The sequence below is a fragment of the Ammodytes marinus genome (assembly GCF_949987685.1).
Source record: "Ammodytes marinus genome assembly, chromosome: 6".
Taxonomy (NCBI): domain Eukaryota; kingdom Metazoa; phylum Chordata; class Actinopteri; order Uranoscopiformes; family Ammodytidae; genus Ammodytes; species Ammodytes marinus.
This window is the reverse complement of record NC_137235.1, coordinates 20955773-21099951: the sequence shown is the minus strand read 5'-3', so window position 1 is coordinate 21099951 and position 144179 is coordinate 20955773. Positions and strand designations below refer to the sequence as shown.

At 40.8% G+C, this 144179-nt stretch overlaps 10 protein-coding genes across 11 annotated transcripts in view; 7 read left to right on the top strand and 3 right to left on the bottom strand.

The window, feature by feature from the left end:
- The window catches only part of LOC307252338 (uncharacterized protein), a 15687-nt gene extending 2842 nt beyond the window's left edge, over positions 1–12845 (top strand). Inside the window, exons 2-6 of the mRNA XM_080029981.1 lie at positions 2342–2426; positions 2517–2627; positions 7732–7788; positions 8505–8669; positions 9256–12845. Of these exons, the coding sequence (XP_079886107.1) occupies positions 2346–2426; positions 2517–2627; positions 7732–7788; positions 8505–8669; positions 9256–9357 (516 nt within the window). The 5' untranslated portion in view covers positions 2342–2345 and the 3' untranslated portion in view covers positions 9358–12845. The remainder of the gene's footprint in view (positions 1–2341; positions 2427–2516; positions 2628–7731; positions 7789–8504; positions 8670–9255) is intronic.
- Positions 12846–14061: 1216 nt separating this feature from the next.
- Positions 14062–26567, top strand: vps37c (VPS37C subunit of ESCRT-I). Its single transcript, XM_080029638.1, has 5 exons — positions 14062–14557; positions 15003–15112; positions 16704–16875; positions 20486–20568; positions 20736–26567. The coding sequence occupies exons 2-5, from the start codon at positions 15020–15022 to the stop codon at positions 21387–21389; spliced, it is 1002 nt and encodes a 333-aa protein (XP_079885764.1). The 5' UTR covers positions 14062–14557; positions 15003–15019; the 3' UTR covers positions 21390–26567.
- Positions 26568–34846: 8279 nt separating this feature from the next.
- On the top strand, positions 34847–46316 carry cd5 (CD5 molecule). The gene is made up of 6 exons (XM_080029447.1): positions 34847–34926; positions 41475–41852; positions 42843–42968; positions 44277–44327; positions 44664–44726; positions 46187–46316. The coding sequence occupies exons 1-6, from the start codon at positions 34875–34877 to the stop codon at positions 46255–46257; spliced, it is 741 nt and encodes a 246-aa protein (XP_079885573.1). The 5' UTR covers positions 34847–34874; the 3' UTR covers positions 46258–46316.
- Positions 46317–56696: 10380 nt separating this feature from the next.
- tmem132a (transmembrane protein 132A) lies at positions 56697–71482 on the top strand (the record flags this gene model as incomplete). Its single annotated transcript, XM_080028835.1, has 16 exons — positions 56697–56717; positions 56975–57062; positions 57547–57776; positions 58255–58467; positions 58782–58903; positions 62711–62833; positions 63410–63673; positions 63888–64040; positions 65013–65208; positions 65340–65483; positions 66552–66754; positions 68129–68348; positions 68800–68991; positions 70053–70568; positions 70692–70874; positions 71420–71482. The coding sequence occupies 16 exons, from the start codon at positions 56697–56699 to the stop codon at positions 71480–71482; spliced, it is 2931 nt and encodes a 976-aa protein (XP_079884961.1).
- A 6489-nt stretch (positions 71483–77971) lies between these two features.
- On the bottom strand, positions 77972–97456 carry LOC307251357 (uncharacterized protein). Of its 2 annotated transcripts, XM_080028705.1 has the most exons (6): positions 97000–97456; positions 91003–91106; positions 90290–90401; positions 86556–86650; positions 80176–80248; positions 77972–78885 (listed from the first exon to the last, which is right to left on the bottom strand). In XM_080028705.1, exons 1-6 carry the CDS (start codon positions 97292–97294, stop codon positions 78146–78148), a joined length of 1419 nt encoding a protein of 472 aa, XP_079884831.1. In that variant the 5' UTR covers positions 97295–97456; the 3' UTR covers positions 77972–78145. The 2 variants fall into 2 exon arrangements, with proteins under 2 accessions (XP_079884831.1, XP_079884832.1); XM_080028706.1 differs by lacking the exons at positions 77972–78885; positions 80176–80248 and having other exon boundaries at positions 82056–86650.
- Positions 97457–99151: 1695 nt separating this feature from the next.
- Positions 99152–107704, bottom strand: LOC307251595 (uncharacterized protein). The gene is made up of 4 exons (XM_080028970.1): positions 107119–107704; positions 106082–106158; positions 102942–103056; positions 99152–102673 (listed from the first exon to the last, which is right to left on the bottom strand). Exons 1-4 carry the CDS (start codon positions 107384–107386, stop codon positions 101667–101669), a joined length of 1467 nt encoding a protein of 488 aa, XP_079885096.1. The 5' UTR covers positions 107387–107704; the 3' UTR covers positions 99152–101666.
- A 6134-nt stretch (positions 107705–113838) lies between these two features.
- On the bottom strand, positions 113839–121221 carry LOC307251463 (uncharacterized protein; the record flags this gene model as incomplete). The annotated part of the gene is made up of 5 exons (XM_080028834.1): positions 120886–121221; positions 119431–119543; positions 117583–117714; positions 115249–115312; positions 113839–114791 (listed from the first exon to the last, which is right to left on the bottom strand). The coding sequence occupies exons 1-5, from the start codon at positions 121175–121177 to the stop codon at positions 113839–113841; spliced, it is 1554 nt and encodes a 517-aa protein (XP_079884960.1). The 5' UTR covers positions 121178–121221.
- Positions 121222–122310: 1089 nt separating this feature from the next.
- chchd10 (coiled-coil-helix-coiled-coil-helix domain containing 10) lies at positions 122311–124759 on the top strand. Its single transcript, XM_080028973.1, has 4 exons — positions 122311–122502; positions 123426–123648; positions 124142–124286; positions 124514–124759. Exons 1-4 carry the CDS (start codon positions 122459–122461, stop codon positions 124531–124533), a joined length of 432 nt encoding a protein of 143 aa, XP_079885099.1. The 5' UTR covers positions 122311–122458; the 3' UTR covers positions 124534–124759.
- A 783-nt stretch (positions 124760–125542) lies between these two features.
- ddt (D-dopachrome tautomerase) lies at positions 125543–128025 on the top strand. Its single transcript, XM_080030260.1, has 3 exons — positions 125543–125759; positions 126973–127148; positions 127522–128025. Exons 1-3 carry the CDS (start codon positions 125652–125654, stop codon positions 127592–127594), a joined length of 357 nt encoding a protein of 118 aa, XP_079886386.1. The 5' UTR covers positions 125543–125651; the 3' UTR covers positions 127595–128025.
- Positions 128026–131269: 3244 nt separating this feature from the next.
- Positions 131270–135615, top strand: abt1 (activator of basal transcription 1). Its single transcript, XM_080029150.1, has 5 exons — positions 131270–131363; positions 131811–132196; positions 132284–132459; positions 132983–133156; positions 134055–135615. Exons 2-5 carry the CDS (start codon positions 131827–131829, stop codon positions 134232–134234), a joined length of 900 nt encoding a protein of 299 aa, XP_079885276.1. The 5' UTR covers positions 131270–131363; positions 131811–131826; the 3' UTR covers positions 134235–135615.
- The last annotated feature ends 8564 nt before the right edge of the window (positions 135616–144179 follow it).

The following is a 144179-nucleotide window of genomic DNA, read 5'->3' as shown; positions in this document are numbered from 1 at the left end:
TGTATGTAATGACTCAAGCAATTAAATGAAGACTATTAGTTTTATTGGGAACGACTATTCAGCATCCATAAGTATAGTTCATTTTGACTGACATGACATAAGCAAATGGCAATGTTATAAAACAGCAGAGAATTGTATGAAAGCAACTGATACATGTCCAAAAGCATTTGCAATTTGTTCAGAGGAAGGAGAAATTGCTACTATGATGTGCTCAAATGACTAAATGTTGCGGAGGTTGAACTAATAGTTATGAGAATTTTCATTATGATCTGAGAAAAACACCAAAGCAACTGAGAAAAACTGTAATTAAAACATTATGAATTTTATGTTGTATTTGATCAGAGTTACTTTCAAGTGTTTAGAAAAGTCTTTTACTAGTCCGAAATTAGTTCTGGAATATGTGGTTTTCAAGCTAGCTGTCAGGATTCTAACAATTACAACATGTGTTGGTATGGTAAATTCAGAGTGGAAAAAGTAAGTGGATCAGTTTACCCCCTTGATTTCTCTGGTCTGTCTCAGTTTACCCCTATGCAGGGGTAAAGTGAGACCCAAGACAACTTTTTTTAAAACAATCATATTTTCTCTGCCCTTCATCCTGAATAAATTCTGATAATTTCCATTGCTAGGAAACATCCTAAATTAATGGGAAATGTGTACATTTGACTGATAAATCAGTGGCAGGGCCCTATAGCTTTTAGGAATGTTGGAGTAAACATAGTCTAGTAGTGTTCTCCCCCCGAGTTGGGAATTTAACATGTTACACCTCGGAAACCTCGGAAGTAGGCTACTGTCTTTAGGTTGACGTGAATAAAGTCACTAGTCACGTTAAAACCCCCATCAGGATGTGAGTTCTGTTGTTTGTTGATAGCATTACGCTGGTAGCCCAATGCTACATTAGCTTTAGCCCTTGGAGCTAAGTACAAAGCTGTAATAAATACCACAGAAAAATCTTGGAAGATGGAAGGGTCTGCATTCAACTACCATAATTTCTATGTCTGATGAGCAATATCTCTCAGTGACTGTAGCGTCAGCGGTCCAGTGCTTGTTCGTAAAGACAACCAAGCCTCCCCAGCATTTTTTACCTGATGCCTCAGTTCTGTCGCTGCGGTACGTAGTCCGGCCCGCTAGCGATTTAGGCTATGTATGTATCTCCATAAATCGATATTTTGATCAAATGTTTTTTAAGTCTTAATGGGTTGTGAAATACAACCTCCGCTCCTGTAGGTGCAAAAAAGATGGTTATTTGACAACTGATTTATAAATCTAATGCGTTGTGGTTTATGAAGACCACCCCGATTGTACACAGCAACTGATTTTCCAGCTCTGTTTTTACATTTTCACTTAACTATGTGCAATATCGCAATATAACGCAATACGAACCGCATCTTCCTCTTCCTCCTTTTCTCACCAAATCTGCTTATCGTTCTGCAGCATTCTTGTCTGTCCTAAAGCTTTCTGGCATGTTGTTTTCATTAACTAACACACACTCTCTCACTCTCTGTTCCTTTTTCCCTCTTTCACTACCTAATTTATTCTCTATTGCACAATTCCTTCCTCCAACATACACACACAGCAGAAACTCACACGCTACTCCCTCTCCTTCTTTTCCAACTGTCTATTTCCTTTCTCATAACCAGACATTCACTCTGTTGTTCTTTGGATCTGTTCATGTCTTTCCTGTTACAGCCTGCTCCTCTTTCTCTTTGATTATGGTTTGCAGTGTCAAATCTAATGACAACAGCTAGATAGATGGATAGATAGATAGATAGATAGATAGATAGATAGATAGATAGACAGATAGATAGATAGATAGATAGATAGAATCCAATAGTGTTGACTTGGTCTGTGATAGAATGTGTAATCACTGACTGTAATCTAGAGATTGTCCGACAAAGTCATAGGCTACGGGGCACAGCCGGCTCTGCAAGTCCATGCTGTTTACAAAACTCTTCTGAGATTTGAGCGTACCCTACACTCACGTCCAAATTGATAAATGCAGAGGTTTGCATGGAAATGTGCATATACCCAGTACCCACTATTCTGAGGCCCAGTGAGAGCTAACAATGAAGTAAGATCAAAAGCCTCAGGATGTCTGATGGGCAGCAGCCTCTGCCATAACTGTGTGTGAATCTGTGTGTGAATGGGTGAATGCGACGGCAGTGTAAAGCTTTGAGTGGTCGAGAAAGCTCTAGATGAGTACAGTCCATTTACCATTTATACCCTGTCCTCTGGCTGTAATCTAGAGATGTATTGGTTTGTTTATAACAAAAGTGGATTTGTAAAAAACCCTCTTGACTTGAGATAAGTCCAAATGTGTGACTTGAGTTTCTCCTGTTTGCAGAAACATGTCCTCTGTGGGGGCGCGGCCAGCAGTTGAACACAGGTTACATCGCCTCTCAACCTGGTTTGACCCTGAGAGTGCTGCGGTGAGATCAGGACTCCATTCTGTCTGAGATGTTTAATTCAAAGTCTATACGTCTAACTTCCAATGAGTTGAACTCTTGTTTTCTGTGCAGGTGGTGACCATCCTGTTGGGGCTGTTCCAGGTGCTGCTCTCTGTCCCCCTCGCTTACACTGACCCAACTCTCCCAAGACTCTTCATTCTGCCACTCTGCTTAGGAATTTTAGTATGTACATCATTTCTCAAACTTTCTTATTCAGATTCTTTGTCTGACTATCTGTAGATTCAGCAACTTCAACTTTATTCCTCCAATACATGTATTGATCTATAGATTGACGTAGCAAAACTGACTCTAAAAATAATTGTAGCACTCTGAGGAGTGCATTTTGTGACATGAAGGCAGAAGGTTCAAATACAGATTGTCTCAATTTCCATGTAACTTTATTCAGCATTCCAGTCAGAAGACCATCATCAGGCAAAACAAGATAACCAAAGACATCCATATACCGACATTATGTAGATCCTTTAATAATCCTTTACAGGAAATTACAGTGCCACAACAGCTTTATGACAGACATAACAACACACATTTCCTCAGATAGCTTGCATACTTAAAAAGATAAAATACAATAAATAAATACTAGAATAAGGGGAATGTTATTTTCGTGCATTGTAAAACCTTATAACAGCTGGTATACAAGACTTCCTGTATCTCTCAGTTTTTCACATCGGTGCAATCAGTCTCTCACTGAAGGTGCTGCTCTTGATCAGGGCGTGGAGTGGGTGAGTGGGGTTGGTCAGTATTAAACCCAGTTTGTTCAGAGTTCTGGCCTCTGCCACCTACTGGACCATTAGCTGCTCAGCCCTGACCACTGAGCCGGCCTTCCTGGTCCAGCTTGTCCAGGCTGTTTTTGTCGCTGTGCGGGCGCCTTCTCCCACACATGCTACAGCAAAAAAAAGAGCACAGGCCACCACTGAATGGTAGACACTGCACAGCAGGGGTTGGCAGATGTTGTAAGACCTTGGCCTCCTTAAAGGTCCCATATTATGCAAAATGCACTTTTTCAATGTTTTTTAACATAAAGATGGGTCCACGGTGTGTTTAGACACTGACAAAGTATCAACAACAAAAAAACTCTCTCCTTTTCTCCCCGTCCCCCTTTATGAAAACCTCCCCATATCTGTTCAGAACTAACCCCGTCCTGACGTCAGGATGGGAGAAGCCAACTCCCCCCACGTTAATAACCAGGAACTTCCACGTGCAATACTCTATATGATAAGCCTACCCCTATTTCTTATTGGTGCATAGCACCAAGATCCCCTGAAATCTTTCAAGGCGACCGCCAGAGCCGGCCCGAGGCATAAGCGATCTAAGCGGTTGCATGGGGCAACCGCTTAGGTGCAAAACATTATTATTTTTATTTTTTTTAGTTTGTGTGTTTGATATTATCATCATATTTTGCAAATGTAAGTTATCATACGAAAAAAGGAATACAAGGTTTTGGTCCAGATAGTTAATAGGCTAGTTATTGAATCAGTTAATCTGGGAGGTAATCCGAAGTTAACTGATCACGTCACGTTCACATCCATGCACAGTGTGTATTGAGTTTATTTTAAAACATTTGGAAATGGGGCTGCCCTCAGTTGCCCATGCACTGTGTATAGTCTATAGCCTATTTCAGCCTCGTCTCTGAAAAAAAAGACAGCTGGACAACAGAGTTCTTCTGCTTCGTTCCTCTCTATGCATTTAAATGCATTCATTATATTACAGAGAAATATGTCCCACAAAAGAAAAAGAGCTCCAAGCCCAACCCAGAGGACCCTGCATAATATTTAATTTTAAATTAATATTTGTATGGATAATCTATGTGTCGTTCTTCAATAGCTTCTAATTCATCTGACCCAGTGTCTCCAAATTATTTGCCCACACAAAATTCCTCAGATTTAGCCTCTTAATTTTCCTCTCAAAGTGCACCAGATTCATGCATTTCACTTTAAAAAGGTAAAATAAAATGTCCCAGGGGGGCATACCCCCTGACCCCCCTAGGAGGGTCAGGATCTCACCTGGCTACTATTTTCACCCAGCTGCACATTGGAGGCACTAGCAGAAAACACTGGGTGTGTGAAAGACATTCAACAAAAGTCAATAATTTGGGCAGCGCTATCGTCAGAGAGGGGCCCTCTTATCATATTCCGCTTAGGGCCCCATGAAGGCTTGGGCCAGCGACTGCCATATTGTTTTTCCCTGCTAGCGACAAGATGTCCATTGTACGAGCAAGGCATGCTGAGTGTTGCATAAACCAACACAGAAGCCTTTTGCTCATAATCCATTAACTTATTTTACCCACCGCAGTCTAATAATGACACGTTTATAACAAGACAAAGGATAGGAAGTTACTATTGTAGAAATCAAACGATGAAACTAAAAGGAATGTGACCATCTCCATCTCTGTGCCCCTGATGGTGATTGGTGATGGTTGGGTCTAGGGATGAGCCCGAATCCGAATATGTATTCGGATAAGCACGGATAATGAGTTAGATACGGATACGGATAATTTCCGAATAGTCCCGTTATTATTCGGGGATTTTTTTTTATTTTTATATGCGCCTAATTGACGCAGCGCGTTCCGCCTCAATGACACAACAGGTAGAATGACACTAACAGCTGTTCTGCGGTGGACATGAGAGGACCGGGCGCGTCCCGTGACCCGCGGTCTCTCTTTTTATCCACTGATAAACGCAGCGCGTTCGCCCTTTCCCTTGAATAGAGGGATCTACCTGCAGCGAATGCGACCGGTTTTATGTGAGTTTCCTCGTAACCCGGCCGCTGCCGTGGCGGAGAAGAGACGAACCGATGGAATATGCTGCACCCCGAGTCACCGTCAGCCCTTCTCCGATGTATTTACATTCACTAGGCCTACTGCTTAAACTCTTTCAAACATCACAACGTTTCCATCAAACTGATGCTTAGGACCCATGGACATATAAAGAAAGGACCTGAAAGTTAGGACCTGTTCTTTTTCAGCTGTCAATCAATGCGTATACGGCGAGGCCTACTTCAGGACCTATACAATAAAATCGGAAACTGCATACTTGACACATTAAAATCACATGTGGCTTTGTGGAAAGGCTAAGATATTATTTAGGGTTTATGAGATTGGCACGTTGATACATATTGTTCCTAAATCTTAGTTTAGTAAAACAAAAGTAAAAAAGAGGGAGGGGGAGAGATGGAGATAAAAAAAATAATCATGAAATACAGCTGTATTTCCCCCAGTTAAAGGGATACCTTAATTAAGTTAAAAGTAAAACACTGGCCCTCATTTACTAACAGTGAGTAGCCTATGCACAGATTTGGGCTGTTATTTATCAATATTTTCGTTCCCTGAATTTCTTCGTATTCTGAGAACAAAGAAGAGAGAGATGAAAAGGTAGAAATATATCTGACTTTTTGACTTATATGTCAACATTACATCAATGTGATGCTTTGAAGGGACAACAATTGCATTGACAATGAATATTAGTTTAGAAAATCAATTTAGGTGTGACTTCCTTTAATGTAGGCTAATGTAAAAGAAACTTCCGGTATACGCCACGCCCACTTCTTGTTGTGTATCCGGATACAGATACAGATACAGATAATTTTGTTGGTTGAACAGATACAGATACAGATACAGATAATGACGTCTCCGCACACCCCTAGTTGGGTCCTCTTCCTACCCCTCCTGAAATCCACAACTATCTCCTTCGTTTTTGTGGTGTTGAGATGGAGTTTATTGTGTGCACTCCGCTCCACAAAGTTGTTGTTGAGTCTCTATACTCCTCCTCATTGCCCCCTTGATGAGGCCAACAACAACAGCTGTGTCATCTGAAAATGTCTGCAAAAAGCAGCTGTTGGTGTTGTGTTTGAAATCCGCTGTGTTGATGGTGAACAGGAATGGAGCCAGCACAGTTCCTTGTGGAGCCCCTGTGCTGCTCAGTATGGTGCTTGAGACATTGTTCTGTAGGCGCACCTACTGTGGTCTAAGGAAAAGGTAATCCAAACACCACAGTACCAGTAATGGATCCACCTTCATCTTCTCCATCTACTCCCCTAGCAGTCGGGCTGAATGGTATTAAAGGCGCTTGAGAAGTCAAAGAATGTAATCCTTACAGATGCATCACGGGTGTCCAGATGTGTGTACGCCCTCTGCAGCATGTACATTAGGGCAGCATCGAAACTGATTAGTTGACACACTAGTCCTGATGTAGAAGAGGACAACTCTCTCAAATGTCTTCATAATATGTGAGGTGAGCGCTCCTGGTCTGTAGTCATTGTGGTGAATGAGATGGGTCTTCTATAGGACAGGTACCAGGAAAGATGTTTTCCACAGCCTTGGGACCTTCTGTAGATGCAAGCTCAGGTTGAACAGGTGTGTTAGGATACCACACAACTCTGAAGAGCAAGTCTTCAGTAGCCTTTGGCTGATGTCATCGGGCCCCACTGCTTTCCCTTGCTTTAGTCTGTCATCATCTTGACCTGAGCAGTATGAAAAGTCATAGGTGGGGCTGTTGGTGGAGTAGGAGGTGAGAAGAGGGGACTCTGTGCAGGTGACATCTGCACAGAGTCCCCTCTGGTGAGCAATAAACTCAGGCACTTTTTCTCGCACTTTCCTCGCACTTTAAATTGTCTGAATGTTTTTATGTCCTAGAATTACCGTGTGATGTTCTTGTTGTTTTAGCTTTGTCCAATGTGTAGGCCAAGGTTTTACTGTGTTTTTACTGTGTCATATTGTTGTTGTCTACTGGTTAAGCAAAATGTAGCACAATGCCCAAGACAAATTTCCTTAACAGGACAATAAAGTTTACCCTGACCCTGATCTCAGGAGTGTTGGAGAGAGGGAGGGAGGTGGAGAGGAAGCAGCAATGGTCAGCAGACCAGGTGGGGGAGGCTGGGGTGGTGTAGGGCAGTCAAATCTGTTGAAAAATCTATTCAGATCATCAGCCAGACTATGTTCGCCATCAGGCAGTGTACCGCCCTTCTGCTTCATGCCTGTGATCTTTTGCATTCCAGCCCATACCTGCTTCACTCCATCTTGCTGCAGCTGTAGTTGTAGTTTGAGCCTATATGCTTCTTTCCCCTCCTTAATCCTCACCTTCAGTTCCTTTTGAAGTTCTTTGATTTTATTCTTGTTGCTCTCCCTGAAAGCCTTTTTCGTCTCATTTAGTAAGGCCTCCTATTGACTGATATACGTATAGCCCCATAGACCCATTAGTGTTCCACTATTAAATGTAAGAGTATTTAAATGTAATTGTGACCGCTGTAAACGTTCCTAAATCTTGTGTTGCAGATTGTGGCAGGAGGATCATTCACCATGGCCAATGAGAGGAACCCCAGCACATACCTGGTATGTTCACACAACAAGCTATAGTCTAATACTTATGGGAGATTTTGCTCCAACCAACAATCTAAAACATCTTAGAAGAGTTTTCAACCTGATGAACTTAGTTGTTGAAGTATTAAAAAAGTATTATGTCACAGTTATGGTGTTACATTGTATAATCTAATAATACAAACTCCTGGGGCCTATGTCAGGAAGCAGGTTTTGAGGCAACTCAGGGTTTGTTCGCTCAGACTTAGTGTAAACTCTGGATTTTCCGTTTGAGGAAGCAGGTTCAGTGCAACTCAGAGTCCGTTACTGCGGCAACAGACCCTAAAAGTAATCAAACAAAGACAATCTACAGATTAAACTCAAAATGAGGTGAAATAAGGAAACTCTGCAAAAACTTATCTTATTTAGCTTTTCAGAATAGTGTTGTAGAATATAAAAAATTATGTATTTTTAGATAAACATGGGGATAAACATAAACACATTTTACCTGCATCACATTTTACCTGGAAAGGGGCGCAGCAATGGATAACGGATCATCATATCAGAGTGCAAAGTACGTTTTTGCATTATAAAGCATTTTTACTTATTTAAAGCATTACGCATGTTTAAACATGTTATTCTTATTTACAGCATCAAGGAAAAACACATTTTTATGCATTTCTTGAAGCTTTCCAGAAAAAACACACATTTATAACCATACAGTGATGGATCTTGCCTGCCTCCCTCCACAGCTCTGGGGTTGTGCGTGCAGTAATGTAGTGGGCCTGCTGGGGGCACTGCTGGCCTTCTGCCTGTACTGCTACAGCCTCAGCACCATTCCTGGAGACCTGTGTGAGCACAGTCCTCACGACTATGATTCCAGATACGACAGAAAGTGTCCCACGGATCTCATAATGGTCAGTGTGATGCTTTTTCGTCCAACTTTTCTATAGTAAAGAAAAAAAGTTAAACATATGACGCACATCACAGGATGGAGAGATAAAGTGAATGGAGGTTAGGAAGTATGCAGAGATGGTTGAGATGGAAGAATGGTGATGAGGAGAAATCAAAGGAGGAATAGATACAAGAGAACAGAGGTGTTAAACTCATTTTCACAAAGGGTCATGAATTAACGGTCCCACTAAGGGCCAGACATGTAGTTTACTGACATGCTTTCTTTTTATTCCAAAAAGTAAAAACAACATATCAATGCCTATATTGTATACAACCTGTGTACAGGGGCATAGGCTAGGTTCGTAAAACAAAAAAAAGTATTACCTACATTGATATGCGGGCCGGATCAAAGATTGAGTTTCACACGTGTAGAAGGTTGCAGCAGCAGTCAGACACAAAGACATTCCTGTCCTAGTCTTGTCTAATGTGAAGCTTCATTGTAGAATGTCATTTTTGTAGAAGACTGTGGATGTAGTCTAGTTACCGTGTTGAAATGTGTGCCCTGTGTCTGTTTGCTGTTTGTGTGTGTGTGTGTGTGTTCCCCTGCAGGCCTATTGCTGGAGTCTGACTCTGCTGCTGCTGCTCTACAACACTGGGGCCGTGGTGCTGCACTGCCTCCTGTCTGTCTCTGCCCTCAAAGCTCTCAAATAACACTGATACACACACACACACACACACACACACACACACACACACACACACACACACACACACGCTACACATGTTGAATTACTCTCTTTCAGCAGGAAACCTACAAACCACTTGTTTTTCCATAAGAAATGTTGACCCTGCAGGTTTCTGTTTTCCGTGAACTGAGTGACAGTGCAGAGAATCACATAATCAGCATATTGATATAATTTAATACATAAATAAGAAATGAAATATTGTCATCAGTAATAAAAAGAAAGTAATGAATCTAGTCAGGGGCTGGAAACAAGAGTTATTTTTTAGTAGTTTATTTTATTGGGATTTTAAGTGATCGACGAAAACACATTGGGGCATAATTGTGCAGTGGAATGAAAATGATACATGGTTTGCAATTTAATTTATAAATAAAAAACTGAAAAGTGTGGCGTGCAAAAGTATTTTGCCCTCTTGAGACAATACTTTGTAGAACCACCTATCGCTGTAATTACCTCCATGCGTGGGAGTGTAAACAAGTCAAGCTTGGTTAGTTGGTTTACCTTGCGTAGATCAGTGCATGGTCTAAACATACCATCAGGCTTCTAACAAGCAGGGGGAACACTAACTAGATGAAAACGGCTTATGTTATTTTCAAGCATATATTTGACTTCTGCTTCTAATTGTTCAGGCTTATCAGGTGACCTACGATAAAAGCGTTGTCTGACTGGCTCGACATATCCCACATATACAGGTGAAACTCAAAAAATTAGAATATCGTGCAAAAGTTCATTTATTTCAGTAATTCAACCTAAAAGGTGAAACTAGTATATTATATAGACTCATTACATTCAAAGTGAGATATTCCAAGCCTTTATTTTTTATAATTGTGATTATTATGGCTTACAGCTTATGAGAACCCCAAATTCAAAATCTCTGAAAATTAGAATATTACATAAAATCAATAGAAAAAGGATCTTAAATACAGAAATGTCAGCCCTCTAGAAAGTATAATCATGCATATGTACTAAGTACTTGGTTTGGGCCCCTTTTGCATGAATTCCAGCCTCAATGCGGCGTGGCATGGATGCTATCAGTCTGTGGCACTGCTGAGGTGTTATGGAAGCCCAGGTTGCTTTGATAGAGGCCTTCAGCTCGTCTGTATTGTTGGGTCTGGTGTGTATCATCTTGCTCTTGACAATACTCCATAGTTTCTCTATTGGGTTCAGGTCAGGAGAGTTGTCTGGCCAATCAACACAGTAACACCATGGTCAGTCAACCAATTACTTGTGGTTTTGGCACTGTGGACAGGTGTCAAGTCTTGCTGGAAAAAGTAATTCAGCATCTCCAGAAAGCTTGTCAACAGACAGGAGCATCAAGTGCTCTAAAATCTCCTGGTAGACAGCTGTGGTGACTTTGGACTTGATAACACAGTGGACCAACATCATCAGATGACATGGTGCCTCAAATCATCACTGACTGTTGAAACTTGACAGTGGTCTTCAAGCAACTTGGATTTTGTTCCCCTCCACTCTTCCTCTAGACTATGGGACCTTGATTTCCAAATGAAACGCAACATTTAATTTGGATCAGTGATGATTTGAGGTATCATGTCATCTGCTGCTGTTGGTCCACTGTGTTATCAAGTCCAAAGTCACCACAGCCGTCTACCAGAAGATTTTAGAGCACTTCATGCTTCTGTCTGTTGACAAGCTTTGTGGTGATGACAATTTCCATTTCCAGCTAGACTTGGCACCTGCCCACAGTACCATAAACCACTGGTAACTGGTTGACTGACCATGGTATTACTGTGCATGAATGGCCAGACAACTCTCCTGACCTGGACCCCATAGAGAAACTATGGACTATTGTCAAGAGGAAGATGATACACACCAGACCCAACAATACAGACGAGCTGAAGGCCACTATCAAAGCAACCTGGGATTCCATAACACCTCAGCAGTGCTACAGACTGATAGCATCCATGCCACGCAGCATTGAGGCAAGAATTCATGAAAAAGGGGCCCAAACCAAGTACTTAGTACATATGCATGATTATACTTTCTAGAGGGCCGACATTTCTGTATTTAAAAACCTTTTTTTATTGATTTTATGTAATATTCTAATTTTCTGGGGGTTTTTATAAACTGTAAGCCATAATAATCACAATTATAACAAATAAAGGCTTCACATATCTCACTTTGAATGTAATGAGTCTATATAATATATTATTTTCACCTTTAAAGTTGAATTACTGAAATAAATTAACTTTTGCACGATATTCTAATTTTTTGAGTTTCACCTGTATGTGGTGTTCTATCAGAGTCGTACGAGATGGAATGTCTGAAAACAGGCACGGATAACCAAAGCGAACAGAGTTGATATTTAATAGTTCATGTCAGACAGTTTTCAGGCCCAGAGAATTTGGCCTGAAAAGGAGAGCCAACTATAGGCAGAAGTGCTAGATGTTGTTCTGTATGCCGACCATAGATGCCTTTAATTTTAGTTTGAGCTGATTTTCCGCTCTATACAGGATAGAGCACTGATATATGTGCAAAGATACATGTTATTCAAATGGTGTTAACTACTGTTACAATGTTCGGCTTCTAAGACTAAATGGAGTTATTTCATTTTAGTGAACTGTGGTCATTTTGACAGAAGTGTTTCCATGACGAGGCCTGGCCTGGGCAGCCAACATAAGAGCAGCTCCTACTTTGTCCACTCTCATCACTTGTTCAGATGCATTATTGTTAAACTGTGACAATACATGCATAGATCACAGCTCTAAATGTATTTACTGAATTCTTAATGATCTCTTGTTGTCTTTACATGATTGCCTTTGTTTTTCACATCAACTATCAAACGGAAAACACACTGTCACACAAATTTGGAACCTGTCTGTCATTAAACTTGTGCTTTAAAGCGAGACACTGCAGGCAAAAATATTGTTTTTACAAGCACTGATCAATTTGGACATCTTTGTCTATTTTTCTTGTCTTCTTTCATAACAGTATAAATCAAAGCTCCAAAAGTACATTTATGTGTTTATTTGACTAAGCTTTGTTTGTTTGCATCTGTATATTTCTCCTATACAACCATCTTTAACGAACATTATCTCAACATTAGGTTTTTCAATACTCTGAACTAGAAATCTCAACTTGTAAAGCACTTACATAAACTAAACTTTCCATAATCATTCTCAGCACCATTCTGAATTTCATGACAGAAGGATTTGATCATATGTTGCTCATTGTCTGATCAAAACATATTGTTCTTAAAAACATGCAATTATTTTTTTTTAAAAACCTGTACATAATATTTTTTGATTTATAAAATGAAAAAAGGCTGTATCCAAAATCTGTTCTGTAAAATCTTTGGACACTAATATGTTGTAAAAATGTAATCAAGATTTTGACTCTGGCTTTATAACTTCTATTTTTGGTTTATAAAGATATACAAATGTACGCATAAGTATATTGCCAGTGTTGGACTTTTATTAAAAAAAAATCTTAAAACAATATTGTTTTAATGTCATTAAAGGCCTACTTCACCGGTTGGAATATGAAGGTGTATTGAACTCGGAGATCCTATGAAGTATAAATGTGCAAAAAAAAATTGAAATCGGATCAGCCTAGCCTGAGACAAGGCAGAAAGAGTGTTTTATGGTCTCACTGTCTAACCCTACATTTCTCTTTCTGTGATGTCACAGAGGTCATGCTGATATCTATTCTTTACAATTTCTTATTCACCTCCAGTGTTTTAAGTTAAATCAAATGAGCTACTAATGCTGTCTGCACAAACTGTAGCCACTGAGGCTGTGTCCCAAAGTGTCACACACACACGCACGCGCGCGCGCACACACACACACACACACACACACACAGATACCACGCGCACACACACACACACACACACACACACACAGGTCAGTCTATCTTAACAGTCACAGTCAGTGGCGTGTAGAACTCTACTTTAATTCACTTTATTTATTCGTTTAATTTTTTTAGGTTCGTGGGTCCAAATCTTTCACTTCACTTGCATTAGGCCCATCCATCAAGGGCTTGATGTTTTTATTAATCTTGTTTAGAGCTAAACCTCATAAACATTGCCTAAATTCAGAGAGTAGCCTACGACAAAGTCTTAAATCTTACAAAAGCCAAAATTAGCCTACTGCATAAGACTAAGCCTATGCCTACCTGTTAATATTAATAGGCTACTATAGCAATTATTATTATTCACGCTTGGCCAAATGTCTTATTAGAACCACTCAGCTTTCCAACCTAAGCAAATGGATAGACCTACGCCTTTCCTCTGTCCACTGGTGTTTTTCCATCTCTACAGACTAGAGAAATCGTTATTTTCTCCCGTTGTGACTCAGCAGCTCTCGTTTTGAAAGAAAGCATTGCTGAGCAACTCCCCCAGCAGAACAAGACAGATATTGTGACTTTGACAGTAGTGCTGGTAGCGTACTGGCAGCAGTAAATGGGACATTACCGTCACATAGGGGTTTCCCTTACATCAGCTGAGCACAGGACGCTACCATTATCCTGCGACGTTGAAAGGGAACCAGGTGGAAAACTGGCCTCATTCAAATATAACACCTAAGTATGTGCGCAAACAGTCATTATTAAAAACATTATAACTAAAAATCAGGAGTTCGTTTTTGTTCAGCGGTGCTGCTGTAAACCAGTTTAGTGCTGAGCACACCCCCGCAAAACACGGAACGTAGGTGGTTCCAAAAATGGCGTCGGTTTCTGTCAGTGTGGAGTAAAACTTTCTTATTTTTATCAGAAATTTGGTCATTTCCTAACACATTTTGGATACTGCGCCGGTCTGTTTGGTAAAATAAGCGTTGGTGGAATACAGAGACGTTCAACATCAACCGCTAGGACCGAGCGGAGTCATCCAGGGCTCCGTTTATGATCGCCAAACCCCTGGGCTTCCCTCGAAGTTGACGGTGGCTCAGTTCCTGACATTGCGATCATACAGACTGTAGCTGTCATCAGTTAGCTCAACGCCGAGCCAGCAGGTTAGACAGCAGCCGTGTAGCTAGCTATCCTGCCGTCCAAAGTGCGTCGATAACGACTGCTGTTTTTCGTTGAGTTGGATTCCGCCGGGGCAGCTCGGGGATCCTGAGGACGTGTCACGTCACCTGTCAGCTGAACTAAATAGGTGGTGTTGGATGTCACATCCAGCCAGTGTCAGGCAGAGTTTGGTTTGCTAGCATCGTGTAAGTACCAGTCCATTTTCACCAGTTTCCTTGCTTTGCTGTCACCAGTGTTTGTCTGAACAGCTTGTTGTGTTTTGTGGCCTACACAGTCACTTACATCGATAGTATGACTAACGTTATAGCAACTTCTGACTTTGATATGCTAGCTAGATACTTGCCAGCTATATACAAAACGTAGCATTATACATGACGTAACAGTTGTTTAAAACATTTTTCTAACATTTGTTTTGTACCACGGTCATTGTAGATTTTGTATTAAGAAAGACTGGCTGTAGTGACATGGTTTGTATTGTCTTGGTTTGTCAACAATGGCAGTGAATACAAATCAGAAACTGAATGTTAGTATCATTATCATTAAAATATAAACGTTAGGTCTCTGACTGTTCTCTCTCTGTTCCAAACTTTGTTTTTAACTCTTATTTCCTGGTTGTTTAATGACGGACAGCCGTCCTGGCAAATCAAATGGAGAAGCTCCAGGACCTGAGCCAATCAGAGCTACAGGAGCTCCTGGACAACACAGAGAGGGTGGAGTCTATGGCTCTGGAGTCTGACGAGGTAACAAATATATTAGGCTTCACTTTCTATTTGGCTGAGCTCTCAGAGGAAATGAGTGATTCAGATAAATTTACATCTTTGTAAATAAAACCTTGCAGGGTGTTCGGTTCAGTTAGCCTTTCACTAAAGGTGACACAAAAAAGACACAATCTATCAATCTATCGCAGCCCAAACAAGAAACAAAAACCGGCCAGCCCAGTTTCCTCCCCGTATAGTAGAAATTAAATAGCTTGGATCCAGACCATACTCCTTGGTGTAGTTTGTTCTGGCTTTGCGAGACTAACTGCAGGCAGACCGTTACATCCTGTGTTATTAACAATAATAAATCAAGTTTGCGCTGTACAGTATAAATGGTAAAGGAAGTACACCGGTAGGAAGTTGCGCTACGGTATGGATTTTGACTCTACCATGTAACAGGTAGAGCAGGTCAAAAGTAGCGATGACGTTAACACAATGCGTGCATTGTGCAGGCTGCCGCTGCTTCATCCTCAGCCTGCATGTGCTCAATACATCCATGCCAATGCTGCTAGATCACGTGTCATTCACAAAAATAAATCCAGTGGCGTTCAGAAATAGTTTGACATAATGAGCGATCAGTCTGTTGAACACTTGTGCACACCTAAAGGGCCAGGCTCGCGCTCGTCACACACAGCCCGTTAGGAAATGCTCCTCGCTATGAAGCTTTTCCGCTCACGGAAGTTGTTCTGTCCGCGTGTTTTTAGATGATTTTAACACCACACAAGGAGCTTAAACTGAAATGAATGTAAAGAGACGACAGAAACGGAAACCAATTGGAAAAGAAAGAAAAGGCATCATCAGCATATTGAGTCTGAAGAAGCAAATCAAACTTACTATAGTCTATAGAGTAATTTTCATACACAAAGTCAGCACAGAGTGCTTTACATCCATTGTTAATGGCAATTGATGCCTCAGCACTGAAAATATGACATTAAAAAGAGAACCTGTGTCCAGTCGTATACCTACACTGTGGACTGTGCGCACGCTGAGGGATTCTGTGTCCAGTTGAACATTTGGTCACAAGGTATTCGAATATTTTCCTGCTGAACCAAGACGTCAGGTTTACTTTATTTATCTTTCATTTCATAAAATTATAAGAAGGTGCAGTCACTTGAGTAGACAATGAAAGTTAAGATAGAACAAGCCCCTGAAGTTATCACATTGCAAGCACGGGACACGTGCTAACTTAGAAGTTACTGATTTCTCACAGATGGGAACCTGCTTCAGGACCGAAGTCCATTGAAACACTCATTTCAGTACAGAAAAACTGCATTTAGCTGTGGATGAATAGATGAATTTAGTTGTGGTCAGTTTTTCTGCAAAACACACATATTGTTCAGTCATCATACACATTATAGCTAATGTTCTCAAAATATAAACAACACAATATTAAAACAGCTTACATCACTTTAGTGATACTTGATGATACTGAGACATTTACCTATTTGAGGTTTGATACTAAACCCAGATGTACATGCCATAGAATGATATATTCTAAAAATCAAATGGCTCTGCATTTCTAAAAAAAAAAAAAAAGCTGCCCTAGTCTGATCCCTGTCTTTGCGGCCCTCAGATCCAGAACATCCAGCTGGAGAGAGAGATGGCCCTGGCCTCAAACCGCAGCCTGGCTGAACAGAACCTGGACATGAAGCCTCGTCTGGAGACACAGAAGGAGCTGCTGGTGGAGAGATACTCCCAGCTGGAGGCCGTCAGAGAAACATACAGACAACACTGCTCCCTGAGAGGTAGGAGGGAGGGAGGGATAGATGGATACTTCTCAGACTCTCCACTAGTGACTCATAAGCTTTGATTGTGTCTGACCGTTGGGCAGCTTGAAGCAAACCCTGGAAATGTCAAATCCAATGTTTTCCTAAATTCAAATCTGACTGACTGTCTCCTCCATACTGATTGGTCACTGTAAAACTATTGATTTAAACAGAAACCATTTTAACCATGTTCCAAGCTTGTGTCCAAAAAACTATTTTGTGTGCAGTCAAACTCACTCACCATTATGATGTCAATACATAAAGCTTCCATCAGTCTTAGGTCGTGTTCACACCAGCTTTGTTTAGTGAGGTTGAAACAAACCCTGGAGTGTTTAAGCCCTTTTTGCGGTTCATTTGGGTTGGTTTGAACGCAGTCAACAACTGGATCTCAATTCAGGGGTTACAGCCTACGTAGGCTGCATTTGAAGACCGATTGCGTCATAGCGGCGCGCAAAGGCTTCTTCCATTTGCAACGATTTGCAAGGCTCCTTCATATGCGGTCGAGAAATGCAGCCTTCGTTTCACGGTTTTGAAGGCTGCAACAGATGGATCCTTCGCGGCCCAACATATCCCAAGATTCATTGCGTTTTTTTCCAGAGATGGCATAAAATAAAATTAAAAATAACAAAACAGCAACGTGTTGCTCCATCTTCTTAACTTTTATCTCTCTTTCTTTTTTTCTTGTACTTTTTTTTCTTTTCGTCTGGTAGGCAACTTCTTTTTCTTTTTTCCTCCGTTGACAAGGCTGTCTCCGTTGGCAGCAATCAGGGTTGCTAGGCAGCACAGGAGCGGCGAGTCGTCACGCAAGGTAACGACTTGTTACGCAAACCGGAAATGCTCGTAAAACGAGACCTGCGTAGACCGTTTCGTTTAACAACGCTCGATTGGCCTTCGAATCGGCCTTCACAGGCTATAGCCTTCATAGACCGCGTAGACCGTGTCCTTCCAAGGATGCGGTCTCTGTAATGGGATACAGTGACAGACTCTGGTGTGCACAAAACAACTTTGATTCTGCTCCACTTGAAAGAGGTGGTCTTGGGCCGTCTGCAAGTGAACTCTGGAGCGGATCATTGCTGGTGTGAACTCAATCCGCACTACTCACAGGAAGTGTAGTATTTACGCATCATTTCGCAGTCTTTTGTATTACAGTGGTTTGCAAAAGTATTCATACCCCTTGGACTTTTCCATACGTTTTCACCTTACAACCACACACATACATTTATTTTATTGGGTTTTTTGTGATTGAGCAACACAAAGTGGCTCATAATTGTGAAGTTGAATCAAAATGATGATAGTTTTCAATGAAAAGTTTGGTGTGTAAAAGTATTCACGTCTAAAAGTATTAGGAAATGATCACATCCTGTTTTATTCACATTTTACATACCAACTTTTTCGGAATTAGGGTTGTGCAATATTTAGTCTGTTTGAGTTTCCACTTTGTGAACGTGAACCAAACTATCTAAAAAAAACAATGTATCCACTCTCAACTGGTGCACACTAAATAAGCGGACGTGAACACGTTCTCAGAAGATTTGTCAATCCGCTTAACTTAACTCAAGTCAAGTCACTCAACTTAAATGTTTTGTGTTCAAACTACACACATATTTTGTACATCCAACGAGAGACACTTTCGCATGAACCTTTTTTAGAAAAATACACTCACTGGGCACTTTAGGTACACCTTGCTAGTACTGGATTGGACCTCCTTTGGCCTTCAGAACGGCATTAATTATTTGTGGCATAGCTTCAACAAGGTGTTGGTAACATTCCTCAGAGGTTTATGTCCATATTGACATGATAGCATCGCGCAGTTGCTGCAGATCTGGCGGCTGCACATCCATGATGCAAATCTCTCGTTCCACCACATCCCCAAGAGGCTCTATTGGGTTGAGATCTGGTGACTGTGCAGGCCATTGGAGTACAGTGAACTCATTATCATGTTCAAGAAACCAGTTTGAGATGATTTGAGCTTTGTGACATGGTGCATTATCCTGCTGGAAGTAACCATAAGAAGATGGGTAAACTGTGGTCATATAGGGATGTACATGGTCAGCAACAATACTCAGGTAGGCTGTGGCATTTAAAAAATGCTCAATTGGTACTAAGGGGCCAAAAGTCTGCCAAGAAAATATCCCCCACACCATTACGGCCTCTGCACACATCCTGCGTCTACCTCTGGAGCGCGTCGCCTTACCTTACTGCTGCGTCTCTCGGACTTTTCTCGGACACACATGGAACGTCTCAGCAGCTGCTGCTGCTGCAGCACTGCTTCTAAAAGCCCTATCTTTCTACATAGAGTTTTCATAGATAATTCCCATTAAAAATGAAGTTCTTTCATGTCATTTATGATGCATATGATTTATATTGAGTCTAATATTGAGTCTGGACAGTAATCCGTGCGCCCCATTGCCTTTTTTTTTTTTTTTTTTTTTTGCCACATTTTCGCTTGTTGGAAGTTTTATTTTGAAAGGGACACACCAGGAAATGGTGAAACTACAGCGAAAGCTGCCGGTATGAAGTCAATATGACTCTCAGCAGAGTATTTCTCTAACAGTTAAAGCAGAGAGACCCGAGAGAGATGCGCGGCTCTCAGAAAAAAATAGGCGAGCCTCCTGAGGTAAAGGGGAGCGTCGCTGCAGACGTGCCTCCGACGCGCATCAGCAGTGCGTCTGAGGTTAGATGTGTGCCCGCTCTAGGTTGATTACACGGTCAGTGACAAAAAGTCAGACGCAGACGCGAGGTAGACGCGCAGTTGAGGTAGGATGTGTGCAGAGGCCGTTACACCACCAGCAGCCTGAACCGTTGAAACGAGGCAGGATGGATCCATGCTTTCAATCAATCAATCAATCAATCAATCAATCAATCAATCAATCAATCAATCGAACTTCATTTATAGAGCACTTTTCATACATAAATGTAACACAAAGTGCTTTCATGTTGTTTACGCCAAATTCTGACCCTAACATCTGAATGTCGCAACTGAAATCAAGACTCATCCAACCAGGCAAGATTTTTCCAATCTTCTATTGTCACATTTTGGTGAGCCTTTGCGAACTGTTGCCTGAGTTTCCTGTTCTTAGCTGACAGGAGTGGCACCCTGTGGGGTCTTCTGTTGCTGTAGCCCATCTGCTTCGAAGTTAGTCGTGTTGTCCGTTCAGAGATGGTATTCTGCATACCTTGGTTGTAACTTGTTCGTTATTTGAGTAACTGTTGCCTATCATCTCGAACCAGTCTGCCCATTCTCCTCTGACCTTTGACATCAACAAGGCATTTTCGTCCACACAACTGCCGCTCACTATTTTTTCTTTTTCGGACCATTCTCTGTAAACCCTAGAGATGGTTGTGTGTGAAAATCTCAGTAGATCAGCAGTTTCTGAAATACTCTGACCAGCCCGTCTGGCTCCATGAACCATACCATGTTCAAAGTCACTTAAACCCCCACCTTCCCTATTCTGTTGCCCAGTTTGAACTTCAACAAGTTGTCCTGTCCAGGTCTACATGCCTAAATGCATTGAGTTGCTGCCATGAGATTGGCTGATTAGTTATATGTGTTAACAAGATTTTTTTTATATGTGTCTCTCTTCTTCAGATGGGATGGTGGGTCAGGTGTCTCCAGAGGCATTGTTCTCAAGACTACAGGTAGAGGGCAGCAAAACAGAGGAGGAGTCAGAGGTATACACACACACACACACACACACACACACACACACACACACACACACACACACACACACACACACACACACACACACACACACACACACACATACACACAGTGGTATGCATAGATATGAAGCTGTTTGTATTTTACATAATACCTGGTGTCTCTGTGTGTGCAGGCTCTAGCTGATGAGTTCCTGGAAGGCTCTCTGCCATTGGAGTCCTTCTTGGAGCGCTTCCTGTCCCAGCGCTCCCTGGCTCAGAAGAGACGAGTGCAGACAGAGAAGCTCCAGGACATCCTGCGCATGAGGATGGAAGGCAACCCCAGCGCCATGGCCTCGTCAGGGGGCATGAGCCAGGACCCTCCCCCCGCCGCCACTCCCTCACCGTGGAACCAACCAACCACCACAGCCAACGCCACAAATAACTCCACCCCCCAGGCCTCTCAGACGGCCTCCTCCGGCCTGCCCTACAGCCCGTACCCCGTGGCCCCTCCCAACCCTGCCGCTGTGGGGGCAACAGCCATCCCTCCCTACCCAGGAGCCAGCTCCCCTTACCCCCCAGCAGGGAGCTACTCAGGCCCCAGGCCCGCGTTCAGGCCTCCATCCTCGGCCGCCTGCCCGTACCCGTCCCAGCCCTCCTTCCCCACCCCACACTCAGCGTTCGGCCAGTACACCCCCAGCAACCCCCCCGCTGCCGCCGCACCTTACCCAGCCTCCTACAGCTACGGCGGCTACAGCTACCCAGCGGCGCCGCCCTACTCCAATTCTCAGTCGCCTACAGGGAGACCCATGTACAGACCAGGATATAGAGTCCCACAGCCATACTCCTGAAAAGCACTACTACTGCTCCTCTGTCCCAATTTATTCTTCTCAATTCTTCCCTTCTTTGCCATCTCACCCTCTTTCTTCCACTAGCTCCCTCTCCTCCTCTTGTCTTTTTACAGTACCTTTTCTACCCTTCCCCTTCCTTTCTCTCACGAGGTCTCTCGCTTTACTTCTCTTTGTTGCACTATTTCTCTCTTTCTCTAAATATCAGTCTGTCGATCTCTCCGTCTTTATCTCTGTCCCTATGACCCGCCCACTTTCCCACACTAGTCTCAGGTTGTTGCGTTGTGTTCAAGTGTTAAAACACTTTATCTGGCCCTTTGATCACTGTCACCGCTCTCTCCATCACTCTCCTTCTCTTCCACTTCAAGTATGTGTGTGTGTGTGTGTGTGTGTGTGTGCGTGTGTGTGTGTGTGTGTGTTGCTACTTGGCAATCAAATAGTCATTATAAACACACAAGTGCACTACCAGAAAATCCGTCGTTGTAACACTTCATCAGTGTCCATTAGCTGTGTGAGCAGAATCTGTGTTATTCATGAACACAGTCTGCATTGAAACAAACAAACAAACCGTGATGTTAGGTTTTGACCCGGGCTAGTTTCATCAACTTACTTAAATGAAGTGGGCGAACGTCACAGAATATTGCTCTCATATTATGTTCAACTTAAGTTAAGTTAAGATGCATGGTTTTAAGAGAAGCATATTTGCAGCTGCCTGGTCTATCAGCTCTCCCAGACACTTTTCTAGTCCACAACATCAATGTGGCAGTTCAATTTCATTATGCATAATTATGTGTATACAGTGGACAGAAGAAGCAACAGTTACTCCAGAAATGTGTCTCCTTCTAGTTTCTTTTACCAAAGACCTTTGGCGATGATAGTACTGTTGTTTTTTACTTTACAGGTGGAGGCAGAGATGCTAATCAAAACACTTTTTGTCAAAATCAGTGAATATCTCCTCAGTGTCCACTACATGTCTGTACTGTTTGTGCTAAAGAAGAAAATCTGGTGTTTATGCCAAGAGTCGGGCAGAGACCGTCAACACCTCTCAAACCAATCAGCTACAGGCATCCTGTAGGACAGCTAGTTAGTGAACTGCTGTTGCGAAGGCAAGGCGTCTCTAGAGCAGGAAGAGAGGGGGAATTGTGTTGGTGCTCAGTACAAATATCAACAAGCTCTATTTGGAATGGCTGACTATACCTTTAGTGTAAGGCCTGGTTTCTGTTTTCTCTGTACTGGTTTGTACCTGATGTATTATTCTCAGGATTGTTGAGTGTGGAACAATAGCTCTCCAAGCCAAGCAAGCTCTATAGCTACTGTCAGAGGTCAGTTCTGCTTGTTTGAAATGTGTGCAGGAAGGGGAGCATGCATGTTGACAGCCACTATAAAAAATGTCATTCAATAGGCCACATTTCAGCCTGGTGTCGGGAGCCCACTAGCTCTGCGCAAGAACATTAGCAACAGTTTTTGGGAAATGAGGCCAAATGCTCCACTGTGTTTCTCAGCTAGTCTCTCACTGTGTGTGGCTGCTGTTTGCTGCTGGAAACAAAGTTGATGGATTGGAAACCCACAAGTTGAGTCAAAAATGCTTTTAACGCTGTAGAGCTGAGGGGAAGTGCAGGGCCAGAATTGAACCATGGCTGATTGTTTTAATGGTACACAGTCTACCAGTGGAGCTACTGGGCTGCTCGCACAGCAAGCCACTTCTACAAGTGGAAGAGAATGTGCTGCTATAGAAGGCAGGCATTTGCTAAGTGACTTATGTTACAGATTTACAACCATTCAAATTATAACACCAACCTCACATCAGGACTTTCTTTACCTTTCAAAAGCTTGGCTTGCCACAAAGTTTTTTTGTTTTGTTGGGACCATAACCAACAAATGCATGGATGGGTTTCCGGTTTGTCAGAGAAATGCCCCTAGTATGGTGTTTTTGTGCTTAGAGCAAGTCAAATGACGTCTGATGGGGGTTAGAGGTGTTAACAGTGAATTTTAGATGGAAATTATGAAACTGACATAGATGTTTGATGGAGATTTAGAGGCTGTTAAGAGCACTGTAGCACCATAGTGTCACAATGACTTAAGACAATGATAGCTCTGTGGTTGGGTTAGCAGTTTGAATCAAAACTAAAGCAAACATGCTTTCTCTTTATTTCTTCCCTCTCTGTCCTCACCCCTTCATCACTCTCCTCATCCTCCTCTTCTCCATATCTGCTTGTTGAACATGAGTTAATGCTTGACAATGATGACCAGAAGAAAATAGTTTTATTTCTGTAAATTCACAATATAAGTGTAGAATACTTGTGGTCTGTATAGTTTATTGGAGTGGAAAATATAACAGTTGGCGTGGTGTTCAGTTCGGTGTCAATTGTATCAATTCAAATAATATCACTGAGATGGCAATATAGGTTATTGATGAAGTATCATTTATGGATTGTTGAGAAGTAGATTCCACCTCTTATGACACATGGTTCCATGAAATGTAACAAACGGCTCAAAAAAATATGAGTGAAGGGGGAGGGTTGGTGGGAATTCAGAGTAAATGTAATTATGCCATGAGGTTGGTTCTAAAATTGTACCAATCGTGTCAAACCTGTTGTAAATTCAACCAATCACAAGATGACTTCTATGAGTGAGCAAAGCTGCACCTTGAACTGATTCAATTCAATCCAAACTGGTCCCGGCCAACAAAAAAACATATATTTACACTCTCCAAAACAAAGGGAACAATGAAAGGGATCTCCATTTGAGTATTGAGATGCAAATCCATGACTAAATCAGTCATTAAAATGACAGTGTGAAAAAATGACATGCAGCATGCTTACAACTATCTTAGTTGCGCTGTAGCAGATAGTAGTGGTGTGGTTTAAAGGGAGGGCAGTGTGTCAGTTAAATTTTTATATCATAACACTCCATGTGAGGATATTTTTTCCAATGTTTCAATCCAAAAGGGATTCATTAGCTTCACTTTTCTGTTAGAATGGTCTTTTACCTGCTGGGTTGTTAAACAGAGCTGTGATCTGTGCTGATTGTCCCTCCACAGGCCAACTGGACATCCTGCTGAACACCTTGGTTTCCATTAGTTATATTTTTTGTTGTATTATTATTATTATTTACAGCCTGGATTTGACATAATCATACATTTCTTTATTTATCAGTCAACATTAATGGAATGGTATATGATTGACCGTTTTGGGGGAAGGTGTGTAATCCTTTGTAATAGAAAAAAATGATTGAAACAAGACCAGATGATTTTATAAATCAAAAATAATTTAAATGTTCTCTCTCCCTGGTTACCAAATGCTCCTAGACAGATTGGCCAAACTTGGTGTCTTGTCACTCATTATATTCTGAGCTCTATGTGTACCTTGAGTATGTGCTGTAGTATGTGCAACACATTATAGAGCTGGAGTTGTTCAATCCCAGAAATACAGTTTTTTTCCTTTATATTTAAAATTTAGAAGAGTAAAAATGTATTTCTGGGATATAACAACTTCAACTGTATAATGCTTTGACAACATGCCTATGTCAAAAGACTGTAGTTGTATATATTGAGGGCAATGGGGCTCATTTCCACCCCAAATATCATTTAACATTCAATGGAGTCACCTTTCTTTGACAGTAATGACATCATGGACAAAGCTTATCCAACAAAGTTAACATTTCACAGCTGCACAAGATGTCCAATGAAAATGTTTTTTTTTGTTACATGGTTTGAGAGGATGGTCTGCGTAGTCAATAACTTCAAAGTTATCACCGCAGTTACAAAGTTAGCAGCTGTCATTTTGGATGTATGTTCAGTTTAAGGCACCCTTCATAACGCATAAAAAGAAATTACCAACGGCTTTATTAAAGGTTGATAAATTATGTACAAATGACTCATAGATTTGTTTATCTATGACGCTTTATAAGTCATACATATCTTTCTCATACATCCATCACTACTAACTGCTGCCTCTTCAAACTAAATCTGGTTGGACCACTAAAACCTTATAAATGTTTAGGCAAATGATGACTTCAGGAATGGCTTAATGGGTTGTAATGAAATATCTCTGACAAACAATAAATCTGATCATACTAACTTTTTAATTTTTAATTGAATATTTATTTATAGGCCTTTATAGCATTCTAACATTTGAGGTATATTACATTATATTTGTAAAATAGAATATATGATCTTCTCTACTTACATCATTACTTTTTTTTTTATCAGGGTCAGGTTACACGTGTTGTGTGGAGTGGTCCATTTTCCAGCCATGCCTTTTCTCTGTTATCAAGCAGCTCATATGCTAGCAAGCTAACCATACTTTTTTCAGCTAGCTAAATGAGCTAGCTAATTTACATCTGCAGTTAGTGGGTGTGAATATTTAGCAAAGACTTAATCTTTACATAATAAATGGTTTGTGTTTATTAGATTTTTACTTAAATCAGTAGCCTACCAATTGATCATGCTAGATTAAATAAAAAGAACCCTATTAATAAACAAGTATTAACATAATGGCCACAATGGCTACTAGAAAAAAAGGAACCTCCATTAGCAACATTCCTAACTGTATTATTACCAAAAAGACATAATAAACATAGCTCAATATGATTGTTCACAACTTGCCAGTCAAAAATTTAGTTTATGTCTGATATATAAACATTACTAAATGATTCACTAATCCACTTATACGCCATTAGTTACAAATTATAAAGCCTTTATGAAGGGATGCCTTACTGAACATATTTCACCTTAAGTTAACAAGCAGACTCAAACCTATCATCAGTGTTTGAACTCTGCTGCCACACGATGGCAGGAGCTAACAGTGTGGCAGTGACTGTGTGCAATTGTGTGTGTCAGTCAGTCAGTCCTGTGTACTGTGTGTGTGCGTGTGCGTGCGTGTGTGTGAGACTCATGAACACCCTCAAGCATGACAAGCTTTTCATATCCAACTTTAAAGACATGAATGATTCTATAGTGGGTTTGTATTGAGGTGGTCAGAGAATGATATGTTCTAATAGTATTATAGTGTTTTAGAAGAAGCACAAGGAAGAGAAGTTCTTCTAGTCTAGCATTAATATGATCCAGAGGGAGAAATATTATCAAGATGGATTGTCAGTACTTCTCATGGTGATGAATTGTATATGGTAAAAAATGATGACTGTGGATTGTTAAAAATAACTTTCTTTTTCTTTCTTTTTTTGGGGGTTGTGAATAATTAAACAGAAGTTAATCTAAATTCAAACATTCTTTGTCTTTCCTGTTTATGAAATAATTCACACATGTAATACAACAAAGTTTATTGGGTATTTTAACCTTTTTAATTGTATGATTACATCAATATAATATTCAAAATGAAATATAGTCAGCTTAATAAACAGGAAATTATATTACATTTAATGATTTTTTTCCTTTAATGATAATTTTTACGCCCTTATCAAATATCTTATAAGCACTTTCATTATTTAAGGATGGTCATGTTTTATTATTTGACCATGAGTTAAAGTTCTCAAACAGCATGTATCACACCAACTGTATGCTCACCTACACAACATACAGTGAGGCAGCCTTGAGATTCTAGTAAATTATCAAAGTGTAAAAGGAGAACTGTACACAACACTCATTATGAGGCAGGTTAGATGTTTCACAATTGATTTTTCCCTCACAACATGTTCGGTAACACTTTATAATAAGGTACACAATATTGTAGGTACTGGTAGTTACTGAGTAACGAATGAAAAATGAATGAGTAACTACTATATAGTTATGCAGTTACTCTTGTAGTTGACTATTCAAATCATGAAGTTGATGATTTTTATTTTTTTACCAAAAAGCTGTTCCTTCACATGATTGCTGTTGAGACCTTTTAGTACACACAGTACACACCTTATCACAAAGAGCATCTGATTGTGAACACTGAACAGTGGTGCTTTTTTCTCCTTACATTATTTAAAGTGAGACACTGCAGGCAAAACATTTCTTTTTTTCATACACGATTTTCTTCCATAACATGTCTTTTTTAATAACTGTATCATTCAAAGGTCCAAAATGTACATTTATGTGTTTATTTGACTAAACCTTGTCTGTTTGACACTGTATATTTCTCCTACACAAGTATCTTTAATGGCCATTATCTCAACCTTTTTTTTTTGTTCTCAATACTCTGAACCAAAAATCTCAACTTCTAAAACACTAACATCAACTAAGCTTTCCATAATAATTTTTTGGCACTATTCTGAAGGTTATTACAAAAGGATTTGTTCATATGTTGTTCATTTTCTGATTTATGAGACATTTTCTTCTTGGAAACATGAAAATGCATTTTTAATATACATAGTATTTTTTGATTTATAAAAAAATTCCAAAATCAGTTGTGTAAAAACTTTGGACGCTTATATGTTGTAAACATGAAAGAAAAATTCAAACGTTGGCTTTATCCAACATCTACATTTTTGGTTTTTAAAGAGATGCAACTTTACGCATAATAAGTTAGATATTGCCAAATTTGCATAAAAAAACTAAAGTAATTGTTTTAATGTAAGTTATCAACTAGCCAAATGTAGTTCTAATTAACATTTTTGCAGTGTTCTCCTAATTGAAATTATATTTTTTGGAAGGTGGAGGAAAACTACATTTAAAAAATATTTTTTCATTGCGTTTGTTCTTGTGACCACACATATTGATCTCACAACCGCTCATATAAACTATTAGCATAACTGTTTGATGTAAAGGTCATCCAGACGTCACTGCAGAGCCATCATTTTAGCAGATTGACTTTAATGTAAGAGCTTTTGACTCCTGAGAAGTCAGTGTGACCCAGGCTATCTGTGCTGCTCTGAACAGCACACTGCTAATGACACAGACAGTGGAGAGAGGAAGTGAGAGTGAAAGTCTCTGGGGCTTTACGGGGCTCGTAGGCTCCGTAAACCAGAGGCGGACCATGAGTCAAATACAGAGGGTGGTGCGGGTGACGGAACGCCAAGAGAAAAGATTTGACTTGTGTGTAAAAAGGCAGTGTTTAACTCTCAGAACACACATGAATTACTCATTCACTCTCCTACACACACACTGCCACACACTGAGTAGGACATTTAGGAAACTTATAATCACATTAGTTCTACTTCACATGCAAATCTAGACTGCTATAGAAATTTCCATTCCATTGTCTTTTTCTCTTTTCTTTTAAGAGAAGTTTGTTTTAGTTATTTTCTCAGAGTATCCTCCCCATCCCTCCTGGGCCCGGGACAACTGAGCATTTACTCATGTAAACTTCCATATTCCTTAGTGGATACTTCGTTATAACGGAGCAGATTGCAGGCACATTTTCACCGCTTGGCGCCCAATCCATTCTTAGTGGATGTGGACTTAGTGTTCAGATAATAATTTTGTCCATTAAAGCAGCTCCGAGTAACATTTAAATATCTTTTAAACAGCCTCATGTTTCCTCTCATAATCATAAATTACCTTTAACAGCAAACGAGACCATCAGTGCAAAGAAAGACGTTTTTATATAGTTTTTATTACTGCATTTGGTCTGGTCGCACACCCAGTCCGATTTTCGGTTCATGCGTGCATGCTCTATGGTCACATATCCGTATTGGTCGCAGATTTCAGTGTGGCGCAGCAACGTGATTTGAGAAGCCTATCCCTCCAGGTGAGGGAAGGGGAGCGGGAGCCTTGTTTGAGACAGTTATTTGTCGTCATAATGACTGATAACGGGGCTGAACCATCAAAGAAAAAAATTAAATGCAATGAAGAAAAGCTAAAAGGGAGAGTGATAGGCGGGCGGGAGGGCGTTGCCAAGCAACGTATACACAATTTCACGGGAGCGAACTAGACTGCAGTGTTTACTCCTAAATGAATGAGCGGTACTAAAACAAAGTTTACTTTGCCTCACCAGCATCATCAGATGACCATTATTCATCTGAAATAGTCATTATTTACAACAACATAAACACATTACCTCATCGTGATCCATACTAAATGCCGTCTCTCGTTCATTCGCTTTGTTTGAGGACATGGAATCTTTCAGCTCCGTGAGAGGTGACACTGCATCAACTCATTGCAATCAGGTGTGTGTGTAGCACTGACTGGCATTAGTTGATGCTGTGTCACTAACCACTCTCACGGAGCCGAAAAGAGTCCGGTGCCCTCACACTTTCAACACACGGACATGCACTATATTGTTTCCTGATCATTTGAATCTCGCACGCCCGGCACGAGCTAGAAAACAGCTTCACGACAGCTGGCGTCGTAAAAATACTACCGCTTTTGTCCAAAGGGGCCGCCAACGTGCAATGTTACTCGTAGTGGCTTTAAAATAACAATCAAACAACCTACTATGTGTTGGAGATGGATCACTATGTATAATGGGTAGCTTTCACCAGTGGATTCTACAGTGATCCTGCTTCTGTTCACTTACAGTTTTTTTCGATTGCTAAACGACAGTGAACACAACTGAAGCCACCTGTGCAAAACTCTTAACACAGTGCGCAACACAGAAGTTCATGTGTTCCAAACTGTGGTTCATTTTTCATTCATTTACCAAAACTCAAGAGCTCTTCTCCCATTCATAAACAACAACCTGCAAAACACTGTCTATTTCTGGCAAAATGTTCAATTGCTAAGACACTGTGTTCAAAACTCTTAGGAACACATTCAAAACAAAATATTGGATTCTGCATTTGCCTAGAAGAATATTACCAAGAATATTACCAATATGTAAAAATAAAATTTCTTATAATATTGAATTCCAGCTAAAAGCACAAAATTTTAAAATAAAGTATATAGGCCTACTGTGAAAGAAATGGGATAATGTGGCGTTCCACCATGCTGCTACAATCACAGACTGGTTTTGTGCCCTAAACTACCTCCAAACAGAGAACATAAAGGTAAGATACAATGGTAATAATTCCATCTGAGAGAAAACAACAGAATATTATCATATGAGGAGAGTTAAAGTTGATCGATTTCAAGGGGAAAATCAGTGATTTATGGAAATATCAGAGTTTTAGAGATATCCTACTATCCCTGATGTATGATACTTAAAATGAGTAACTATGGTAAAGAAAAACTCAATAAATAGTTCTATTTATTAAAACTACATAGCTGAGGTCAAAATGTGTTTTTTAAAGCAGAAATTATAAGAGAATAAACAATACAATAATATTTAGTAATGAGGAACATATTGATTGACAAAGTCATAACAAATTAGAATAATAGAATAAAATACGAGTTAGATATGACAAAATGTGACCTCTGTGGTCAAAATGACCCCACTTGGTAGGATGAGGATTACATTGAGCATTTTTGTACCCTTGTTAGTTAAAGCGGCAACGAGTAACTTTTAAATATCTTTTAAACAGCCTCATGTTTCCTCTCATAATCATAAATTACCTTTAACAGCAAACAAGTCCATCAGTGCAAAGAAAGACGTTTTTATATAGTTTTTATTACTGCATTTGATCTGGTCGTACACCCAGTCCGATTTTCGGTTCACGCGTGCATGCTCTATGGTCACATATCCGCATTGGTCGCAGATTTCAGTGTGGCGCAGGAACGCGATTTGAGAAGCCTATGGCTCCAGGTGAGGGAAGGGGATAGGGAGACCAGATCCCAATTCACCAGATGTGGGACAAAGACTACGTTTGTGCGGGACAAAGTGCCGTTTTCTTTAGCAAAATAAACTCGTGTCACCACCGGTAATGCCAGAGACACGGCTTTCTATATTAAAAAACACTATCTTTAGATCAGCGCGCAGCAGTTAAGTTAGCTACTGTTAAACAAATAGAGTTAAGGCTGCGGCTTCACATTAAAAGCATTTCACTGGCTTCACATAAGCATTTCACTTGACAAACGTGAGTTGGCTTTTATTTTGAAGTAACAGAAAGGAAATGCTGAAGCAGGCAGCACCTTCACAGAGCCCAATGAGCCCAGCAGCCCCCCGACAGTGCGATACACACACACAGAGACAAACGGAGAGACGCACACTCACAGACTGCTGTCTCCACACAGCTATCGGATATATAGGCTACCAGATTATAAAACACGCATTTAAAAAGGGGGGCTCACTTTCAATAACAATGCGGGACAACGTCTCAATTTGCGGGACGTGTGAAAAGTAATGGAAATGCGATCTGGTCACCCTAGAAGGGGAGCGGGAGCCTTGTTTGAGACAGTTATTTGTCGTCATAATTGATAACGGGGCTGAACCATCAAAGCAAAAAAAGAAAATGCAATGAAGAAAAGCAAAAAAGGGTGGGAGGGCGTTGCCAAGCAACGTATAGGCCTACACAATTTCACGGAGTGAACCTAGACTGCAGTGTTTACTCCTAAATGAATGAGCGGTAGCCTACTAAAGACTCGTTCAGCTCCGTGAGAGGTGACAATGCATCAACTCATTGCAATCAGGTGTGTTTAGCACTTACTGGCATTAGTAGATGCTGTGTCACCACCACTCTCACCGAGCCGAAAAGAGTCCACACACGGACACGCACCATATTGCTTCCTGATTATTTGAATCTTGCAGCCCTGCACGAGCAAGCAAACAGCTTCACGACAGCTGGCGTCGTAATAATACTACCGCTTTTGTTCAAAGGTGTCGCCAACGTGCCGACTTACTCGTAGTAGCTTTAATGACTAGTTAATGCTTAATCAACATGAACTAAGCATCAACTTAGCATAGTATATGCGTAACTAAGAATGAACTAACCGCTAATAACTAAGTATTAACAGTAAGTTAAGCCCTAATAAGTTGTAATCGAAACATTAACTAAACATTAATAACTGAGCATTATCAGTAAGATAATGCTCAATAAGTATTAACGAAGCAATTAACTAACAGTTAATTAATCTACCCTCATTGTCAAATATTACCCATTTTACATAACTGTATGTACATTTAAAAAAATTCTCATATACAATAGAATACAAAAGAGATAAGCTTTTTTGTTATTATTATTATTAAATTGTATTCAGCATAAAAGCACAAAAGAACATATTGATTAAAACTTAAAACATAAAGTATATATAGATATATATATATATATATATACTATATATCTATATATATAGTATATACTATACAATGAAAAATTACTGTTCCTGCCGTAGAAAAGAGAGCCATGTAATTATTATCTTGACACTCAAAAAATAAAAGTAGCCTACCAACTAATGCACAATCAACCATTAAATCAACAAGTGTTTTTTTTATAGAAATACACTTGGGTGGTAATTGTAAATGAAACATTTGAACATTTGAAGTTCATAATACACTTATACAGCAAACCTGACCATTTAGCACACTTTAAATTAGCCATATGAACATAACTAAACAACAATCCAATAATTGTGGGTGAACGATCATTTTCATGACTGCGTTATACTGCTGATACTGATATTCAAAATGGAACTTTAATGAGACACACTGCAGGATTACTTACATTAAAACAATTATTCTTTGTATTTGTACAGCCAGAGTTCAAACCTTATTTCACTTTAACAACATATTAGTGTCCAAAGCTTTTACACAACAGATTTTAGATACAGCCCTTTTTAATTTTATAAGTAAGAAAATACTATGTACAGGCCTTAAAAATGCAGGGACAAATGTATCATTAATCAGACAATTAACAACACAACAAATCCTTGTACATTGTGGACTTTTTATTTACACAAGTATGAAAGAAGAGTTACGGAAGAAAATTAGGCAAAAATCTCAAAATTGACCATTGTTTGAAAGAATGAGGTTTTTGCATGCAGCGTCCCGCCTAATACCTAGTGGGCAAAGTGATTTTTTTGGACATGGGCTGTTGTAAAAGGTTGTTCACCAGAAATGATATCTAGGACCTTCAACGATCACAACCTGGGTGGACAACCTGCTCAACTACCTGCTGGAAAGCTACAGGGGGCCGAAATAGAAAATCAGAACCATGGTTTAATGCAAGGGTAAAATTTAATTGTTTTAACATATAAATATCATCATGAATCTTTGCCAGTTGATTACTGGCATTAAAACAATGATATTTTGCATATCTTTAAAAGCCAAAAATCTAGATATTGGCTAAAGCAAGAGTTTAAATCTTTATTGCATTTTGACTTTATATAAGTGTGTTAAGTTTCTACATAACAAACTTCCTCTGTGAGAAATGGTGTGATGTATAAATAAACGTGATTTGATAGTTTTTTTCATTACTCTGACCCAGAAATCTCAACTAAATCACTTACATCAACTATGTTTTCCATAATCATTCTTAGCACTATTCTGTAGGTTATTGAAGAAGGATTTTTTCATATGTTGTTCATAGTCTGATTTATGAGACATTTTCTTCTTCAAAACATGCCGTAATGCATTTTTAGGACCTGTGCATAGTATTTTTTGATTTATAAGAAATCCTTCTATAATAACATTCAGAATAGTGCTAAGAATGATTATGGAAAGTTTAGTTGATGTAAGTGATTTAGAAGTTGAGATTTTTGGGTCAGAGTAATGAAAAAAAAACTATAAAATCAGAATTATCACACCATTTCTCACAGAGGAAGTTTGTTATGTACAAACTTAACACACTTATATAATATCAAAATGCAATTAAGATTTTAACTCTGGCTTTATCCAATATCTAGATTTTTGGTTTTTGAAGGTGTGCCAATTTGTGCATAATTTGTGAAATATGCCAAATTTGCATATATATTCAAACATTTTGGAAAAAAAACTTGAATACAAAAAATCATTGTGTTAATGCCAGTAATCAACTGGCAAAGTTTCAAGATGATATCTATAAGTTAAAAAAAAAAATGTTTTACCCTCGCATTAAACCATGGTTCTGATTTTCTATTTCGGCCCCCTGTAGCTTTCCAGCAGGTAGTTGACCAGGTTGTCCACCCAGGTTGTGATCCTTGAAGGTCCTAGATATCATTTCTGGTGAACAACCTTTTACAACAGCCCATGTCTGTTGTAAAAGGGTTTTGCCCCCTGGGTATAAAGGACATGCTTCTCAACAAGGAAACGCCACCTGGACTACTTCTAACATGAACCTATTTTGAACTTTTAAATGTATTTGTCCGTAGCATTATTTAATTGTAAAAATCAACTGGTGACTCACACACAGAGCGAAAAACATTAAGTTAGTTGAGTGAGTGTCACGTCACTCTTCCCTTCACCTCTTCCTCCTCCCTCCATTCTTATCATCTACCCATCATTTCTTCTTCTCCCCCTCCCCTCTCTGCCTGTCTGCTTTGAAGGGAGGAAATCTGCACTTTGCACAAGCAGCAGCAACACACGCTGAAGAAGTGATTCACTGTATGGAGGTAGAGAGAGAGAGAGAGAGAGAGAGAGAGAGAGAGAGAGAGAGAGAGAGAGAGAGAGAGAGAGAGAGAGAGAGAGAGAGAGAGAGAGAGAGAGAGAGGGAGTTTTACACCTCTGCACATTTCCTTCTCTCATCAGTTTTTCTGTTGTTGGCATCCTGGGCAGATTTGTGTTTTCAATTCTCCTCTTGTTGTTCATAGTTGTGATGGATCTCAGGACTATTGTGACCATGGCAACTCTTTTACTAGTGACTGCTGGTAAGTGCACATTGATTATGGGATGTACAGAATAATGAGAAAGGAAGAAAAGGACAAATACATAACTTTGGTATGATGTTAGCTTTAGCCCACTGAGATAATGGAACATCAGGCCTGAACTGATCTCAACTGAAAAGTCATACGCTACAAATGATGGACTAGCTGCAACAACTTGAGCACAATATGGAAGAAAAATGCTGAACATATTTTGATTCACCCAATACACAACAAATCGGATCAATATGAGGCAAATGGATTGTATATTGTAGGCCGACAACTTTTCAGTTTGGACTGAGTTTTTTTCCTCATGTCACATTGTCAAACCACAACAGCAGCTTCAGTCTGTATCAATAATGTAGCCTACCTGATGAATGGCCAGTTCTGGGTGTCGAAACTTGTGTTAAGCTAGACTGAGGGATGCTATAGCTAAAGATGACTTTCATGTTGATTATAGTGTAATGTTTCCTTGTGTGGCCCAGTTCTACTAGTCAATGGTCTATTTAGTTCTAAGTCTCCACCTGTTGGCCTACACAGCTTATGTGACATAGTATTCACTGATAGTGGCTCCGTTTTGGAAATAGAGTAGATGTAGCTACATTTCAGGTAAGTGAGCTTGGCTCTTCACTGTATATACTACTCATTAAAAAGGTGTTGGTCATAAATCCAGCTGAAAGACATACTGTGTTTTTTGTTTGAAATGTTAGCATACACCGCTATGTAGTAATAATAGCACATAGCATCCTCTGAAACCATCTTTTCCACCAAGCTACATTGTGCACACAGTGAGGTTAGCGTGTGCTTATCGTACAGAATGATAGATTTAGCATATAGGCTATTCATTTTCATACATTTTAATTAACATGGGAATTGTGTTCTTACTTGGTCATTCATAGGCCCAGCCAAATGTTCAGAAATGCAGAGGAAAACTCTGAAGTGTGACCTTTTACCGCAACACAATACTATTTCATCAGCTGCATATATTTACCAACTTAGCTAAGTGACTTTGTAAAAGGAATGCTTTAACGTCGCTGTTAACCAAACAATCATGATTGTCTCCTTAATAGCTTAATACAGGTATATAACACATTTTAGCACAGATAGTTAGCAACATAGTTGGAAGTAAATTGTGATGAAGATAAGGCCAAGATAAAAATACTCCAGTATCACTCTGTCTCACTCTGTCTACATATTCTGTCTGCATGTTATTTTGTTGTGTTTGTCCATCTGTTATTATCTGTCGGCGTGCTATCCATAATGAGACGTGAAAAAGAATTTCCCCTTGGGGACAATAATAAAGTCTAAAGCCTGACTTAGAGTTCCAGCTTTCCTGCTTGCTTGTCTAGCACCATGCAATAAGTCCTATGGCCCATTATTCGGATACCTTAATAGTCTGACATATTCACCATAGGATGGAAAGGCCATTACATTGGGTTTTGCTCAAACACAAAGCCACATGGTTTGCATGTCAAAATACATTTAATATTAAAGGAATACTTCAAAATCTTTCATTTTCTAGCTTTTCACACTCAAGAAGAGGCGAGAATAGAATAGAATCAAATACATACTGGAAAGAAACCAGGAAGTACCCCAGACGGTCACGTATGTATTTGGTTTTGAAATAACATAGCGTGCAAAAATATAGAGCACAACATAACGTGGTAAATAAAGTCCCAACAAGCACACAGGAGCGTTTAGTGATGTTGTAAAGTTTATATTTTGACCTGCTCCCCTTGACTACCAGTGTTTGAGCTAAGCTAACCTGGATGAACAGCCTTTGCCCATTTCTATATAAAAAATGCACGTACAGGTACAGGGACGGTTTCTTTCACCTTTTCTTGAGCCGGAGAGTGAGGCTAAATGCAAAAAATTTAAAATGTTGAACGATTCCTTTAAGGGTAAAACACTCCACGATGTGGATTTTCAGGATAACGGCCCGTCGAACCAATGCCTTTCTGTCCAATGGTGAATATGTCGATTGACTATTCAGCTGCTGGAAACACGGGCCGTCCCTGGCTGTCCTGGGCTGGTTTTAATACACTGTAGTGGTGTCTTGCTCATACAAACTAGTGTCAGCAAGACATCCTAAAGTGACTTGAAGGAATTCAGCAGTATCACATTTTCTTTTTATGCCACAAAAACTGTATGAGAGTTCAAATGACCAATATGTTCTCCTGCATATGCCCCCGATTGCTCGCATAAAGGTCTCCATGTTCATGCACCAGCCTGTCTATCAAACACTTACATAAAGTTAGGTCATAATCACTTACTAGGTAATTATTAAATGAAAAGTAGTTTAGTTTGTTTGATGATTGGTAACCACTGAGATATTGTAATATATCGTAAAGAAGGAGACAGGCACGGCTACAATGCAAAAACTACAGCTCTGAGATGATTATTAACTACAGCTCTGACATGATTCTATATTGGGATTTAAAGTCTAGTTTTTGACATTTTAAGTATTAATAGAATATCTCCTGCGGACTAAGTCAAATATCTTTCTTAGTTTATGACTTGCCTTTTCGTTCTAAACGAACATCACTTGAATGATGGCTGAATTGCATGTAACTGTCTCAGTTTTCAGGCTCACACTGTTGTGACCTACTGGGACGCTTGTATTGAACAAAGCCATGCACATTTTATTTTGGTCTAATTTATGTCTGCATCGCAATCTGCTGTATCGCACGGCTGTTGAAAGAAAAATTCCCAAATCACAATTTTTGTCTAAAAAGTCTCGTAAGAACCTAATCGCCTGTTCAAAATAATTCCACCTGTTTCTGGTATAAACAGACTTCCAGTATTATAAATGGTTACTTCTTGAAATAAGACAGCATTAATTGGATTACTACATGAAATATTTAACAGGTTGGAATGGTCTCATTTAAGAAATAGTTACACATTTTTAAATATTTTAAGAAAAGGCGACATAAACCGTTCCTGTAACTGTGCGTGCATTTTTGATATAGAAATGGGCAAAGGTCGCTCATCCAGGTTAGCTTAGCTCAAACACTGGTAGTAAAGGGGAGCAGGTCAAAAGACAAACTTGACAACGTTACTCAACGCTCCTGTGTGCGTGTGCCACACGACTTTATATACCTGTGAAGTGACACACACACACACACACACACACACACACACACACACACACACACACACACACACACACACACACACACACACACACACACACACATAGATACAGTATGTACACATAAATACATGAAATCAGTCTTTCAAAAGCAATCTTCTGAAATTAATATTGAGCCTGACTCAGCAAATATGTAAAGAATCACAGTGAAAAAACAATCAAGTTAATGTCAATGTTGTAAAAAAGAAAAGCGTGTTGCTGTGGAGCTCCTGAGCTGTAAGGAGACGGCCGTCTGATCTGGAGGCAGTTGCATTAAATTCCGGGAATGGAACATTTACATGTAAACATTTAAAGTGTGAATAATTATATAAACTGTATAGGCCTACTGTATATATATATTTTTTTAATTAATTTAATAATACATTTTTTATGTAGGATTATCACTTGCAAAACGGAGATTTTGATATTGGTTTCTGAAGTCAAGTAGGTTTTAGATGAATTATTTGTATAATAAGGTAGTAAGATAGCATCCCTCCCCCCCTATAATTTGAAAGTTGTCAATAAATTTACAGGTTAAGCATCTCCGACGTGCAAGTCTTTTTTCTACATGTGCGGAGAACATGTAGCCTACCGCTCCGACATATTGAAAGGACATTTGACAATGAAAGATTTGTTGCACTTTTGCTTTTTCTACTAGACTTTAGAATACATTTCTGGTTTGTTGATCATTTCATATGTTGTATATATACATATTTAAATTTCTAAGAATGTATTATTTTTATAGTCTAAATGAGGTTGGAGCAAAGATATATTGTTTGTGTTCTAATAGGCTACCGATTTACCTACTGTATGACTTATTGATCCCGGACGTTTGAATCTGTCAACATCTTTCCAACTTTACCGCAGTCTCTACCTATCTAGTTTTAGCTCAACTTCGTCTCCATCCCCAAAGTGTTATTTCCACTTTATTCTCAACATTTTGCCTTTTTTCTAGAAGCGCACAATGAAAAAACAACTTCCCCCTCTCTCGTTTTTCTCTCCTTTATACTCTTCCGTACATCCATAGTACTGTATCTAGCCATGCAGAAAGTTTCACTTCTGTTTGCTTTGAAATTCATGTAGCTGAAAACAGTGCAGCCGCCCCATCACAGCGGGGCTGAATCATTTGTGGTATTCACAGTGTCAAAAAAAATCACATCTGAAAAACTGACAGAGCTGTGCCCAGGTTTACTAGACGGGAAAAAGTAGTTTTGCTGATGAAATGGTACAAATCAATATTGCACTGGTCGTCTACGGGGAGAGCGTATCCGTATCCTTAGCTGATTGCAATGTAACATCATGATTTGGTTTAACAGACGAGGGCTTGGTGCGAAAAGGGCGTAAGTGACATTTTCAGAATTTTACAGGAGAGCAAAAACAAACTTTTTATTGATCCTAAATATCTAATAAAAACAGCATATCGAAGCAATCTCTACTTTAATAGAGATTAGGCTTCAAGGAATTCATATTTTAGAAAAAAAGTTAAATAAAATAAAAAATATTAAAATAAATAAATAAATAAATAAAGTGTTTATTTTAGTGTCCATATTTTCTCCATCATATGTGGGTATGTCAAATTCTCCAAACATATTCAAAAACACTTTTTCCGTAGTATAAATGATGGTCTTTTCTGCAATCCCTCCATTATTGTCAGCTCTTGAGCCTATTTATGATGCACTTACACCTTTTGTGCGCCAAGTCTGGTGCACTTACACCTTTTTTGCTCCAAACTCAACTGAAGGTTTTCACTTACGCCTTTATGTTTTCAGCCTTTATTTCAAAAAGTAAAATGTTTAGTGACGTTATTCTTTTACCATTTGATAGAACTTATCAAGACCTTTAAAATGATATATAAAAGTCATTTTCGCAAAATATGTCACTTACGCTCCTTTTGCTCCAAGCCCTCGCAGAAGGCTGAATGTGTTTTATTTTTTTTTAATTATTATTTGTAGAACAGGGCCAGTATGCTTCTCATCAAATCTATATTGTAGATGACTGAATGTCAGAGACAGAGGACAGGACAGGGCCATGCAGCTGGGATCATGGTTCAAACCAGCTCTAAGCCTTCTGAAGACGTAATTTTTAAATAAAACAAAAACAAAACACAAACATTCAAATATTGTTTCATTATTAACAAAGGCATGGCAAGTTTATTAATATAGCACAATTGAGACACAAGGCCATTCAAAGTGCTTTACAGGGGCATGAAATACATAATGAATACTGCCATCGGTGTATGAGTGTGTGTGTATGAATTGGTGAATGTGGTAAGATATGTAAAGCGCTTTGGGGCTGAGGAAATCGGCTAAAAAGCGCTATATAAGTCAAGTCCATTTACCATTTAGACAGAAATTGTATTTAAGAGATAGTAAAAACAAAGGAAATACATCAAGATTCAAGATTAGCCCTATATTAGACATCATGTAGGTCGATCACATCTGTGTCTGTTTCGGACTGAAGTCTCTTTCCCAAAATACTAGTGTACAACAAAGGCTCAATCATTTCCTTAACAGCTGGCCACAGGTCTCAAACAGGACTATATGTTGAATTTTGTTAAGGACTATTAACAGATGCACATTAATTACATTGGTCTGTATTTGGTGGCAGCAGGAGAGTGTACGAGAGATTGAGTCACAACCAACAACAAGAGCGAAGTCCAAAATATTTTTGTCAAGTTCAGATCAGTTTAGTATCAGTGGATCGGTGATGAATGAACCAGAACAGGGTGTTACTCCTCTAAGGATTTTGTTAGATCTTGTGTTTTTATGGGTTTTCTCATTGTATTTTTCCCTAGCACCTTTTAATGTTATAATTCATTTAATAATTTTTCTTTTGTCCTTTAAATGGAACACCTAAACTTAAACTTAAAAGCTGCTCCACTTTCCCTTTTTCACTATTACAACGATGTGTATATAGGTGTGTGTATTGATTTGTTGTATTTAAACGGTATATGTGTGTACACAGTAAATTCCCCAGTGTTAAATATGCAGTGTCAAACTCCATTAACTCTATCTGAGTTAATATAACAACAGCTGGAGTAGAATGCCTCCTAGTGTTGGTGTCAATTTCGGTAGTTAAAAACGGGGTGTAGAAAGTACTCTATAAGGCTTTAAATAACACTATACAGTGTATTTTTAACTCTATTTTGAGTTAATTTAACTCTAAAATTGTAACACTTTGAAGAGAGTTAATTTAACTCCAATTCTGAGTGGGACCAAATACACTCGGAAATGGTGTTAAATTGAACTCTTTTAGTGTTATTTTAACACTTCAAAATGTACTGTGTATTCGATTTATGTGTGCCTTTGTTTCCTCTGTCAAACCACTTTGTAAACTACTGTTTTTAAAGGTGCTATACAAAAAAAGTGTTTATTGGTCATATTTTGCTTTATAAAAAGAAATAACATGGTAAACTGTCTTCCAGCATCAAACCAAACAACAGACCAAACAACACCTGAGCCAAACGTCACACAAACATCGGTCCACGCCTCAACCAACAGTATGGGCTGCTCCTGCCCTGATACTGTCCCCCCTGGCCCCAGCCGCCCTGCTCCATTCCTGGCTCTTCTCACAGTCTCATGGAGCAGCTCATGTGGAGGAGAAGTTCAGCTGATCCACAATCAGTCCAACAGCGCCTCGCCTGTCTGTGACAGCAGTCCGGCAAAGGTCCAGAGTCTTTTGAAAAATGTGTGTAAGGACAAAATAGGTTGTGGAAACTCGCTGAGCGTAGAAAACGTCAAAATCTCAGAGACTGGGGAAGTGGAACGCAGAATCGTTGTGGCATTAGAGATTCACTGCACAAGTAAGTCTACTGCATGGGTTTCATTGTCTGTGGATGTGTGTGTGTAGCGTAGGTGAGCTCATGTCATGTCGTCTTGCAGTTTGAAATTTTTATCCTGAGCAACTTTTTCTTTTCTTTTTTTTTTGGGGGGGGGGCATTTTCACTTTATTAGACAGATTTGGAGAGAAGGAGATGAAATGGGGCAAAGAGGGGAGGACATGCAGAGAACTGACCCGGGTCGGATTCAAACCTGTGTCTGATGCTGCTAGGGGGGCGCTCTTACCACTACACCACGAGCGCCCCCATCCTGAGCAACTTTTAGTGTAAAATGATGCAGTATAACCACAGGATATGTGCTGCTATCTAAAGACACACTTTGATTTTAGCATAGTGAAGTGTGCAGCAGTGCCACTGTTAATCTGCTTTGCTAGCTATAATAAATAAACTTTAAATTAGATAGGAGTTTTGTCTGTGCTAGTTTGAGTATTGCGACCGATACTAAAGTGATACTATTTTCAAAGTCTGAACTTGAGGGCTTAAAGAGTAAAGGTAACATCTGGTGAAATCAGCTAACGCTTTTTGGTAAATGATTTAAAGACTAGCTATTCACGATTTCTTTAGTATATGACTCAATGTTCAGCTAAAATGGGCCAATATAAAAGAGAACAACACAGCAATTTCAGCTGGTATAATTTCAGTAAATTCATTGTAAAAACTGTCTTTTGTGTGGTTTTGTAACACCATTAAAAGCATGTCATGAAAGTGGGTTATACGCAAGGTTAGGGTAAGTCAGTCTCCAGGAAATTAAATGAATGTAAATCTATGTAAATACCCCATAAGTGACCTAGGTAAACTGGTCATAACAGATTGTATGCTAAATCTATTGTGTGTGTGTGTGTGTGTGTGTGTGTGTGTGTGTGTGTGTGTGTGTGTGCGTGCGTGTGCGCGTGCCTGCCTGCCTGCCTGCCTGTGTGTGCTTGTGTGTGTGTGTGTGTGTTGATCCTGCTGCAGTAGTGCCAGATAAACAGGGTGAGCTGCAGGCCTACAAAGTGGTGACAGCGTTGCTCTGCTGTGTGCTGCTGGTCCTCTTAATGATGCGCTTTACCAGACCCACTGTTAAAGCCCTGCAGACGAGACGTGAGTACACACACCCCCTCACACACACACCGCCTCACACACACACACACACACACACACACACACACACACACACACACACACACACACACACACACACACACACACACACACACACACACACACACACACACACACACACACACACACACACACACAATAGATTTACCATACAATCTGTTATGACTGACCTAAAAACCAAGATATTTTCAGTTATGATTTGTCAGATTAAAGATTATGTGTCCAAGAAAGAATAGAATAGAATAGAATAGAATAGAATAGAATAGAATAGAATAGAATAGAATAGAATAGAATAGAATAGAATAGAATAGAATAGATATAAGGATGACAGGACACATTTGTTTTTTTGGAAAACTTATGTCCAATGTAACAACTTCAACAACAAAAGCTTAAAAAAAAGAAAATGTATAAAAAAACAGAAAGGTTGTGTACATGTAGAAACCTATCACTGAGAGAAAGGAGTTTACATTTTTTACATTTTTTTATTTCCATTTTTTTTTGTATAGGGATGATGCAGTTTTACATAGTTACATTACAAAGAATGTACTGATGTCCTGCACAGGCAGTTTATAGCTTTCGCTAATTTACAACCCTTGTCCCTATTTGGGCAACTTAATCAACATATGTGTGAACAACATATTAAAACCATAGTACAATACATAATACAATATAAGACACAAACAGCAACACACAGACGGTACTATATCATCACATTACAAAACAGTATAACCTGTAAGCAACGGAAGTAAGCTAAAAATAATTGAGAAAAAAAAAAAAGTTGACCAACGCACAGGCTTTTCATCCATTATTTTCAGAGCCTGGTTATATAAAGATGAGATAAGTCTAGTTGTGGATGGAGATGCTTGAGACCATACTGTCATACAAAAAGAAATCTGTGAAAAAATCATAGCTTGCATAAACAACTGTGCTGCTTGAGTTGGTTTGTACTGATTTTGAAGTATTCTTTATGTGTTTATCAAAGTTTAAGTTGTAGATCTAAAGTAACTCCCAGGAACTCTAATTCAGTGACCTTCTGTAGTTCTTCATTTTGTTGGCGGATTAGAACATTTTCAAGTGAGCAGTACAAATACAAACTGTAATAGTCTTTGCAACATGTAACACATCATATTTACATCAATTCAATTAAATACAAAATACTCGAGGTCATCCTATGTCCGACAGAAACAGAGCCCCCTTATGTCCAATGTTTTATGACTTCAACTTTCAGATTAAGAGAAAGTCCGGCTGATGGTTTTTAATCCCTGCATTATTTATGCTGTTTTTCAGTATCAAACCGAAGACAGAATCGCTGGATTGGACCTACACAGAGTCACAGCGGTGAGTCACACACACACACACACACACACACACACACACACACACACACACACACACACACACACACACACACACACGCACACAACCACACGCACGCACACACACACACACACACACACACACACACACACACACACACACACACACACACACACACACACACATCCTTGAAAGACAATTGCGGTAGAGGAGCCAGAAAGTATCCAGAGAAGGACTCACACATTGTTTTTTTGAGTCGGCTTAGGAAAGTTGTTGCCAGTAAGAACAATATAGAATAAAGTCAGTTATATATTTTTTATTGTTATTGTCTGTGATCTGTTTATGTCTCTGTATCAGTGTCCTACCACAGAGGGAAAACTGTTAAAAACAATGACGAAGAGAAGAGGATGTCCTACCCCGGTAAACACACACAGACACACACATTAGAATGTGTTCTATTGATGCTGGTCTTTAGAGTGCTCTCTCACCTTGGTCCAACATTTCCCAAAGGGGTTAGATTAGGTTGAGATCTGGTGACTGTGAAGGCCAAAGCATATGACTCATATCATTTGTATACTCATCAGACCATTTAGTGACCCATTTTATTCTATACATCATGACATAAATGTTTGACAGGATAAGGTTGATCACTCAGAACAACTTTCCCTGTCTCGTAATCTTTCTTTCTATTCTACATACTACAGCTGATCATAAACGAGTATACTTAGCATGAAGTAGGAATACAATTAGGACATACTTTAACTTATTTATTTCATCTTAACATTGCGCCTTGAACTCTCCTCTTGCTTAGTTCCATAATCCGTTGCATCCCTGGTTGTTTTCATATGGAGGCTCCGTCGATGTGATGTCACTTCTGGGGTGCACTGGATTGTAGGAATCACCCCAAATAGCATGATGATTTCAACACTAAAAATCTCAGTCGGATGCAGTAGTCACCCGAGTATTTTTAAGCATTCTAAATCTGACCATAAGAATGGGAACATCATAAATCTTTTTCTACCATACTAAATAGTAGATAGTATGTGGATTGGAACGCAGGGCAGCTATTGATTTGTTGTGACTCCTCCCTCTGATTGTACATGTGAACCAAAGCACTTCAGTACCCTGCTCCTCACAGCAGAACACAGACACTGGATCCCCTCACTGTAGACTCACACATTCAGACCTCTGTGTTCTCTTGGGTTGCCCCTACACTAGGGATATGCACCATTGACGGCTAACCTCTAGCTTGTTTGACCAGTGTTAGTGCTCCGTACTGTACTCCAGCAAGGTACACTGGACCTGGCACGGTTGGAAGAGGTGAGCTTCAGCACGGTATAGATGCTTATGAATGAGCCAAGCATGCGCATTGATATTCTATTTACTGTATAGAGACTTTTCGCCATTACGTCCATGCTCTGTCCCATAGATTTAAATGGAGATGTCACTTTAGTCACTGTTCCTTTTGAAACATTAACCACTAAACAAGGCTTTGTGACTGAAGCTCCTGCCATCCATGACCCAGCAATGAACCCTCTTTCAAAGTCATTTAGATCTTCAACCTTTGTCCATCTTAATACAGAATCAGAATCAATTGGACCTGACTTAAATACATGCCATAGAGCAATACTGGATGTTAACAGCTTAGTACCATGTAGTTGCACCTGTTAGGAAGCATCTGCATTGGTTATGTTTCTAACAAATGTCTTCAGGTTCGTCAATCATCTGTAGTCTGTTCACTGTTCCTCCAGCATTTACTCTAGAGGTTTAAAACATGGCTGTGCTCTCTCTTTCTCTCACTCTCTCTCTCTGTATGTGTGTGTGTGTGTGTGTGTGTGTGTGTGTGTGTGTGTGTGTGTTTGTGTGTGTTGTCAAATCAGCTCTGGAGCGACTGGCAGTGTATGACAGCAGAGAGCCTTCATCCAACAGGAACAGTGACTACAACCTATGATGCAACTTTTCCCCCTCCTCCATCATCTTCATCTGCATCATCATTCTCTATATGAGGCGCTGGTCATATGTTTTCATGTGTCATTTTTCTGGATTGTTCAGAACTAACCCAGCTTGTTGAGGAATTACTTATGGAGACATTATTCAAGATTGTGTAAAAGATATAATGAATCTTTGATATACATCATGCATACAAGAAGCAGAAGATTCATATTTTCTCAAAGGAGAATTGACTTGCTAGATTATTTTTTGTTGTTGTAATTTTTGTTAATTAATAATGTCCAATTTTGTTCATTCACAACCATCAATGTATTGTTTTGTCGTATCGTAACTCAATTTAGCAGCAGCAGCAACCGAAGAAATGAAACCGGAACATGTTATAATCACCCTGACTGAAGTAATATTAACATGAGATGTTTTTACTAAACTTGACAGTACTTTTTACATTTATTTGCCTTAATTGTACATTGGGCTAGTACATTCTGCTTTAAGCTCTTAGCATTGGATCTACTTCTCAAATAACTGCTGGCTGCAGTGACTTCACGCAGCATCTACTGTATATATGCCTTGACTGGTGTAGCCACATTTGAGCTACATTTGCTAACACGCTCCAAATTGTAAGTTACCTAGGTTTACTATTTATAGAAGTTGAATTTTTTTGTAATGTTTGCCGAGACTAGCAGGTTATCCCTTCTTCAAGTCTTTGTACTAAGCTAGGCTTAACACTTTCCCCCTTCGACACACTGTGACTCACAAAGTGATTATCTTACAGCTTACAGATTCCAGAATCTTACAATGATCCTTCAATCAGAAAAAAACTCCATAAAACACTGTCTGAGAGAATTGACTTACCATCAGCTAATTCACTGACATTGTTACATAATGACTTTTGTTTACTTTGTTGACCGTTTGTGATTTTTGATACATTAATATAACATTTACAGTAAAATGACGTCAATTGTCTTTGACCGGATTTGTCATCTCTGAAGTAGGTGAATGGAAAATGTTGTCGATTCTGGGGCAGGCAGACAGACAGACAGACAGAGAGACAGACAGAGAAGGAGAAAGAGGAGGAGAGGAGAAGCATGAGAGCAAAGGTGGTTACTGAGTGCAGGGATGTGGTTTTCTTCTGCCGTTGACACCAACTTCCTGTTTGTGTTATTTCTGTCATAAGCTCTATATACAGTATCTCTCCCTCTCTTCCTCTCTCTCCCTTGTTAACAGGTTTCTCTCTCCTTCCTCCTCCTCTTTTGTCTTGTTCTTCTCTTCCTCCGTCTTTATACTTCCTCCCAAATGAAATGGGTTGAGGTTGATTGTTCACCTGTTCATAATCACAACAATTACAGTTTGGAGTTTAAAGAAGCTACGAGGAACTTTTAAATATTTCTGAAACAGTCTAAATTTTCCTCTGGTGATCATAAATTTAATTTAACAACAGAAGTGACCATTGGTTTAAATAATACTTTTCTTATATCGTCTTTCTTAATGCCTTTGTCTGGGTCCGATTCACCCAGGAACATGAGCTGGTGTCATAAAAACACTACTACTTTTGTCCAAAGGGAATCAAAATAAACTGAAAGTTCCTCATAGCCTCTTTAACTAACAACCTTTGGGGATAATCTGCATTAGAACAGCTGTTTCAGTTACACAGATGGATCATAATTGAATGGCAGTGTAGAAGACATGAGACTCTCACTCACACCATTCTGATGACACACTGAACACAGCCAGGTTGGTTTGGCTGTGGTTTGTAGGTGTTCCCTAGGTCTACCTGTATTCTCCGCTTTGCATTGTAGCAGGCAATTTAATAACAGCAGATAACAACCTGACCAATAATTATTCTATGAAGAATCCCACTTCCATGACACTTACTATTGCAACCAGCCAATAATGTAAGAACTTGTTACATTATGGGTAAAAAGTAATTACGTTATTGGTTCAGAAATGTTATTTCTTTATTGGCAAGTTATTACATTAACAGCTTTTATTTATAATTGTTGGGAATTCATAAGGGGTAGATTTGGTCAAAGTCAAGATTATTATTAATTTTGATGAAATTATAATATTAATGAATGAATGAATTCATTCATTCTTAACTAAATTAGTCTAGCTAATCAAATTAATCAAGTAATACCTACGGGGTACCACCCTTTGAAAAAGGGAACTCTAAAACCAAATCAGAAAAAAAGTCTCAGCGTAAAAGGGATTTACTGTTGGTTACAATGTACATTTAAGATAATAAAGGAGTGAATTCAAGCATGGACCTTATTTACCAGCAATTAGGGAAATACAAGACACAAATATCACACACACTGCTTCTTAAAATCAAAAAGGAAGGATTTATTCACTTAGGCAAGTTGATTAAAACGGTACACTGAAGTCAATAACCAATAATCTAAATTAAGAAAGCAAACAGCACAAGCAATGACAATAACAGTTTAGAGTATAATTCCATGTACAGATATCTATATATACGTGTGTGTGTGTGTGTGTGTGTGTGTGTGTGTGTGTGTGTGTGTGTGTGTGTGTGTGTGTGTGTGTGTGTGTGTGTGTGTGTGTGTGTGTGCGTGTGTGTGTGTGTCTGTCCATCTGTGTATGAGTGGGTGTATTGTTGTGCCTCATCCTCCGGTGGTCAGGTCACGACAGGAGATAATCTGGCATCAAATGTTCCATCCAGAAACAATGACAGATGAGTGCAGATTACAGCCACGGTTTATCCAGCAGGGGATTGACTCTGGAGAGGAAAAGAAGAAAGAGAGAAATATGGAAAAGTATGTAGTACAGACGAATGAAGATAAATCAAAAAGGGATAAGTTATGGAAGAAAAAGGATAAATAGATGGAGGAAGGAGCAGTTGAGGCAGGATATACTGTAGATCCATTGGAGAGGACACTTTTTTCTCTATCATTGCTTAAGAGCCACACAGTTTCAATAGTGCTCACATAGAACAAGAATGGAAAACATGGATGTTGGAATGATTAAAATAACAATAAGCTTTGAGCCATCAGGCCCCGTGATACCATACACAAACTAAAAGACCAATTAAAAAGCTAGCTGACGTATGGCGTTTTCCCATTGCATGTGCTGGCTCAGCTTGACTCTGCGTGGATCGGTTCGATTAATGTGCAGCACTGTGGTGCGAATGTATGAATGTATTTGACCACTGAATGTAGGCTACCATTGCTCAACTATTTGCCTACTTAAACATGAATTCAAAATTACCCGCCACCCTGAGAGGGGCCTAATTCTAACATTGGAATGGAATTAAACTAAAGCGCTCGTTTTTGGTACATTTGGTTGTAAACGTTATGATAGCTTTCCATGGAACTATTTTGGCGTTTTTGACACACTGTATTTTGCGTTGAATATTATTAATAATTTTAAATAGGCTATGGGTTTCTTGGATGTATTTGAGATGTCAGCAGCCAACCGTACCAGTGGAAAAACGCCATTAGCTGCTGGTTGCACAAAGACTTATGCACCACATATTTCATTTTCATTTTCATTTTCATTTAACTTTTATTTATCCTCGAGAGACCAATTGAGGGGTGACCCTCATTTTCAATGACGTCGAGTTCAAACAAATTCAAAGGAAAAACAACAATACATTAACAATATTCAACGCAAATACATCAAATACACAACAACAGGTGAAGAGAAAAACAATTGAAACATTTACACAGTGGTGAAATTAAGTGGTAGCAATTAAAATTAAATGGGTGAGAGTACAATATAGCCTAATTAAAACAGTTACAGGTAGAGTTTGGCAGATTTAAAATAGTTTGTTTAAATTGGTTAAAGGATATGAAGTTATTTAGTTTAATTTGTTGCTGTAAGTTGTTCCAGGAGTCAGGGGCACTGAAGCTAAAAGCTGTCTTTCCCAGCTCAGACCGGGCTTGTGGGACATACAGCATAAGCATGTCAGTGGAGCGGGTCTGATAAAGCCCATCTGAGATTTGCAGCAATTCAGTTAAGTAACGAGGAAGCTTCCCGGTCAAGGCTTTGTAAATTAAAATATGCCAATGTGCGTCACGTCTCTCTTTAAGGGAGGACCACCCAACCTTTTCATATAAAAGACAATGGTGTGTGTCATAAGCATCTCCTGTGATGAACCTTAAAGCAGAGTGAAAAACAGAGTCCAGGAGTTTAAGACATGAATGTGATGCATGCCGGTAAACCACATCACCGTAATCAAGGACAGACATGAAAACTGCTTCAATAATCCTTTTCCTACTAAATAAAGGGAAGGTGGTTTTGTTCCTATAAAAATAGCCAATTTTTTGTCGTAGTCGACGAACAAGATTTTTTATATGAAAATTAAAAGTGAGTTTATCATCTAACCAGATGCCAAGATATTTGTACTCTGTGACTCTTTCAATTAAAAATCCATTATTTGTAAAAATATTAAAATCATTCAAATTTGTAGTTCTTGCTCATATACCTTCATAAGGGAGGCTCTTTCCATTGAACAGTCAGCGTTGTATGCAGTAGGAGGTCACAGAACAAAGGGAATTATTCTGCCTGCATGAGCCCAAAAAACTATGTTATTGAGGACAATAGGAAAGTCAATTTATAAAAAAATTCTAATAGTCTTGTGGCCCAATATCCCAAATTAATACTTTCCTCAGTGGGCTATACAATCTGAACAGCATAACACGCTGTCTACTAAAATCCTGGATTCAGAGAAGAATGGATGGCAGAAAACGTACACATTGGGATATCACAGGTGTTACATGTCCACTGTAAAATGTGGAAGATTAAAGTGATTATGTGAAGAATTGTTCAAATTTAACTTTTATAATTTGAGGGAAAAGTTACATTTTAAGATGCTAGCTGTTCGCACGACTTTAAAAAGTCAATGCATTTCAATTGGTGGTGTGAAACTGTGGAATCGTATGAGCATGGAGATAAAGCAATGTCCAAACATGATCCAGTTTAAAAAAGGTACAAAGCAATGATTTTCAAAAGATACAGGGATGAGGGAGGGCTTTAAGAAAAAGAGAAAAAAATTGGTTTGCAAGGTTTGTATACACAGGTGTGTACACCTATTATATATAGAGAGATGTTTTAAATGTATAAATATAGTATAGCAAATTGTATATACTGTAGGTAGATGTTGTGTATATAAAGAGAGTATAACAAAAGGAATACATGAAGTTGATTTAATCAATATTAATTATTCAGCTGTGTAAAGGGAGTAGGATTAAATGAGTGTTATATTTCTTCCAACTCCATTTCAGGCAGATCAACGGAACATATGTAATATGCTTTTTATTTTTCTAAATTCAATTCAATTCAATTCAATTCAATTCAATTCAATTCAATTCAATTCAATTCAATTCAATTCAATTCAATTCAATTCAATTCAATTCAATTTGTCCAGTGTATATAGTGTAGTGTGGGGCAGATTAGTTCATGAAGTGCAACAACATGTCAATATAATTAACTCTGGATGAAACCAAGGCATGAATTATGATCTCTCTGCATTAGTGCGGATAGAAAGGACCTCATTTCAGCTATGTTGCATAAGTGGGAAAAGGCAATCTGGGTGATTTCTTTAAGGTGCTGAAAAAAAGAAAGGACAGGATCAAAAGTAACACCAAGGTTGCGTTCCGAATCGCATACTCTTTCTTTTTTCTATTCTACATACTACATCCGACGATAAAAAGAATCTAGTTAGGATGCAGTAGGCATACTATTGGGACATACTTTTCTCTCTTATTTCATCATAACATTGCGCCTTGATCTTGCCTCTTGCTTTTATATCCGTCGCATCCCCGTTTGTTTTCATATGGAGGCTTCGTCGATGTTACGTCACTTCACATGCGCACTGGATTGTGGGTCAGAATCGCCCAAATAGGATGCACTTTTCAACACTAACAATCTTGGCCACATGAAGTAGGACATCCGGGTACTTCTAACCATGCTAAATCTGGCCACAAGAATCGGGACATCCTAAATCTTTTTTCTACATACTATATAGTAGAAAGTATGCGATTCGGAACACAACCCAAGCTTCTCTGCTGGTAAACTTTGATAATCTAAACATTGTTCAAAAGTTACTGTTTACATTGAGTGTGTCTGTCAAGCAGGGCTAATGACCAGCGTCTCAGTTTAATCAGAATAAAGGAGAAGAAAATGATGTGATATCCACAGCAGACAAATAGGCCTCTTAATCAATTATCATGCACTTCTAATATACGAGAGGCATTGCTGTGTCTATGAGTGGTGGTCTAGAAGTTTGTCAAATTGTTCGTCCTCTTATGTTTTTACTGGGGGGACAAATACAAATCACAAATGACAACGACTTGTCACCATTGTTATTGAGAGATGTACAATGCCAACTTTTAGTCTTACTGTATTTCACCATTACTACCCTGCAGTATTGTAACAGTGAGAATGTGTGGAAAATCCTATTTTAAAATGTCAATGTAAATGAATCCCTCAGGACTCATTGTTGTTGATGTAAGCTAAGATAATATGATGCAAAAATAGATCACTGCTGGATGAAGGTCTTTGTTTAAAGTGTGGAGTCACAGTGTGGTGAATACTGTCCTGTAAATTTCAATGCTGTTTTCCATTTAGTCTCTTTCCTCTGTTAAGCTCCTGTCTCCCACTCTGACTGTTGGATTCCATTGTCCTTTAAGCTCCTTCTGCTGCCCATTAGCACTCTCACCACCACACATGCACACAGAGGATGGCAGGGAGACTGTAATGTGTATATATACTGTATATACAGAATATATATATGGGGGGGGGGGGGGGTAGTGAGATGAGACAGAGGGATAGAAGAAGAATGAGGCAGATAACATAAAAAGGGGATAATACCAATAACATACTTCCAACATACAATTTTACAGCCTACCTCTGTATGAATGAATGACTTTTATTTACTGTATTTACGTGTCTTGCCACAAAATGGACCATCTCACATGGAATTACAAATGCATTTTTTTTTTAAATAAAATTAAAACATATTACAGCAGCTACTTCATGATATAGTGTAACGCATACATTTTCCAACTCAAACTAAACACAAAACAAAACTTTTGCCAGTAAACACCCACAGAAATAAATGCACAGGAAATGTTACTTCCAGACAGAAAATCAACGATACAAAGCCGTCCTTTCCTGTTTGTATTCTTTTGTTTACTAGAGCTGATTGTTGACATGCTGTAGCTATGTTTGTGAGTGTTATGTTAGTGACTGCACTTCCCAGCACCTTAGCGCCAGGATGTGACGTCAAGGAGGTGCGACATACTGTTTCAAATTGGACCGCAGCTGTGCAGTTCGGGAGCCAACCTGCAGACTATATACGAGGAGCATCAGAGCATGACAAGCTAGCTCGTGTCCATGACCAGTTATTCGCTTATGTTAAAGATCATCTCAACTGCACTGTAGCTCTATCCAAGTCTGTTCCCAAGCAATTTAGATTATTGGCGCTCAAGCTACAACTGTCTTCACACTTCTCCCTCTCTGTTGCTGTCTGATACAGAAACCTGATGCCCCAGCTGACACACAACAACTCTCTGTCAGCTTCTAGTCCCATTCATCTCCTCTGAATTCATCCTCATGGGTGATTTGAACTGGAATATGCTAAACCCCCCTGCTACTGTTACTCAACAATTTGATGCTTTAAACCTCACTCAACTCATAATTGAAATCACTCTACACAACCCTAGATCTACACTCTACACTGATCAACATTATTCTAACCAATAATCCTTCTAGCTACCATTCTGGGATCTTCAGCGATAGCCTAGCCGACCATTGTGCCATTGGTTGCGTTCGTTCGGGCTTTTCAGTCAAACGCCCCCCAGTAGTTGACATGCAGGCCTTTCTCAATGACACTGCTGCCGCAGACTGGGAGAGACTCAACTTATTCACCTCTATTGAGGATGCTTGGTCTTACTTAAGAATACTTAGCGTCATTATAAATAAACAAGCCCCACTGAAAAGATACCAGATTAAGAATCGCCTTAGTCTTTGGTTTTCTAATGACTTGGCTGAGCTTGTTCTTTGCCCTCCCCCTCCATACCCACTGGCTCTTCTTTTAAACCATTTTCATTTTCTGAGGTTTTGTATGAACACAAATCACATTCTGTCTGATCTTCAATCTGGGTGTCGTTCTGGCCACGGATGCATCACAGCCACGCTTATGGTCTTTGACGACATCATTATTGATTTGGACAACAAGCAAGTCTGTATTGCCAGCTTTATAGACCTAGCCAAGGCGTTTGATTCAGTTGAACACATGACCCTTTTGGGTAGGCTCCCCAGCATTGGTGTATCCCTCACCTGTTGCAACTGGTTTGCCAGCTGCCTGACTAACCGGATTCAACAGGTCAAGACAGAGAACATCCTGTCTGAGCCATTTGTCATTAATAAAGTGGTGCCTCAGGGCTCAGTCTTGGGTCGTACCCGCTTTTCCATCTATATAGCATAGCGCTGTCCATCAGATACATAGCCAGTGTCCAGGACCCGGGGGTTGTGAATCGCTGCACTAAACTAAAGGTATATTATAACATACATCTCCAGACTCCTGAACAGTTTTTATCCATGTCCTATAAAATAACTGAACTCTCACCTGTGGGAATTGTGCAATTAAGTTTGGTTGGTCTCCTTAAATATATATTTTTTTGTGCTATCTTGTACTCTCTTTCTTTGGTAAACTGAGAGGAGTTTTCTGTAAATTTCGCTGTACATCTGTGCGATGACAAGAAAGGCATTTTGAATCAAACTCCCAACCCACTCTAGTAGTCATAATTCACAATTAATGGTCATTCTCAATGAATAGAAGTCATTCTAACAATGAATAAAATACAGATTCTTTGATGCAGGTTTTTTTCTCATGAGGAATTTGGCTTTACTTACAACATTATCCCTCAAATTCAAATCACTAAAATGTCCAGATGACAGTGTTGTACATGGGATTTACAGCTTCCGGCAAGCAGTTGGCTTTAACCGTTAAGCTTAAATATTGCCCATGATCCTCTTTATGCACAGTCGCTATGAGGCACAGAGACACACAGTTCTTAACCTATCCTAAATATGTTCGCTTATAGTTTTTGTGTGAAAGAGAATCCCACATTCTCAACAATCCAGACATACTGTATGTATGCAGGCAGGGAGAGGAGAGGAATCAAGTCCCCTAAGTAAAAATAAAGAGAGGGAGAGATTGCAATGAAGGAAAGGAAGGCGGGCCATAACAGAGGGATTATTTAGTGTTTTAAAAGAATAAATCTGTATTGTGTGACTTTGGCAGAGGAGGAGGGGAGAGAGAGAGAAAGAGAGAAGAGAGGGAGGGAGAGAGAGAGAGAGAGAGGAGGAGGTCTATAGCCGCAGCAAACCAGCAAAGAAGAGTAATCGGTACAAAACCAAGATATTTAACTTGGTTGTTTTAGCTCCTTTACTTTTTTTGTTTTATCTTGATTGTGATATATTTTTGGGTAAAAACTGGCTTTAAATGCTTTAAGGACAACAATGTAATCTGGAGCTGAAATAGATACAGGTGGGTAAATTACGAGTGTGTGTGTGTGTGTGTGTGTGTGTGTGTGTGTGTGTGTGTGTGTGTGTGTGTGTTTTTGTGTGTGTGTGTGTGTGTGTGTGTGTGTGTGTGTGTGTGTGTGTGTGTGTGTGTGTGTGTGTTGGGGGTGGGGGGGTTCAGACATAAGTATAGAATTTAATGGTATTATATCATGCGACCTGTGTTCAGAGTGATTGTTGTCATATGGGAACATGTGTGTAACACAGTTGATATATATAGCTGTATGTTCTGGTCTTTGATCTTTTTCAGAACATGTGGTCTGTGAATGTGTGTGTGTATGTGTGTGTGTGTGTGTGTGTGTGTGTGTGTGTGTGTGTGTGTGTGTGTGTGTGTGTGTGTGTGTGTGTGTGTGTGTGTGTTGCATGTGTTATACTGTATATGATGCTACACATAGAGACTCTGATTGGTTTCTCTTCCCTTGCAGTTGTTAACAGTAACAGGCTTATTACAATCTTATTTATGATCTAAACCTTCCTGGGGGGCCTACGTAACATTATAAAGCAAAAGTTATAAAAACTCTGTTTTTTAACAATAACATGGCATTGGTTTGGTCCACATGTCAAGGCCTAACAGTAGATCCAACCATGGCTGTTAACTTGCTAACTCATCATCATCCCATATTGTACAATTAACATCTGTTTCTTACATAACTCACACATATTTAGTAAGCTCCTTTTAACATGAATGAGGCTAGTTTGCAGTTGGCTATTGTTTTAAGTGAATGTTTGGGCTAAAATAGTAGGCCAAATTCATAGCAATGTCCCTTCAAAGTCTAGGTGCTTATTGTCATTTGTTAATACTGAGGTAAAATCAGGAGTATTTCCTTATTGCTAAATCGGATTGCAGAGAACAATTTAAAGGTGGTCATCCACTGCAACTGATCATATTCGTACATGGCGACGTACGTGTCTATGGTGTGATGATGTTGATGTTAGTCCTAGAATATCTAAATGAAGAAGAAATACGAATTTAGATTTAACAACATTTGTTGCATTGACCAACTTAACTCCTTTGTACAAAAAGCCTAACTTTGGTTATTCTGGATATAGCAGCAGTTCACATCGGATGAATGGAAAATACGTCATATTTACTGTTAAATCACTGTGGCTCAGAAACGTATCAGTGTGAATGTTCAATGGTTTGGTTGTCTGATTGTGCTGTGTTGCATCAGGTGTTTGGGGATGGCAGCAGTCAGCTGGGCTGCTGTGTGGAGCAGCAGGAGAGGAGGGGGCATGCTGCTCCTCATTTGGATTTTCATAGTTGGTGAGTCCTTTCTTGGATAATTCCATGTTTCTCTGAGGTCCATAGGCATTTACAGTACAGTACTACACCTTTCTGAAAACTTCTTCCCTCCCCTTACGATGTCATAAGGATGTAAGCTACACCCCCTTATTAACAACCTAACCCCACATGAATCTATCCTTAGCAATGGTACTGTGAGAAATATAAAGGGATTTTTGGACACCACACCAGGAAAACAGTTTGTCGTAGAAAACCAAATTACAATTTTGAACCGGAAAAGCATAGTGAATGCTTAACCAAGCATCAACTAACCGTTAATAACTAGACATTAACAGTCAATAAACGCTTTGTAAGCATTAACTAACTAACACATTAATAACATGAATTAAGCATTAACTTACAATTCATTAAAGTACCCTTATTTTAAAGTGTTACCGTTAATTTTTTCTTGACTTTGTAAAATGCCTAAACCCTCCTCCGGCTCTGTTTTCTTTCCCTCAGTCCGTCCCTCGCTCCCCCAGCCTGCTGTCCCTCTGTCCCTGCCCGTCCACATGTCTGTCCTCCCTGCTGCCTGGAGGTTTCTGCCTCTGACCCAGGTGGAGCTTGGCCCTCTCTTCTCCAACTCCAGCCCCTTCTCTGCCTCCCACAGTCTGTTCATGGTGCCAGCAGCGCCGGGCGGCGCCCCCACTCCGGCCATACATGCTTCATTTGGCCCTTATTCAGTCACACAGGTGAGGAGATGTGTGGATGAGTTGACTGCAGAAGATTGCAATATAATCAAGTCAAGTCAACTTTATGGTCAATTTCTGCAATATTTCCCAGACAAACAGAGGAATTGAAAAATATGTTTCTCTCCGACCCACGTTGCAATAAGTACAAATGGATAAAATAAGATAAGTAATATATACAATAAATACATTCTTAATAGTGCAAAAAAATAAGGCAAAACACATTGAAATGTACAATATGAAGAACATTATTTACAATATGTGCTTTATACATTAAACTGAGGAATTTGAAGATGTACCATTAAAGGGCATAATAACACTGTGCAGACTGAGTATACATGTAAAAATCACTGATTTAAGTGGGAAAGTGTTTCTGAGTGTTCTGTAATATAATTCTAAATCGAAAGATAAAGCTTACTAGCTCTACGTACTTCTCTCTCTCTCTCTCTCTCTCTCTCTCTCTCTCTCACTCTCTCATCAGCCCATATCAGAGCATGTCGTCCGTCCCTCTCCCACTCTGTCTGCCTCTCTCCTCTCACAGCATGTGGAGAGAGAAAGGGATGAGAGAGGAGAGCAGGTGTTCAGGGTGAGGACTCTGTTCCACAAACAGGGGGACAGCAGCACCCGAGGGACCTGCATCACCCTGCATGCCTTCAGGGAGACCGAGGAGCACAGGGCCTCCTGTATCACACAGGTGAGGACGAGCACCTTTTCTTATCTCTTTGTCTTTTTTCATTATTTCACACCATTTATATCTCCATGCTTTAAAGCTATAGTGGTCTTCTATATAAATGCATGTCATTACATTCAAGCAAACAAGTTAACTTGTTTGTTGACCCTACAGGTTGATTAAGCCTATCAGCTCCACACAACTCTCTCTGTATTTCGCAGTATGGCAGCGTTTACAAACTGCTGCCGCCCTCCTGACACTGGTGCAAGAGCTCAGAAAAATCCCAAGAAGAGCCCAAGAAATGTTTCAGTTTTTGATTCAACTGCTTTGTTTCCCAGCCTCCTCTAGGTCTGTGTGTGGTAACTCTGACTCTGCCCACTGATTGGTTTAACCATCAACAATCCGACCAATCACATCAGGACAAGTGGCACGGACTGGCCCCTCGTCGCCGGGTGAAGAAGTGGGGACGACAGCATGGCAGAAATCATAAAAGACACTTGAGGTCAAACATGTATTCTTGCATGAGTTGACTTGGTGTATAGGCTCTGACCTAGTTACCCCCCACAAGGAAACATCAAGCTCGGCACCACAGGCTGTGGGCACAAAAATGCCGGGCCCCTGAAAAGGTCCAGTCAATGGGCCCCCTTTACTCATGCTTTACTTGTATCAATGCTTGTGCATGTGCCCATTCCTAAGCATACATGATTTTGGAAAGAGACTAACTTTCTCATCAATTATGAAGTCTACAGAAAAATGACGAACACACTGTCCATGAAAAGACTAAACATTAAAATGGCATCCAATCATTAATGCAAGCGTATCCTTATAAACTGGCTGCAGTCATAGTATACGTTGAAGTGAAGCATATGGGTTTTAGACACATTAAAGCAAAGGAACCAGACGCACATACAAAGCGATAGAATAATTGTTTGGTTGACCTTTTGACGGCCAAAGGTCACAAGGGAAAAAAGGATTCATACTTGTTTCAGGTTTTCAAGATGAAATAGGAGATATTTTACTTAAAGAACATGGGCCCCCCTCTAGTGGCTGGGCCCTAGAAAGCTTTCCCACTTTCTCCCCCTTGTGGGCTGTACGGTAGTGAACTGAGACCCCTCAGGTGAACGGCTTTTTAAATGATGTGTAACATCAACAGCAGATATGTTGTAACAAGAGGACACTGACCTGGTGTTGCTGCAGACTGAACTTTGGCTCTGTGGCACAGTGCCCCTTTCACACCGATGCAAAATCGGAGCTAATACGGAGCTAGAGCCCAGTTAGAGCCAGTTATTTGATTTCACACCGCCAGAGAGCCGGCTCCGGGCTGGAAAAACTGGTGCCAGCGAAAATGTGAACCGCCTACGTCAGGGGCCGGGGGAGGGATTATACTGACCAACCAGACCAACTCAAACTTCATGCCCGCCATATTTAAAAACCCTGCTACTATGAGACGTAAACACAGCATTAATACCGAACGTAGCGATCAAATCGACCGGCGAAAATACGCTGAATAGGTTGTGTTTGGTTAACAAAGCAAAGCGAAAGGCAACGCGTGTAAAAATAAGATGTATCCGGCGCTGTTGTTGTGCTTAAGGCTAGCGCTAGCTTTAGCGTCAGCCACGAGAGCAGCGACGTCGGGCGATGTTTACAGTGACGGCATAACGTTGCTCTCTTGCCGGCTCTGGTCGGTGTGAAACCAACCGGTTCGTAACTTGTATTAGGCTGTAACCAGTTTTGGACTGGCCCCAGCACCAGCCCGGAGCTGGCTCTTGGTTCCTGTTGGTGTGAAAGGGGTATGTGTAGGAGACATCTGAAGTTCTGTGTAGTGACTCGTGCCCCTTTCACACCAACGCAAAATCGGAGCTAGAGCCCAGTCAGAGACAGCTTTTTGGTTTCACACCGCCAGAGAGCCGGCTCCGGGCTGGAAAAACTGGTGCCAGTCCAGCTCTAGGTTTGAGCTGGGCTAGAAAATGTGAACCGCCTACGTCAGGGGCTGGGGGAGGGATTATCCAGACTAACCAGACCAACTCAAACCTCATGCCCACCATATTTAAAAACACCGCTACTATGAGACGTAAACACAACATAATTACCGAACGTAGCGATCAAATCGACTGGCGAAAATACGCTGTAGGACCCCTGTTTGGTTAACAAAGCGAAGTAAGAGGCAACCGCCTCTTAAAAATAAGACGTATCCGCCGCTGTTGTTATGCTTAAAGCTAGTGCTAGCTTTAGCATAAGCCACGAGAGCAGCGACGTCGGTGGACGTTACTCTCTTGCCGGCTCTGGTCGGTGTGAAACCAACCGGTTCGTAACTGTTATTAAGCTGTAAGCAGTTTTGGACTGGCCCCAGCACCAGCCCGGAACTGGCTCTTGGTATGTGTGAGGCTAAAGTTAATCAGGTTTACATTTCCTTAAAACAACTAGTCTTCCTCCTTGTCGTAAAAACTACATTTTAATAAAGCATTAATCTTATTGTAAAAGAGGGTGTTTCCATGCCATCAGCAAAGAGCCTTTTAAGGCTTGGAACCACAATAAGTCAAAAAGGATGACCACTCAAAAACTTAATCTGAAAAAAGGATAATAATAGGATTATTATGTGGGCAGTGCTCAAACCCGGAGTGGTGTGTGTGTGTGTGTGTGTGTGTGTGTGTGTGTGTGTGTGCGTGCGTGCGTGCGTGCGTGCGTGCGTGCGTGCGTGCGTGTGTGTGTGTGTGTAACTTAACTAAGTCGACGCTGTTGAATTTGTTTTAGGATGCCATGAATGTAAGAAAATCAATCAGTAGCACAAGGTACCCAGGGGGCAAAGTGATTTTATGGACATGGAGCGTTGTAAAAGGTTGTTCACCAAAAATGACATCTAGGACTTTCCACGATCACAACCTGGGTGGACAACCTTGTCAACAAGCTGCTGGAAAGCTACAGCGGGCCGATAGAGCAAATCAGAACCACTGTTTAAGTGAATGGGGGTGAATAGGGATGGGCTAATGGGGAATTTTTGGAACTTATAAATATCATTATGAAACGTTGCCAGTTGATTACTGACATTAAAATAAAAACTTTTTGTATTACAGTATTTTCCAAAATGTTTTAAAAAATATGAAAAATCATCAATATCTTACTAATGATGCGTAAATTTGCATATCTACAAAGCCCCAAAATCTAGATGTTGGAAGAAAACAAAGTCAATTTGTTTTTAAATTTTGCAAACAAAACAAGTGTCCAACTGCCTGAAGCCTTTCCTAATCACAGTTCAAATTTGATCAATAACCCATTGAAATTTTTTTTTTTACACAGTTACATTTCATGTGCCATGGACCAAAAGTGTCCTTTTGGAGTCTCCAGCTGGTATTTTAGGAAACGGCTAGACATTCCCTTGGAAAAAACAGTGTAAAAAATTCATTTTCTATGGGTTATTGATCAAATTTGAACTGTGATTAGGAAAAGCTTCAGGCAGTTGGACACTTGTTTTGTTTTCAAAATTTAAAAACAAATTGACTCTACTTTTGTCCAAAATCTAGATTTTGGGGCTTTGCAGATATGCACATTTACGCATCATTAGTAAGATATTGATGATTTTTCATATTTATTCAAACTTTTTGGAAAATACTGTGATACAAAAAGTTGTTGTTTTAATGTCAGTAATCAAGTGGCAAAGTTTCATTATGATATCTATAAGTTTAAAAAATTCCCTATTAGCCCATCCACATTCACCCCCATTCGCTTAAACAGTGGTTCTGATTTGCTCTATCTGTAGCTTTCCAGCAGCTAGTTGACCAGGTTGTCCACCCAGGTTGGGATCCTGGAAGGTCCTGGATATCATTTCTGGTGAACAACCTTTTACAACGCTCCATGTCTGTTTTAAAAAAGGGGTTTTGCCCCCTAGGTAAGGGTTTCTTCGGCCCACTTATTAGACTTCAGACCAGATCAGACCAGCAGGCTACCTAACAGAGGGACCGAAGTTGAAGAAAAAAGTTATGATAATTCTTATTATTTATTTCTCCACCAAGCGTTTTCTATGGGAACCATATAGGTCATTAAAGGGCAATTAGCTTACAGGATTCACTTAATGTATTAATCATGGTTAAATTGTTTTCCATTCTTTGAGGGTGCTGTTTATTAACTTGACAACTTAGAGTTTAGTAATTTTTAGGAAAATGCCAACCCTTCAACAGAATGCAGCTTTGGGGGGTTTTCTGCATGTCTAGGGGGTGGATGAGGTTTTAAACAGTTTCCTGGATGACAAACATTCATTAACTCTTTCATTCAGATACCATCGAGGTGTGGAGAGGGACATCCAGGGGAGTGTTCCACGGGGGCCCGCAAGTAACCAAATACAGCTTTACTACTCCTCCATGGACACAGTGGCCGACTCGGAGCTGACACCACCAGGGTATGCTACAGAGAATGTGGGGACATGTACTCTGAATTGGTAGAACTAATGTCTGTCAGCCTGCAGTTAGTTTAGAAAACATATTTTCTCTACATGTAATTCTTAGTATTGAATAATTCTATCATCATAAATCAAAAATAAATTATTTTGAGGAACCTGGAACCAAACGTAAGACTGGAATATGTTTGTAAACCAAATCCTGAGGGCCCTGCTGCTTTAAACAACAACAGTGAAACAGTAACTTTTCAGGAAGGTTTCTAACTTCAAACAGTGTTCCAGGGATCACACATGTGAGTAAACTTTGTTTATTCAGTTATTAGAATAAAACTTAGAAAATGTTCAGTTCTCTGACATGACCAAAGTTACATAGTGCACCTACTTATCTATCTATCTATCTATCTATCTATCTATCTATCTATCTATCTATCTATCTATCTATCTATCTATCTATCTATCTATCTATCTATCTATCTATCTATCTATCTATCTATCTATCTATCTATCTATCTATCTATCTACTCTATCTATCCTCCAACACCTATTAATCCTCTCATACCCCCTTGACCGTCCATCCAGCTGTGTGGAGGAGGGGACGGCTCAGTCCCAGAGGCAGCTCTTCCATATTAAAGCAGTGACACTGGAGGATGAGAAGGAAAAAGAGCAGAGCCCAGAGAGCACCAACGAAGAAGAAACCTGTTTGAATGGGAAGCAGGAGGAGGAGCTCAGTCTGGACTCCCATGTCCTGATTCGCTATCACAGGGGCCCAGTCCTGATAGGACAGCCAGTAAGGGTGTCTGTCAAGCTGAGAGCCAACTTCAGCTCTGAGTTTGTTGTCATAAGGTAAACACAAAAGGACATAATTAAATCTTTAAAATTGTCCTGTGTCGAACTCCATGGCACTAATTTGTAGTTTTAGGTTTTACATTGAAATTGTGTGTGTGTGTGTGTGTGTGTGTGTGTGTGTGTGTGTGTGTGTGTGTGTGTGTGTGTGTGTGTGTGTGTGTGTGTGTGTGTGTGTGTGTGTGTGTGTGTGTGTGTGTGTGTGCGTTACCAGGTTGAAGGTGAAGAAGGGCTTGGTGTCGATGGTGTCCCAGAGGACTCTGACCTCTGACCTGTGGACAGTGACCGTGGAGAGAAGCCATGGCACCGAACATGACCTGGTGTCCATCATCTGCCATAAACACAGCACCGTCAAGCCTACACACAAGTAGGTGCACAGTTTGATTCTACCTCAGTTCAATGTGTCAATGAGGGACATTGTAGTGACAAAATCGAAAGGGCAAATTGTACATGCGCATTAAGCTAATTTTGTGATAATTGAGAACAACCCAAACTGCAGTGACGCAGCTAAGACCCACGAAAAGATGAAGATTAAAGTAGCCATAAGAATTGTCTTCACCACATTGTAACGTTTGTATTGAAACCTGGCCTTACTTACACACTACGGAACCAATGTGAAAGTGGTAAGGCACATCTTCATTCTGCAGTCATTTCTCACTGCAGTGACTGTGAGTGGAGTGTAGAAGCAGTAAGTATTGACCAAGCCCCAACAACAGCGAGTTCTACGAGCATCCAATGCGGAAGTGACAAACATTGCAGTAACTTCCGAAGGCCACTAGGGGCAGGTTTCAAAACAGAGCAATTTTTCCTTGACTCCAATGTTAAATATGCTGTTTTCACAGCATTATTAAACCTATTTAAAGAAGGCCTGGACCAAAAACACATTCTAGTCGGTAAGTTTAGTTCATATCTCCATGACAACACTGTGGGGATGAATTATTTTCTAGCAGGCTAGTTTTTATTCTATTGGAGGTTAAAATATATGAAAAATTAGGTGGCAGCTAGCCGCTGTCCCTCACTTCTTCTACCGGTATCCAGTAAAGGGTGTGCTGTTAGCCTAGCTCCTGGCAATCATGCTAATGTTTCTAATTTGGTGTACGTCACGACTCACGGTACGTCAGCTAGATGGGAGTATCTCCCTCCCCCCAACGTCATATCAGTGCCCTTTTTGGTATGAGGAAATGAGGCGGAGTCAAACTTTGACAAGATGGCGAGGCGCATGGATTGGATGCAGTTGAAAGAACTGAGATCAGCCCGGATGCTACATCCATTTTATATACTATCTGTGGTATTGACTGGCATACTGGCTTCTCTTGCTCTAAATTCTGTGTCCCTGCAGTCCTGCTCTCTTCCAGCAGGCTGTGTGTCTGTCAGTTAACGGCCATCGGCAGAGCTTCGGTGTTGCCATGACGGTGTCTGCTAACTGGTGGGTGGAGTACTCTGGTCGTAATAACCGCATATCGCCAGACGAGGCAGCTGTCAGCGTCTTCTCCTTCACTGATCGACACATCTGTGGCATCGCTCCCATCACAGAGGTTTCTTCATTTGGTCCCTCATTTAATCCCAACCCAATGATCATCATTTTTTATAATCCTTTAAATCCTCAAAGGCCCTTTAAATCTAATCTGAGTTTTTTAAAACGTTATTTCTGATCCTCTGTTCTCAGAGTAACACGATCATCAACACAGCTATACTTACCAACCAGCCTGTGTCCCTTCCTGTCATTGTGCTGGCCATAAGTTCTGACGGGAAGGCGTCAGATGTCACCTCCGCAGTCACGTGCCGCTCTACCAACGAGAACACTGTCAAGGTGAGACAATGTCAAATGCCTTCCATCCTTGTTCAAGGTATTTGGCAATGAAACAGTCCATCAAAGCAACTAAGGGGATCCTGAAGCTTGTTTTTGTCAAATGACAAGTTCAACATTGAACTAGGATTCAACTTTAGCTTAGTTTAGCACAAAAACTGAAACCAGGGGTAAACAGCTGACCTAAATAAGTGACATTGCTATTTTTAGACATTCATTTTAGAACACTCAGGGGTTGATCTACTTACATTTGAAATAAACTGAGTGCTAAACTGCCTGAGCATTCTAAAAAATTGCACTTTTGGTTTGTGGGCATTCTGCTTGTGATCAACAAAGAGTAAATACACAAATGACAAAGGTGAAAATATGTTAGAGGAAGCAGATCTAAATGAGGGTTTTGCGTGTTACTGGTTTCCATGTTTAGAAGGAGAGCAGAGTGAGAGCAAGCGCAAAGAGAAATGTAATGGAATAAGAGGTGTTATTTGAAGAGGAAAACACATGCACTATTGAGCTATAGCCAATAATGTTAATATTACTCAAAGAAACGCGATATTGGAGAGTATCTGTGAGAAAATAAATGCTGTGGGTAAAATAACAAGGACTGATTAAAGGAATACTTCACCCATTCAAAACCGGCGGTCTATCATTATAAAATCGCTATTATAATATAATGAACAAGGTTTTTCTTCCCTCAGTCTTTCCTCAGTCTTCCTTTGGCCCAGCTGTCCTGTTAATCCTAATCCTAGATTTTTATTAGTGTGATGTCACACTAGTAAAATGTAGGGTTATACAGTGAGACCATAAAACACTCTTTCTGCCTTTTCTCAGGCTAGGATGAACCTATTTTGACACGCAATTCTGAGTGAGCAAACATTAGTAGAACAGATTGAAAGTTTTTTGCGGGTGAAATCCCATTTGCAAACATTTTTATACGCCCAAACGTACATTAACCCTTAAGATTGAACCCATCGTTTCCAATGTATAATTGACCTAATATATAGTTTATATGTATTTTATTCACCTGTGTAACTGGAGTCTGCTGCTGTCTTTCTGTCTCCATCCTAACCACAGGTCTCCAGTGATTGTTCCAGCCTCTTTGTGGACGGCAGTGAATCAGGGTTGGGTCATACCTGTGCAGTAGTGGAGTTTCTACTGGGCACACTCAGTGGCTCTGTGTGCCTGGAGGTATGGGTTCCTTCCGTGCCCCTTCGAGTTTCCTTGGCAGATCCTGTTCTCAATGCCATCGATGGATGGAACCACTTCACAGAGAAAGGGTAGGGGAACACAACAGCCCCAATGTGCTTTCACTGTGCTTTATTTAGCTTCTATAGATAAAATGGGGAAATGTCTTTTTGTGGTTCTGTAATGAGTGTTCCGACTTAATCCTCTTGTTGTCACACTTTTTTTTTTTTTTAAGAGACGGAAGAATGCAACTAAGCTTTTGGTTACGAGATCTGTAAATTAGGCCTGTCAAATGATAACAATTTTTAATCAGATTTATTCATGATTCATCACGTTTAATCACCATTTGAAATATGCCATAAAAATACTAATTTTCAAATGTGTGCATGACATTAAATTCAATCATTTTGGGGCAAGTTTTGCATTCCTGCATACAACTTGATTGCAGTCTGCGGTGTGTGTGTGTGTGTGTGTGTGTGTGTGTGTGCGCTGCCCATGTGCTGGGGGGGGGGCTGTTAATTTGTGCCAGAAAGCAGACGTTATGTTAATGTCCCGTATTAATCACACACCTCTGAAAACTGCAGACGTTTGTGTCCTCCCGTGCACTAAACAAAGCAGACAATGGTGCTCCTCCTGTTGCTTCTGACAGCAACTGCCGCCTGTTGGCATGTCAAAACGAACCGCGCTGCTACGCTCCGCCATTGTCGTGCACACAGTGCATAGACAAGTGCTGATCCTGGGTCAGCCGTAAGAGTGACGACTAGTGCAAAACGGGTGGGATATATTGGGCTGATCATTCTATCCATGCGTTAATTATGTTAAAAAAATTGTGCATTCATTCCAGAAATCAATCACCTTGCGTAAACACGTTCATTTTGACAGCCCTACTGTAAATAGATATGATTTTAATTGTCTATACACAGTATTGCACAGACACTCATATTTGATTTAGTTTTTTAAAGTGTGCAATAATCATGTGTCCCTTCAATGAAACACCACATTACCCAGTGGGAGGCCAGAAGGGCTATGGCGCCTTCAGGGGTCACCAAAGCAAAACAAAAAGTATAGGAGGTGTTCTGGGAGGCTATGGACAAGGACTTCCAGTTGGTTTCAAGGAAGTGTTAGGGAACTGTGTTTGACATGTTTATTCAGTGTCACTTGAAGGTGGAGCATCCAGTCCTTGACTAGAGTTTGTATTCTCGGCACAAAAAAAAATTATTCTGTTTGTGATATTCATGGACAGCATCTCAGGACGCAGCAAGGTGGAGGAGGGTGTCTGGTTTAGGAAGCTCAGAATTCCTTTGCAAATGATGTGGTTCTGTTGGCTTCATCAGAGCATGACCCTCAGCACTCACTGGGATGGTTAGCGGCTGAGTGTGATGCTAGTGTTGGGATTAATGTCAACACGTCCACGCAAAATAATAGGTCGAGGCCTTTAGTGTGTAATGTGTGTCCTGTCTTTTCAGGTGTGTGCCAGTGTATCAGCGCTCGTCTTTCCAGGTTCTTACTCAGTTTACAGCCGTGGACTCCAAGGGCCAAAACACACATCTCTTGGGCTCATCTGATTGGTTTGTGGATGTTACTCAGCTGGTCCGTGATTGGCTGAGAGTAGAAGACCCCCGTGTGGCTGCCCTGGGCCCCCTGAACAATCTGATTGGTTTACGACCAGGAAGGACATCGCTCCATGTAGGTGATAATTGTACAGCAATTCAATTCATCTTCACTTACTGAGCACCATCGTCATAATCTCTCAATCCAATTAAATTCTATTGGCATGAAAGTTTCAATAACAATGTTGCCAAAGCATCAAATGACATGTTGTCCAAATATTCAGATGGTACACAATAAACAGTAATATGAACATTACCACAACATTCAGATTGATTTATAGTAATTATATAAAATGTATAACTTATATCTTATATATCTCTTATATACAGTATCTTATATTAAGTGCACTGTGTGTGTGTGTGTGTGTTTGTGTGTCGGCCATTCACTGTCCCTCTGTTTTGGCATTTTAATACATTCCGGGCAGTAAGATATGCCCTGTCTCCTTCTCTGAGGAGTATTTTTAATTGTGAGAGGTCATTCTGCTCTCTGAGATAACAGTCATAATCTCCCTCTGTGTCATTCTCAGGTTGTCTCTGAGCAGTGGGATGGCGTGCTGGGCAGATGTGACATCACTGTGACCTCAGAGCCCGTTACCCCTGGAGACCTGTCTGTTCAGGTGGTCAGCGGCCTGGGCATATCAGTCACAGACAACCCCGCACACCCTTCCATCTTCACAACAACAGTGACAGCCTACAACATCCTGTACAACCATCACCAAGTGAGGGACTTCAATGCTGGTTATATCAAACTTTAAATAAACTGAAATGGAACAAACTGTCTTCAGATTACCACAAATGCCCAATCACACTGTTTAACCCTTGTTGTATTTTTCCTGGCTCTCTCCACACAGCCAATCACCAGCACTTTTAGATCTTGGCACATCAAGCATGCTGCATGCTTATTGGCTAACTGACATTGATTAGATTTACCCCCTAGATATTAAAATATGGTGTTGAACGACAAGACATTTCTCGATACTTGATGGTGTGGAGACGTTTTCGGTCGATGCCAAAAAAGTATCCATCTTGGAAACCAGCCCTAATTGCTTTTACATTTGCTTCGGCAACCCCCATCCACCACCCCTTATCTGCTATATTTTTGGTATTGCATGCATCTGCGGTTAAAAATACATTGGCCCTGTCAGGAATCGGGGAAGCAGGTCCGGACCCGGGGTGTCTCAAAGTTAACTACTTAATCGCAATAGCGATAGATTGGAAAGGGGAGAAAAACAACGAAACTGTATAGAGCCAATACAGGCTTCCTTAATGAAATACAGCACTAAAACATTAACAAAACCACTGCTGCCATGCAGCTGACTCAAAACCAAAATTGTCCAGGAGAGCCAGAAAAACTGAAACGAAAGGCAATAGAAGTCAAATACACACAATGTTCTGAGTTGATGTTTATATATACACAGACAACTTGAGGAACCAGGAAGAATCTCTCACCACTGATACTTTTGCTGCTGCTGATATGCATAACTTTTTAAAATAGGCGATTGCTTTTCATACGGAAGCGTAATGATTCTCTCGACAAAAAATGTTTGCCCCGTTTTTTTCTGAATTGACGAGGTGATTAGATCAGAGATATGAGACAATATCCCAGTTAATTCTTCTCCATACCATAAGCTCATTAGAAAGTATTTCTAACTCTAGTGGGAGGAGCGGAGAAGTTTTTTGAAGAAGAACGTTTCCACGCTCTTATTAGTCAATGAGGGCCATTGACTTTAGATATATACGAATAACCTTTCTATCCATATTACCTGTGGTGTCTCTCCAGGAGGCGTCGGTCAGCGTGTGGCTCCAGTTCAGTGACGACAGTCCCGCCCTCCTGTCCTCCTTCAGCGACCTTCCCTTTAACCTGAGGCTCTTCTCATTGGCTGAGAGCGTTGTCGTGGTGACACCTGGCCCCAGCCAACGCATCTTTGCCCAGGGCGACGGGGGCGGCCCTCTGCTGCGCGCTGAGCTTCTGATTTCAACCTGTGACAAACCACTGGACTCCAATGCTATCAGTGAAGACGACAGCAGGGACTGGACTGACAACAGAGGAACCAGGATGCTGTCAGGGGGATCTGGTTGGATAAGAGTCAACATGGACCTGGGCTTCCTTCAGCCAATAGGGGACAAGGCCGGGGAGTTTGACTTTGACATTTCAGACTTGCTGATCGAGTCAGGCAGCGACGCCTACGCATCAAATTTCCATGAGGACCAAAGTGGGAATGCCAGCAGCAGTGACTACTATGGTCAAACCGGTCCTAGAAACGGGAACGAAGTGGCCAACGGTGGTGGTGGGATGGTCAGTCGTAACACCCTGGAGAGAGCCGTGCTGATGCCCAGAAGCCATGAGCCAGGTGACGGCGCTGTCTACTTCTCCCGGAGCAAGGAAAAGGAAAAGGAAAAGGAAAAGGAAGGAAAGAAGAGGAAGAAGGAGGAGGAAGGGGAGAGGGAAGCGCAGGGGGCCGGAGAGCTGGAGCTGGGTGTGGGTGCTGTCCTCTCTCTGCTCTGTGTCTCTACTCTCCTCTTCCTGGCTAACTGTCTGCCCTGCGCCCTGAGAGACAGGAGGAAGAGAAGAAGGATAGAGCTGGAAGAGAGGGAAGGAGGGGCCAAGGGACAAGAGGAGGAGGAGAAGACTCATGAGAAGACAGAGGAAGAGGAAAGGGAGAAGGAACAAGAGAAGACTGAGGAAGAGAACAGGGAGGAAGAGGAGAAGACTGAGGAAGAGAACAGGGAGGAAGAGGAGAAGACAGAGAAAGAGGAAAGGGAGGAAGAGGAGAAGACTGAGGAAGAGGGCAGGAAAAAGACAGAATGTGAAGACAAGATAAAGCAGGAGGAGGAGAACAATAAAGAGGATGTTAAAGAGGTAGAGATCGTTTGCTGATTTAGGAGCACACATCTGAACTATATAAAAGAACACAAAGCAAAGTCATCTATAGCCCCTTCACACATGCACTATGACTCTTATCCGGAGTTTACCCTGATGAGCTGTATGTGTGAACACAAATGTCAGGGTTGTTCGACCCAGACTTTACCCTGACCTTACCCAGGTGGCCCCCTAGTACTAAGTCAGGGTTAGGAGCGGGAGATGGGCGTAATGTATGTGAATGTGTCTCACACCTACAACCTCCTGATGTGTGTTGCACGTGTGAGCCGGACATTCTCCGGGTCAGATTCCCCGGACAATTCCCCAATAGCATGTCTGACAGGGTCTAGTAACCCTCCCTGGAGCTTTCCTTTCAAATCATGTGTTACCCAATGTAGACACCATCACATCACTTTAGTCTCAAACCTATGTCAACACTATGTGATGTGGCCGCTATCTGTTGTCGTACCTTTATTTTTACATTTCATTGTACAGTGTATTCTAGGAGCCAGGCTCAGCAGTTTGGAGGCAGTTCGGCCCATCCAGTCAAGTTTATTGCCAAGTCCATCTTCATTAACATGAAATTTGCCTCGGTATATTGGTGCATACAATATACGTATTTGAAGGTACAGTGTGCAATCTTGTAATATTAAGTGGCACCCTTGCCTTGTGTACCTCATAGTGTAGTGTTATACTGGCTTCTGAAATAGAGATTACTCGATACTTACACTGTACAATATTCAATAGGAAAATGTATCAGTTTTAAATGTTTAAATTTACTTTCATGACATAATGTAAAGACACTGCAATCGATACTCTGTCAAATGTTTCCTTCCTTGAAATATAGATATATGTAATATGAAATGTTTTTACTGTCTCATCTGATTATTACATAGAGGGAAAACAGAAAACGTCAGACTGCAGATATTTCTTTACAATAAATGTATTAATTGTGAAACATAATATATATTACATTTGTAAGACACTTTATTCATGTGAAATATACATCCCTTTTAAGTACCTTTTCTGCACAATAGTATCACTTGCTTTTGACTGCCAGTGACATGAATGTAACTTCACAAATACAAAGCAGGCTCCTCAGCCTTGACATGACTCATCAAAGTCATCATATTGACTCGAAAAGGTAAGAAACAGTTTCCACATGGACCCAGATGAAATCCTTTTGTTTTTTTCATTGTTGTGAACATTATTGATAGATCACTTCAACACTGTATGCTAGTAGAACACAAGTGGAAAGGAATGAATTCATTATATTGGGCCTCAGAAAATGCACAAAGGACCCTTTTGTGTTAGGACATATAACGCCAACAAAGATAACGACAAACCATTGTGTTTGAGTAGCACATTCAGGCTATCAGTAAATCACTGTCATAGAGCCATAGAGTATACAGTAATAGTGTAATGACTTTCACGTCTATAGAATTATTACTGGTTTGGCTAGCTAGACAAAAGGGTTTCACGAAAAGTAAGACCATATTTCCCAGCAACTCTAATAGCAACTTCCTGGCATCTTACATTTTGAATAATAAGAGTGTGATTGTGTTACGCTGAAACTGAAAATGTGTAGAGAAATATAACAACTAGATCAGGTCTCATTTCTTTAAATACATTATACTAATGTATATGAATGATTACAGAATTGACAGCCCTGAAAAACACTGGTGTGTCCTTCAACTGAGTTTAAACTCATATGGTGTCAAATTAATATGGTAATATTTTGACACTTTGTACTGCTGCCGTTTCACTATTCAAAGGGATAGTTCAGTAGGCTATTAGGCATAGCTAGTGTGTGTCCTTATGGAGATGGTGGTCAGTGCAGTCACTATAAGGAGTTTGGGGGAGATATCGCTGTAGCAGAAGGCAGCCCCGTACTGTTTCAGAAGTGACCAGAAGAAAAAACGGTGTGGTGCAGTGTATCACAGTGAATGGCATATCGTCGTCGCTTTCATAATCACTAATTTTTTAATTATAATAATCACACATCTGTGTTGAATATGAGTCAAACATATGATTTGCAGACTGATATGATGCACTGCAACAGCATGAGTTGGCGTAGTAAAACATGGCAGAAAGAAATCCTACATTTAGCGTACGATTAAAAAGATATTCATTTCTTAGGTAGCATTTATATAATGTGTGCCGAAAAATATTGTTTACGCTGGCCCCCTCTCTAACAGTACAAGGCTGACTTCTACTACGCGACATCTCCCCCAAACTCATTAGGCCTGGAACACATATCCTGCGTCTACCTCTGGAGAGCGTCTGTGTCTGTCACTGCTGCATCTCTCTTACAGTTTTTGTATGAAGTTAATTCATGTCATTTTATGATGCATGTGATTAATATTGAGTTTCGACAGTTATCCGTGTGCCTCATTGCCTTTTCTTTTTTTTCACCACATTTTCGCTTGTCAGAAGTTTTATTTTAAAAGGGACACACCAGGAAATGGTGAAACTACAGCGAAAGCTGCTGGTATGTAGTCAATATGACTGTCAACAGAGTATTTCTCTATCAGTTAAAGCAGAGAGACTCAAGAGAGACACAAGCCTCTGAAAAAAATAGGCTTGCAACCTGAGGTGAAGTGCACCGACAGGAAATTTGCATGTGTGGCCGCTGTAGTGTGTTAACACGGTCGCCGAAAAAAAAGTCAGACGCAGATGTGCAGTAGATGCTGGATGTGTGTTCTAATGGTTATAGTGACTGTACTGATCACCAAGGTAACCAACTAACTATGCATAAGTATCTCATGCAACCTCACTTCAAAATATACTGAACTATCCTTTTAAGAATGAAGAAATGGCAATACACATTTGCGTATGTGAATATTATATTACTAGCACTACCAGTTTGGTCTAGTGTGTGTGATCAGCCTAGTCCTGAGCCTCCTCCTCCACAGCCCGTGGTAGACTGTTGGTGTGTCCTGAGGTTACATATCCAGGCGAAACTCTTCCCACACGTGTGACATCTGAAAGGTTTCTCCCCGGTGTGCACCCTCTGATGCTTCTTCAGGTTCCCGGCCTCTGAGAAGCGTTTGCCACAGGTGGGGCAGTGGAACGGCTTCTCCCCCGTGTGGACTCTCTCGTGGGACTCTAGGTTAGACAGGCCGGAAAAGGCTTTACCGCAGGCTCTGCACACGTAGCTCCTCCTGCGCCGCTCAGCCAGAGTCGCAACACTGGCAGAAGCCTGGCTTTGGCGGGACAGAAGGCGGGCTTGATACTGTGCTTCAACGGCCACTTCAATGCTGGGAAACGCTGCTGTGGATCCCTTCACAGGTAGAGCTGACTGTGGTGCTGCTGTGGAGCTCGGAGTCCTAATAAAGATCGAGCCGACACCAGAGGGTTTGTCAGTCTCAGTGTGAGTGTTACCAACAGCAGTGGGTGAAGAGGGAATGCTGTGTGTCTGCTGAGCTAGCCTGTTGCTGATCCGATGAGCCGGTGCATGTCTTATCATGGCTGGTGTTCTGATCCATGGAGGCTGAGAGGTTGGAGCCTGTAGTCTCCGAGGTACGGACACACACGGCCCTGATGGCAAGGAGCAGATAAAAACATGCAGTCAGCACACACGAGTGACATCATTCACTCTGAAAGACTAAAACATGATACAGGGCTTTTCTGTCCACATTCACCAACCAAGGCGAGACACAGCAGGCAAAAACATGTCATGATTTTTGTGGCAGCATTTATCAAATCTGCAAAAGTTGTCTTGAGGGAATATGACAAAGTGTTATCTACTTTAATCTCATCAGGCTACAGCACTATGAGGGGTAAGAAGAAGTTCAAATTCATATCAGTGATAAACCTCAGAACTGTGAGTCATGAAGAAAGTAAAACGATGTCCAACCTTGTGATGCTGAAGGCTGAATATGAACTTTGGAGCGCTCGGGTGCTCCACTCATCCACACTGCAGAGCCCTGTGCTGGCTGGAGCACACACCGAGGCTGGTGTTCAGTCTGGTTGCACTCTGCTGAGTCATTAGTGTTGAATGAACATGAAGGGCCATCAGGGGCCAGTCCAGGGTCAGTGTTAGTATTAGGCCCCCAGCGGGTGAAGAATGTCTCCAGTTCAAACAGAGAATATTCAGAGCTCAGAGGGTTGTTGTTGGTCCTGTGCTGGTGCTGTGTGTTGGGGCTGGCTGCTGTGTTACTGGAGGGCTCCTGGCACGTCCCGGGGGCCGACTGAGGAGCTGCAGACTGTGGGGGAGGGGGGGGGGGAGGGGGCATAAGGACAAGGTGTTATCCACTTCACTCTCATCAGGCTACAGGACTATGAGGGCTGGAAGAAGCTAAGATTCATATCAGATATACAGTGGTGGCCAAAATGATTAGAACACTTGGTATTTCAGTTGTTTTTGTTGAATTGGCCATTATCATATCCATAAAACTAATTAAACATCAACAAAGTCATCATTATACTCTATAAAACATAGAATAGAGCCATGATAAAGAGATTTAGGTCATTTTCCTTACAAAAAACAAGTTAGGCCTATTACACACAAGCACTGTAAAGTAAACTTTAGACCACCATGATGCCACCAATTCACACCAGAACCGAAGGGGAGAAGTAAAAAAAGAAACTTTCAGACGGACAAATGAAATGAAGCATCTCTAAATTAGTCTGTACCGAAGGAAGACCTCAGGAGAACTGTGTGACGAGATCAACACCACAATGACTGTGGTCATAATGGTGTCTTTAAAGTGTAACTTTTCAGCTTACAACCAAATTTATATGGATATTTAGTAGTGTTGTTCATTGTCCCAGGTCAAATTCTCCACATTTTAGTAAAAGGTATGTTTATTCAACATTGTATGGTATAAACCTGCCTTGACATTGCCTGTTCTGGTGGAAACATGTTCACTGAAAGCTTTATTGCAGACATAGGTCCATTTAACAGACATACAGTATAAAAAGGAGATACAAAAATACATAAAATTGTATATTGGCCTATAGGATATACAGGCTATTGCAGTGTATCTATAGCAGCTTTTCAGAGGGCTTACTAGGGCTTCAATGATGTGGTTCTCGGACTTGTCCAGGCGACACATAACACTAAACATCAGTTGTCTTAAGAGTGCCTCACAGGTTGGCACTTTGCACCTTGTACTTTTCAGCATTAATGGTGCCTTCACAGATGTGCAAGTTACCCATGCCATTGGCACTAACCCACCCCCATACAATCACAAACACCGGCTTTTCAACTTTGTATTGGTAACAATCTGGATGGTCCTTTTCCTCTGCAGCCCGGAGGACACAACGTCCATGATTTACAAAAACTATTTGAAATGTAGACTCATCCGACCACAGCACACTGTTCCACTTTGTGTCAGTCCATCTCAGACGCACCCAGACCCAGATACGTGTGCTGCATTTGTGGATGTTGTTGATATACGCCTTTCACTTTGCATCGTAGAGTCTTATCTTGCATTTGTGGATGTAGTGACGAACTGTGTTAATCGAAAATGGTTTTCTGAAGTGTTCCATGGCTAATGTAGTAATATCCTTTATAAAATCATGTCATTTTGTAATTCAGTGCCACCTCAGGTCATGTGCATTACATTCTAATTTTGGACCTTGAACCTTTTCAGAATTGGGGTTGTACATTATATGGCATCATTATACTTCTCTGCAACTTGTCATAGGGAAACTGCTACTCATGACAAGTTCTAAATAGTAAAGTCAAGATGGGGGCTAACATTACACCGTCCAACACTGGCTGATGGTTTGTCCTGAGGAGGACAATAGAAATGTTCACCAAGTGGAAAGGGGTCAGTCAGGTAAAAGCAAGTCTATGCTTATGAGACTTGGTGAAATATAATTCTACTTGGGAGGCACGTAGAAGGGAATCTGCTAATATGGCCAATATAAATTAAAACAATCTACTGTTTGATTTACAGATTCGATGATAATATTGTGTCACAATTTTGTAATGTACAATGTATAACAAAAACACAAATTCACGTTTGAATTTTTACAAAGCTTTAATGATTTACATTGCAAAATTATGACATTGAGCAGGATTTTATAAAATTGTGACACAATAGAAAAAGCTAGTATTACATTTACAGTATATGTTACAATGGCTTGTATTTTTACATAATAGCTCCACTTTATTTTTTCAACAACATATTTTAAGATCATTACTTGCATATGAAAAAGATAAATATGTATAAAAGGTCCAGGATTTTTAAGAGCAAACTAAAATATGTTACAAGATTAACACAATATAACAGTTAAATCACTACTAAGCCACTGTAAATGACACCCAGTTTTACCTGCAAAGATGTTTCACATTCAAAGCCTTCTAGCAGCTCCAATGTGTTAGCCCCTCCTGTTCCTGTCAGACTTTTAGTGTGAAACACCTGTTCAGGAGGTGTTGTGTTGCATAGAAGGAGCAAATATGGAAAAGTAGAATAATATCATACTTATTTTTTCCAATGTTAAGTTACTCTCAATCAGTCAACACTTATAGATAAAATAAATTGAATACAAAATTTCAGAAAAACATATTACTGCTAACAATCACTGTAATAGCAATTTATGATAACGTGGTGCCGATTTGCCATAAATATTAAGCATTTACTAATTTGTTAAAGAAGTAGGTTATAACTTTACAAGATGCTACACATTCCTCATTTTAATCATGATATTTCTTTAATACACTGAAACTTTTCTCTCATAATATTAGGAATTTCTTTCTTGTAAAATTACGACTTTTTCTTGTAATATTACAACTTCATTCTCATAATTTGTTTATTCTTTTCCCTCAATGTGGCCCTAATTCTCCGTCGTAAATTTCTCAATGAAAATTTGGAATAATTCTGAGGATAAAAATAGAGCAATTTTGACTGAGGTCTGGGGTAAGAATATACCATCCTTGTCAACTATTTTGGTTCCAGGTCAGTGAGCCAGTCGTGCTGATTATCTTGCTTATGGGTTTTTGACAGCTAGGAATAAATAATGTTTAGGTTCACGTTGAAGATGTCCCTGACCGCATGTGGCTATGTATCTGGGTGGTGTCTCTTTTGGTGTTTTTTCAGGTTGCTGGGATCAGAGAACTTCTCGGGGCAGAGGGGACAACGGTAAGGTCTCTCCCCAGTGTGGATGTACCTGTGGATCTTCAGGTTCCAGAACTGTGAGAACTTTTTGCCACAGATAGTACAGCCGTATGGCCTCTCTCCTGTGTGAGTGCGCAGGTGGGACTCTAAGTTTGCCGGGGAGGTGAAGCCTTTACCGCAGAACCTACACACGCAAACCCTCTTCCTGGGGAATTTCTGCTGCCTATCAGCGCTGCTGTAACCCCCCTGAGCCTGACTGTGACCTGGTTGTGAGAAGTGTTGGTTCTCCTGTGTCTGACCAAAGCCCTGAATGGGGTTAGACTCCTCTGATAGATCGATAACATGAGGCTGCTGCTGAAAGGACACAGAGCTGTTGAAGCCTCTAGGTTCTACAGCCAATCCCCTTCCTGCTGAATTCTCAACAGCCATTCCCCTGCCAGAGCTGCCAGGCTGTTGTTCAATGGGTGTGGTGAGAGGTACGCAGTGTGAGGATGGCCCCGGGAGACTGTTGTCATGACAATAACTAACCCCCCCATTAGTCCACAGTGAAGAGCTGCCATAGCTGACCTCAGAGAAGCCCCGCCCTGCCACCTGCAGGTCACATTGCTGATTGGTGGAGCTTTGTGTTGTGTCATCAAACGGCAGCGCTGCTCTGTAGTCATCGGTGCTCGACTCCACCAACCCTGGTTACAAAGAGAAAGACGCCGAGTCAATTTCTCTGTCACACTCTGGATCTATTCAACAGGATAATAGTTGGATTTAAACGCTTTTTATTTCTAACTTGTGGACTGTTTATTCATTATCCATGTTGAGAGGGACCACTGTTGTAAAACAATGTCTGGGGCCCACTCACACAAGGCAATCCGTACCGTGCACAAGCACACTCAATGCATAAAGTCTAGTTGGTTTGACCACTGTGAATGCTGGTACACTTACTTGGCCCTGGCCTGGTTGAAAGAGGTAAGCTTTGGCATGGTACGGGTGAAAATGCACGAGCATAGTAGACAGCTGTCCTACCGTAAGTTTATATGAGACTATTCCTGTCGACTGACAATATAAAAAAAGGTAGCATGTTTGCAGCAGATTTGGCCAGATGAAAATATAAAAATATACAACCATAGACTCGAAGTATAGAATGCACAAAAACCCAATCCCAAAATATTGTGTGTTCAAAACAAAAAGACGTGTCTTGACAGTGTCAATCAATGCGTTTGTCTCATGGAATTACGACGCGATGATCTATGTACTATAGGTAACCGTTCTCAGGACCGCTTGGACCTGGAGCAGTGTGAGTACTAGTAGTGTTGATAAAGTTCTACTTACAAATAAATCAGTTCAAATGTAATGTTTTTTAATTGTATTATTTTGCATGGATGTCTGCCTATGACAAAACATAGTGTTTATATGTTTAGATGTATGTTTGGATATGAAACAGATCATTTATATTACCACATTTAAGTAAATTCTTATAATTCCCAATTTTGAATATTCCCCCAAAAAATTGACGCGTGAAGCGTGATGCTTAGTCGCAATAGCCTAATCAGCTTGGAGATAGACCTGATGTCACTGACAGCTACACGGAGGACAGTGTACACAGCTAGTCTGAGAAACGCAGAGGAGAAAAATGTCTTTGCAGCAGCCGGTGCTGTATGACTGCAGGGGTTCTACAAGACGGAGCAGGCGTGGGGAAAGTGAGAGAGGAGAATGGGCTTCCTGGTTAATTCAGTGAATATGCTGTGTGGCTGTAGCCTGGCACCGCCCGCCTACCTACTTCTGCTAATTTTCATGTCAGTCTGGGTCCACGGTATATTCACGGGTTTTTCTCAGCCAGATTTTTGGCTGTCCAATCATGCTAAATCTGACCACAATAATTGGGACATCCTAAATCTTGTTCTACCATACTAAATAGCAGAAAGTATGGGTACTGGATCACAGGGTTTGATTGAGATTGATAGGTGGTTGGGTCTACTCACCCTCCTGTATGCTGAGGCCTGTCACCAGCTCCACCTCCTCCACCTTCACCAGCACAACGTCTGGCTCCTCCTCCTTCTGGTTAAAACACAAGAGCAAAGAGGACATGGGTCAAGTCTCGGCTGTTCTTTGTTTGGGCCGTGGGCACAGCAGGCAAGGTCAGCTCGACTTGCTTCCTATAATTTCAAAACAGCGACTTCGTCTTCGTTAATGTTGTGACTTTACTTAGCGGGACACATAACTATTAATTAACGATTAAGTAACTTATGGTTGTGGTTCTCTCTTTTGATACTGCCTGAAAGGCCACACATAAACACTAATGCTTGAATAATGTGGGAAAGTTGCACAGTGAATATCTTATAATATTTGGACTGCAAACAAATATACATGCATCAATACCTGAGCAATTTACATCTGTCACTACTACTGGAAGCAAAAGCTACTTGGTCACATGTCTGTCTCCTGGATTTGAATCATGGACTGCAAAGAATCCTGCAGAAATGTTCCTATCCTAAAAACAGGACTTTTGGTATGTTGATAAACAGGTTTAAATAGTACAGTGGAATTGAGGTTGCTGACATATGGGACTTCAAATTCACGGTTTTCAGTGATAGTAATTCATTCATTAATAAATAGTATTAATACATTTTAAGAAACATGTCTGAGTTAACCTGCAATGTATGACTTAGGTAAGCAATTATCATTAAAGACCCAGTCTGTAATTAAGACTGACTTCTGATTAGTTACTGATGGAGTCACCATGAGTCCTACATTAACTCAGGATGAACTGGGCATTAGTTAAGCATCAATCAATGCTGATGAGTGTCTACTTAATGTAAAGTCTTACCAAAGGGTAAAATGGCCTCGATAAAAGATCTATAAAATAACACCATCAGTGTCTTGTCAACATTGAAGGTGTTCTTGGCAGAAAGTAGAGTGTCTGCAGGCCCTTCTTGCATATCGTAGATGTGTTTGAGTCAAAATGTAAGTTCTTATCAATGACTGTTCCCAGGTATTTGTAAGAATCCACAGTCTCAACATGTTGTGTCCTTAATTGTAGATGGTGAGGTTGAATGGGAAGTTTTCCAGAAGTTGATTTCACAGCAGGGCAGACACACAACACTGAAACACTCTTCATTCAAACAGTCATGAAGAACACAATACGGAGAGAACAGAAGATTTTGAGCACCTTTGCTTGAGTGGAGATGAATCCATTGTAGAGAGGAATAACCCTGTTACATTTATGCTCCGCTCATAATGGGATACAACTGAATATGCGCGTTTGATACGGTTTGATAGTATCCAGCTCATAATGTTGCTGCACACAAATGGCGCATGCACACATGACACCCTTTATAATAGGTCTGCACTAAGTTGCACTATTTTGAAAGGACTCGTTGTAGACTAAATAAATAAAAACAGGCCAGCCCATTTCTTCCCCCTATACTCAAAACTAAATTGACCATACTACTACAAGCTGTTGTTTGGTCTGGCTGTGCGAGACCACTTTCAAGCAGCCCGAGACCACCTCTTTCAAGCGCACCAGAGTCTCGGACTGCGTTCAAACCAACACAAATGAACTGCACCAACGGCTTAAACGCTCCAGGGTTCGTTTCAACTGCACTAAACAAAGCTGGTGTGAACACGCCCTCAGTATACATTTTTTGTAATGCATTGTTTGAGAGAGCAAGATAACTAACTGTTTCGTACTTGTTGTGCATCAAATGTGTCAAACTTTGAGATGCAAAGTCTTGTCGACACGATGCTCGGTATGAAATGAAATTAGACTTCAGTGGTTTAAAAAATGCTTATTTTATTCCATATTTAAAATACATACAAAATGTGAAATATTTCAACTATAAAAAACATGAAATGTGTTACATTTAGAATGACAATACACTCCTTTACAATGTTGTCAGAGATGTAGTGACCTAAATACTGGCCATGAATGAATATGAACACCAGTACTGATCCTTTATATTAAATATATAACCCATGAGTGTCCATATCACTGGACAACCAGGTTCAAATCTTCTAGATATAATGGAGGTGAATGCAGTTTTTCCTAGATGTTCCAGCATATTCAGACCACTAATAAATGCTCCCTGACTGATGCTTGTTCTATTGTAGTCTTTCTTGTAGTTGGGGGGCCAGGGTTAATCTGTAACGATGGGCTGAAGTCCGATATTATTGTGGGTATTATGGGGGTGTATTTAGAGAAATATCTCGTCTGTAAGGTCCAGAGAAAAATATTTGATGTTCATCTGAAAAACATTGTGTGCCACATCTATATTCTATACAACACTGCGACTGGTGAATAATTTGAGCTTCAAAGACAGTGTTTCTCGCATTGTGGCTACTTTCAAACACCAAAATAAGTTGTTAACTTCATTGTACATTTTCACATTTTGAGCTGTTTCTAAGAAGGAAATGAGGCATTGCTGCCTTCATCTTTACAAACATTTAAGTAAAAAAATGAACTGGGGAATATTCAATGTGCTGCTATCACAACAATTATAACAAATAATAATAATGATAAGATATTTATTCCTAATGTTAGATTTGTTTAATATTTTGTTATGCACTGAACTGACAAATGGGAATACTATTGTTACGAGTAATCAAGCCTATTTAAAAGCATTATTTCTATTATAATTAGAGTTGCACCGATCCACTATTTTTCAGTATGCTTTGATTCTGATATCTGGGTTTTCTATGGAAGTACATCTGTCTCATCGGATTTTGAAAATAAAAAGCCATTAAATGTATAGCATTGACTATTTATGTATTGAAATAATGTATCTGAATTGTTTGCCTCTAAATTAAACTCTTAACATTTTCAATAACTCAATTTCAACTTTATTTTTACATTTTCAACGTTAACACATTCTGAATAGAAATTTAAGCTGCAAAATTCAATGTGTAAATTCAACAAATATATTTTTAAGGTACACAAATTCAGATTGCCCGAAAATGACATCTTACTGTTGAGAGATTCATGAAGACCTGCTGTATTTCAAACTGCTATTTCATTTGATTTTCTTACAATATATTTGGGCACTATAGCATTGAACATTCAATCTTCAGTTGACAAATATTGTATGACTGTGTGTGAATGAATGGAACCTGGAATTGTAAAGTTAACCTGTTTTAAATGTTGCTGAAGACTCACTTTTTTGCATTGGCCTTTAACACAAGTTGAGAGCTTTTGACATTCCTTATAAGTTTGTTTTCTATTGTGTTTTGTACAGCACTTTGGTCAACTGATGTTGTTTTTAAATGTTCTATATAGAAATAAATTTGATTTTGACTTTAATAAGGATATTACTTATTGGAGAAAAGAAAGCCCTGACTAGGAAGTGGTCGCAACCAGATGCTCCAACATTAGACGATTGGCAACAAAGTATTTATGACATTTACATTATGGAGACTAACATTTTCTATAAAAAGGCAATCAGAAAAATGTAAGGGATTGTGGTCAAAATGGGTCCGGTACATTAGCTCATGGAGACCGGACTTTAATTACCTTGCTACAATACCACCTTAACTGAACTACTGAGGAAACTGTACTGCGTAGTAGATTGTACTGAGTGTATGACATCCTTTGTTCAAATGTTTTAGTTGATTAAGGTAAAATGAAAGGCAGACTAATAGATGAAAGAGTTGAGTCATGACTTCATGCAATTGTAGAAGCGATGTTTGTGTCATTAATGCACTTAATATGTATATACATGGGAAGAATTGTATGTACTTAACTGTCTTTTGAATTCTGAACTATATATGACCTCCCTTGTAAAAATATAAGTATAACAAATTGGATTCCTGGACCTCTGGAACACTGTTTGAAGTTATACAGCTTCCTAAAAAGTTACTTTTTCCCCGTTGTTTACAGCAGCAGAGCCCACAGTTTGGTTTACAAACATAGTTTAGTCTTATGCTTAGTTCCAGGTGCCTCAAAATAGTTTTATTTTGATTTATGCTGATAGAATTATTTAATACTAAGAATAACATGTAGAGAAAATATGTTTAGTAAACTAACGTCAGGCTCTACAAATGTAAACAAATCCCCCTCCTCTGAAACTGCATAGTGCACCTTTAAGATGTAAAGCCTGTATCCTGTAATCACAACATGCTGGATTTCGGTGACGCATGCGGTCAATACAGACCCATGTGAATGTTGACAAAACATGAAAATGTGCATTTTGCATATCTGTCCTTGAAACAATGCATTACGTAATAACATTTCACTTCATCATGTAATAACATTTAGTAATAAACAGTCTAAACAGAGTATGTGATACACTTCTCCCCATTTAGTAATCATTTCAAAATGCACCATATTAGTGCCCGAAAATTAGAATTAGAATGAATTAGAATCCCCCCAAACATATATTTAGTAAATAATACTTTTTTTGAACCCTTAAACATAGATATATAAAAATTAGGGCTGTCAAAATTAACTCGTTAACGCAGGGTGATTCATTTCTAGAATTATTGCATTTATTTTTTTAACACAATAAACACATTTTCAGAATTACCTGCCCCACGCATCCCACCCCCTCTGCACTACAGTCACTCTAACATTGTGGCTCAGCTGACCCAGGATCAGCTCTGTGTGCGGCCAAACATAGCAGTACACTAGGCTATGTTTTGAACTGCTAACGGTCATGTCTATGTCGCGGGCGGCAGTTACTGTCAGAAGCAACAGGAGAAACTTTGTCTGCTTTGATCAGTGGACGGGCAGACACAAACGTCTGCAAACGATTTCAGAGGTGTGTGTGATTAATAAGTGACATCAACATAACGTCGGCTTTCTAGCAGAAATTAACAGTCGTGGGTGCGCGTGCAAACACACACACCATCAAATACATGCCATTCTAGAGCCTATATCCAATATTTTCAAAAAAATATGTTACAAATATGTCTAAAGTGACATGGGGCGGGGCGCTCGTGGCTTAGTGGTTAGAGTGCCCCCATAGAGGCTCAGTCCTCAGTTGCAGCAGATCGCGGGTTGGAGTCCGGCCCGTGGTTGTTCTCTGCATGTCATTCCCTTCTCTGCCCCATTTCATCTCTGTCTATCCAAACTGTCTAATAAAAAAGCAGAAAATGCCAAAAAAATAATAATAATAAATTTTTTCATTAAGTATTCTATCTTAATGCAAGTCATTAACAGTCTGCTATTGGTTGCAGCCAGGGGGAACTGTCAATGTAGTGTAAATGAATCCAATGAATTACAACACACCTGCTGCTGCTGCTGCAGTAAATAGGCTATAGCCTTAATGCTATTCATTTAGGCTACTTCCAGGGCAGCAATACATTTCACTTAACGCAATTGCTTGATAAAAAAAATCTGATTAAATCATCCGGCCGATAAATTGGTCGGGCTCTACACACCATATTATTTCATTTTCATTTAAAAGAAAAGTGCTAGCCCTGCTTTCTGTAATTAAAACCGCATTATTTAATAGGTTATGACAAAATGCAGAGAAATTTATTACATATTGCGTTCAGGCCGGTTATTTTAAAATGTGGCAGATATTACATAGTTATTACACGATGAAGGGAAAATGTATTTCATTTTGACATTTTATTACACAATGCGTTGTTACAGACCTTTAAAACATATTTGTTGTTAACTACTGTTGGAAACACTTCGAAATCTGTTCATAAAGTTGTAATGAAGGTCCTGTGCACAACTTATTTTCAGTATTTTCCTATTGCTATCATTGAGTCTTTTCTGGGACAAGACTTCACATAAGAAGACAACTCAGGTCTGCTCCCAGCTCTCCACGTCACTAGAGATTTCGGGGTGGCTCTTTTGCTGGTGTGTTTTCAGGTTTCTGATCCAGGCAAATCCGAGTCCACACAGCTCACAGCTGTAAGGTTTGTCTCCAGTGTGGACCCTCTGGTGTTTCCTCAGGTTCCCGGCCTCAGAGAAGGTCTTCCCACATGTTGAGCAGCTGAAGGGCTTCTCCCCGGTGTGGACGCGCTGATGGATCTCCACCTTTTTGGGACGGTTAAAAGACTTGCCACAGATGCTGCAGGCAAAGAGGCGTTCCTTGGTGGCAGGTCGTTGCTGGGCTTTGCTGCTGGGACTAAAGGGCTGGGCCGGGGGGACAGTGGGGCTGTAACCGGTCCAGCCGTTAACACTTGAAGAGGTGGATGGGAAATCAGATGCTGCCATAGTGTATGAACAAGATGGCCCCCTTCCTTCAGCTTCTTCTACCCCCGACGGCTGCTCGGGAAAAAACTCCTCAACCAATGAGCTTTTATCGTTGTCACAAAACACATCAAACTGGGAGTTATTGCTGCCGTCTTCGACATACAGCTGTGGGTTTACTGTTTTGAGTGGACTCTTAAGGAGAGGAGAGGAGTCACTGACCTCCACTCCTCTGCTGCTGGCGGCCTGCCTGCTCCTGCTGCTCTGGGCCTGGGTGTGTTCCAGCCGAGCCCTTCGTCCTGGACACTCCAACACTCCTTTACAGAGACAGGGTGGGACAAAAAATGGGAGAAACATTTAATTTGGTTTTCTTTTTCAACATATATTAATTGGATTTTTTTTTTTACAGAACAAACATCCAAATGAACTCCAATCCCCATAGCACAACATTCTCAGCCCTAATCATGAATCAAATTGCATACAAAATATATAGACATAGACTCATTTCCATTAACATACAGTGCATATGGAAAGTCTTCACAGTGCTTCACCTTTCCACATTGCGTTACAGGCTGGAATAACACATAATAAACCCATGATGACAACTTAAAAAAAGTTAGTCTGAGATTTTTGCAAATGTTTTAAAAATTAAAAAACTAAGAAATCACTTGTAATCCAGCATTATTCCTGGCTGTGAACATAACGAAATGTGGAAAAACTGAAGCGCTGTGAATACTTTCCATATGCACTGTATAGAGTCAGCGATTCTGGAGATTGCTTGCAGTGTTTCCCACACATTGGCCCTCATTTATCAACCGTGCGTAGACCAGAAAAATGGGTGTACGTACATTTCCACGCAAATCTCGGCATTTATCAATATGGACGTGAGCGTAGGATACGCTCAAATCCCACGCCAGCTCTCAGCTCGTGTACGCAAGTTTGTAAACAGCATGGACTCGCAGTGCAGGCTGTGCCGGGTAGCCGATGACTTTGTTGGACAATATTAGAAGGTAATACAAATGCAGTGTTTGCTCAGACCGAAATAAAGATATTAATCACTTAAAATTGTGCAGCTTATGGTGTGAAACTGAGTAAGAGAGCTGATTCAATAGTGCGCACACCGGCCACTTAGGAGCGCTGCATGGGCAGTTATCTTCGACTTGGAGCAGCTGGGGGGACACTGAGGCACGGGGGCTGCATTCATTCAAAATGTTAGCCTAAGTATTAAATATGTAGTAGGCCTACACTGCTCTTTATGATAAAAAAATACACGGCACAACATTCAACTTAACATTTTATTTATTTGACGCACTTTTTAGATGTTAGTTCCTCTTTTAATGTGTCATTGATTGCTTAAGCGAGCGATTTATTTCCACCGTTAACCGGCACGTTTTTCCAATCTGCTAGTGGAGCAGCTCAGTAGGACAGTGGGCGCTCTCACAGCTGATCGTTGTCGGGTCGGCTTGTGCAGCTGACCGCCGGGCTGACCACTCGTGCCAAGCGCATGCTGTTATACAGTAAAATGCAAAATGTGTTATTTTTAGTTTTTAAACCCCTTTTGAGTAGTGCTATCTAAAAGGGCCAATACATTTTAATCATTCAAATCTCTGTAGACGTGTATTTATTTTATGGGGACCATTATCGGACAGTTGGTGCGTCTTTTTCTCCTCTACCACTTATATTATGCCCGCACGTTGGTTGCATTTCAGAACAGCAACACCCTTTATTTAGTGGCGATTTTTGAGTCAGACCACTTTTATTTCATCTATGTAAAGAAATGGCGACATATAATTGTATATGCTGTTTTATAGCATTTGAGCGCTGGAGATCGTTTGTTGTCAACATCAACGCTGTTGACCGCAGGAGTTATTTCCTTCCTAACTGCTGCCTTCTGTCGTTCTTTGATGTCGCTTGTAATGCTCCGAAATGAAACTCCTTTTTTTTTTTTTTTTCGCTGTTATTTTGTCAATTTCTACTTCAGAGAAGTTCCTCTTCTGTGCCGTAATGCGCATATCCATGTCGTAAAACCTCTGGGCGAGGCCTCTAAACTGAGAAAATATAGGGGCGTGATACGATTGTTTTCAGCCGCCGCATTTATCAATAATGGCCTGGCATACGCCGAGATTGGCGAGATACGACTGTTTGATAAATCCCACGCGATACCTGGCGTAGGGAGGTATTTGCGCCAGAATCTGCACCAGTTTCCACGCAAGTTTGATAAATGAGGGCCATAGGCTCTACTTGGGAAGCCCGCCCGGCTACTTTGTTCCGTATTTTTGAAAATCAACGTCAGAGCGATTATTTTATTAGCCTATAATGAAACTGTGCAGCTCTGACTGCTGCTTCTTTCTCCCTCTGCCTGTCTGGAATGCCTTTCTCGTTGACCAGTGAGAAGCCCTGTATTAGTGTTGCCACTACGAGAATGCTGTTCTCATTGACCAATGAAAAGCGCTGTCAGTGTCGCAAAGATCTTCCTGCAACGCAAGTTTCAAAAACATGGTTGACGCTACTCCGAGTCAAGTCCACTGCTGGCATTAAAGAATAAACAGTTACAGCAGGTTTACAGAACACAATGAAGAAAATAACTCTTTCCCCGGGACCACTGAGAAATTATTCCCAAATCCAAAACTGAAACCGCAAATCCAAAACAGCCTTCATAGTCTGTGATTATTTTGAAAACCTAAAGATTATAAGGTATGTAAGGTATGTAATGAAGCACACTTATTTTTGGTTGATATTTAAAACAAATATTTAATAAAAAATAGGGCTGTCAAAATGAACGCGTTAACGCAGGGTGATTAATTTCTGGAATTAATGCATACATTTTTTTAACGCACGCGCAGAATTTTTCTCAATTAATAAAAAAAAAACATTTTAAATGTATATATCCACCTTCTGTCATTTATCGTTCCGTTCCTACAATAATATGCAAAGAAAATTAAAATTTTTCGAGCATATTTCGAATGGTAGAATTAATCGTGATTAATCCACAGCTACCCTATGATTAATCTTCATAAAAATTGTAATCGTCTTTGCCTATACAACACATAATTGATGCTGTAAATGAAGGAGATATGTTGTACGGCTTATGCCACATAGCAGAACCTAGCAGATGCCATGTATAATTAAGTTGATCCGTTATTATCCTAACTTTCCTGAACTTAACATGCATTTTGCTTTTCTCCCCTGTATACAACCTGAAAAACTCAATAAATACAATGTTAAAAAAAAGAAAGTTGTTATCGTTTGACAGCCCTAATAACTTTTTCTTCAATAGCTTCTACATTATGTGACCCAGTGTCTCCAAATGATTCCAGAAAATAGTACTAAACCGCACACACAGCCCTTACTTTTCCTCTCAAAGTGCACCAGAGTGATGCATTATAGTTTGACAGTTTGACAGGTATCAAATTTTCTCCCGGACCCCCCCTAGAGGTCCCCCGCAACAGTTTTACAGAATTCTGTGGTAAACACTGCTGTAGATGAATCAACTATTGTTCATATTAGTCACCAATTATAGCTTACATGGTTAATACCAAAATGCTGTTTCAGGCTCTTTTTAGCACAAATACTGTTCATTCTCTAATAATTTCCTGTCGCCCTTGATTGATTTTTTAAAAACCCAAATGGCTTTCTTACTCAATGCAGCAGTTGAGTTTGTAACAACATTGTTATTCATGTGTAGTCTCAGAGGCCAGATTACCCTGATGACATCATCATAGTCATTTTGTCAAGACTTGCTTAAGCTCCTTCAAAGTCACAGTAAACATTCACATGTCACCGTTACTAATACTCTGACCATGAGCGAAATATTCAAGTGCTAGTTAATTGAACATGAATCTGACTAAGCATTCAGTGGCAGTATTCACAACTGTTTTTCATGTGGGTCAATATTTTTTTTCTAAAGTACACACGCCACTTCAACACACATGCGTCAGTGCTTTGTCTGTTCTCACCGTCATCTCCTATAAGAGGTACGTCGTCCTCTGTCTCTTCAGCATGTAACATGTGTGTCTCTTCTTTGACCAGCAGCACTGTCTCTGGCTCCACCAGCTCGGCATCTGCAGACTGGACAACAAGGAGGGTTGTTCACTCACTCACTCAGCACACACCAGTTTCATATTCATGTAGCTTCCAAGTACAAACAGCCGCTGTTTACCGAGTTAAGTTAGTTACTTACTTAGCACTTCATAAAAGACTCTCAGGGAGACTTTCCTACTTAAAATCAGTGCTTTTTACATTTATCTATTTATACTCTGTCTACCCATTGTCATGACTCCATACTGTACATTTTGAATTTATTTAATTTACTGTATATTGCACATATCGTCAATAATGTTCTTCATATTGCACATTTACAATGTATTTGTCTATGCTGTTTGGTTTTGCCTTACTTGTAGAACTATCTAGAATGTATTTACTATTTATCCTATATATTACTCATCTTATTAGATCCTTTTGTACTTATTGCACAGTGGGTCGGATATAAACGTATTTTGAAATCCTCTGCATGTCTGGAACATATTGCAGAAATTGACCATAGAGTTGATTTGACTTGCCTTACTTACTTCTTGACTTAGTTAGTTACTTAGTTCGTCAAGAGTTTAGGGCTATGTTCCTATGTGGCGGTGCTCAGTAGCTAACCTGTGGTGAACTGTGCTTAGCTTACCTTCCTCTGGATGCTGTCAGATTCAATCCTCTCGCTCACTGCATCCCCTGCTGCAGCTCTGCCTGTCCACAGAGACATCCCCATCTGTCGCCCAAACACTCCATCTACACACACACACACAGTGTTCAAAGATCAGCAGTGACACTTTAATGACAGAGATGTGTGTTAGTAGAAAATCTCTAAAATAACAGAAAACCAGAGAGAAATTGAACATCGACTTCCACTGATTAGTTATTATATGGTACAATGCTGGAATAAAGGAGCACAAGCACTTGACATTATTCATTTGAAATACTGTTGTGACACAACATGTCTTTAATGCGAATAGCATCAATGTGCAGTCTGTAAAATAATTTGCAATGTCTATGGTCAACAAGTATTCTGATACCGGATCAAAGTGAGAGTACAACATGTTTAGCCACAGAGAAACTGCTAGTTGTTAAAACACACTGAGAAAGTGGTTTTAAATTTGGAAATGGCAATGAGGGTATATTAGAAACAAGGCAAGCTTAACAAACTGGAAACAGTACAGCGACATCCAGTTATAGGCAGGGCCGGTTCTATCCAGTTAGATTAGGGCGGGATGATAGGAATAATAGGTGGGCAGAAATACCGAAGACGCGAGCGTGCTCTGCTCCTGCTTGTTTGGCACAGTTACTGTGATGTAAGCTTTTAGACAGATCAAAACTTTATTTATTTGCTCGCGCCGTGCCGTCTCGGTGCATTTACAAGCGTTATACGCTCACAATATGGGGGGAATAAATATAGGAGGAGCTGGTTTGACCGGGCAAAAACGAGAGACGGATGGCTTGAAACGCAGTTGTTCCAAGTACGGCTCGATACTTTGACCCATATTCTGGCTGAACCACGCCTACCTAAAGGATAGGGTCATATATCACGCCTACCTAAAGGAAAGGATCAGCGGTGGAAACACCATGGACATATTATTAAAAGGACACCATATTAAAACATGCCGCCTATTCATTCCTATGAAAGCTGCTTAGTGGCGCAGAGCAACATCAAGAATAGAATTTCCTCTCCATCATGGGTGCGGCCTAAAGGCCATTTCAGGCAGTAGGCGACATTCCGCTCGCGTTGTCACGTTGCGCTCCCCGTGTGAAGTGAAGGGCAGAGGAGAGCGATTCTGATTTTTCAACTGCCACGTCAAAAAAGATAAACAGTTCTCAACATGTGTTCGATGAGCAAGGAAGCGACAATTCCACGGGAGTGCGCCCGCTTGTTGTGCCGCCTGACAGAACGCGTAGCCTTCCCTCTGCCTGCTTGCCTCTCCATTGAAAATGCATTAGCAGGCGCGACAAACGCCTCCCGTGTGAAACAGCCTTAACACGCCCCTAGCGCATGACGCGCAGTGTATGTTTCAAGACGTCCCGGATGTAGAAATATTCTCGTTCTCTAGCATTGTAAGCTAGATGTCGTAGGCCCCACACCTCAGCTAACACTGAAAATAAACGGCTAATAAAACGCTTGGGGTGGCGTTTTGAAAGGAGAAAACTTTTTTTATTAAATTAAATTTTATTAGTATGAGGTGGTGGTGGTGGACAAGTTTGACCCACAAAGTGTGGGGTGGAGGATGCCTGTTTGACTCTCCTGGACACCGTTTGCAGACAGCTGGACTCCCCACACTGCCACACACGGATTTTATTCATGGACTTTTCTTCCGCTTTTAGCACAGTCAACCCGGCCGCCCTCTGCAACCGCCTTCTGGATCTACAAATCAACCCATCATTCATCCTGTGGATAAAAGACTTCCTGCAGGACCGGTCCCAGCACGTGGTGGTAAATGGCTTTAAATCCAAGAACATGATTTTAACCAGGGTTGTGTTTTATCACCGATTTTATTTTCCATCTACACAAACAACATAACAAACAACAACAGTGACATTTCCCTTTTTAAGTATGCAGATGACATGGCCCTGGTGGCCGACATCAAGGATAACTCCTCTCTGGCTGCCTACTATCAACAGGTCAACACCCTGATGCTGTGGATCAAAGAGAGCTCTTTGGAGCTCAACATCTCCAAGACCAAGGAGCTGGGTTGTGGGGGGAGGCAAACATCTTCCCCCCAACCTCTCTTTGAACCTCTGAGGCTGAATGGGCAGACAGTTGAGCAGGTCTCTACCTTTAGATACCTGGGCACAGATATCGACACCCACCTGTCCTTCTCCCAGCACACAGACTCTGTGTACAAAAAAGCACAGCAACGCCTGTTCCTGCTGAGGAAACTCAGGAGCTTTGATGTCAGACAGGACATTTTAACAGCTGTCTATAAATCACTCATAGAATCTGTACTCACGTTCAACATCACATGCTGGTTCACCCTCACCTCTGTCAAAAACAAATCAAAGCAATCAAGGAAGCAAAATAACTGGCAAAACTCAAATTAAACTAGAACTGCAAGCAGTTGTGAACGGGGGCCAAGCCTCCCACGCGACTCGGGATCGGGCGTCGTCGTCCGCGTCGCCGGCCCCTCGCTTCACGGAATCCGGGGAAGTAAAGATTTTGAATGTGGGATGTTCGGTGTGGGAGTTATAGCCCCAAACGCGTTTCCTTTGCTTTTTGTGGTTTTGGCGCCCCCTATGGATGACATTCTCAAAACTACGTTAGATAGAAAGATGCAGCTCAATGTACCAAACAAGTGGATGTCAAGTTTTTGAATGTGCGATGTTCGGTTGGGGAGTTATAGCAAAATCAAATTGTCATCCTCTCCATTGTAAAGACACTTTTTTGAATTTTCCCATTTTCCCGCCTAAAGACTTAGAAAATGGCGAAAACAGGCAAAAAAATTGAAAAACTCTTTTTTTTAATAAGTCCGGCCCACATAAAAATGTCTTTCCCATATTTTGGCCATAGGCTCAGGTATGCCCCATGATAGTCTCCCTTGAGTTTCAAGAAAATCCCTCTTTTTTTTTTTTTTAACGGATTTTCGCAAATCTTTAAAGCGCTACCGTTTGGTCTTCCGATGGTCGTAGAAAAATTATTTGACCAACTTTTGCTCGTGGGAGTCGGTAGAGCATAATGCTTTTGGTTTCGTCCAAATCGGGCGAAAACTCTAGGAGGAGTATGTTTTGGTGACTGACACAGTTTTTGCGATGTAGCGAAAAATGTATATATACGCAAATGGGCGTGGCCTATCTCAAAAGATGCAGCTGACTTGTGGGCATCTGTGGATGTCAAGTTTTTGACTGTCGGACTTTCTGTGCTGAAGTTATAGCCCCAAACGCGTTTTTCTGCCGTTGTAGCGCCACCTAGTGGCCGGCATGTCTGAATTCATTTGTCTGCGTTCCTTGGATGGACCTGGATAAGCTATGCAAGTGGCATGTCCCAACCCTTTACGGTTTGGGCTGCAGCACCACTTTCTCGCGGAGAAAAATAATAATAGGAATAATAATCCCTACAAGAACAATAGGGTTCCCTGCCCCGCAGGGCTTGGGAACCGCGTTGCTCTGCAAAACGCGGTCCCAGCCCTACTCGGGCTTGGCCCCCTAATTATCAGTACTCCACAGCCAGGCAGTTAAAAGGAAAGCCAACCTCATTAAACAGGATCCCACCCACCCCCTGCACAAGTCCTTCCAACTTCTGCCATCAGGCCGCCAGTATAGAGTACCCCTATCTAAGAAAAATATACACAAAAACTCATTCATACCCATTGCCATAAACAGCTTAAACAAACAATGAACAATGTCACTTTACACATATCCACAGCTTTTATCTTGTTTATTTTTACAGTTTTTTATATTTATACTTGTTTTATGATCTATACACACTGTGTGTGCTCTCAGAAATCAATGTTGTATGAATGCCTATCAGTACATTATCCTGTTTGTATGTCGAGCCACGTCAAAGATGATTTTCTGTTACGACAGACAATAAAATTTTCTGAATCTGAATGAGCCTTTGATTGATATCCAGAATGTTTTTGCAGAGACACATTCCCGTTTCCCGCTGAGTAAGCCCTGAATGCAGCTCGCAGATCGAGGAGGGGTTAAATGTGGGTTGGGTTCATGGTATCTGCACATTTTTAAAGTTCAAATTTAAAGACATTTAAGACCTTTTAAAGACCTCTAAAATGAAAAAATAACACCAATACCGCGGTAACAGAAATCGACAAACTACACTACAGTATACTCCCTAAAGGGTTGCATTAAATATGACTAACAAATATTCAATGCACTATAGCTAAGCTAATAACTGCTGTCTAATTACAGAAAATAAAAAAAATTCAGCAGTCTGAATGAAGACAATGTTCCCCTGCATTTATCATGAAATAAATATAAGAGATCACTGTAAAGGCAACCTGAAAACCCATCATTACCACCTTTTCAACCAATTAGGCTATAGAACTGTATCAATTGGTTTACATTTTCTAATTAAATCGAGTAACAAGAACAGTTTAATCAATTTAGAAAATATGTGTTAGGTGCAGCATACAATATTTTAATTGGGCTAAATTAAAAATTGGATCTTTTATGGGGAAGAATAATCCGAACGTTCTTCATATTTTAATTCCTTATTCAATAAATAACAAACTTAGTCCATTAACTTTCTTTTTCAGAACTTATGGCAGAAACTATCTAAAAATTGGTTCCACAGGTCAAGGGAGGTTTTTGCAATTTCAAAATCGTATGTGTATGTTGGCCTAGCCAACTGTAGATTTACATCCATGCTCACGGGACCTGCGGTAATTTGCGCAAAGTAATTTTTTCTTCATACAGTATTGCAGGCGTTCAGGTTAATAAACCGCGGGTATTAGGGTTGTACGGATTGGCGAAGGAAACGTATGCTACTATCTGCGATTGATGGGAGGATCGGCAATAGCTTTTATCTAGCTGTCAGAAAGGGAGTGCAGAGTGGAGAGAAAGAAAGCGAGACAAGCAGTGAAATAGAGACCCCCGTCTCACTCCATGAGCTCACGCTAAGTCAACGCGACCTGAATGAACGTCTGCTATTTATAAATATAGATAAATAAACATGTTTACTGAACACAATCAACGTGTTGTGTGATTTGCGAGGCACATAGCATGACTGTAGGTTGTGAACCAGCGGGCAGTTCTGAATGAACTGCGGCCGACCCAGAGTCACTTGGCGGGAAAACATAGGGCTCTGGTGGGACCAACAGGCTGTGGGAACATATAGTGATGATCCGGAGGCTCATGGCCGGCCTGGGACTGACCAACACCGACGAAAAGTCACTGTTGGCGGGGCTGGGTTGAGGCGTACGGCCGGGAGCCGGAGGTTGTGAAACAGCGGGGCGTTCTGGATGAAGTTTGGCCGACCAAGAGTCACTGTTGGCGGGGCTGGGTTCAGGCACATGGCCGGAGGCCGGCCTGGAAGAGGCTAATGAGCGTGGCGTTATGGATGTGGCCGAGTTAGAGTGAGTGAAAGTGGGTCTGGGGGTGCTCACAGTGTCCCCTTGAAAAACATACATTTAACTATGAAATTAGCATATATAGTAATATTAAAAACCTACATTTTATATAATATGTATAATATTATCGTTATATTCTACACAACAAAGTGCTACCGGATCTCCGCCACCAGATGGCGCCCGCGCGGAGTTAAACGTTTAGCCCAACCCACATTTGGCCCCTCTGCGAGCTGGAGTCAGGGGCACTTGGCTTGTATTGGAGTGAACGGGGAAATCTGCTTCTGGGCTCGTATGAATTTACAGACTCGTCCACAGCCGGCCAAAAGAGCTGCAATACCAGGCTTGGCCACTGAGCACTGCTGGATTGCAGAAGAAGGCACTGCTCCTGGGGGCCTGAGAAACACTCGCCAGATATAAGCGAGCTGTCCCTCTCCGACCCGCTTTGATCGGTGTTTTAACTTTTAAATGTTGTTGTATTTTCTTAGTATTTTGTCTCCCATCTGTTAGCTTTATATCTAGGCTACTGTATTAAAAAGAAACAGTGTTTTAATTGTAAGAAATGGTTAGACTCGGTGATCCAGTCTAGTAGTGCATTCCTCCTTTCATCTTACCGGTGGAAGGCGCGGAATCTCGTAGCCTGTCGCTGCCGAGGACCTGCACCCTGGGTCGGCTGCCGTTGATGGCGCTCTCCCGGAGCCTCCGTTCTGCGTTGCCCCGGGCCATCTTTAGCTCCAGCAGATGCACCTTCCTCTTGAGCGCCTTGTTCTCTCGCTGGCACTGGGACATCTGTAAACTCACCACGGCATAGTCGTCGTCCACCAGTTTACAGATCTCCGCCACCGCAGTGTTAGCCAGGACCTCCATGATGGAAGCTAGCTGCGTCTGGAAGGCTAGGCGGCTGGACATGTTTCCTTATCTGGCTGCTCCGTCGAGTTAGGGAAAAAAAACGTATAAGTCTTTTAGCAAGTGTGAGCTATGATGGTGGTTTTATCAAGGAATTACATCCAAAGTGAAAATCCTACGCATTTTTTGCTTAGTAGTTAAAAGCTAAAGTAGCTAGCCTCTGGGGCTCTATCATGGACTATAATTCACAACAAGCTCCCACCGCGAACATCTGGCGTCATTTCCGCTTAGAAAAAGTCTTCTTCTCCTTTTTTTTTAATTGGCGGGTTGCAACCATAGCTTTCTTGGTGCATACCGCCACCAACTGTATCGGAGTATACAACAGTATTATGCCTTTTTCTATGGTCTTTTTACAAGAAAATAAATAGATAGATAGATAGATAGATAGATAGATAGATAAATAAATAAATAAATAAATAAATAAATAAATAAATAAATAAATAAATAAGTGGATAAAAGGGGGGGGGGGGGGCTTTAGGCTATATAAATACTAAACTCTTTTAAATTATCCTGTCTCCTAACTGTGTAAGTGATACACCCTCTCTTGCTGTGCCACCCAGACTCCACACTTCCTGCTCTCTGCACTTTACCAGCCAACCTTATTCTCTCCTCTGTGTATCTCTCACACTCCATCAATACATGCTCCACAGTTTCTGTTTTTCCACATTCACACCCATCCGTTCCACTTTTCCCTATTAAAAATAAAGTTTTATATAGTCCTGTATGTCCTATTCTCATTCTTGTGAGCACTGTTTTTTTTTAAAGTCAGGGATGTGTATGTGTATTATGGGTTGGTTTCCTTTTTATATTTATTTTCTATTGTAGCATACATTAACAAAACATTAAAATAATGTGTTTACGCCAGGGGTACATTTTCCAGAGTACAAAATAGAAATACAACAAAAATATCTAGACCTATCGAATCCAAAAGTTGTTTGGAGTCCGCCAATCTTGTTTTGTGGATTTTTCCCAAGAATAGTAGGCTATTAACTGAACAAAATAAATGACTCATTTCCAACTCAATGTTTTTTTTTCCTGTAGGCTAAATGTACTGTTTGCCCGGTTTCTTTCTAATAAACAGCTGATCATCCACCCAAAATATTCTGGTATACATACGATAAAACAAATGACAAATTGTTTCTTCATCTTTAATATAGGAAGTACAAAATATTTAATATCAGGTCTATGAACTGAATAGGCTATACCGAATTAACAGTCCAATAGGCCAATAAACAGAGAGGGAGAGAGAGATACAGAGAGAGAGAGAGAGAGAGAGAGAGAGAGAGAGAGAGAGAGAGAGAGAGAGAGAGAGAGATGCAGTGGGAGCTAACCTGTAACATCTACCGAGAGGAGAGAAAGAGAGGAAAACTTCCATATCTAGCCAATGTCATAAGACGTAAACATTTCAGTTATCCAACATGCATTCAGTAGATCATTGTGTTTTCTCTACTGTTTCCTTCCATTCTAACAGGAAGGCCTGTTCGATTATGCAGAGTGAAAAACAAACGTTTAATTTCAATAACGTCTTTACATGAATACTTTCTTTAGCCTCTACAACATGAAATAATGTTTTTCTTTTAGATGTCAGCTGTGAAGAACTCAGTTGAAAATGAAGTACCGTTTAGAAGACTGCACAATCAGGCTACTCTGTCCTACAAATACTCCAAAATGGCCTCCACTTATTATTTCATCTGGTATTGACTCCTGTCAATGTCTTCTTTAATGTCATTTGACGAAAACTTCTCGTCCAGTCCTTTTATAAATTAAATGACACCACAGAAATGATGCCCACAACACAGCCAAGTTCATTGCAAACCTTTTACATGTTTAATGATACTCATACATTTTAAAACACTGGAACATGTCATGAAAGACAAAATATTTGTTTTAGCTGTGCAGCCCACAGCTCTAGTGCCAAAACCAAACACCTACACATACAAACACAACTCTCAGATATATGTTTTTACTTTACATATTTATACAGTTCCTTGTTCTTTGATTATTGAATAGAGAACAAATAAAGATTGACATTGAAAAGATTTGTTACACGTCATCATGCTTAAAAGGCATGTGAAAGGGGGACTGAAGCAGGCCTGCATCAACTGGGCTGTGAACCCAAAAAATTAAATATTCTGATAACACTGCCTAATTCTCATAACACATGTAGAGGCTCTGGACACATCACCATAAAAAATGAGTTGTAAATATACTGACAAGTATTGTTACAGACGTAATCATAAACACAATCATACATGACAGGTGCAGGCCTGAACTCCAAGATGTATTTAACAAAGTGCCAACATTCACAATTCAACACCATCCTGCCCAAAGAAGGCCACTCATTTATGATACTGTAGAAATGTGAGTACCAGAGTCGACTATACAGTATGTGATTAACAGGCTCATCATGAAAAACTAGGCAGTAAGTAGCTGTGCATCAGCACTGCCTTACAATTACTCATGGCTTTGATGAATAGTTATGAGAACATTGAAAGTGCTTTAAAAGAAGAGTCTGACATTATCCAGAATGCTGAGATTTTACATACCCAGTCAGAAAATATGTAGGCCTATATTATGTTATTACTGAGAGTACAGTACAGAAATAGGTCCACAATGTGGTTAGCCTAGCTTAGCACAAAGACTAGTGGCAGGAAGGGGAACGTATCAATGTTCCCAGGGCTCAATGGTGTATGTCAGGGTGCTGCGTGTGCATGTGCATGCGTGTCTGTGTGTCGGTCTCACTCCTATTCTAACCTCTCCCTGTCCCCTTACCCTAACCACCCAGCTGTGACGCCTGAACCTAATTTTAAATTTCAGGAACATCCTATTTGGTGCAATATAAAACTGGTAACATTGAGCCCTGGGAACAGTGGGATGACCCCACAGGAAGTAGTTAGCTTGTTCGCTAACTCCCTCATGACTTTGAAAACAACACCCAACGCTCCAAAGCTCGTTCTTCTGTTGTATCTTATTAGATAACAAGCTAGTTACCAATACACCTCAAGCTGGGCGCTAGTGAAAGCAATTATGAAGACATGACTTTAAAAATGTTGTGTGCCATCATTGCAGTAAAATACAGTAAAACAGGGTTGGAGTTGTTGGAATGTGTAGCTCAATCTGTTTAGACTGAGCAAGGCTAACTAAGCTAGCATAACCTTCTGTTTCCAACAAATAAATATCAAACATAACTATACTGAGGATGTCCTGGCATCCTGCCATATTGACACTTTGCAGCGTGAGGAATCAAATATTGTCTTGCCGTTGGTCCTCAGACAAACAAAAAGCTCAAAGTGTTGAAATGTGCATCTGGCTATAAAAATCTCAGAAGGAAAAGGCAAGGATAGGCTATATCATTTTCTAAATAACAGGTGCTTAATATCCGATTCATTTCAATTGTATAATAAGTAAATTTTATTTTATAATTCAAACCATTACCTAAATACTATAGATCTTTAGGCTCAACAGGATGAACATGGTTTGTTCATCCTGTTTGACCAGTTGGTCCGAGGACCATACAGCTATACTATGATCCCAGCCCATGTGTGTTAGTGATGTAAACCCTTCACACACAAGACCATTTAATGAGAAATTGATGGATTAAATGTCATCAACACTGTCTCAGGCACTCTTTAACAGTCCACTCTGTGATCGTATAGCCTTGTTTCCACTGAATGGTGCAGTTCGGTTTGATGCAGTTTAGCACGCATTTTGTTTTTGTTTCCACTGTCAAAAGTTAGAAAGGGTAGAAAAATAAGCAAACCGTGCTGCGCCTATTTGTCTCAGTCTTTACCTTTTACCTAAAAAAGGTAAAAGCCAAGTTACTATTTTTATAAGATTTCTAACTCTTATAATTAGGTTCATGGTACTTAGCCGTCCCAAAGGGTTCCAAACTGTGTCCCGCTGCTATGCTGTCACTATAGTTCATAGCTGCCGCAGCCAGGGCTTTTCGGCTGCTCTGACCCACAAACTGTATATACCTTGACCACGGCTATCTCCGTCCAGCATAAACCCTTCCTACCAAGTAAGGGGGCTGTCGGCAGTGGAAATACAAGCCAGATCCACATTTACTGTTATTTTCCAAACCATTCTGAACCAAACTGTGCTGCTCAATGGAAACAAGACATATCTCAATTTGAAAGTAAGGAGGAGTAGGAAACAAGTTGAGAGGACTTTAAGGGAAATCCACCGTAGAATAATTTACATATTACTGCTACGACCTAGGACAAATATGAAATCTACGTGCCATAAGATCACAGGATACAGTCTTGATTCTCACTTATTCGTGCTGACATAAGATGCCGAAATTCCCATATAAAAAGGATTTCAATCATTCAACCTTCTGAGTCCATACTGTGTGAGGATCCCTTCCAGATGTCTACAGGCCACACTGGGACTGCTGCCGGTGCCTGCGGACGCTACACATCTGGCTGAAGGACTGTCCACAGCGGGCGCAGGTGTAGGGCTTCTCCTGCGTGTGGACCGTGCGGTGCCTCTTCAGGTGGCTGGAGGAGATGAAGCTCTTGCCGCACAGCGAGCAGCGGTAGCGCCTCTCCCCGGTGTGGATGAGGAGGTGGACGCGCAGGTTGTTGGGCTGGGCAAAGCCCTTAGCACAGTGGGGGCAGGTGTACGGTCTATCCCCTGTGTGCGAGCGCTGATGCAGCTCCAGGGCGGCGGCGCTGGGGAAGACACGCCCACACACAGTGCAGCCTCCGGGGTCTTTAGCAGGAGCCGCTCCGCTTCTATATGGCCGTCTCTGGCCTGTGTTGGTGGCTGAGGAAGCTGTGGGGGGAGCAGGCGGTGGAGGTGCACTCACCACAGCAGCAGCAGCCAGGTCGAAGGAGGCAGCAAAAGCAGCCATTTCATGAGCACCACCTGTAAAGAGCATGGTGGGAGGGCCATCCAGACTCTCTCCTCCTACCTGTGAGGGGAAGGAGGCAGAGGGGTGGCCAGTTTCTGTGCTCCCCAAACCCAGCTGGGCTACTGCGTAAGCTGCACCAAGATGGCTGACCCTCTCCTGCATCCAGGCCAGGTCCAGGCCCAGGCTGTTGAGGCGCTCGGGGCTAGGCTCCTCTGACGCCATGGGGGCTGGCAGCTGAGGAAGTTGAAGCTCACCTTCTGGGGTATCTTCTCTGTGGATATCTGGCTTCAGAGCACCATCTGTCTCTTCAAGGTTCTCGACTGGGACCCCCACCTCAGTGCTGCCTATGGGGGGGTTGCTCACAGGCTTGGTGGCTTTACGTTTGGCTCGAGGCCGGCAGGTCAGATCCATGGTGGGATCTGCAGGGGAGGAGGAGAGGGGCTGGGGGGTGGAAGGGCTGATGTTGGTCACACTAGTGTCCACAACAATATTACTTGGGTGGGGTTCCTCACTGGGCTCCAGGGCTGCACAAGAAGAGAATAATGCAGAAAACATTACTTGCAGTACTTCTCTGCTCTCAACTCACTGTGATTTTTAAAAAGCCAGATAGAGGGGACTGATGATCATTTTCAATCTGACATTTTAGATCGGATCAGACCTAGTGTACACAAGTTTTCCCTACTTGTGTAACTCCTTTGGTCATTTGTGATCTTAAGTGCCAATGTATTATTATACTGTACAATCCTATCATCAAACAGTGATGAGACCATGAAGAGACAGAGCCATGCTTACCAGTAGACAGGCCACACTCTGCCCTGATGTTGACCTCCACCTTGAGGTCCAGGTTGCAGTCTCCTTTCTCCACTCTCTCCTGCTTCACCAGTGGCAACACCTTGGCCCCCTCCTGCTGTGAGACATGGAAGAACAATTGGAACATATCTGCAAATGTCAGGTTCATTTGCAATGTTTTACATCATGTATATACAGTATATGTGGGCTTCCTGAAATACATGATGTCAACACAGCAGATAGTGTCAAGTCATCAATCCCTCACTACACTGGGTTAAATAATGAGGACTGTAGTAGGGAGCATTGCAATATCTTTTTAACCTCCAAGTTAGAAGACCATCAGCCATGACCTTAATATGCAACTGTTGCAGATGGGGAGTGACATGCAGAGAACGACCACGGGCTGGAATCGAACCCGGGTCCGCTGCTGGCCGAGGCCCATGGGGGGGACGCCCTACCAACTGAGCTAAGGGCGCCCCCTAGAATCACACTTTTACTTGAATACACTTTGTGTGTCCAGTTTATTGATGTGGTTTTAGGGCTGTGGTCTATTTTTATTTATTTTTAGATATTTTTGGGTGTTTTTCACCTTTATTTAATAGAGTAGTTCAGATATGAAATGGGGAGAGACAAACAGTAAAGTGTCCGGGCAGTAAGGGTGGTGAAAAAAATCCATTCATGTAAAAATCGCCATTCCTATCTCCTGCCATCGATTCATGATATGCCATAATCAATTTAAAATATGTATCACACATATAAAAACACAGGCATTACAAGCTTCACATTAAAATCGACTTCAATTAAGATAAATATGACATGGACTTTAACCCCTTCAGACCCGCATTCTGCTGGGCAAATAATTTTTTTTTTAGCTGATTCAGACTACTCTTGAACATAAAAACAGAGTGGATAATTTTTTTTTTTTCGAACTCATGTTTTTATGAGTTTTTTTTCATGTCAATGGACGCCAGGACACGATGCACGTAAAATGCCATAAAAACATTAAAAATAAAAGGCATATATGTCCTCAGGTATGGCCTAAACATCTGGAACTGGATGTTTTTGAGTCTGTGTAAGTTTCTCAACATGCAGAACTTGATAGGTGTCGCAGTGAGGGTAGGGAACAGCAGTGGGGTCATCACCAGGAAAGCCCAGTGCCTACTAGAAGAGAGGGAAATGCTATGACGCGGTCTGAACATGCACATGAAGACAATATATGTAGGATTGTAGATAAGATGACATACAAAAAGAAATCAGTTTTGCCTTCAGTAAAACGATCATGGAACTTCCAACACATAACCATGCTTTTTATAGTAGGCTACTTAACCTTTAACAAGGTTATTCACCCGACTCCTGATGTCCATTGCAATGGACATCGGACTTTGAAAAAATCCTACAAATTAATTACGTGACATATGTTCAAAATAACTTCAAATATTATCACTTGTAATAGTTAAAATTACACTGAGAGCACGTTTGTTTGGCCAGCATGAACATAAATGTAGATTTTAGATTGAAAATGGGCAGTTACTCTTCCCTCTTTGGATCGGCTCAGCCATACTTGTCTTGTCAGATGTCTGTCACTCTCTCAGAGCATGCTCAAAGTCATTACATGATTTTGATTGGATAATCAGGATCCAATCAGTAACCAGCAGTGCTGACATCATCCAATTACAGAGTATTTATTGGTTTAGAGAAAGAAATATGTCATGTCCATTCCAATGGACGCAGGGTCTGAAGGGGTTAATTTGCTTTCATGCCATTATTAGCCACAACGCCTCATAGCACACAGTGTACTGGAGTAGATCCCAAAATCCTCTTTTGGACTAAATCCGGAAATCCCTTTGAATAGGGAATCGTTTTCAATCGAAAAACGATTAATCGAATCGTGACCACAGGAATCAAATCGAATTCATTTATTTCATGTCACAAATAACACAAACTATTAGGGGATGATAAAAGCTAGTGTGCAGAATCTGTCTGCCCCACACAGTTTGTGTGTATCAGCCTGCACTTTGCGCCACCGACACACGTGCGCGACTATACATAATATACACACACACACACACATGGGGAGTCGCCGTCGGGCTCCAGTCACAGCCACGGAAGAGTGATGAAAGATAACCTGAAGATTAAAGTAACCCTGTGAACTACGCTGGTAAGTAGCCTCAGTGCAATAAAACCTTCAAAAGTAAGAAGCCTGAACAACTGTTCAACCTGCATAAACATGGAGATAAAGCGATAAACTATATTAATCTGGATATTAATGAGGTGATAATGACATGTGTGTGTGTGTGTGTAGCCTAGAAGACAGGTGCTTCTGACAGGCGCGGTGCGCACGACGACAATGACGTCATGGTTTACCGTGTACACAAAATAATTTCCTTTGTGTTACCGTTAAGACATTTTTGTAAACGTTCACAACCCTAATCTTAACCCTACGGCCACACCAAAAGCCAAATATAAACCTGTGAGCGCTCAGGTCGCTCCTATCGAGCTGCCAGCCTCTGGAGCAGTCACTGGCAGGGGGCGGGACGCTCAAGCAGTGCTGCAGACGTCACTCCCCGGTGTGTGAATAGTCTGTCAGGCTGAGTTAGATGTTGAGTGCTCACAGGACTCTGGAAACATTCAATTCGTTAAAGGTGAAGTAAGCGATTTATATAATAAATTAATATAAGTGTTAAATCGCTCTTTATTCATACAGTGATCACTTATAGTGTGCACGTTTCATAAAGCCGATCTCTCAGTCACCCTCTCTGCATTTAATTGGCAAATAAACTTTTCGGGGATCCCACTACTGATAACCAATCAGAAGAGAGAACACTACAAACCGGCACCCATCTCACTGCCGGTGCACGTGCAGAGCGACAGATGGGTGAATGTGTATGCGCCTTCAATGGCGGAGCAGGTAAAAATCCTTCCCAATGTCTGTTTTGATAGTTTTTATCATGTTTTATCACACTTATGGATCTGAGATGATGCTAGATAACTCGCTACTTGAAGACCGCAAAGCTTTAATGTGGTGACGAGGGAGGGGACTGCTAACTGTAGTCAATATGCCGCAATCTCTGTGTAAAAGGGGCTAGTACTGACAGGAAGTTAGCTAAACTGACCAGTCCGCTTGATGAAGCTTTAATCTTTACCTGTGAAGAATCATGAGATGCTTTGTCTTCAGAGGCAACAGGAAGAGGCGGGGTCAGAGCCGGCTGTTTGGCCGGTCCTGAAAAAATAAGATGGATCAATAAAATTATCAATTTTGGCTGAACACGTCATCATTTAGCATGTACAACCTATCTCTACAAAATAATATCTTAGCTTCTGAATTAGCTCCTACAGATACAGATTCACAGCACTTCAGACAGTCAAATTTTCCTATCTGATTTCCAAACTTAAATGCTTTACAGACATAACGTAAATGTAAAAGTATAAAAAGAATAAAATACAGGAAAGAAATCTAGACGGGTTATTGATAAAAGACCAAAGATGAAATTTGATTACTTTTGGTTTTACTACATAATGTGTTGCCACAATGTTAATTCAGTACATTCACAAGTGCAATGATATTCATGCTCAAGGCGTTTGTAGATAGGTCTTGTGTTACTATATTGAGAAGACACAAGACATGAAGAAGTCATGTACAAAAATAATTTATTGTGAATGTATAAATTTGGATGAAATGTGTGTCTAAATCTTTAGTCTGAATAAAACAAAGTATGATGCTGTATTTAGATGCTTTGCAACATTGTTTTTGAAACTTTCATCCCAATAAAGCCATTTGATTTTAAAGAAAAAAAAGTGACATTTGGGTCTTTCGGATCAGGATAAGGACTGAAAAAAGGGGGGGGGCGACGACATTAATTTTCCTTTATTTAACCTCGAAAGATCAACGGACATGGAGAGTCTATGCTAGTGTAGGCCCCAAAACGAGTCCATCCCTGTATGTGCATATCTGACGCTTGATCAGCTAGAGCAGTATAGATAAGCTATATAGCCTACTGTAAGCTATCGTACACTGAATGCATCAGTTCATCAAGACAATCTATGACCAATATACGCATATAAATGTAGGCCTTTTAGTGCCATGATGACTGCCCTAGGATTTGTTATGTCAATGTGTGGTGGTGTGTGTGTGTGTCAGCAGCTTGCCCGCCCGCCCTGCCTCTTTTTCCATAGTGTTTACCTTCTGGCGGCCTAAAATGAACGGCGTGCATTCCGTGGCGCTGACTCTGCCGTCTCCTCATCTTCCTCATCTTCAGGTCCACCTCACGCAGCGCGTGCCGCAGAGCGTCCTTCTCCTTGTCGCTCTTCTCCCGCTCGCGGTCCATCTGGCCCTGCAGCGCCGCGTAGCCGTCCTCTACCAGCTTACAGATCTCCGCCACGGCCGAGTTAGCCAGTATCTCTATGATGGAGGCGATCTGCGCCTGGAAGCCCAGCACACACTCCGCCATCACCGCGCTCACTCCCTCACTCTGTCTGTCTGTGTATGCAGCCTGATGCGCGCGGCTGGCTGCTGCTGCGGTGCACGCGCGCGATCAAGAACCACGCACAATGATATGGAGTGCACCCTGGTTGACACATGCACAGTAGGCAGTGTCTAATTACCACTCTCTGTCTGTCTGGCTTCAGTGTGCTCAAGAATGTTGAGGCCATTGGGAGTTGTGAGAGACTATAGTCGCCTGCTGATGACGTCAGTTTGTTGTTCAGCATCACTTCCATTGGCAGCAGCAGTGTCTGGTCTCGACCATGGACCTATTATAAGAGGTCTCGACACAGCTCTGAACAAACCATGGACCTATAAAGAAATATGGATGGACAAGACCTTAGCCTATCCATCCATATATAGGCCTATGTAGAAATGGAGGAGGAAAACCCCATCTCCTTAAAGGCCTACTTCACCGGTGGGAATATGAAGGTGTATTGAATTCTGAGATCCTATGTAGTATAAATGTGCAAAAAAAAAAAAAAATCGGTTCATCCTAGCCTGAGAAAAGGCAGAAAGAGTGTTTTTTTTAACCCTATATTAATCTTACTGTGACATCACAGTAAGATAAATACAGGGTTAAAAAAAAAATTACTTTGTAAATATTACTGTGATGTCACAGTAGGAGAAATCACAGTAATATTTACAAAGTAAGGTTTTTTTTTTAACCCTATATTTATCTTACTGTGATGTCACAGTAAGATTAATATAGGGTTAAAAAAACACTCGTTCTGCCTTTTCTCAGGCTAGGATGAACCAATTTAAATTTTTTTTGCACATTTATACTACATAGGATCTCAGAATTCAATACACCTTCATATTCAAACCGGTGAAGTAGGCCTTTAACTAGAATGCTATGATTAACAAGCGTAACTGTTATTTTATACAACCCCAATTCTGAAAAAGTTGGGACGTTATGTAAAACGTACTAGGCCTATATCAAACTGAGTGTGATAATTTTTCAAATACAATCAAGTTGAAAACAATACAAAGGCAATATATTTTATTGTTTTTCGTATAGGCTTATTCTGAATTTGATGCCAGCAACACGTTTCAAAAAGGTTGGGACAGTGGCATTAAAATATTGGGAAATTGGGGGTGGTGGGATGACCTAGAAGAGGAAAGGTGGCCGACCAGTAACCATAAAGTCTCTGGTTCGATCCCCGGCACCGGACAGGAGGGTGTTTGTTGTAAAACTAGCAGAGGCTGAATTACATCTACGGTGCCCACCATCTCTACCATTGTGTCCTTGAGCAAGACACTTAACCCCTAACTTCTTCAGGGGCTGCCGCTCTGACTCCCTCCGAAATGTGGTAACTTGAGAGGGGATATGCGAAAAGACAAATTTCAATGTAACCAACCATTGACTAATAAAGTAACTTAACTTAACTTAAGCTGTGGAATGTTAAAAAATACCTGTTTGGAATATTACTCAAATGTTAACTGGTAACAGGTGATATTATCATGAATTGATATAAAGGTGCATCCCGTAAAGATTCAGTCTTCAAAAGCAATAATGGGGTGAGGCTCACTACTTTGTGATGAACTGCGGAGGAAAACAGTCCAACAGTTTAAAAACAACATTCCTGCAAAGAATTTAAGGTTTCACCATCTGCAATCCATAATATAATTAAAATATTTTGAGAATCAAGGTCCAAAATTGAAACGTAATGCCTATGACCTCAGGTGGCACTGCATTAAAAATGACATGAGTTTATAAAGGATATTATTACATGGGGCATGGAACAGTATGGAAAAGCACATACAGGTTTTGGAGCAACATGCTGCCATCCAGACAACGTCTATTTCAGGGACGTCCCTTCTTATTTAACCAAGACAAAACCGAGCCACATTCTTCACGTCTTAATACAGCTTGGCTTTATAGGAACAGAGTGCGGGTACTAGACTGGCCTGTCTGCAGTCCATACCTGTCTCCCATTGAAAAAATGTGGTGCATTATGAAGCACAAAATATCACAATGGAGGCCCAGGAATGTTGAGCATCTGAAGTTGTATTTTAAGCACGAATGGGAAATTATTTTGCTTTCAAAATGTCAACAATTAATGTCCTGAGTTCCCAAATGCTTACTCAGTGTTGATAAAAGAAAGGGTGATGTAAAACGATGGTAAACATGCCACGACCCCAACGTACTTTTTTGGAACGTGTTGCAGGCACATTTCAAATGTGTTTATATTTACAAAAAAACAATAAAGTTTATCAGTCTAAAGTAACAAATAGGGGAGAGTGGCCTAAGTTGTGCATTTTGGAAGTTGTGCCACCCCTTGTTTCTAGAAAACCGTGGAAGAAATTGGAAATGTGACCACGTATTTAAGAAGAGCCATCCATTTGACTCATCCTGTAAAGAAGGGAGACACAAGGAATAAGATATAAGCACATTTAAGCTCAAAAAACTGTGTTTTGCCTTTCAAAGTAAAATTTCCATGATCAAGGTTTTTTGATTATTGTGTCTGAACACTTATAGACAAGTTTGAAAACATTTGACACATGTTTTAGTGCTTTGGTATGCTACATTTTGAGTCTATACAGTTAGCACGATGTCAGCCCTAAATTGCTGCATCATGCTTATTATCCAAATTTCTGGGATTGGGGTGATTTGTGCCAAAGGGCCTAGGTGAGTTATAAGTAAGTAAGTAAGTAAAATGTATTTATAAAAGCACATTTATGACAGTTTGCACTGTCCAAAGTGCTGTACATAGTGCATTCAGCAGATAAACAATGAAGGTAAAATAACAATAACCAAAACAGATAGTGCAGAGGTAAGATAGTTAATGGGGAGGAAACACCAGGGTGTACATATGGGTTTTGAGCCTTGATTTAAAGGCAGAAATGTAGAGGGAATCACATTTGTCAGGTGGCAGTTGGTTCCACAAGCACGGAGCAACTAGTGAAAAGTACATTTCTGAGAGTTGTGCCAGTGGCATGGCTGTATACGCTGGTCACCAAAAGAAAGTGATTGTCTACAGTAGCTCAGAAGAGAGTGACATCTCAATCCCACTTAACGACACCACTGATGAGAGTTCAGATGGCCAGAAAGATGATGATGGTGACTTTGTCATTGTGAGCTTTGCAGGTAAAACCATTAGATCTGCTAGGCCTTGTTTAAGAAAATTGTCCTTCAATCTTTGTCAACTATTTACTTTAAATACACCTTAAATAAGTGATTGTCTAATGGATTTGTCTTGCATTACAGTTTATGAGATATATAGCAATGGCACAATTTACCCCATGGTATTCTCTCCAACCGCACAACTTACACCACACCGGGGGCAAGTTGTGCAACAAGACAACTTTTTTTCCGAAAGCTATATTTCTTCAACAGTTTATTCCAGATCCAAAGTTTTTATTGCCAGGGATGCACAACACCCTGAAATATATGTACATATTTGAGTTGGAGACTTTACTGTCAAGGCCTTACTTTAAAGTCACTTTGAGTGAAAAGTTGCACAATTTAGGCCATTCTCCCCTACATACGATGTGTTTGAAAAAAAAACAGTCAATCCAAAGGAAAACCTGTTTACAAGGATGACTACTTCCAGACAATACTGTAATCCAGGAGAGCACACATGCAATTATGGATATACAGGTCCTTCTCAAAAAATTTGCATATTGTGATAAAGTTCAATATTTTCTGTAATGTACTGATAAACATTAGACTTTCATATATTTTAGATTCATTACACACAACTGAAGTAGTTCAAGCCTTTTATTGTTTTAATATTGATGATTTTGGCAAAAAAGTAAAGAAAAACCAAAAATCCCTATCTCAAAAAATTAGCATATTTAGTAGTAGTAGTAGTAGTAAAAATATTTATTTCGGTCCATCAAAGCACATCACATGCGATCAATAAAAAATAAAAAATAAAAAAATATTTCATCCGACCAATAAAAGAAAAGTGTTTTTAATACAAAAAAGTCAACCTTCAAATAATTATGTTCAGTTATGCACTCAATACTTGGTCGGGAATCCTTTCGCAGAAATGACTGCTTCAATGCGGCGTGGCATGGAGGCAATCAGCCTGTGGCACTGCTGAGGTGTTATGGAGGCCCAGGATGCTTCGATAGCGGCCTTAAGCTCATCCACAGTGTTGGGTCTGGTGTCTCTCAACTTCCTCTTCACAATATCCCACAGATTCTCTATGGGATTCAGGTCAGGAGAGTTGGCAGGCCAATTGAGCACAGTAATACCATGGTCAGTAAACCATTTACCTGTGGTTTTGGCACTGTGAGCAGGTGCCAGGTCTTGTTGAAAAATGAAATCTTCATCTCCATAAAGCTTTTCAGCAGATGGAAGCATGAAGTGCTCCAAAATCTCCTGATAGCTAGCTGCATTGACCATGCCTTTGATAAAACACAGTGGACCAACACCAGCAGCTGACATGGCACCCCAGACCATCACTGACTGTGGGTACTTGACACTGGACTTCAGGCATTTTGGCATTTCCTTCTCCCCAGTCTTCCTCCAGACTCTGGCACCTTGATTTCTGAATGACATGCAAAATTTGCTTTCATCTGAAAAAAGTACTTTGGACCACTGAGCAACAGTCCAGTGCTGCTTCTCTGTAGCCCAGGTCAGGCGCTTCTGCCGCTGTTTCTGGTTCAAAAGTGGCTTGACCTGGGGAATGCGGCACCTGTAGCCCATTTCCTGCACACGCCTGTGCACGGTGGCTCTCGATGTTTCTACTCCAGACTCAGTCCACTGCTTCCGCAGGTCCCTCAAGGTCTGGAATCGGCCCTTCTCCACAATCCTCCTCAGGGTCCGGTCACCTCTTCTGGTTGTGCAGCGTTTTCTGCCACACTTTTTCCTTCCCACAGACTTCCCACTGAGGTGCCTTGATACAGCACTCTGGGAACAGCCTATTCGCTCAGAAATGTCTTTCTGTGTCTTACCCTCTTGCTTGAGGGTGTCAATGATGGCCTTCTGGACAGCAGCCAGGTCGGCAGTCTTACCCATGATTGCGGTTTTGAGTAATGAACCAGGCTGGGAGTTTTTAAAAGCCTCAGGAATCTTTTGCAGGTGTTTAGAGTTAATTAGTTGATTCAGATGATTAGGTTAAGAGCTCGTTTAGAGTACCTTTTCATGATATGCTAATTTTTTGAGATAGGAATTTGGGGTTTTCATGAGCTGTATGCCAAAATCATCAGTATTAAAACAACAAAAGACCTGAAATATTTCAGTTGGTGTGCAATGAATCTAAAATATATGAAAGTTCAATTATTATCATTACATTATGGAAAATAATCAACTTTATCACAATATGCTAATTATATGAGAAGGACCTGTAATACACATGATGCAAAATGTTTGAGGATATGATGGATGAATGCTGCTGAATTGATGACACAACACATCAATAAGGGGTGGAGGCATAACCAGAACAGTTGAATGTCATAACATATAGTCTTGAATGGTTATAGTGTTCTCCTGATAACATGAAAGCATTATATAAATATATTGAAAAAGAAAAAACGCATATGATTTCATACATTGCACTGTAAAATTAATCGGTATTCATATGTTTGTGGACAATCACCTAATAAGGCTATTAAAGAAAAACATGGATTCCCATTAAAATATTAATTTAAGATATCATAAGCACTAAAATCCAATATAAAGAGGGGTGTCCTTTGTGGTTTTCATTTTGGGGCTGAATCTGAGTCAATGGTTCACAGAACATGGAACTTAAAAAATATTTAAAAAATGTATCCAAATATTTGCTAAAAATAAATGAATTACACATTATTAATCAATATTGTTTGCTACACAAGCGAAATGCAGTTATATTTTATGATTATAATTTGAACAAGTCAGCGTGAGGTAATTGAGATTTTCGTTTGTGCGTACACTAGCCAGTATAATGACGGTCCCTAAGTCAGTCTGATCAATATGGAGAAAACCCAGCATTTTCCAGTAGTGTGTTCAGATTTAAAGCACATTTCAAACCTTGAAAACACAAGATTTGAAATTAAGCATTTTCCAACACTTTCCAGACAACCCAGAAAGAAATTTTTTTTAACACTTTACTTTACAATAAGGGTACATTAATTGTTATTTAATGCTTAGTAAACGCATACTAAACAATAACAATAAAACGTTAATAAATGCTTAGGTAATGCATTATCTAACTGTTATGTTTAAACCTAACCAACCATTAACTAACCATTAATAACTAAGCAATAATAGTTAGTTCATGCCTATTAAGCATTAACTAACCGCTAATAGCATTAACTAAGCATTAATTAACAGTTCATTAATGTACCCTTATTGTAAAGTGTTACCAAAAAAAAAAGTCAGCTAATTTGCTTGGTCCAGGGTAAATGCACAAAGCCGGTATAATGGCATAATAATAGCCATCCGTCAATATGCTGGAATCTCTGTGTAAAAGGGGGCTTGTGTGCGTGTCACTTGCTCTCGCTGGAGGTATGCAGTGTCTGATGGCGGATGAGGTTACTGAGGAAGGAGAAGTGCTTGCCGCAAGTGGAGCAGTGGAACCTCTTCTCCCCGGTGTGGACGCTCTGGTGCACCTTGAGGTTGGCGGAGGTGGAGAACTGTTTGCCACAGTGCGGACAGGGGAACGGCCTCTCCCCCGTGTGCACCATCTGGTGACGCTTCAGGCTGCACACCTGGCCGAATCTCTTCCCACACTGGGTGCACTGGAACGGCTTCTCCCCCGTGTGCACCCTCTCATGGATGCGTAGCTGGCACTGGTGGGTGTAGCGGCGGGGACAGTAGGAGCAGGGGTAGGGCATGCTCGGTTCTTGGGTCTCACTGCCAGGGGGGGCCTGGTAAAGGTGCTTCTGACTGGGGAAGGGAACGTCCATATGCTGGCTGCCAGACCAAGTATGGTGCTGAGAGTTCACTGTCTCCATTGTAACAGGAGGGTTGTTGTTGTAGGTAGAAATGCGATTACTTTTATTATTCTCATAGGCTGTATTACCTTCAAACATCACTTGACTGGGAGGATTATTGATCTGAATGCACAGCAGCGGTTGATACTGTGAGCTCACGCTGGTGTTAAGATGAGGTTTCATTTCTTCAGGTATGTCCGCTCCACCCTGTCCAGCAGAAGACATGGTCCCAAATAAGCCGTCCTCCTCTGTACCAACACGTGGGCTGATCACAATAACGTCAGACCCAGACCCAGGGCTTTCCTGACCTGCGTCGCATCGAGGCCTTTTACAAACGCTGGGGAAACTAGAGGCAAGGGGATGTGTCCTTATTTGGCTAGACGATGAGCTTCCTGCGATGGTTTCAGGAGGTGTGTATGTGGAACAAGATGGCCGATCAGTGTCTTCGCTGCTTTCCTGCCATTCCAGCAGTGTTTGGGAGAAACTGGGTGTCTCTGGTGTGTCACCTGATATGCCCAAAGAAAAAAAAAGTAAGAAAAAAATAAAATAAAATGCTATGCTGATCTTATTTGCAGGAGTATGCAAGCTCCATGTTTCCGCTTCATAAAAACGACATATTAGTCATCAATGCCAACCAGTTGTGAGTAGTTACTGTAATGAAACATTGTGATAAAAATGCTGGAAACAATGGCTTTCATATAGTACTGCTATGTTCACAGGTTGGAACTCCCACAGATTCTACCGATATTAGAGAAGTTTTCTTCTGCAATAAATTTCAACACATTTCATTTGCAGAGCCAAACCAACAATATATGTATCCTACTAACTAGTCATTTGTGCGTATCACAGCCTGATAGACCCAGTTCCTCTGTGCCAGAGCTCCATTGTTTTGTTTAATGATTTAACTTTAATGCTGAATTGTTTGAATGGTATTTCAACAGAAGAGGAAAAACAGAGTGATACCTTGCACTTCATCCATCCTTTCCTCCTTGTGAGGGCTGCTGGTGTGTTTCAGACATGGCTGGCCCTGGAGAGAGGACGGAGGCTTTAATCGATGTTTTAGCACAACTCTATTTGTACATGGTATTATTTGATTTATAAAATGAAAAAAGGCTCTATCCAAAATCTGTCCAGTAAAAACTTTGGACACCAACATGTTGTAAAAATTAATTAAAGTTTTAACTCTGGCTTCATCCAACATCTAGATTTTTGGTTTTTAATGAGATGCCAATGTACACATTATTTGCATATTTACTAAACATTTCTGAAGAAATTAACACTATTCATCACCTACAGTGTCTTGCTTTAAAAGTGGAGTCAGCAATTATTGAGAATGCTTGTTATCAAAATCGCTTTTTGTCAAAATCAGCAAATATCCCCTTATGATCCGCTACCTGGCTGTACTGTGTGTGCGCACAAGAAGAATATGGTGTTAATACACAGCCTAGGCTCTGTATACTGATATGTAAACAAAGCATATGTGAATAGTGGAGGTCCACTGTAACTAGTAACATGCCCATTTAAAGAATCTAGCCTATGAAGGCTATAGCCTATGAAGGCCGATTCGAAGGCCGAACCAGGGCTGAACGAGCGTTGTTAAACGGGACGGTCTCCGCAGGTCTCCGTTTACGAGCATTTCCGGTTTGCGTAACAAGCCGTTACCTTGCGTGAGGACTCGCCGCTCCTGTGCTGCCTAGCAACCCTGATAGCTGCCAACGGAAACAGCCTTGTTAACAGAGGAAAAAAGAAAAAGAAGTTGCCTACCAGACGAAAAGAAAAAAAAGTACAAGAAAAAAAGAAAGGAAGATAAAAGTTAAGAAGATGGAGCAACACGTTGCTGTTTTGTTATTTTTTATTTTATTGTATGCCATCTCTGAAAAAAACGCAATGAATCATGGGATATGTTGGGCTGCGAAGGATACATCTGATGCAGCCTTCAAAACCGTGAAACGAAGGCTGCATTTCACGGCTGCATATGAGGAGCCTTGCAAGGAGCCTTGCAAATGGAACAACCTTTGCGCGCCGCTATGACGCAATCGGTCTTCAAATGCAGCCTTCGTAGACCGCAACCCCTGAATCGAGATACAGCCATTGACTTCATCCCGGCAGCTTTCGCTGTAGTTTCACCATTTCATGGTGTGTCCCTTTCAAAATAAGACTTCCAACAAGCGAAAATTAAAAAAAGAAAAGTAAAAGAAAAAGGCAATGGGGCGCACGGATTACTGTCCAGACTCAATATTAGACTCAATATAAATCATATGCATCATAAATGACAGGAAGGAACTTCATTTTTAATGGGAATTATCTATGAAAACTCTATGTAGAAAGATAGGGCTTTTAGAAGCAGCGCTGCAGCAGCAGCAGCTGCTGAGACGTTCCATGTGTGTCCGAGAAAAGTCAGAGAGACGCAGCAGTAAGGTAAGGCGACGCGCTCCAGAGGTAGACGCAGGATGTGTGCAGAGGCCGTAAAGCGGTGTTGCAGCAGCAGTGTTTATAGTATGTGTCTAGAGTCTGCCTTTGTCAGTGAGGGATCTTCTGGTGTCTCCTGAGGTTGCTGGGATGGGAGAAGCGCCGGCTGCAGACGGAGCAGGTGAAGGGTCTCTCTCCGGTGTGCACGTTGCGGTGGATGTCCAGCTGGCTCTGGCACACAAAGCTCTTAGCGCAGAGTGGACAGGAGTAGGGCTTGTCCCGCGTGTGCCGGGCCATGTGCTTGTGCAGGTCTGACTCTAAGAAGAAACGCTTGGTGCAGGTGGTGCAGCCAAACGGGCGCTCCATGGTGACTGAGTGGTAGAAGGCCATGTGGAACCGGCTGGAGAAGGGCTTGTGCTGGCCGTGGCTATTGACTATTTTATTATTGGCTATTGTGTAATTGGAGGATTTGATCCCGGAGCGAGTTTCACCACTGGATGGTCCCGGAGGAGGCTCATCATCATTATGCACAGACCTCGGTCCTGCTGCTGACTCCAGCACAGGACACTGAATCATGGGAAATTGAGTTTTTTTACCTCTCTCGCCTGCTTCTCTCTGTGTGTCTGGGTCTACATCGGACCACTCACACCCCCCTCCATCAACGTCAATGACTATCACTCCTGTCCGTGTGGACCTGGAGCCGTCTAATGCGCCCTCATTGGCTTTCGGGACAGACTTAACATCATGACAGGAAGCTGGTGGCGCAGCGTTTGTGCATGCTGTTATTATACAAGCGTCTGAGTTGAGCGGCTCACTGTCCCCTGCTCTGACATCACTTCCTGTTAGTGGCAGCGGTGAATTGTGGGTGTTGGTGTCCGATCCACTGACCTCGGTGTGGCCTCCCTGTGAGGCAGCGGTGAAGGCTGGGTCCATGTTTCCCTCCACTAGCTCCTCCTGGTTGGTGGCTCCGGTCTCCATGGCTCCCTCCACCTTCACTATCAGCAGCTCGCTCTCTGCTGACTGAGAGAGAGGACACACACACACACACACACACACACACACACACACACACACACACACACACACACACACACACACACACACACACACACACACACACACACACACACACACACACACACACACACACACACACACACACACACACACACACTTGTTCAAAACAACGCTCCACATGTTTTAGAATATGAAAACACTATTTCCTGAGATAAGGTACATTTACAGTGGTGCCCAAAATTATTAGAGCACCAGACAAATCTGAAAATACTGACTTTTTGTTGCCTCATAAACATGATTTCATTTCATAATGTTCTTGAAATGTGCAGATGGTTGTTCTGAGCACAACAAATATCAATTGAAGTCAGTCCTAATGTCTTTATCCACTTTTAACTTTAATATTTGGTATGTCCACCTTTTGCAGCAATCACAGCAGCCCATCTCTCTGGCAAAAAGTCATGTTTTGCCTGAGAACCTCAACACTAATGTTATCACATGCCTTCTGCAACTCAAACCAAATGATTTCCTTTGAATATACAATAGATCTGTCCAGTTTATTTTCCATCTTGCACCAAATTGCTCGATGTGGTTGAGGTCTGGACTTTGAGGGGACCAGTCCATTATTTCCAATGTTCCTGCAGATTCCTTCTGTCCCAGCTGCAGGTAGTACCTGCGGCGGCGATAGTTATGGGTATAGTTAAAGAATGTTTAGGGTCATTGTCCCCTTGATAATAAGTCCAGGCCCAGTATGACGACTCCCAGATGGTACTCCGTGCCTCACCAGAATGTTGTGGTATACTTTCTTATCCATTATGCCATCTACTTCCACTATGTCACCTGTTCCTAAGGTTGAAATGGCACCCCACATCATAATACTACCCCTCCATGTTTAACTGTTGGCAGGAGACTACATTTTTATCTCTCTGCCCCTCCCTCCGTCGAACATACACTCTTCGCCTGTTGCTAAAATATTCAAACTTGGACTTATCAGTCTACAACACAAAGCCATCCTTTGTCCATTTCTTGTGTTCTTTTGTACATTTAAGGCATTTTACTCTATTTTACTATTTCAATAATGGTTTCTTTGCTGCTATTCTACAAGTCTTTCTTCACCCAGATTCCGACGCAACACTGTTGCACAATTAGTCATTGCGGAGTTGATCTCGTCACACAGTTCTCCTGAGGTCTTCCTTCGGTACTGACTAATTTAGAGATGCTTCATTTGTCCGTCTGAAAGTTTCTTTTTTTACTTCTCCCCTTCTTTCGGTTCTGGTGTGAATTGGTGGCATCATGGTGGTCTAAAGTGTACTTTACAGTGCTTGTGTGTAATAGGCCTAACTTGTTTTTTGTAAGGAAAATGACCTAAATCTCTTTATCATGGCTCTATTCTATGGTGTATAGAGCATAATGATGACTTTGTGGTTGTTTCATTAGTTTTATGGGTGTTTGACTGGCCAATTCAACAAAAACAACTGAAATGCCAAGTGTTCTTATAATTTTGGACACAAATGTATATCAAGAGTAGAAGTAGAAACATCACAGTTCCCTTATTTTGGTACTTTACCTTATTGAAATGGAAACGCAAATAATTGTGTGCCTTAACGAACCAAAGTCTAACAATCAGAGGAAAGAAACAAGGCTTTACATTATGGAAGCCTTTACATACGGGCCTCTACAAAGAAGATGTTGTGGTGTTGTTGCACTGTGTGGGACAGCTACCTCAGTCTTGGTGGTGGTGACCATCTCCTGATCAGGATGCTGGTCCAAGTGGATCGTCTTCTGCTGAGAACCTGGACCGCGGTTCAGAAACCTGGTCTTGACCAGAGAAGGGCCTGGTGGAACATGTGAGAAAAATTATTGCAAGTAGACCTAGATTACCAATATCTGTAAAAGAAAAAAATAATGAAAAAAGAAGGGATACCAAATGCCATCTAGCCTGTGAACATGTATCATTTCTATCAAAGTAGTATTAGTAAAATGAGCTTGTAAGAGTCCGAAATGTAACAACGACCCGAAATGCAATAAAACTTTTTTCAGACCGCATTCACACCTGCCGTGTTTAGTTCGGTTGAAACTAACTCAGGTGCATATCCGCCGGCGGACCAAAAAAGCGCACCGAGACCCAGCTGAAGAGGTGGTCTAGTGCCCTTCCAAACAAACTCTGGTTTAGTTCATTTGTGGTGTGAATTTTCCCTTGACCTCGATCTGACCAAAATGTAGGAAGAACAGTGCTTTTTGATTATTTTATTTTTTAATAATTCGCCTTCAGCTTCACATTATGGGAAAGTGTTGTTGTCGCAATTGTTAAGAAAATGAGTTGTGGTTTGACCGGGAGCCCCGAGCCAATACATTAAATTTGATAGAGAGGACGAGTAAACATACTTTTTGAAGAAAACACAATTCATTCATTGATATGTTTTCCTTCAAACTGTTAATATGACACCAACATTTTAGAGGGAAGCCTGTTGTTGAGGAATGGCTGCATTTGTTTCAAGAAATGTTGATTCCAACCTCTTTGTCGTCACAACTGTACAGATGTTATCATGACATAGGCGACATACTAAGAGTGAAAAACTGATTAAAATGGATAGTAACAAAGATCTTCCAGGAGAAAACGGGATAGCTGAGATGATTCATGTAAAAATATTTATTAGTGCCACCTTTGGTCCATGACTTGTTCCCTTTAACATAAGTTGAATATTGAGAACAATGCCAGTGTGTGTCTGTTACACCCCTCCACAAACAAAACACGTTTGGGGCAGTTGAATTAACAATGAAGTAAGATATTTGGCTCATATAATCAGGAATGATTTATGTCATGGCGAAGGTGTGCAGTGCCAGTGTTGCAAACTGTATGCACATGCCAATTTCACATGTGCACACAGATAATGTTAAAACAGGATAAAGCCCTCCATTTCTATTGTATAGCCTATAGCCCACTTTTCAGGGGTAAATAAAAAAATAAGTAAAGGTGATGATGCATTCAGAACTCTTTCTCAAACTGCTAAGATTGACAACTGCAATATGTTTGTGAACGGTACAATTACCACATTTCTTGCTGCTTTGAGTAATTTTATCTTCAAATGTTTCAAACAATTGATTGAAGAAATGTACTGGCCTTAACTGACCCCCACTTTGGTACATCAATAGATCCATGGTGTGCAGGCTACCTACCGGTCGGTGAGTCCCTGTTGAGCCGGTGATGTAGGAGGCGGACCCCGGGGAAGCGGCTGCTCATAGATCCCTCCGCTGGCTTCAATCTCTCGGCTCTATACCTGGCGACCTGCAGCTCCAGCAGCTTGATCTTCCTCCGCAGGAAGTCGTTCTCCTTCTCGCTGCGGGACATCTCCACATGAACCACTGCGTAGCCCTCATCCACAACCTTACAGATCTCTGTGACGGCGGCGTTAGCCAGCACGTCCATGATGGACGCGATCTGGGAATGGAAAGCCATAGCAGTCGACATAACGTAACGGGGAGCTTTAAACACTCCGCCTTTTGCAAGAAACGGACTTTGTTGTCCAACATAAAATAACCCTTTAAACATGCATAGCTCAGTAGTTCTTCTTTTACAACATTACAGAGAAAACTTGCACAACCCACACTGTGTTTACATTATGACTGCATGGACGGAAGCTCTGTTTTCAACTTTGTTTCCCCTGTAGAAACCATGAATACAGCAGAACAGCGACCACTGTGTTCAGGAGCGGACCTACCACACTACAGTATCCCTGCGATTCAAATGGCATACTCTCTTTCTTATTTGTTTACTATGCTACAATACTAAAGTAAAGCATGCTACGTAGTGCAAAATGCAATTGGATGTAGGGCATCTTGGTATTTTTGGCATAGGCTAGGCTGCAAATATGACATGCATCCCTGCGTTCCAAATCGAATAGCCTACTCCTTCTTTTGACTATTACAGGGTTAGTTTAAATCTGGAATGTCTAAATCAGATGCAACTTTATTTATCCATGTGTGGGAAATGAGTTGGTGCACCAGTAACATGCACACAGCATACAACATGGAACGGAAAATAAATTGACTGCAGCAATTTAATATTGCTCAAACCCGGACAATTGAATTCTCATTGTGGTGATGGAAGTAGCCAAGTAGTAGCACTACCTAGTACAAAGCCCGACATTTCCCTCTGAAATGCATTGGGAGTATAAAGTAGCAGGTAATTGACTGAAATAATAGTTTATTTACCAAATGATCTACAGTATGCCCACTTGGTTTGTTCAAAATAACAAATAAGAGCTGTGGGAAAAAAACAAGGCAGGAAAAACTGACCTCCCTGTCTGGTGGTAAGCACATTGATAAACAAACGAGGGGCCCAACTGAACAAGTTCACACCATAGATAGTAGGCTATAGCGTGTGGAAAAAAGAGTAGGCCTAGCCTACTGTAACTACTCTTTTATGGAACAGTAACTAGGCTACTCTTTTTAAAACAATAACTACTCGTTTTGGAACAGTATACTACTCTTTTTTGGAACAATAACTACTCTTTTTTGTGTACCTTATTGTAAAGTGTTACCGCACACCGCGCGTAAAGTCTCGCGATATTTGTGTGAGTAGCCGGCAGGCCGCTCAAGGTCGGTGACACATGCATTTAGGCTACAAGAGCGCCTGCTGTCCACAGAGACAGTGAACTGAGCGGGGCAGTGTGTCGGCATTCGGAAAGTAAGAACATTCTAGAAGCAACAGTTTAACTTCTCACTAAAGTAACTTCTTAACATTTCAGAGATGCCGATTCGAGGAAGTCGCAGCCGTTCTGCAGCTCCAGCCAGGTAAATAATACATTTAAATCAACTTCTACAACTAACAACATTATACAACTGACTGCATAACATGGCTAGTCATATTATTCTTTCATCATATGTCATTGAGGCTATGTTACATTCTAGTTAGGTCTTGGCAAGGTCACTAAAGCAAACGTCAAAAGTGACCTGCGTAGGTTTGTAGAGCTAAAGCTTTTAAACCTGTGTGCTTCTTGTGTTGCCACATTGCTCCAACACATGGCACTCAGCTGTGTTGAGATTACGTCATGTCAAAAACTCGGACAGTTTAATGTTTTGATATTGCCTTGTTGAATATATTTTCTAATCGTTTGGGACAGTAGGCTAATCCAAAATATTTGTGATTTGAGTGTGACAGAAATTTTACTCACTAGCAAGAATAGTGCCTATCCTTCGGCTTCCCTTCATTCTAATGTGAGAGGTATGTCATTGGGTTACCAATGTAAGATAGAAACACTGACTTTATAAATTTATAAATAATTTGAATATAATTGGACTAGGTTTCTACCTGCTTTCTTTACTCTCTCCTCCAGCATAGGCCTACTGGAAGTGTAGGACAGTTGGGTAACACTGTCTGGATTCCAGTCAATCAATCATCAAGTGTATCATCACAGTTTGAGGGGATTTAGTTTGTTTAAGGAATTTATTAACAGCCATTGAATTTTTCTGGTTCATTTTTTACAATGTCTATAATAGCATATATTGATAGGATATACTGACAGGCACCTTGACACATTGACCTTTTTATCAACTTAACTTATAGAAGATAAATATTATACAGTGTGTCGAATAAAGAATACTTTATTTTAGTTTTTCATGGTCTGAATGGAAAGGAGTGGTTGTTTTAATGCTGTTACATAAGGGCTTTCATAGTAATAAACAGTAAATGAACTGTGTTTTGTTTTTGTGTGTAGCCCGGCTCCCTCCTATGCACCTGCCCCCTCTCACCCCCCTCCTGCGGCCCTGGCCCCGGCTCCAGCCGCCTCCCAGGGCCCGGGTCTCATGGCCCAGATGGCCACCACCGCTGCTGGGGTGGCAGTGGGCTCGGCGCTGGGTAGCGTGATGGGCAGCGCCCTCACTGGAGCCTTCAGTGGAGGCAGCAGCAGCAGCTCAGAGCCAGCCAAGCCTACATACCAGGTAAGAGATCACAAATAGAGCTTTCACAGTAGCAAGGCTCTGTGCCAGTTCCGGCTCCTAAATCTTTTTTCTACCATACTCAATAGAAGATAGTATGGGTAACGCAGGCTGGTTCACCAGAAAGCAACAAGGTTCTCAGGCTTCAGAACTGAACCAGAACCTTTTTTGTGTGAAATACCTAATGGAGGATAAGGAGGATGACTAAACCTATAGCTGGACTTTGATAGAGGTCTTTACTTTTTTTTTGTAAGTTGTGAATCCATATTAGGCTACTGCAACACTAACATTTCCCTTTGGTGATAAATAAAGAACTTCATCCATCTATCCATCCGCAAGTTACTTGAGAAGTTGTGGCCAACCAGAAGCTGCCTGCAGAGAGGTTGACCTCAACTATTTAGCATATTTTTTACTTTTTATCAACTCTGCTGTAATTAAATGTGAGATTATCATTCTCATGTGTGATGTGTTTCTATGTTTGCTTTTATGGTTCCAGGAGCCCCCCAGGCCGGCCCCAGCAGCCCAGCCAGGTCCCTGTACCTTTGAGGTCAGACAGTTCCTGGACTGTGCCACCAACCAGACTGACCTGAGTTTCTGTGAAGGCTTCAATGAGGCTCTCAAGCAGTGCAAGTACTCTCACGGTGGGTCTGTGCTTGTAATCTAGATATAAAGGCACTTGTTTTTGATTTACTTACAGTAACATTCTTTTTTCTTTTCTCTGCATAACCAGCTTTGCTTACATGATCATGACGTTTTTATGATTTTCAATTAGAAGAAGCTACAGCAATTTCTTTCTCGTGTTTAAAACAATATCTTCTGATTTTAGTATTCTAACGTTGACCTGATTTTGTCTGTTTCTTTTCTGTAGGTGTGACAACACTGATGTAATTGAAGGGTGTCAGCTGTCGTGACTGACACTTTTTCAATAACACTTCAATTTCCATTCAGCACACTGTAGACATGTTGTAGAAACCAGATGAGACAGATCTGAACCGGTACCTCAGGCAGTGAGCACCTCTGTTTGTTTTGTTGAACGATGACTGTGAAATGTATGAGATGTTTTTATGTAAATGTACATTGATAAAGCTTTTAATAAATGGCTACTTGCACATTCGGAAGGGATTTGGTTTTTATTCATTTCTGTCCTGTAACATGTTAAACCGCAAAATATTCCCTAAAATGTATGTATATAATTTCTTTCTTTGTTTTTTTATTGTTTTATTCATTATAAATTGGCCTTTAAGGTGTAATGAATGCAGTGGGACAGTGGGCGGCGCACTAGCTCGTTTGCTCCTGATCACCTTGCTGCGTCAAGCGCAATTCAGTTGGCTACATCCGGTTCAGCTTTTCAGAATAAAACTGTTAAACTGAGCAAAATGAGAGGCAAAACGACATAAAGGCCTAAACTGCCACTGGGATTTAGCTGTCAATGTAAATAAGTTCTGTTTGATTTTATTTTTATTACAAACATTTTGCTACAATTATATATATTGTGGTAGGCTAAGTGTTGTAGGTAAGTGTGTGTGCCCCTTCAATAAAAACAAAGACACTGATCCTTTAGAATAGCAACTAAATAACATGATAGGATCACAATGCTAATTTCAATTTACAATATTTCTCTGATTGCTTCTCTCTAATGTTGGGCTGTTCCTGCTATAATTGAAAAACTTTGCTATAGACTTTGAAAAAAAGTGTTAAACAAGAATAAATGTCTTAGCCGAGATAATGTCATAATTCTATGAGAAGAAAAAAAGACTGTTGACTTTGGTATATGTTTCACAAATAAGGAATTTACTGTAAAATGATTAAGTCAAATTGCTCCTGCTTTCGTGTTCAGCTAGAGCACCACACTTGAAAGTTACAACCGGAAGAAGTAGCCTAGACTAGCCTTGCTGACTTCGCACTGGTTTTATGGTTTTTCCCTATTTCGCCCTTGCTTGTTGTAGCCTACACAGAGTGGTAAAGAGTTGACAGCTAAGAGTAATCGTGAAGCAGTTATCGGGAAAATGCCTTTCATCGAGTTACAGACTAATTTACCGGCCAGCTCCTTTTCTGAGGACTTTGTGAAGAAGCTTGGCTCCAGCACCGCTGCGGCTCTAGGAAAACCAGAGGACGTGAGTAGATTCTCAGCTTAGACTGCGAACTGAACTTGGGACATTCAGAGCTGCTTTGCGTGTCTGCACCGAGCACAGCTGCTTTTGGTTTTCACTTTCTGCCCCACAGTAGGTTCACATGTGCCTCTCTGTGCACTGCAGTACGGTTCATAATAGGCAATAGCTAATAAAAGTAGCTTAACAGCGTATTGCAACCAACACTTTTTACCATTTAAATGTTTTTCCAGCACGTGTGCCTAGTCTATTACCCATGTTCGATCGATTTATTGCTTAATCTCCAATGTAGCCTACTGTAGGCCTACATAGATGTGTAAATGTTTAAACACACTTAATGTAGGCCTTTAAAAACCACACACGCTGCATCTGTCAAGCTCATACAATCGAATGTGTTTTATATGGCCTATGTGGTCCAACACAAGTAGCCTAACTATTTTGTTGCATGTAGGCCTGCATAAATGCATTATTAATAAAATAAAAAAGTAATAAAACAAATGTATCGAGGAATATTGTAATCAGTCATACAAAGAACATTGTACCTACTATGGCTATATTGTATGTGTAGCCTGACCTGTCTGTATAGAATACGAGCTTGAGACTAGAGTTACTCAGACAGTTAACACTAACATTGGTTTTGTTCTGAATACATAGATTTGATCCCTGACGTGGTTAGAGTGAAGGCTCAGTCAGTGTTTTTCCACAGGACAGTTTGGCAGCCTTCCACACACAGGAGAATGACCTTTAACCCTTTGTTGGGAACATGTGGTCATTTTGTCACTCCCTGTGTATGGGTCCCCATACTTCCCTGCTATTTAGTATGGTAGAAAAATATTTAGGATGTCCATTTTCCTGTGGTCAGAGTTAGCATGCTTACAAAATCCCCTGATCTACACCCGGTCGAGATTGTTAGTGTTGAAATCAGCACGCTATACGGACAATTCTTCTGACCCACAATCCAGTGTGCACCGAAAGTGATGTGACATCGACTGAGCCTGCGTATGAAAACAACCAGGGATGAGACGGATATATAAGCAAGAGATAAGATCAAGGCGCCATGTTATATGCCAAGTATGTCCCAATTGTGTGCCTAGTGCCTACTGGAACTGCATGCTAACTAGATGCTTTTTATGGTCAGCTTTATATGTATAATAGAAAAAAGAAAGAGTATGTCATTGGAATGCATACTCACATGTTAGTGTTGCTGGTTGTGTTTCAGAGGATGAACGTGGTGGTGAAGCCAGGTGTGCTGATGCTGATGGCTGGCTGCTGCTCTCCCTGTGTCATACTGTCGGTGTCTGCTATCGGTGTGACGGACACCGCCGAAAAGAACAAGGGGCACAGCGCCAAGATCTTTGACTTCCTCACCAAAGAACTTGGTCTGGCGGAAGACAGGTGAGCTCTGCATGCACATACAGTACCATATAGGCCTATACAATAGGGTTGGGCGGGCTCCAATTTTCGATCCCTTTATACCTTCCTCAAAAACACAAAAGTAGTGCAAAGAAACAGTGCAGATAACAAATTTAGAGATACTGTGCACCATAAAAATATTAAGGAGAATGCTGATGGACTGTTAAAAACTACAACATTAACATCCAATACAGACAGATTCACTCTGTTTCTCCCAATTAAATTGTGCTATCTATTCTATATACACTGAGGTCCCCAGGTAATACTAACCCTGCTAGAATAGTGATTTTGAGCTGCTGTTTAACCCTCTTAACTGCACAGGGGAAATGATTGACAGCTCTGTTCTGATCCACAGGATAGTGATTCAGTTCAACGCGCTGCAGCCTCACCAGGTCGGGAAGAAGGGAACCGTCATGAGCTTCTTGTAAAGAAGGTTCCTGCTTTTCTGACACATCCCACTATCTCATTCCGTTAAGAAGACGAACATGATGACAGATGAGATCATTATTAATCACACTCTGAAGAAAAGATTTTAAGGCTAGTTACTGTATTTCATGTCATACCCAGGTGCACATCTGCAGTCACTCCTAAAGCTGTAAACCTTGATTGTTAACAAGTTGAATTTTGAATGATGAAAATACCTTTGAACCTTTTAACTGTGATGACTACATTTTAAACTCTAACCACTGGGTTATTGATGGAGCAAGAGGTCTATTTTTCCACCATGATAGTGCAACATTTATTAAAGCCAATTTTGAAAGTGTGTAAAATTAAAAAAAGAAAAAAGGCATTGGTATGTGCAATTAACTCATCAGTGTAAATATGAAGAAGATAAGGCCTGCTATAAATAAATAAAAAATCACAGAAAACATGTTAATGGAGTTGACTGAATTTGTATTCAAATGTTCATGAAATAATGTCTGATACACATAGTGTCTTTAATAGAACGGAATCATTAGTTTAAGGGTCAAGAAGGATAAGACACATCAGTGTTTCTCCCAAAGCTTCCTCCAAATACAAAGCTATTTTGAGTAGGGGTTCATTGGGAAATTGGCATTTAGCGTATTCCTGACTAAGATGTTATTTAACACCTGAAACTGTAGAAGATCTGTTTATTGTTTTAACTCTGTGATCTTATTTCATATTTAAGAAATAAATGCTACTTATTTGTTAATCATTCCATTTTCTACACCAAGCTTTTTAATCGATGTCCTTCAAAATTCAGATATTAGGCATGAGGTTTTACTCTCTGGCCGTGTCTGAACTGCCATACTAGCGTCCTACATCCTACATACTCATGCATACTCTCTACTCAAAGATCGATTGTGTATGCGAGCTGCGTCTAAACGTTCTCAGTTGAAGTATACTCAAGCAATGAAGAATTTCTTCTTCTTCTTATAAGATTCAGGCAGTTTAGACACTGTTAAGCTTATAACCGCCCTCTACAGGTTAGATATTGAACTAGATTTTTACAGTCCTGTGTTCATCATCTGTGTTTTAGACCTCTTGTTTTATAATAATGATGTTTTGAGGCGGAGGATCCCTCCGACGCTCTCTGTCCGGCTCATCAGCACTCAGCTGTCTGTGAGTTGAGCTGGACGAGCCGCGGTGTGTGGAACAGCGATCTGTTCTAATCTCTCTCCACTATCAGACTCACAACACTCATTTCACTTAGTGACTCTAATGTTGTTAGGTATTTATCTTCATCTCTTATCTATTGTAAGAGTTTATGAATGACTGCACGTACAGTTGTCAGATCGCGGAACCCCAAACAATGTTGTTGCCCAGCAACTTGCTCGAAAATATTTCATTTTCCTGGGCGGGTAGAATTGACCCAGTGCATTATGGGGCGGTTGAGTAGGAAAAGTATACAATCGATTCAAACCCAAAATCTTCCCGGAAGTTAGTACTCATCCGGGAATTTCTCACATACCCAAACTCGCATACCCAACCGTCACATACTCAAATTGAAGTCAAAATGAGTATGAGTAGGACGTTAGTATGGCAGTTCAGACACGGCCAAGGTCACCAAATCCCCAGTCCTCTTTCAGTTGAATGCTCATTCCATTAGCGCCCTCTGGCAGCAGGAACAGTAAGGGGCCTCTACGGACTTTTTTTTTTTTTGCATAGTTGCCCTGTGTTCCAATACCCCCATACTATTTACTATTTAGTATGGTACAAAAAAGATTTAGGATGTTCCGATTCGTGTGGCCAGATTTAGGATGACCCGGATGTATACTACAGTCGACTGATATTTTTAGTGTTGAAAACAGCATCCTATTTGGGCGATTCTGACCCATAATCCAGTGCGAATTGTGATTCAAGTGGCCTTAAATATTCCCCTTCGCCAAGTCGACCTAAGTGATTTTCACTCTGTTGGCGACAACCTGATTGAAATCAATATGACAAGAACGCATGGATCGAAAGAGCGGTTGTTGTAGTCCATTTTCGGAAAATAGTGTAGTTTCACGCTAGAGACTCACGTCAGCAATACTCGCCTAGGAAAAGTTTTTATTTTTTTTTATTGACAGTTGGCATTAGGAAATGTGGAGTCGAATTAATTTTAAACAGTGCTGTCTTTTCCTATGTTCGAAAGGAAGCACCCTTTCTTCTTTCCTTGACCCGATGACGTTTTCCACAAAGGTTAAGTAAAGGAGGCTTAAAGGTTAGGATATTTGACTTTTCGTAGAGGCCGCTCCCTGGGTCATCTCGTTAGGAAAGGAAATGTCCTATGCAAAAAACAGAATCCGTAGAGGCCCCATCTACGTCAGGAGAGTCTCAAAATTCCACATATAAATGCCGACCAGTTCACATACAAATGCAAACAAGTTCACAAATGAAAAGCATCTTGTAAATTCAAGTTTAACTGTTTTTATATAAATGTAACAACATCCAAATACATTTTTGATGAAAATTGCAAATATTTTTAAATTCATATATTTATGGAAGAGAAATGTGTTTGTGAGAAGAGAGTCATTTATATATAAATCACTAAATATATTTGTGAATCCTTCTCTGTGCATTCATTATTAAAAGGTGCTGTAAGCGGAATGGTTCTTTTAGCTAACTTCCTGTCAGTTACCGCAGTTAGCAGTCCCCTCGCTCGTCCCTACGTCACCACATTAATGCACTGCGGTCTTCAAACAGCGAGTTATCTAGCACCATCTCAGATAAGTAATTGTGATAAAACATGATAAAAACCATCAAAACAGACATTGGGAAGGATTTTTACCTGCTCCGCCGCCATTATAGGCGCATAAACATTCACCCATCTGTCCTTTGGCCTGCACTGGCAGTGAGTACATGAGTGAGACGGGTGTCGGTTTGTACCGTTCTCTCTTGCGATTGGATATTAATTTCGGGATCCCCGAAAAATGTATTTGCCGATTACATGCAGAGCAGCTGACTGAGAGGTGGGCTTTATTATGTAAGTGATCACTGTATGAATAAAGAGCAATTTAACACTAATATTAACATAAATAAATTGTTTACTTCACCTTTAATGAGACTGAACTGACCCCATAAGTATAGCCCTCTCTGGTTCAAACCAAAGAAATTAGTAAAGTCATGATGAACTTTGTCTCCGACTGCCAAGCCCTTCTTCACCTTCAACCTGATAACGCACACACACACACACGCACCACACACACACACACACACACACAGAGCACTGTCTGTGCAGCTCCTCCACAGATCACTCTGTTTTAAGTGTTGCTGGATAGGAAATGATTTAGGGTTTGGTGCACATTACCCTGAAAAATGTAAATTGGCCTTGACATTCATACAAGACAATTATAAGCTAAACCTTATTAAAACATAAACGATGCATCATAATAATAATAGTAATAGTAATAATAATAATAATAATAATAATAATAATAATAATAATAATAATAATAATAACAATAATAATAATAATAAAAAAACATTTTCAGAGTGTGTTGAATTGTAACTAGCTCTCAGCATGGCTGACTATTGGCGAGGACTTCACGAAGTAACATTTAAATACTGATACACTTATTTCAGTTTTTCGTTTAAATCCAAACTCTTATTTTTGAAAACAATACCGGAAGTGTTTTCAATCGTCGCGTATTGATACGTCATCAAGAAGCGACAGCGTTTCGGCACAAACACATGAAACACCTTTATGTGCCCATGTGAAACACACACGCGAGCCCGCTCATCAGCTGATTAAAGGTAAGAAATGGTTCAATCTCAAGTTTTGCGACTCTGAGACGGGGCTGTAATGTTTGTGGTCGCGCTGACATGCTAAGTTAGCATCATGTAAAGTAGACTTACTTTAGTAGCCGAGTGCAGTCGGGGGATTCTAACTGAAGCCGGACAGTTCCGAGTTGACTCGACCGTCATGTGCCGTCGGATGTAGCGTCTTTGTTGTGGATGCTGTTCGTTTTCTAGTGTTATTTTGAAGGCCTATTCGAAGCATTTTCGTAGAGGGGCTACACTAGTGATGGGCAAACTAAGCTTTTATGAAGCACTGGACCAGTTGAGTAACTGACGCTTCGAGTAATGAACCCATTTTCGAAACAATTGGCTCAACTGGTCCAGTCCTGGCGAATGGCGAGGCTGCAGTGGACTAAATGTAACACTAACACTAGCCCTATATAACTGTTCCTTCTGTTCCAGGGGACAGGCGGTAAGTATGGAGGGAAGAGAGGAAGAGAGAGAGGAACCAGAATGTGAGGGTCCTGACCCCCTAACACCTGATACTTACTCTAGCCCAGTGAACTCTGACCCCCAGACTCTTCACCCTAAAGATGGTGACTGTAGCCCTGACCCTGATACAGATGAGGCAGAGGACGGAGATGTTCCCCCGACGAAGGCAAATCAGAAAACGTCATCAGTAGCACACAGTAAGGCTGGGTTGGCAGACAGTAAGGCAGAGTTAAGCAGTAAAATCGTCCCTGGCATCATTTACCTGGGGCACATCCCTCCTAGGCTCCGCCCACAACAAATGAGAACTATGCTGTCAGTCTACGGGACAGTGGGACGCATCTTCCTACAGCCAGAAGGTAAAACACATTATCACTTCTACAATATACTGTCTATATATTATTACTGTGATAGACAACTAAGTTCACCTCTGTGTGTGTGTGTAGACGGCCAGGTGAGAAAGAAGAAGAAGAAGGCGGGGCATAAGCGCTGTGACTTCACAGAGGGCTGGGTGGAGTTCAGAGATAAACGTATTGCTAAGCGAGTAGCATTGTCGCTACACAACACTCCGATGGGAACCAGGAAGCGCCAGCACTTCTCCTCTGACCTCTGGTCCATCAAGGTGAATGATGTAAATATATCAATGGTTCCTCATAGGTTACCTAACTGCCTGCTCTGTATCTAGGCTTCAGCGTTGGGGAGAGCTAACACATTTCACTGTCTGATGCTCAGGAGCACAACTCTCTCTGGCAGCTAACAGATCTGTTCAGTAAAACGTTATTCCCAAACTTCTTTATCTTTGCTATGGGCATAAGGCAAACAATGGGCTCCAACCTCATTCTGACCGAAAGCAGACGTCTTCCAATAGAAAAATATTCAATCCCTTAACCCATATATACAATTTTTTGTAAATGTATTACTAATATCTGTATTCTCTTTGTGTGTATCTCTGTATGCGTGCATGTGTGTGTGTGTTTGTGTCTCTCTTTTTGTCTATGTGTGTGTGTATCTCTGTATATGTTTGTGTGTATCTCTCTGTGTGTCTCTCTTTGTCTATGTGTGTGTATCTCTCTGTATCTCTGTGATTGTGCATGTCTCTCTCCATGTATGTATGTATGTATGTGTGTGTGCGTGTGTGTGTGTAGTATCTACACAGGTTCCAGTGGACTCACCTGTCTGAGCGCTTGGCGTATGAACAGACCGTTCTTCATCAGAGACTTCGGACAGAAGTTTCTCAGGCGAAGAGAGAAACCAACTTCTACCTGAACAACGTGGAGCGGAGCGCTGCCATGACGACCAAGAGGAGGCGGGGAGGGGAGGTAGGACACGCCCCCAGCAACGGGCCTAGATACAACAGCCCCATAGACAGAAATACACCCTGCGTTCCAAATCGCTTTCTTTTTTCTATTCTACATACTACATCTGACCAAAAAATAATCTAGTAAGGATGCAGTAGGCATACACTTGGGACATACTTTTACTTATTTATTTCATCATAACATTGCGCCCTGATCTTGCTTTTATAAGAGTCGCATTCCTGTTTGTTTTCACATGGCGGCTCCGTCGATGTGGCGTCACTTCCGGTGCGCACTGGATTGTGGGTCGGAATCTCCCAGATAGCATGCTGTTCTCAACACTAAAAATCTTGGCTGGATGTAGTAGACATCTGGGTATTTCTAACCATACTAATTCTGACCACAAGAATCGGGACATCCTATATCTTTTTTCTACCATACTAAATAGTGGATAGTATGGGTATTGGAACGCAGCCACAGCGTCAACACAGCTGCCATCTTGGCTAGATAACCCTAACTTGTCCCTTCTCATGTTAGTCTGTCTAAGCTTTGTAGCCATGAGGCACACAGACACATCTCCACATGCATTTCTTATTAGCGGATCAGCTACAGCAGGAGTGTAGCTAACATCACACGACACACGTAAACAGACAGTTGAGTGTCAGGCCAGAGTTGTAACTGATGACTGTCTGTATTTGGAGATCTTGGAGCAGATACTTAACCCAAAGCATTACACTCTTCAGCCGTTAATATCTATGTACGCACACACAGATCTATCTACGCTTTTCACCTCTGATTGCACACGGATTGAGATACACATTTGTAAATGTTTTGCTACAATAAGTATGTGTCGGATTGAGATACACATTTGTAAATGTTTTGCTACAATAAGTATGTGTGTGTGTGTTGTGTGTGTTTTTAGCAGGAACAGAAGACATGGGACTTCACCCAGCGTCAGACGGAGGATGAGATCCAGACCAGGAAGAAGAGGAAAGAATCCGTTACCCAGAAGCCCCGGCAGAAGGACCGCCTCCACACCCAGCAAAGCCAATCAAACGTCTCGCTGCTCGCAAAGATATTCAACTCCAATAAATCAGACTGACTCTCTGCCCATTAACGGACAATTCACACTTTATACAACATTTTAATTAAATTAAATTTTCAGATCAAATTAAAAATACATTTTATGTTTTCCACTTTCTAAATGTCCTTAGTGTTATTTTACTTTTCAATAAATTTGTATAATAATTAGATGCTTTTCCAATTTTCATGCTTAAGCTACAGTGTGTAATATGGGAGTATTAAGCGTCATCTAGTAGTGAGGTTATAGATATCAACGCTCCCTTGCTAACCCCTCCCTTCAGGAGAATTTACAGATGCTAGTTATTAAAGATGGCGTCAGGCATATATGTCCCAATATGATCAAGCAGCGAGCCACTCGCGTTTCTCCCGACAACCGCTGCCGAGTGCAGTGTGTTTGTGCCTTTAAACTTTACAGAAGATCATTATCGAGCAGATGGCGGTAATTCATCGATTGAGTATGCCACCAACCATAAAACACCACAGAGGAAAAAGCTATGGGTTCCCACCTGATTGATCTGAAATAGGAAATAATTAGGCTCGTTTGAGAAGGAGCCGTCTTGCTAAGACCTTCGCAATTATGACGCGTGTCTTGCTGAGTGCACAGCATTATGGTTAAGACATTTCCTGGGGGGGACCACTGAATCCCTTGTGATCCGTGATAAAGTAGGCTACAAATGTTGGCTGAATGATAAAGCATATTAATGAAAAACAAAGCTAAAGATTTGGAGTTGACGTTATGTAGGCTACGTTGCTTTTCCATTATTTTACTAGTCCGGCCCACTTAAGATCAGAGTGGCTGTATGTGGCCCCCGAACCAAAATGAGTTTGACACACCTGGGTTAGACTTTTTGTCCGACTTGCACCTGTGGCTAGCTGCGGCTCGGCTGCATGACACTTTGAAGTCCCGTGGGATCAAGACGGACACAGACCTAGTCGCTGCAGTTGAGTTCCACGGGCTGCGGGAGCGAAATGTTTGATGGGAAACGTCTTGCTGACAAGCGGAGCTGAGTGCTATTGGGAGTTGAAACCCCGTGTATTTGATGCATTTCCCCAATTGGTTCCTGCATAAGTCTGACATCACCGCTCAAAATTAAATTACGACCTATTCTTTTTTATTTTATTTTATGTTTAATTATTAGGCCTACTCCACAGTGTATGCATTTAAGCAGAAATATATTTAATGAGAGTTAAACTTCCACTGGTCTGAACCATTGACAGAGAAATAATTTGGAAAGGAATAATTAGCATGCAGGTTTAACTCCTGTATAGATTTATTTAAAAGTGAACACAAACTTGAGTCAATTTTTTTTGTAGTGAAGTGATATCTTTACACCATTAATATTAAATAATTTCCAGTGATCTAAATGGTCTGGGAATTGTATGTCACATATCATAATAAAGTTGGGAATGCGGATACATCTCTTTTCTTGTTTAGAAAAAGACCCTTGAGTTTCTGAACGTCTGAACCCTTATTGTAAAAGACTCTGCTCTGAATGAGTTACTGTATTCACCCTCTCTCAAATTAAGACTATATACTTTCAGGGATCATTTATACAGTCTCTAACTTGAGAAATGTATTTCTTAAGTGATTGGTGTCGTTAACCACGATGATGAGTCGTGATATTCCTTTCTGAGCGTCAAGCGGACAGACAATAATGACTCAGTTCAAATGTTCTCTGTCATTGATGATTGGTCATTGCTTCCTTATGGAGCTTTGATGAAGGGATTATGATCAGAGTGGTGGAGACAAAGAAAGAAATACTATCAATAACTCCACAATGCTTCAATGACATTTTTTTAAATACATATTAGTGGATACACCTTAAATGTTTAAGGAATTGGGATTAATCCAATGACAGTGCTGGTGATCTATTGTATAGTTTATAGTATGAGTGGCTAGGTTAAAGCTAAAACAAAAAGATATTTGTCATCTGAAAGAAAAATTTAAAACACATTTCAACAATACGTTTTGTCCAGTGGAAATAAATGGAGCCTTTAATGTAGAAAATGAGTCGGATGAACAGACATATTGAGACAAATATTCACTGAAAATCTGATTTGCGTTTGTAACAATGGTAATAAACTGTGCTGCAGAAATACAAGGGAAATCGGAGAGAATAAAAATAGTTTTAGATGCTGCCAGAAGAATTTTTGATATTGTGGGTATTTTTTTAGAGGAACTGGACACGGAAAGATGTGGAGAGCAGCAGACTAGGAAGTAGGATGTAAAAGATAGTAAAGGAATGAATATCCCTGCGTTCCGAATCGCATACTTTCTACTATATAGTATGTAGAAAAAAGATTTAGGATGTCTCGATTCTTGTGGCCAGATTTAGGATGGGTAGAAGTACATACAGTATCTCACAAAAGAGAGTACACCCCTCACATTTCTTAAAATATTTCATTATATCTTTCCATGGGACAACACTGAAGAAATGACACTTTGATATAATGTAAAGTAGTCAATGTACAGCTTATATAACAGTGTAAATTTACTGTCGCCTCAAAATAACTCGACACACAGCCATTAATGTCTAAACTGAAGGCAACAAAAGTGAGTACACCCCTAAGAAAAAATGTCCAAATTGGGCCCAAAGTGTCAATATTATGTGTGGCCACCATTATTTTCCAGCACTACCTTAACCCTCTTGGGCATGGAGTTCACCAGAGCTTAACAGGTTCCCACTGGAATCCTCTTCCACTCATTCATGACAACATTACGGAGCTGGTCGATATTAGAGACCTTGCGCTCCTCCATCTCCCGTTTTAAGAAGCCCCAAAGATGCTCAATAGGGTTTAGGTCTGGGTACATGCTTGGCCAGTCCATCACCTTTACCCTCAGCTTCTTTAGCAAGCCACTGGTCGTCTTGGAGGTGTGTTTGGGGTCGTTATCATGTTGCAATACTGCCCTGCAGCCCAGTTTAAGAAGGTTGAGTGCACGTTTTCAGCGTCATACCAAGAGGTTGGCTTTGGAAAATTGACGTATGAGTGCTGCCAGCATTGCTGCAGGGCTTGAAGGGGTGGGGGGTCAACCTGTCAGTGCTCAGACCTTATGCCGCACTCTGCATCATACTGGTCTGCATGGCTGTCGTCCGAGAAGGAAGCCTATTCTAAAGATGATGCAAAATAAAGCCCACAAACAGTTTGCAGAAGACAAGCAGACTACGGACATGGATGACTGCAACCATGTCCTGTGGTCTGATGAGACCAAGGTACATTTATTTGGTTCAGATGGTGTTAAGAGTGTGTGGTAGCAAACAGGTGAGGAGTACAAAGACAAGTGTGTATTGCCTATAGTCAAGCATGGTGGTTGGAGTGTCATGGTCTGGGGCTGCATGAGTGCTGCCAGCACTGGGGATCTACAGTTCATTGAATACCAACATGTACTGTGCCATACTGAAGCAGAACATGATCCCCTCCCTTCGTAAACTGGGCCGCAGGGCAGTATTGCAGCATGATAACGACCCCAAACACACCTCCTAACGACCACTGGCTTGCTAAAGAAGCTGAGGGTAAAGGTTATGGACTGGCCAAGCATGTCCCCAGACCTAAACCCTGTTGAGCATCTTTGGGGCTTCTTAAAACAGGAGATGGAGGAGCGCAAGGTCTCCAGTATCCACCAGCTCCGTGATGTTGTCATGAATGAGGGGAAGAGGATTCCAGTGGCAACCTGTGAAGCTCTGGTGAACTCCATGCCCATGAGGGTTAAGGTAGTGCTGGAAAATAATGGTGGCCACACAAAATATTGACACTTTGGGCCCAATTTGGACATTTTTTGTCTCTTGGTGGGGTATAACTGTAAACAAAATTTTGTTGTTTTGGTACAATGACAAATAAAGTATCTTGAATCTTGAATCTTTTAACTCAGGGGTGTACTCACTTTTGTAACCGGCAGTTTAGACATTAATGGCTGTGTGTCGAGTTATTTTGAGGGGACAGTAAATTTACACTGTTATATAAGCTGTACACACGCTACTTTACATTGTATCAAAGTGTCATTTATTCAGTGTTGTCCCATGAAAAGATATAATGAAATATTTGAAGAAATGTGAGGGGTGTACTCACTTTTGTGAGATACTGTACCTTAGGGAAACAGAAGCAATACAGCAGTGTCATTTTGTTTATTGGAATAATAGAAAATATGCAATAGGCATCATAACAAAATTTGACTGGTGCATAAATTTGGGCACCCCAAAAGAAAAATGACATCAGTACTTAGTTGAGCCTCCTTTTGAAAAAATAACAGCCTCTAGACGCCTTCGGTAGCCTGTGATGAATGTCTGGATCCTGGATGTAGGTATTTTGAACATTCTTACATACTAAAGCGATCCAGTTCAGTTAAATGTGATGGCTGCCGAGCATGGAGCGCCCGCTTCAAATCATCCCATAGATTTTCGATGATATTCAAGTCATTGTACTGCAACGGCCATATCAGAACATTGTACTTTTCCCTCTGCAGGAATTTGAACTGTGTTAAGGGTCATTGTCTTGTTGGAATATCCAACCCCTGGGCAACTTCAACTTTGTGACTGATGATTGAACATTATCCTGAATAATCTGTTGAAACTGGGTTGAATTCATCCGACTATCGACTTTAACCAGGGCCCCAGTCCCTTAAGTGGCCACAGCATGACCAAATTTGACAGTAGGTAGCAGGTGTTTTTCTTGGAATGCAGTTTTCTTCTTTCGCCATTCAAAGCGCTTTTTATAAAGACCAAATAACAACATTTTTGTCTCATCAGTCCAAAGCATTTTCTTCCAATATCAATCTGGCTTGTCTAAATGAGCTTTTGCATACTCCATGCAACTGTATCTGTGGCGTGGGCGCAGAAAGGGCTTCCTTCTCATCACCCGGCCATACAGATGTTTTGGTGCAAATTGCGCTGAAACCATGTACAGATACACAATCTGCAGCCAGATGTTCTTGCAGGTCTTTGGAGGTGATCTGTGGGTTGTGTGCAACCATTCTCACAATCCTCCACCTATGCCGCTCCTGTTTTTTTCTTGGTCTTCCATGCCTGGGTTTAACTGCCACTGTGTCCTGTGTCCTTCCATTTCCTGACAACGTTCCCTACAGTCGAAATTGACAATTGAAACCTTTGGGAAAGCTTCTTGTAGCCTTCCCCTAAACCATGACAATGAATAATCTTTGTTTTTCAGATATTTTGGGAGCTGCTTTGATGATCCCATTCTGTCTCAATTCAGCAGAGAGCCAAAGAGAAGTGCAACTTGCATTTAGGCACCTAAAATACCTTTTCTTATGATTAAACAGACATTTCTACGAGGTTCAAGGCTTAACAACATAATCCAACCAATTTTGTGTTTAAAGTCATCAGTTTTACATGCTGTTACATGCATTAAAATCAACAAAACCACAAGGGTTCCCATATTTTTGCACAGCCAGTTTTTCACATTTTATTTTATTTCATTCAACCAAATACTGATTTTCAAAAAATCAGATGCTTTTCAGATCATTTAGCCATGGCTTTAATAAGCCCCAAATCTTCCTAGACAATTTACATGACCAGAATAAATGTAATACATTTTCATCCATACTACAACCTATTTTTGGACATTTTGCATTCTTAGAAGACCCTCTTCTCTTTAAAAACTCTCTTGTTGGTAGACATTTATGTAGTATTTGCTATTTACTATTTTTTCCCAATGCAACATTTTACCTCTAATCTAGGGTAGTTTTTTCTCCCAGTTAATAATCTACATATTCTCCCCAATCTCCAGTCCTAAAATCTTGATTCTTTCTTCTTTTTGGACTAGGCCATGATTTAGTTTAGGTTCAGGCCAATTAAGATATAATATTTCACTTTTTGACCTATTTATTTTGGCACTAGATGCGGCGGAAAATTGGTCACACCAATGTAACACTTTAAAAATGTACTCATTGTCTGTGCAAAAAATAGACAAATCATCCATATACACGGATAGCTTGGCCTCCTGTCCCCCACTACCAGGGACTCGGAGGCCATGAATAGAATGGTCTTCTCTTATAGCGCAAGCCAGGGGCTCCATAGCAAATATAAACAACATTACTGACAATGGACATCCCTGTCTGACTCCTGATTTAACTTTGAGGGTTTCGGTGGAGTGACCATTGATGACCACCTTGCTAATGCAGTCATTATACAATAGATCAATCCAAGCTCTAAGTTTACGACCAAACCCAAGTTTAACAAGGACTTTCATAAGGTAAGTAAGGCTGACCTTGTCAAATGCTTTTTCTAAGTGTAAAGCTGCGAACACACCGCACTGGCCGCGCAGCGAGATTACATACAAAGACAATGTACTAGCGCGTGGCCGTGCGTCCACCCAAAAATAGGCGTCCAACGGCCGGCGCTTGCGCGCCTCATCGAAGCGCGTGAATCGAAGGCGCTACCATTTGCGGCGCGGCCAACATATGCGGCGAACGCAGAAGATGAAAATATTTATCTTTTTGGCGTCGCCGCGATAGCCAATCAGCGTTGAGATTGTCCGGTGGTCTCGAGGTGGGCGTGTGGAGTGAGGACATTGGGCTTCCAATACATTCTGCAAATATGTGTATTTTGCATCTGTTTAGCTGTTGGTTGTACTTTAGCCAAGGTAGCGCCGGTTAGCATAGTAAAACTCACCCAGCTGTGTGCTGTTCCGGAGGATAATATGAACCCAAACTTGACGGCAGTGTCCGTGTGGAATTCCATTATAGGCCTAGTACAGCGAAGCACCGGTGTTGTCCTCCACCAGACCCTGCACACTTTCACTTTCAGGTAGGCTGATGTTTGCCTTTATTTTTGCCGCTGAGCACACACTGCTGGTGTTAATGTGTTTAGTATGTTGCTGAATTGCTGTTAATGTGTGTGTATTTGCGATCGGGGTGCATCTTCATGCTGTTTTAATGTTATTTGTGACATGACTGCTGCTGGTTACACAGTGTACCTACATCTGTATTTTTTGGCACAGCTGGACCATGTTGTTGTTGTTGTTGCACCGTACGTGTGACGGGTCTGATCTCGGCGTCGGCGTCAGGAATATATGCCCATTATGATCAAGCGGCGAGCCTCTTGCATTCACGCGGTTAACCGCCGCCTTCGATGAGGCGGCCGGCGGCGGCTGCGGTGAATATGGCCCAATATGACCAAGCGGCGAGCCTCCTGCGTTCACGCGGCCCACCGCCGCAGGGGGCCAGTGCGGTGTGGAGGATACACTTAGGTTGCGTTCCGTATCGCATACTCTTTCTTTTTTCTATTCTACATACTACATCCAACGATAAAAAGAATCTAGTTAGGATGCAGTAGACATACTATTGGGACATACTTTTCTCTCTTATTTCATCATAACATTGCGCCTTGATCTTGCCTCTTGCTTTTATATCCGTCGCATCCCCGTTTGTTTTCATAACATGGACCTATAGGCTTCGTCGATGTTACGTCACTTCACGTGCGCACTGGATTGTGGGTCAGAATCGCCCAAATAGGATGCACTTTTCAACACTAACAATCTTGGCCGCATGAAGTAGACCATCCGGGTATTCTAACCATCCTAAATCTGGCCACAAGAATCGGGACATCCTAAATCTTTTTTCTACATACTATATAGTAGAAAGTATGCGATTCGGAACGCAACCCTATTCTGTTGTCTGACTAGTTCAGTCAGTTGTCACTCCGATCTGAAATCAAAGTGTTTAACTGTTATTCCATGATCTTCTGTAACTGTTTTATTTTCATTAGGCTGTTTTAAAATACCACATAAAGGACTACATTGTCATTTAGTTAAATAGTTCTTCTTTTTTATTTATATAACCTGAACCATTTATAATTGACTTTATTATAATTAGATTAAGATGAAATGATATAAATTATAATAATTTATGTAATAGTATGTTCATATTGAAGGCTATATTTATACAATTGATTATCGATGGCAGATGATGTTGCCAATAAATTGAAATCAGATGTTAGATCTCATCTAAAATCAAATCTAAATGTAATTATATCTCAATTTGTTTTTAACAAAGTTAGCACCACTCTGACCATATTCCCTACCTCAAAGCTCCACAAGGAAGCAAAGAACGGTCATCAATGACAGAGAACAAATTAAACTAATCATTATTCAATGTCCGCTTCACGCTCAGAAGGGAATATCACGACTCATCATCGTGGTTCGCGAGACCAATCACTTTAGAAACACATTTCTCAAGTCAGAAACTATAGAAATGATCCCTGAAAGTATAGTCTTAATTCAGGGAGGGTGAAAGCAGAAAGCTATTCACAGCAGAGTCTTCCTCACTCAGGGTTCTAGAATGCAACCTCCCTGGGTAACCCACCCCTTTTGAATAATAACAGAAGCTACAGTGGACTTCAAGGACAAGAACCATTCTAAATTCTGAACAATGCACCTGATGACATTCCAAAAACATGGATGCCTCCATAAGACTTGCCTGCTCAATGAACAAAATGTAATATTAATATTTGTAATTCTCCGCTCAGGAGGATAATTCGGATTATTGGCAGAGATGATTTTACACCAATGAGGACATATTTATGAATGAGGATATTGATTTTAGCTAATAAATTACTTAAAATGTTACACAGTGCCCCTTTAAGTCAAGCTTAGTTGGTTTACTGTAATTAATAAAATAAATAATGTTAATAAAAGATTGTGACTGAATTGTTATGATCCTGTCAGTCTCACGCAAGCACTGCACCATATACAGTATTTGTGTGACTGGCAGGCTTTCTGCAATATGTAACATTGCGAAGATTTATTTTCTTTCACAATAACATTCATATTCACACTCTTCTTTGTGACCAAGTTTTTTGTTGTTGTTTATCATTTTATCAACAAGAGGATAAGCGATGTCCATCATGGACAATAATGACACAATATATACATATTACATATTCAGACTTTAACACAACTAAGTGCACATAGTTCACCAACCAAATTCCGTTTTTCCTATTATTGAAACAGTATTGTTTATTTTTAATGAATTGATTACTGGATAAAATATCAGAACATTGATAAACGTCCATAATCAATTTTCCAACTATGATCATATTAACTTTATGTTGTTTCAAGAAATATTTTGTATGACATTATGTGATAACTTGCATAACCAGTCCCTCCCAAGTTTTATATCAGACTACATCTAATTTTTCATTCATTTTCAACAAAGTTAGTGCCACTCTGACCATATTCCCTACCTCAAAGCTCCACAAGGAAGCAAAGAACAATCATCAATGACAAAGAACATATGAAATGAATCATTATTCAATGTCCGCTTCACGCTCAGAAAGGAATATCACGACTCATCATCGTGGTTAGCGAGACCAATCACTTTAGAAACACATTTCTCAAGTCAGAAACTATAGAAATGATCCCTGAAAGTATAGTCTTAATTTGAGAGAGGGTGAAAGCAGAAAGCTATTCACAGCAGAGTCTTCCTCACTCAGGGTTCTTCTCTGTCGTCAACAAATTCCTCTCGCTAGCTGCAGCCTGTTGTCCAATCAAATGCGTTTCATGTAAATTACCCAGCACAGCAAAGTGCCTCTGACAGCAAAAACCAGAGCACATGGCTTTAACGAGTAACAAGGGGAAAAAAGTTACACAACTACTTTAAAGGGGCACTGTGTAATATGACGTCATCAAGAAAGTTCTAGAATGCAACCTCCCTGGGTAACCCACCCCTTTTGAATAATAACAGAAGCTACAGTGGACTTCAAGGACAAGAACCATTCTAAATTCTGAACAATGCACCTGATGACATTCCAAAAACATGGATGCCTCCATAAGACTTGCCTGCTCAATGTACAAAATGTAATATTAATATTTGTAATTCTCCGCTCAGGAGGATAATTCAGATTATTGGCAGAGGTGATTTTACACCAATGAGGACATATTTATGAATGAGGATATTGATTTTAGCTAATAAATTACATAAAATGTTACACAGTGCCCCTTTAGGTCAAGCTTA

Bases quoted from the DNA above. Each gene is read 5' to 3' on its own strand.
- vps37c (XM_080029638.1), top strand. From the start codon at position 15,020: ATGGAGAAGCTCCAGGACCTGAGCCAATCAGAGCTACAGGAGCTCCTG. The intron at 15,113-16,703 runs GTAACAAATATA...TGCGGCCCTCAG, and splicing joins TGGCTCTGGAGTCTGACGAG to ATCCAGAACATCCAGCTGGA. The intron at 20,569-20,735 runs GTATACACACAC...CTGTGTGTGCAG, and splicing joins AAACAGAGGAGGAGTCAGAG to GCTCTAGCTGATGAGTTCCT.
- cd5 (XM_080029447.1), top strand. From the start codon at position 34,875: ATGGATCTCAGGACTATTGTGACCATGGCAACTCTTTTACTAGTGACT. The intron at 42,969-44,276 runs GTGAGTACACAC...GCTGTTTTTCAG, and splicing joins TAAAGCCCTGCAGACGAGAC to TATCAAACCGAAGACAGAAT. The intron at 44,328-44,663 runs GTGAGTCACACA...TCTCTGTATCAG, and splicing joins ACCTACACAGAGTCACAGCG to TGTCCTACCACAGAGGGAAA.
- LOC307251357 (XM_080028705.1), bottom strand. From the start codon at position 97,294: ATGTCCAGCCGCCTAGCCTTCCAGACGCAGCTAGCTTCCATCATGGAG. The intron at 91,107-96,999 runs GTAAGATGAAAG...GTGTGTGTGTAG, and splicing joins AGATTCCGCGCCTTCCACCG to ATGGAGTGTTTGGGCGACAG. The intron at 90,402-91,002 runs GTAAGCTAAGCA...CTTGTTGTCCAG, and splicing joins CTGACAGCATCCAGAGGAAG to TCTGCAGATGCCGAGCTGGT.
- LOC307251595 (XM_080028970.1), bottom strand. From the start codon at position 107,386: ATGGCGGAGTGTGTGCTGGGCTTCCAGGCGCAGATCGCCTCCATCATA. The intron at 106,159-107,118 runs GTAAACACTATG...TTATTTTTTCAG, and splicing joins TCATTTTAGGCCGCCAGAAG to GACCGGCCAAACAGCCGGCT. The intron at 102,674-102,941 runs GTAAGCATGGCT...CTTCTTGTGCAG, and splicing joins AGAGTGTGGCCTGTCTACTG to CCCTGGAGCCCAGTGAGGAA.
- chchd10 (XM_080028973.1), top strand. From the start codon at position 122,459: ATGCCGATTCGAGGAAGTCGCAGCCGTTCTGCAGCTCCAGCCAG. The intron at 122,503-123,425 runs GTAAATAATACA...TTTTGTGTGTAG, and splicing joins CGTTCTGCAGCTCCAGCCAG to CCCGGCTCCCTCCTATGCAC. The intron at 123,649-124,141 runs GTAAGAGATCAC...TTATGGTTCCAG, and splicing joins CAGCCAAGCCTACATACCAG to GAGCCCCCCAGGCCGGCCCC.
- ddt (XM_080030260.1), top strand. From the start codon at position 125,652: ATGCCTTTCATCGAGTTACAGACTAATTTACCGGCCAGCTCCTTTTCT. The intron at 125,760-126,972 runs GTGAGTAGATTC...GTTGTGTTTCAG, and splicing joins CTCTAGGAAAACCAGAGGAC to AGGATGAACGTGGTGGTGAA. The intron at 127,149-127,521 runs GTGAGCTCTGCA...TCTGATCCACAG, and splicing joins CTTGGTCTGGCGGAAGACAG to GATAGTGATTCAGTTCAACG.
- abt1 (XM_080029150.1), top strand. From the start codon at position 131,827: ATGGAGGGAAGAGAGGAAGAGAGAGAGGAACCAGAATGTGAGGGTCCT. The intron at 132,460-132,982 runs GTGAATGATGTA...GTGTGTGTGTAG, and splicing joins CTGACCTCTGGTCCATCAAG to TATCTACACAGGTTCCAGTG. The intron at 133,157-134,054 runs GTAGGACACGCC...GTGTGTTTTTAG, and splicing joins AGAGGAGGCGGGGAGGGGAG to CAGGAACAGAAGACATGGGA.